Source organism: Cucurbita pepo, chromosome 1 (assembly GCF_057944985.1).
Source record: "Cucurbita pepo subsp. pepo isolate OVF chromosome 1, ASM5794498v1, whole genome shotgun sequence".
Lineage (NCBI taxonomy): Eukaryota > Viridiplantae > Streptophyta > Magnoliopsida > Cucurbitales > Cucurbitaceae > Cucurbita > Cucurbita pepo.
In genome coordinates, this window is record NC_141798.1 from 9,782,709 (window position 1) to 9,925,235 (window position 142,527).

At 36.9% G+C, this 142,527-nt stretch overlaps 9 protein-coding genes, 8 non-coding genes and 2 pseudogenes across 25 annotated transcripts; 13 read left to right on the top strand and 6 right to left on the bottom strand.

Moving 5' to 3' along the window:
* The first annotated feature begins 2,725 nt into the window (after positions 1-2,725).
* On the top strand, positions 2,726-25,159 carry LOC111792735 (alpha/beta-Hydrolases superfamily protein). 3 transcript variants are annotated; one of them, XM_023674306.2, is made up of 11 exons: positions 2,727-3,607; positions 11,954-12,230; positions 12,468-12,653; positions 13,118-13,270; positions 13,963-14,433; positions 15,336-17,561; positions 18,157-18,359; positions 18,441-18,596; positions 20,656-20,890; positions 22,664-22,971; positions 24,456-25,159. In XM_023674306.2, exons 1-11 carry the CDS (start codon positions 2,835-2,837, stop codon positions 24,772-24,774), a joined length of 5,307 nt encoding a protein of 1,768 aa, XP_023530074.2. In that variant the 5' UTR covers positions 2,727-2,834; the 3' UTR covers positions 24,775-25,159. The 3 variants fall into 3 exon arrangements, with proteins under 3 accessions (XP_023530082.2, XP_023530074.2, XP_023530096.2); XM_023674328.2 differs by having other exon boundaries at positions 3,468-3,607; positions 11,992-12,230; XM_023674314.2 differs by lacking the exons at positions 20,656-20,890; positions 22,664-22,971; positions 24,456-25,159 and adding an exon at positions 20,264-20,484 and having other exon boundaries at positions 2,726-3,607.
* Positions 25,160-25,792: 633 nt separating this feature from the next.
* TES (ATP binding microtubule motor family protein) lies at positions 25,793-40,300 on the bottom strand. 3 transcript variants are annotated; one of them, XM_023674425.2, is made up of 15 exons: positions 40,141-40,300; positions 39,585-39,840; positions 39,327-39,416; positions 39,114-39,214; positions 38,899-39,012; positions 38,733-38,814; positions 38,527-38,594; positions 35,705-35,764; positions 35,504-35,628; positions 34,603-34,801; positions 32,961-33,095; positions 32,601-32,669; positions 31,611-32,525; positions 26,567-26,874; positions 25,793-26,474 (listed from the first exon to the last, which is right to left on the bottom strand). In XM_023674425.2, the coding sequence occupies exons 2-15, from the start codon at positions 39,811-39,813 to the stop codon at positions 26,147-26,149; spliced, it is 2,823 nt and encodes a 940-aa protein (XP_023530193.2). In that variant the 5' UTR covers positions 39,814-39,840; positions 40,141-40,300; the 3' UTR covers positions 25,793-26,146. The 3 variants fall into 3 exon arrangements, with proteins under 3 accessions (XP_023530193.2, XP_023530202.2, XP_086982491.1); XM_023674434.2 differs by having other exon boundaries at positions 39,986-40,273; XM_087126365.1 differs by having other exon boundaries at positions 39,917-40,273.
* A 1,309-nt stretch (positions 40,301-41,609) lies between these two features.
* On the bottom strand, positions 41,610-44,559 carry LOC111793019 (putative pectinesterase/pectinesterase inhibitor 45). Its single transcript, XM_023674693.2, has 3 exons — positions 43,346-44,559; positions 42,630-42,790; positions 41,610-42,548 (listed from the first exon to the last, which is right to left on the bottom strand). Exons 1-3 carry the CDS (start codon positions 44,308-44,310, stop codon positions 41,860-41,862), a joined length of 1,815 nt encoding a protein of 604 aa, XP_023530461.2. The 5' UTR covers positions 44,311-44,559; the 3' UTR covers positions 41,610-41,859.
* A 558-nt stretch (positions 44,560-45,117) lies between these two features.
* Positions 45,118-45,688, top strand: LOC147794654 (aspartic proteinase CDR1-like). Its single transcript, XM_087128194.1, has 2 exons — positions 45,118-45,311; positions 45,373-45,688. Exons 1-2 carry the CDS (start codon positions 45,118-45,120, stop codon positions 45,686-45,688), a joined length of 510 nt encoding a protein of 169 aa, XP_086984320.1.
* Positions 45,689-45,943: 255 nt separating this feature from the next.
* Positions 45,944-46,822, top strand: LOC111778386 (aspartic proteinase CDR1 pseudogene; annotated as a pseudogene).
* Positions 46,823-46,830: 8 nt separating this feature from the next.
* Positions 46,831-47,208, top strand: LOC147794655 (aspartic proteinase CDR1 pseudogene; annotated as a pseudogene).
* An 8,730-nt stretch (positions 47,209-55,938) lies between these two features.
* Positions 55,939-68,561, bottom strand: LOC111792895 (threonine--tRNA ligase, mitochondrial 1). Its single transcript, XM_023674518.2, has 20 exons — positions 68,243-68,561; positions 67,890-68,127; positions 67,751-67,810; positions 65,239-65,328; positions 64,674-64,748; positions 64,455-64,583; positions 63,865-63,954; positions 63,617-63,705; positions 63,445-63,541; positions 63,278-63,364; positions 62,086-62,170; positions 61,522-61,616; positions 61,331-61,363; positions 61,149-61,235; positions 58,926-59,018; positions 57,695-57,787; positions 57,353-57,574; positions 56,761-56,832; positions 56,472-56,543; positions 55,939-56,282 (listed from the first exon to the last, which is right to left on the bottom strand). The coding sequence occupies exons 1-20, from the start codon at positions 68,512-68,514 to the stop codon at positions 56,187-56,189; spliced, it is 2,175 nt and encodes a 724-aa protein (XP_023530286.2). The 5' UTR covers positions 68,515-68,561; the 3' UTR covers positions 55,939-56,186.
* A 1,837-nt stretch (positions 68,562-70,398) lies between these two features.
* On the bottom strand, positions 70,399-73,487 carry LOC111778395 (endoglucanase 16-like). Its single transcript, XM_023658190.2, has 8 exons — positions 73,210-73,487; positions 72,893-73,105; positions 72,615-72,815; positions 72,451-72,528; positions 72,043-72,192; positions 71,860-71,968; positions 71,607-71,770; positions 70,399-71,144 (listed from the first exon to the last, which is right to left on the bottom strand). The coding sequence occupies exons 1-8, from the start codon at positions 73,405-73,407 to the stop codon at positions 70,815-70,817; spliced, it is 1,443 nt and encodes a 480-aa protein (XP_023513958.2). The 5' UTR covers positions 73,408-73,487; the 3' UTR covers positions 70,399-70,814.
* A 1,097-nt stretch (positions 73,488-74,584) lies between these two features.
* TRNAA-UGC (transfer RNA alanine (anticodon UGC)) lies at positions 74,585-74,657 on the bottom strand. Its single transcript has one exon. It is a non-coding gene; the product is annotated as a tRNA-Ala (tRNA).
* Positions 74,658-76,336: 1,679 nt separating this feature from the next.
* TRNAA-UGC (transfer RNA alanine (anticodon UGC)) lies at positions 76,337-76,409 on the top strand. Its single transcript has one exon. It is a non-coding gene; the product is annotated as a tRNA-Ala (tRNA).
* A 2,053-nt stretch (positions 76,410-78,462) lies between these two features.
* TRNAA-UGC (transfer RNA alanine (anticodon UGC)) lies at positions 78,463-78,535 on the top strand. The gene has a single exon. It is a non-coding gene; the product is annotated as a tRNA-Ala (tRNA).
* A 1,303-nt stretch (positions 78,536-79,838) lies between these two features.
* TRNAA-UGC (transfer RNA alanine (anticodon UGC)) lies at positions 79,839-79,911 on the top strand. Its single transcript has one exon. It is a non-coding gene; the product is annotated as a tRNA-Ala (tRNA).
* Positions 79,912-83,366: 3,455 nt separating this feature from the next.
* TRNAA-UGC (transfer RNA alanine (anticodon UGC)) lies at positions 83,367-83,439 on the top strand. The gene has a single exon. It is a non-coding gene; the product is annotated as a tRNA-Ala (tRNA).
* An 892-nt stretch (positions 83,440-84,331) lies between these two features.
* On the top strand, positions 84,332-84,404 carry TRNAA-UGC (transfer RNA alanine (anticodon UGC)). Its single transcript has one exon. It is a non-coding gene; the product is annotated as a tRNA-Ala (tRNA).
* A 1,434-nt stretch (positions 84,405-85,838) lies between these two features.
* On the bottom strand, positions 85,839-90,681 carry LOC111793072 (Ribosomal protein L18e/L15 superfamily protein). 4 transcript variants are annotated; one of them, XM_087117687.1, is made up of 7 exons: positions 90,345-90,681; positions 90,173-90,231; positions 90,020-90,077; positions 87,877-88,371; positions 86,971-87,054; positions 86,780-86,869; positions 85,839-86,322 (listed from the first exon to the last, which is right to left on the bottom strand). In XM_087117687.1, exons 4-7 carry the CDS (start codon positions 88,282-88,284, stop codon positions 86,056-86,058), a joined length of 849 nt encoding a protein of 282 aa, XP_086973813.1. In that variant the 5' UTR covers positions 88,285-88,371; positions 90,020-90,077; positions 90,173-90,231; positions 90,345-90,681; the 3' UTR covers positions 85,839-86,055. The 4 variants fall into 4 exon arrangements, with proteins under 4 accessions (XP_086973813.1, XP_086973809.1, XP_086973815.1 ...); XM_087117683.1 differs by adding an exon at positions 89,876-89,924 and having other exon boundaries at positions 90,173-90,681; XM_087117689.1 differs by lacking the exon at positions 90,020-90,077.
* Positions 90,682-95,145: 4,464 nt separating this feature from the next.
* TRNAA-UGC (transfer RNA alanine (anticodon UGC)) lies at positions 95,146-95,218 on the top strand. The gene has a single exon. It is a non-coding gene; the product is annotated as a tRNA-Ala (tRNA).
* A 2,388-nt stretch (positions 95,219-97,606) lies between these two features.
* Positions 97,607-97,679, top strand: TRNAA-UGC (transfer RNA alanine (anticodon UGC)). The gene has a single exon. It is a non-coding gene; the product is annotated as a tRNA-Ala (tRNA).
* A 3,163-nt stretch (positions 97,680-100,842) lies between these two features.
* On the top strand, positions 100,843-105,405 carry LOC111792843 (Riboflavin synthase-like superfamily protein). Of its 2 annotated transcripts, none has more exons than XM_087118419.1 (11): positions 100,843-101,584; positions 101,660-101,819; positions 101,883-102,045; positions 102,133-102,933; positions 103,084-103,179; positions 103,716-103,831; positions 103,939-104,109; positions 104,178-104,343; positions 104,602-104,796; positions 104,871-104,999; positions 105,076-105,405. In XM_087118419.1, the coding sequence occupies exons 1-11, from the start codon at positions 101,080-101,082 to the stop codon at positions 105,262-105,264; spliced, it is 2,691 nt and encodes an 896-aa protein (XP_086974545.1). In that variant the 5' UTR covers positions 100,843-101,079; the 3' UTR covers positions 105,265-105,405. The 2 variants fall into 2 exon arrangements, with proteins under 2 accessions (XP_086974545.1, XP_086974541.1); XM_087118415.1 differs by having other exon boundaries at positions 100,845-101,584; positions 102,124-102,933.
* Positions 105,406-109,030: 3,625 nt separating this feature from the next.
* LOC111778448 (uncharacterized) lies at positions 109,031-110,968 on the top strand. Its single transcript, XM_023658288.2, has 3 exons — positions 109,031-109,700; positions 109,824-109,940; positions 110,658-110,968. The coding sequence occupies exons 1-3, from the start codon at positions 109,031-109,033 to the stop codon at positions 110,966-110,968; spliced, it is 1,098 nt and encodes a 365-aa protein (XP_023514056.1).
* Positions 110,969-142,527: the final 31,559 nt, after the last annotated feature.

Below are 142,527 nucleotides of genomic sequence, written 5' to 3' on the forward strand. Positions count from 1 at the left end.
GTGTATTCACTCGTGTTTAGCACTCAACACTCGAATCAATGTGTCACTCCCTTGCAAACTCACCCTCACAATTGAGCACACACAAATCACACTCCAAAAAAAACAAATTGGAATGTGAGACAAGCTATGTTATAGAGCTAAGTGCAATTCAAAGTGAATAGACAGCACACTCAATACATAAACAAGGGTATTGAAAGAGCAATCCGAATAACGACAAAGAAACGAATTAAAGAAAGAAAATGATTAAGGACTAATTTAGACGTAGTAACATATGAAAGTTACATATAATAATCAAGAGGAAAAAAGAAAGACATTTAACATCAATATGCTTTCTTTCTTTCAATGGTTTTTTTTTTTTTCTTATGGGCAAAATCTAATCAATTTACCAACAAGAAAATTGATTTAGAAGATCTTAAACAAGAATAAAGTGTTGATAAGATCCAGATCTAACACTTTAAAGAACATAAAAAAAATGTTTTTTTTTTTTTTGTTATATATTTTTGTGATAGAATATGAACATTCTACACAAACTGAAAAAAAAAAAAAAATAATAAGAGAATTAAAAGATATAAGCGCAATGAAACATATATCCGATCTTGAGCCTAAAGCTCTGATACCAAATGATATGGAAATCAACCCAAGGGAAAGTATGGAACGGATTACCTTGATGATCAAGATCAAGAGTAAAGAAAACTCGTTTCTAAACTCGTGATTCGAATCACTCCACAAGAGATTTGATCAATACCACTTGAATGACTCTACATGCAAGTTCTAAACACAAGAATTTGCAAAGAAAGTTTAGCTCTCAACAAAGCTAAAATAGAAATTCTATTATTAATTCTGTCTAATCAAAAAAAAGGAAGGCTTTACATAGCCTTTACAAACCTTAACCTGTGATACATAACTCCAAAATTAAATGGGCTGGGAAATACCCATAACCTCCCTATTAAAATGGCTAGTTAATGGTGGAATAGAGTAACCTATCCTTAACTCATATATTTAAAACTAGCTTAAATATGAAAACAAATAGTTAAACTATAATTAAATAATACAAATAATTAAATGTGCTTATTAGTCATCCTTGGACTATTTGATAAATTCAGCGGAGTCATTAAATGCAACTTAAAGTGCATTTAATTCATCTCTGTCTTGAAGCTCAACTTTGCATAACATATAAGGGAGGTCACCAACGTCTTCTAGAATTTTCTTTGATGAGCTCACCATAGCTTGAATATAACTGTATAAGGTTTGTTGTAGCTTCTTGGCTCTCGTCTTTGTAATTGGACCTTGAGGTATGGAAATTCTTTGGTCGTTGTTCATATCAAGTACTAAGTTTTCTTCGTTATTTCAATTTCTCCCAACTCTTTTCTTCCTTTTTTTTTTATAAATGGCAACTGCCCCCGCTCGCTCGCTCACGCGTTTACGAGTTCAAGATAAAACTCAAACGTTTCAACGATTTAGGATTAAACCATTATAAATGTTGGGATTTTGAAGAATACATCTACATTTACTCTCAAAATACATTTGGAGGGAGAGTAATGGAGACTTTAGAGAAAATAGAGAAATAGAGGATTCAAGAGATGTAGAAAATTGTGGGGGTAGACCACGGAGAAGAAGATGAGTTTAAATAGGAAAAGGAGTGGCAAAATAAACCGGGCTCAATTTGAGAAGTTTTTTTTTCCTCTCTTTTTCTTCTTATTTAAAATAATAATAATAATACTATATTGTTTCATTTTTTCTTAATAATAATAATAATATAGTATTTTGAATTTTTTTATTATTATAACAATTATTTTTTAAAAATAATTATCATCATGGGTGTCATATGCACTATTTTTTTTTTTCAATTTTTAAATTCAAATATTCTAATTATAATATATAATATAGTTTTGTTTTTTAAAAACAACCAAAATCTCCCTAGACTATTATTCTTTCAAATGACATTGATTCGATTGGTTTATAATGTCAACTCACCTATTTGTATCCGTCATATTTCTACATCCAATTTTTGAGAGGTTCTATTTCTACTCGATGCACCTGACCAAACTCTTATAAACACATTTTTTACTAGGAATCTTTTTGCCTACGCTTAGAGCACGCACATTCTCGAAAAAGAATCAATATAAAGACAATAATTTTATTCCATTTTCATCATAAATATTATGTCATTTAAGAACAACTTCAAATAAAGGAATAGATATCTTAATTATTAAGCCACATTACTTTATCTTCCTACAATTCGAAGGTTCCACGCCTCACTTTTGATTAAATTAAAAGAAAAGTTAAAATATTAACGGTTAAACTAATCTTTATTGTTGATTTGAATTTAATTTTTATCCAATTTGATAACATAATAATAATATTAATAATAATTTCAATTGAAGAAAAAACATATTTTCATATTTTCAAAATTGTGAAGAGAAGACTAATGGAGGAGATTAACCATAAATTAAACATGGGACCCAAATTTAAAAATGATTAAAAGTACATATAAGAAAAGAAAAATAAAAGAAGATTGAAAGTAGAATATTTTGGATTAAAATGGACTCTTTGTGTTCTCCCAAATATATATATATATTAAAAAAATGATTTTAATGGAAATTGAGATTTATTAAAGGTGACTAATCCAGTTTGGAAAGCAAGTGTACCATGCCAAACACGTGGCAGAAGGAGACGTACAGTTGGGCCTCCGTTTCCAAATCAATAACCAACTTCACTCCTCACATCAATCCCATAAACCTCCAAAAATCGATGCCCACCTCCACCGCCATCTCCCCTCCCCTGCTTCTCTGTTCATCATATTCTCATTCTCGTCCAATTATTCATCATCGATTATGATTTCGACCTTCGATTCCTGCAGCGCCCTCCCCGGGAAGCTCCCCTCCGGACCTTCATCCCTCCTTACCAATCCCTTTCACCTCCGAGAATTTCGTATATTTCGCCGCCGGAGACTCAAGCATTGCCGTCATGCCCACCGTCGCACCGCCTTCACTGTCCGAAGCCAGTCGAACCCCTTCGAGAGCCTTTTCCATAGCTTGGTTTCCCAAGTTACCTCCGTCAATTCCTTGGAGCTAATTGCTCCAGCGCTCGGATTCTCTTCTGGCGTTGCACTTTACTTGTCTAATGTCGTCTCTCCCAAAAATTCCGCAGTGTCGAATATTGGCGAATGGATTTTGTTGTCCAGCCCCACGCCGTTTAATAGATTTGTATTTCTTCGCTGTCCGTCCATTGATTTCTCTGGAAGTGACACAAACCTTGTGGAGGATGTGAGTGATAAACTGATGAAGGAGGATAGGCACTTCGTGAGGCTCCACAGCGGGAGAATTAAGGCCACTACTGGCGATGATGCTTTAGAAGACAAATTGACGTACCAAAGATTGTGTATAAGCACCGAAGATGGTGGGGTAATTTCATTGGATTGGCCGTCTAATTTGAACTTGAGGGAAGAGCACGGTTTGGACACCACCTTATTGTTAGTTCCCGGAACGCCAGAAGGGAGCATGAATAGGAATGTGCGGTTGTGTGTGATTGAGGCTCTTGCGCGAGGGCTCTTTCCAATAGTCATGAATCCTAGGGGCTGTGCTGGTTCACCTCTAACCACTGCACGGTACGGCCACTGCCTTGTAACTTCTTTACTTAACTTTACTTCACTTTACTTCACTTTACTTCACTTCACTTCACTTCACTTCACTTCATAGATATGTCGGCTGCTAGAAGGGTACCCTCTGCTTTGATTGGTGTCGTTATTGCATTAGTGCTTTTATTGATATTTCGGTTGCTGGGTTTTGCCACTTTAAGCCAGTTTATGTGATCATTTCTGTAGCATAGGTGTTTCTGATTTGTGTTATAATTGGTGTCTAGTGGGAAATCATGTAGCCGGTGCTAATGAAGCTTGGGGCTTTTCATGCGGGATTGTTTGATCTTTATTTGATAGTGGTTACTTGTACGGAGGGAATAGAAACTTAACAATATCTGGAAGTTGAGTCAAGGGAGCTAAAGCGAGAAAATAGAAACTTCAACCATCAAATCTAATAGGAAACTACATATGGGGCATCTAGCTTTCTGTTTGAATTTAATGAACCCTAGTTGAATGATTGGGGAGCTACCTCCACTGAAAATGACCCTGAAAAATCTATCTTGGCATATTACAAAAGTCAGGGAAGCAACTTTTGGAATGATAATGACATGTTTTGATTTACAACACTTGGTGTGGTTTCTCTATTTTGGATCAAAGTTGAAACTGTATCTACGTACATAGAGTAACAAAAGATTTTCTAATTACAGCTTGAGGCTGATTGGATATAATAAGTGGGTATGGAAACTTCAACATATTCACGGCATTCTACATGCATTCTATATCTGGCATATCCCTCCTTGTTTATAGTTGAGCCCACCAGCTCCATGGCATTTTTCATTATTTTTCCAGAATTTTTTAATTCTCTGACTTCAGGGAGCGGTTAGGGAATTTGACCAGATTCTCATCCTAATTGGGAGACAGTCATCCTATCCTTCAATGGTACTTTTAAGTGAAGCACGGTAGAGAAATATTTTTCTTATCCATTGAGTGATGAGAAGGACTCAATTAATACAAGAGGATTCTTAATCATATGTGTTGGAATTAGCTATCAATCTTAACCTATGTGGAAAGAAATAATAACACAATATACAAAAAAAGAATCTAAATTAATTCTCAATTTACAGCTGAATGATTTAGCTTGATTTTCTACACTCTCCTCTAGCTGAATGGTATATGCTAGTCATCTCAAGCTTGGAAATTATTCCACCAAGGTTGGTTCGATGCAAATCCTTAGTTAATATGTTAGCAGCTTGATGTCTGGAAAGCACATATCTCAAATTGATTGTATTTGTCGCAATCGTATCATTGATGAAGTGATGATCTATCTCGACATGCTTTATTGGATTATGATGTATTGGATTTCTTGCAATGACTATGGTAGATTGATGTTCACACAGTACTTCTATAGTACCTTGAATCTTAACCTTGAGCTGAGTGAGAAGGTGTTTTAACCAATTTTCTTCACAAATTCCATGGTTCAAAATTTAGATTTAGAATTGCTTTGGGCTACAATTTGTTGCTTCTTCTTGCACCAAGTTACTAAATTTCTTCATACATAAGATCAATATCCAAATGTTGACTTACGATCAACAGGGGATCCAACCCAGTTTGCATTAGTGTAAACTTCCAGAGACCAAGTCATGGTCTTCCTAAACATGATGCCCTTTCCAGGACCATATTTGAGATTTCTCAATAGTGTATACCTAGCTTCTGTAGCTTCCTTAGAAGGCTTGTTAAGAAATTGACTTGCCACACCATCAACAAAGCTAATGTCTGGTTGGATATGAGTCAAATGTATTAGTTTTCAACTAGGCGTTGATTACCTGCCTTGATCAGTTGTTTCATCTTTCCGAAAAAAGTATGAGGTGAAAAATGAGCACCTGTGTGTTTGAAAAGTTGAAAAACTGCACACCTGAGAAGTTGACTTTTTTTTTTTTTTTTTTTTTTAATTGAGAAATAAATTAGAGAATAGACAGTTAAGATAGGCAAAGTTGGATGACCTAGCCGATAGTGCAACAAAAGGACAAGGCTATTTTTATTTAAATGGTTAAAAGACTTAGAAACATGCATAAACTCATGATTAGATTGAACTGCAAGCTTAGTACATTCCTTTATTTGTGGAGGACTCATTGCTTTGAGTAGATACAACCCTGCACATAACTCAACATTGCCTCAACATTGCCAATCATCTTCCCCAATGCCAAGTCCTGAAAAATACAAGAGTTTGCGAGGAATTTAGTCTCACAATTCAAGTCCTTATTCAACTTATTCACAGGCTACTGATTATACTCCAATTTTGGCACAAATAAGACTGATTCAAAAGTTATGAAGCTTGAAATTTGAATACTTCCAATCCGAGTTACTTTAGCAGGTATACCATCAGCAATTTGAATGGAAAGATTACTTGTATAAAGAGAAAAAGGATGAGAATAAGGATCTATCACCCATCATATGATCTAATGCTCTAGAGTCCGCTATCCTTCAGATGGGTGATTTGTTTTATTCAATACTTGCTGAACTACTTTGATGGGTGATTTGTTTTATTCAATAATTGAGTCAAATCATGGTTGTCCTTTGCACTGTCGACTCTCACCAAATGATTGAGAGTTTTTCCAGGCAGCACGAGCAATTGGATCATGGACGATCTAGTTGGGAAATGAGAGCAGATTCATTTTTTAGTAGAAGTGTGTTCGGTTGGTCCCAAGATTACTTGCTTTCTACTTTCTTCCCTACGACTTCAACCAGAACTTTTCAAAGACTAGGTCATGGCTTAGTACCAAGGATTCGACCATGATTGAGATCCATAAGGAACTTGAAAAATCTTTTTGTCTCCACTTTTTCGAAAGAGAGCACCATCACCTGAACGTTTTCATTTATAAGTTTCAAATAAGTCCAACTGTTGCCACTAGCGAGATAAAGTGTAGTAAGTTGTAGCAGATAAGTCACCTTATTTTAGATCTTGAAGAATTAAATGGTGTTTTACTAATTTGAGAAAGTGTTGATAGAAATTCCAAATCTCTTTGTAAGTTGAAAATAGGAGAAATTTCTTCCCGATGTCAGCCGTCTTGGAGTTGATTAACCAACTCAGAACTTGATTGATTTCAGCCCTCCATATGCAAAATATTGGATGTTTAGGTTTGGGTGAAGTTGCTTTACCTGTGAAGATGAGCTTATGCATTATCTTCCTTATTAGGTATTCGTTCATCCTTAAAGATTGGTTCTTCAAATGATAATTGTGTATGGCAGTCTTAACACCTCCTAAGTTTTGCAAAGGAAAATGCTGTTCTTCGTTCTTATGCTTTCAGTTTGTTCTCTTTATGGCAAATATGGGAATTTTCAAAACCATTTTTTTTTACTGTCCATATTTTTTCAATTGCTGGTTCAAGCTTCTTTTCCTCCAAAAGGTTCCATGGGTGTTTTACTCAAATATGAGGGATAATTTGTAGCAGCTTCTTTTGGGGTTTCAATGTCTTCAGAATCTCATATTTTATGGATTAGTGTGAATAAGGCTATTGTTTCAGAATTATGGATGGAGAGGAGATGGAGAATTTTCTAAAACAAGCAACTTCCTTGGTTCGACTGTTTTGAATCAGCTTGGTTGAAATCTTCTTAGTGTGCTCTTTCAAGTTCTTTTGTAGTGTTTGGGCCGAAGATGATAGTTTTTTTTTTTTTTTTTCGTGGAAGACATTTCAAGTAAGGCAGTGATTCCTTTTTCATTATCCGATCTGCAATGGCTTGAAAGCCCCACAGTAGAACTCTTGCATCAACTGCTAATTCAGTTCTTTAACAAGCAATATAGAGACGAATTTGGAGCTACTCTCTTGACAAACATAAGACGTTTCTTTGGTTTGTTTATGCGATAGGTTGTTTGGCCTTATATAGGTGGCAGAAAATTCATCCATTTGCCTTTGGGATTGTCAAAGAAGAAAGGATCGTCTTTTTTTGGGAAATGATAAGCAATTTTCTTAAAAATTTGAAGTCATCAAGACAGAGGAAAAATTTCCTCGTCATCCGAAGTTGTTTAAGCCTCATGCAGGAGGTAAGAGTTATTAAATGGCAGTTGCAGGTCCTTCAGAGGGAGTACAATGATCAAGGAACTATGCAATGGCAGCTAACTGGTTAGATTGATGCCTTTATAGGGTTCTTACTGGCTTTGAAAGATGAAGAAATACTGCAGATAGACTTCTAACGATTTACGGGTAGTATCTTGTTTATTCACACATAATGACTGGAATGAAATTTCTAAGGTTTGGAATATCACTTTAAAACTTAAGTGTTGATTAACCCGCCCTTTGCTGATAAAGCATTGATCAAATGTTCCTTTTGAGAATTTAGAAAACATCATTGACTCACCTGGAAAATGGAAGGTTTTGATGACTCTCATTTACTTTTTGAAAAGTGGAATAGAAAGCTTCACGGGCGCACAAGATTTATGAAGGGATATGGAGGATGGATTACGATAAAAAATTACCTCTTGAATACTGGTGCTGCAAGTCTTGTGAGGCCATTGGGGTGTATTTTGGAGGTCTGGATAGTAACTTTTCATGAAACGATTAATATGATTAATTGTGCTGAGGCTCGTATTCACGTTAAAAGGAACTTATGTGGTTTCATCCCGCGTCAACTGAAATTAAAGATAAATGCAATGGACACATTTTTCTCCATTTTGGTAATATCGTTGCACTGGATCCTCCAAATATCTATCATTCACGAAATTTTATTTGTAAAGGATTTTTCAAATATGGTTAATCCTTCTTGTTTGAAGAAAGTTATGGTAGATGAAAGTATAGACCCTCTTACTCAAAATTCGAAGGTGGAATATTACGAATCAGTTCAAGGTGGTTACATTTCAAGGGCTCTCTCTTCAATCAAGTGTGTGGATAGATTTCCAGAAGATTTAATCATATTGTTCATTCCGATTAAGTTTTAGATCCAAAACAATCAGAAATGACTGATGTGAATGAGAAGTCATATTAAATGGGTTAACGATTATTGAGAAAGAGAATGCAACGTTAAATGCTGCCAGCTTGAATAAAGAGAATGTTGTTATAGAATTGGTTTGCCTTCTCAGAGACCTTTGGCAAGAGAATTCAGAGAACACAATGAATGTTGCACAAGTACTACCTTGTTCCAAGGATGATTTGAATGCATTAGTTGAAGTTACAACTGTTAAGAATGAAATTATTTCAGAGATTTCCAAAGGGCTTTTTGTTCAGGAAGTATCTTTTAATGAAAGGAATAAAAATTTAAGTGAAGCACTTCCTAGTCATTATTCACGGAAAAAAGGGAAGGAAGAGTCAAATTTTCCAAGAGTTGAAAAGTCTTCGTTAAATAAGGATTCAGTTGAAGAATAACGTTCGTGCCTGCTGATTTCCTCTGTTCACAAATAAGAAAAAATCGATTCAATTGGAAGCGGAATCTTTACTTATCAACAATCAGTGTTTCCAGCAAATATGTCTGGTTTCTCTATGATTAAAGGTGGGTCCCTCTCCTTCCTAATAAAAATGCTCCTCATCTAATCTCTTTGTCCCTCGATTCAGATAATGAGTCTGAAGTTGGTGTGTATAGTGTTGGTTCAGTAGTAGAAAATTGGAAGAAGTCAGTAAGAATTGTGTTCAGGCAGATGAATACTCGGTAGAAAATATGGAAGGAGTCAAGAATTGTGTTGAGGTAGATGATTACTCAGGGGCTTTATGCATGATATTTGAGGACAATCAGTACTAGTTACCTGATGATTTTGATAAGTCTACCAAGCAGAATCTTGAACGAAGACATCCCAAAGAAACTCCCCTTTCTCATTGATGTTTGTGGTTTGCAAGTGAAAGAAGTCGTCACCAAAGCAAGTAATTAAGTTCTATACTCTCTCTCTCTCTCTCTCTCTGCGTTGCCCATGAAGATAATTTTATGGAATCCCGAGGTCTTGGGGATTGTTCAAAAAGGGTAGTATTAAAGAAGTTTTTTCAACATCACTGATGAAGGAAGATAATTTCATGGAAGATTCTTTTGGTGAGGATTTAGTATCATTATTTTAAGAAAGTGGTAAAAAAGATCCTGCATTTTCTTCCTTCATCAGTGCCTAGGCAATTTATTTTCTTATTGAAGCCTGTGATCTCGAGACGCGTGAAATTCCCCCCTTTAATTTCCAAAGAATTTGTTGTTGAAGTTTGATTGCTCTTTTGCATTTTTGGCTTGGGTTAAGTCATTCTTGTTTATTTGTTTTTTTGGGCTCAGTTCTACTTTTCTCCAGGGTGGTTGTTCTTTATGGTTGGGATTTGATTGATTTCTAGAGTTTGGTCTTTTATGTTGAGTTTAATCCTTCAGCATCTCTCCTTTACTAGTTCCTTTTTATTCAATTCGCTTGATGTTTCTCGTTGTGAATTTTTTTTCTTTATTTTATTCTCTTTTCAATTATTCAATGAAAAGTTTGATCTCTTACTAGAAAAGAAAGTGCATTCATAGGAGAGGAAAATTTTAGATTCTATTCTCGCTGCCAATGAGATTGGGAAAGTATACCGGGTTAAAAAGAAGAAAGGATGGATTTTGAAATCAGACATTGAGAAAGCCTCGTCTGCGTGGATTTTGAAGCTCTGGGTAGAAAATTAATTGGGCAAAATCTGCCGTGTGTGGAATAAATGTGGATGAATTGAAGCTTAATCAGTTTTCCTCGAGGTTAAATTTCAAGGTTGAACTGCTACGCTTCATTTCTCTTGGCTTTCCGCTTGGTGGATATCTCAAAAGGCTTTCTTTTTGGCAGTTCGTTCTCGACAGAATTCAGAAATCAAAAGAAAATAGATGGATGGAGGAGATTGACACTATCTAGAGGTGGGAAGATGACCTCATGCTTGTTCTTTTTAGTATCCCATTATACTATGTCCATATTTCTCATGCCATCCTCCGTTAGTTTGGAGCTTGAGCGTCTCTTACGAGCTTTTTTCTGGGAAGGAAGAGATGACAGCAGGATTAACCATTTGGTGCGATGGAATTTGGCCTCCAAAGCTCTAGGAAGGAGAAAAAGGACAGCAAGATGAACCATTTGGTGCGATGTAATTCAGCCTCCAAAGCTCAAACTCATGGTGGTCTTGGTATTGGAGCATTGCATCACAGGAACTTGAATTGCCAAGTGGGAATGGAGATTCATTTAAGAACCCAATTCCCTATGAAGGAAAGTAATTGTCAGTATACATCGATCAAATGAATTCAATTGGCACAGGAAAGGAAAAGGAAATTTGAGTCTTAGAAGTCCTTGGGTAAGTATTTCTTAAACTTGAAAGAAGTTGGATTTCTTGGTACTCTTTAATGTTTCCGGCTAGATCCTTGGATTAGTGGGGTTACTTATATGGATTAGTGTGGTAATGGACAAAGTTCTATTTGCAGCTATGTGGAAATAAAAGAATCCTAAGAAAATCAATATTCTTATATGGATTATGATCAATGGCAGCCTCAATTCCTCGAATATTTTGAAGATAAAGCTTTCCAATTAGTTTCTTATGCTTTCGGTTTGTTCTCTCTATCTAGTGGCGGTGGATTCTCTCCACTATACTTTTTTTTTTTTTGAATTCTCCTACTCACAGTAGTTGGTTTAACTCATTTGCTTTGTTCAACCTTTAGTGGGTATTTTCGAACAAAATGAAGGATAATGTCGTTCAACCTCTCTGGGGTCCTTTGTTGAGTTTGAAGGCTTATCTTCTTTGGTTCAATGCAATCAAGCCCTTTTTTCCGAGTTATTCAATGCAATCAATCCCTTCTTTCTGAGTTATGATTTCAAAGAAATCAGCGTTGTTTTCAAAGTTCTTAATCGTTTGAGTTATGAAAGCTTTGAATCCACATTTAAATTCTTCCTCGTGGTGCTCCAAGAAATTTGTAGGGCTTCCTATTCAGGATATTTATCAGAGTTGGGCTGGATTTATTATTCGTTTCTGGATTTAATCTCTTCATTTCTTTAAGTTTACTTTGTTTTGCTGCTTCATTCTGTCTTTTTATTTTTCTGTCTTTTTATTTTCTGTTTTTTTTTTTTTTTTCTCCTTTTGGAGTTTGTTCTTTCAGTGGTAGTCTCCTTTTATTCTCTTATGGAAAAGTGTCATATATTGTTTTAAAAAACAGTTTTCTGTCCCCTTCATACCAAAAAAAAAAAAAAAAAAAAAAAAAACTCTTGGTATTGGTCTTTAGGGGTATGCTGAACGAGAATCATCCTCCACTTCCTAGCGCCCCCTCCTACACAATAGGTGTGAAGAGATATGGAGAAAGTAGAGCGACCTTCAAAATTTGCGTTTGAGTTTCAAAATACAGTGACTGTCTGATTTCATACTTTCACATGCGGGATAGATAGAGAAAAAAAAAAAACTGATAGAATAACTCTTAATTAATCTATTTATGTAGGCTGTTTTCAGCTGCTGACAGCGATGATATCTACACAGCTGTACAGTTCATTAGTAAGGCGAGGCCCTGGACAGCATTGATAGCCATTGGCTGGGGATATGGTGCAAACATGTTGACCAAGTACCTGGCAGAAGTCGGTGAGAGAACACCACTTACTGCTGCAACATGCATTGACAATCCCTTTGACTTGGAGGAGGCCGCCCAGACCCCTCCATATCACATGGCCATTGATCATGATCTCACTGGTGGGCTGATTAATATTCTGAAATCTAATAAGGTTTGTGATTCCTGCTCCTGTTTGTTGCCTCATTAAATATAGCTTAATGTTTATGAAGAAGAGCTGAAACTTCCAATGCCTGATGGCTTAACTTTTTTTTTTTTTTTTTTTTTTTTTAACAAGAAAATGAAATATGCTCTCATAGCGTGGCATGTGTGCCTTTGGCTTTGTGGGTTTAGTTTGTTACTGGATACTGAATTGTAACTGTTGTTGCTATATGACATTTTTAATTTGCAGGAACTTTTTCAAGGGAAAGCTAAAGGCTTTGATGTGGAAAAGGCTCTTGAAGCTAAATCTGTGCGCGAGTTTGAAAAATTAATATCATGTGTTTCTCTTGGTTTTAATTCTATTGAAGATTTCTACTCAAAGTCGAGCACAAGAAGTGTGGTTGGGAATGTGAAAATTCCTGTACTTTATATCCAGGTGCACGTTTTATACATGGTTTTTTCTTTGAGTTATGTTGTTAAGCTTAAAAGATATGGTACTTTATACCCATAGAATTCTAGTTAGATTATGGTGAGTGAAATCATTTTTAAAATGTAGCTCAATTAAAGTTCACTTAATGACTCTGTATGCATGCCAAATTACAATAAGTATGAGATAGCCAGTTTCCTTCTATTTATACAACAAGGTTGATTCTACGGAGTTCAATTATTTAATTTCATTATCAAGGCGTTCTATATAGCTGAGCTACCCAGAAAATTTAATGTTTTAATATTGATTGTAAATGCATAAACTTTGTTTGCCATAAGGCATTTCATCATCTTATGTTTAAAGTAGTTCTGATTTCAATGAGTTATATTTGTTTGATAGTTGACATCTCTTTCTCATACACAAATAAACAAATAAATCAGTTTTCTGACTTGTTGAAGTGTCGAAATTATCAGAATGACAATGGATCAGCTCCAGTATTCTCAATTCCACGCAGTTTGATAGCAGAAAATCCATTTACAAGTCTTCTTTTGTGTTCTTATTCGCCATCTAGTTTTATATCTAGTGTGCAACCTGATCTATCTTGGTGCCAACAGTTATCGATTGAGGTAATGAATTATTTTCTTTCCCTGTGATCTTGTAACAAGATAAGTTATTGCATCATCTGCTAATTTACGGGAATCGGGTCTTCACTCTCATGTTTGTTGAAGTAACTCACTTTATTTCAATCTTGGGGGATTGAAATGTGTATGTTGATGAAACTTTATAATTTCTTACAGAACTTTAGATTCATCCACGGATTTTATTAATTCCTAGCTGAAAATGAAAGCACCTCACTTGAAGCAGGTAGATGGTTATTATATATATGGGTGACATTAATTGATATCTTCCTCTCTGCTCTCAGAGTTTTCCATAATTCACGTCGAAGATTGCTGATAACTAAAATGATCATGGTTTGCGCTTGAACAAGAGTTCAAATTGGAAACTTTCCGTTATTTTTAAATAAAGTAATATACATCGTATCCTCTGACGTATTAAGTGAAACTGTTGTCCTTGTTCTCCTTCCAGTTTTATTCATAAATTTGAAAGTATCTGTCACCGTTCAGCAATTTCTTACTATTCACACAACATTTCATAGTTAGCTCTGTTGGTTCTCTGTTTCTCTTGATTCATAGGGTTTGGATTTTGAAATGTCTTTTCCACAGTTTAATTCTACCAAAACCCTTTTGGTAGGAAAAATGTGGAGTTCGGTGCATCTCTACTAGCCATATTCTAATTAGTATGCGTGTAATACACATAGTGGCTTACAGCAGTAGAGCTTGGGCTCTTGAAAGGTCGTCACCCTCTTCTCAAGGATGTAGACATTACCATCAACTCTTCCAGAGGCTTAGCTCTCGTGGATGGCAGAACAGTGGAAGAAAGAGGAAAAGTCATCAGGCAACTAGATTACAACTGGTCAGATGCTTCGAGTGAATACCAACCAACAAGCTTTATCAAGAAGAAACTTGAAGAGAGTCACAGTAGTAACCGTACTCACCTTAGATCTCAAAATGACTCGCAGAGAAAATCACAACTTGAGAATAAAGGGTCTCTAGAAATTGTAGTTGGGGTTTTGGACCAAACCAGCTCTATTAGTGATGATATGGGGAAAAAGGACGAAGTCAGTTCAGAAGATATTGAAAAAGGTCAAGTGGTACGGACAGCTGAAGTGGCATTGAATATTCTTGATATGACTTACCCTGACACTCTGACTGAGGAAGAAAAGAAAAAGGTAACTAGGCCGTCCTCATCCATTCTTATAAATTGCAGATTTCTTCAATTGTCTGAAGTTGTAAATTATGATAAGCTTTATCCTTTCTTTACCCTTTCTGTGGAGTGTATAATGTCCTTGCGCATTTGTTTTATTTATTTGTTTATCTATTTAATAAATCTCATATTGTACATGAAAACAAGGGGGAAACGAGGAAAATCAGAGACTTCTTTGCTACCGTTTTCTTCATGCACTTTCCCTACCTCCACCCCCCCTTTTCTCTCCCCCTCCTTTTGTCAAGGAAGGAGCTGCTATTTCTCTAGGACTTTTCTGTGATATTTGAAATACAAGAAGAACATGTATATCTAACATGTACTTCTATAAAAAGATCCTATACATCTCCTTTATTCTTCTACTTTTCAAAGCATGGTTAACTTATGAAGAAGAAAGCAGAGAATAGGGACAGGAGGAACGTAGTGAAAATGAAAGGAAAACCGGTAGCTCCTGCTCCCAATATCTTTGTTCTGTAAGGTCTGTTCATCAATTTCTTTATCAAATTAAGACAGATGTGCACCAAAATTTGCTCAGTCACATTGTCACCGTATTATTTCTTCAACGAGGTTTGTACTATCAAAGTGATGGTTTCTGGTTACCTTCACCCAATGGCTTTTTCAACCAAAATTTTCTGGCAAATTAATTCTCTTCACGTAATTTTGGGACTAAAGAATTTGAAGTTTTTCTTCGTTCATATTCTCAATAATCAGTATCTTTTATGCTTTGTCAAGTTTTTCTTCTTTTACGGTCTGTGTCCGTTACTACATGCGCTGTTCCTCAGTAATATGCAATGCATTGGTACGTTTTGCTGGCTCCTTCAAAACTATGTTATCCATCCACTTAAGTTGTTATGCTGCTTCCTGGTTCAGGTCTTGAATGCTGTGGATAAAGGAGAGACACTGATGAAAGCTCTGCAAGATGCTGTACCGGAAGAAGTCCGTGGAAAGCTTACAACTGCTCTATCTGGGATATTGCATGCTCAAGGATCAAACTTAAAGGTTAGGGATTTAACTGGCACTTCTCATAAATCCAATGCCACATTAGAATTGAAGAAAAAGACTGAGGAGAAGGTCAGACATGTGGCAGATGCTGAAGGTTCCTCACAAGTTTCTTCACCTTTGCACGAGATGGGAGTTGTTAAAGATGTTTCAGATGGTTCTGATAGCCATCAACCTACAAAGGACAAGTTTATTGGGGAACTGGAATCTGAGCCTCCTTCCTCGGACCAAAATTCTATTGATCAAAATGGTTCTCAGCCACTTAGCATTCATGGTGATGATACTATCAGTTCTATAAGGAGGGAGACCAGTGGCTCTGGTAGTACTGTTTCAGATGATGAATTTTCTAGGGAAAATGCTTCCCAGTATTTTGATAATGGTGGGAAAGAACTAGACATAAGTGAGAAGCCAGAATTTTCAAGCAAGGTTGAACAGTTAGGTTCACACGAAGTAGCCATTGGTGATAATTACAAAGACCAGGGAGGTGGAATTGCTCAATCAGATGAGGAGGAAGAGAGTAAACGCAAGAAAAATGAAGAGAAAACTATAGATCCTTCAATTGATGATAAGGCGGTGTCATCTCTTACAATAGAGGAAGCACTTTCATCAGCAGGGTCTACTTCAGAGACACATCGAGTAGAACATGAATACAATAATGATCAGATGGATACAAATAGTGTGCAACCTGTTGTAGAACATACCAAGCCTTTCGTTTCTGAATCTAATGTCAACAACTTCAGCGTTTCTCAGGCTTTGGATGCCTTGGCAGGGATTGATGATTCCACCCAGTTAGCAGTCAATAATGTATTTAATGTAATTGAAAATATGATCTCGCAGTTGGAGGGTTCAGAAAATGAAAGTGAGGACAAGAAGACTGATTCCTTAGTTAACAATAATTGCTCAGGTAACGATAATGAAAAGTCATCAGGGAAGAAAGAATGTGGTAACATGGATTCGTCTGTAAAACCTGAAAGGCTAAGTGGTCCTCGTATAATTAATATCCTGGAGAGGAGAGGAGAATCAAAGCATAATGTTTCAAGTGAACGGGAAGAGGAGGAATTCACTTCAGACCTGGTCTCAATTAATAGGAGCTATTTGATTAGACCTCAGTCAGCCCAAGTTGGCCAGGATGAAAATGAAAAGGACGAACTACTTGATTTGGATGGCAATGTGGACATGACTTCAAATGCGTATTTAGATTCTGTTCACAGTAATTTTTTCTTGAAATACATTGCCTCAAATATGCCTACTAAATCACTTGATAAGGATACGACTGCAACATTGTTGCTTGATTATATTCCTGAAAAAGATCAGTGGAAGTTTATTGAACACCCGGGAAATGAAAATGGTGCTATTTCAACATCTGAAGAACTTGAAGGAAAAGTGAATGCCTATGCACATGCAAAAGGGAAGAATACTGATGATGTTATTGAGCCACTTTATATGATCTTGGACAGTGACAATCAGCCAGAGTCAGTTGGGGAATATCAAAACACGGTCAATGGAAACGAAGAAATCAAATGTAGTGATGGACAGAAGGATTTGGAATACTTTGTTAGATCTATTATACAGGACAGTTTGAAGGTTGAAGTTGGTCGTAGGTTGAGTGCAGCTAACAAGGACTTAAAATTGGGCGTTGACAGAGACATTGAACATGTTGCAAATCTGTTGTCAGTGGCTGTTGGATATGGCAGTGGATGCAGACAGTGCTTAGGAAGTAAAAGTGACAGCATTAATTCCATTGCAGATAAAATGGGTACTCTTTGTGGCGAGCAGATTATTAGATCAATTTCATCTTCTGTTCAGGAAACTGTTTATTTGAAAAAAATTCTTCCTTTAGGTGTTATAATTGGCTCTAGCTTGGCAGCTTTAAGAAAATCTTTTCATGTGACTACGCTGCATGATGATAACCAGGGAGAATGCTTGGGCGTTGATCAAGCTAAGAAATCTGGTGACAGAAATCAAAATGTTATACTGACCGATACAGTGGGTGGGGAAGAAGGATGTGCTGAAATGAGAAGTTTAAATAAAGATACTGTTGTGGTTGGAGCTGTCACAGCTGCTCTTGGAGCATCTGCTTTACTGGTACATCAGCAGGTATATGTTGCTTGGAAATTTTTGTTTTTTGCATTGCCTTTTGCACCTTGATGTGATCAGTCCCCGAATCATACATATAATATATATATACATATATAGACACACATATAACATATGTAGCAAAAGGAAACAAGACTTTTCATTAATGCTGGAAAAGATTCAAAAGTGAACAACAAATCCAAGTCTACAAAGTGTGGACTAAGGGAAGATTTGCAAAACAAAGAAACAGCAAATACAATGTAAAGATCAAGAAACCAAAGCAAACAAAGGCGAGAAGTATCTTGAAACTTGGAAGAAAGCCCCCAATTATTACAAATATCTTCGATTGAATAAAAAAAGAGAAGAAAAGAATGCAAGTATTCATTCTTGCTTTTAATTCTTCGCTTCTTGTTGTTCCATGGGGACTTTTTAAATCTCTTCCTTTGTTCTGTCATTTTAAAGTTGACATTAATTTGGAGTTCAAAATATTTTCCTTCATTCCTAGGGATTAATTCTTATTTATTACTTCCTCACCATGCATGTATATAGAAGTAAATGTGATCATTGTCCTGTTTATATTTGTGCTTTAAATGTGTTTCTGAACTCAAACACGCAGAATTTATGTGGAACTGATGACACTACTGAAAGTTCATTCAAGTCCAAGGAGAAAGCTAGTCTTCAGAAAGAGCCAGAAAGGCATGACGAGCAGATAATACCTGAAAAGAATCATAACATCGTCACTGCTCTTGCTGAGAAGGCAATGTCAGTTGCTAGTCCAGTGGTGCCCAAGAAGGAAGATGGTGAAGTAGATGAAGAAAGGTTTTGGCCGCAAATGCATGTCTTACACAATTTTTTATGTCCTTTTCTCTTTTTCTAAGTATTTCTTCCCTTTTCAAACAGGCTAGTCAATATGCTAGCTGAATTAGGAGAGAAGGGCGGCATATTGAAGCTAGTAGGAAGAATAGCTTTACTCTGGGGTGGTATACGTACTGCAATGAGTGTGACTGAAAAACTTATCTCGATTCTTCGAATAGCTGAACGCCCTTTGTTTCAGAGGTAATTTTAATTGCAAAACTCTACTGCATTTCTCCAAAGTATTGAATACTGTTGTCGTAGCTAGCTATTGACTACCTTGATGTTCTTTCGTTTTTGTCAAGGATAGATGTTGCCATTTTCTTAGAGACTAGGTTAACAGCTTTTCTTTAGCTTGATGATAAAACTGGCTATGGGCTTTAGATGGAACCCTCTCTTCGAAAGGGACTTGAGCACCAGATACCAAGTAGAACGGTTATCATTAAACAGATTTTGGAATGACTAGTGGTAACATCCATTGCTTGCAATGCCCCTAGTTTCTTGGATTGCAAAGAAAATGAAAAATGAATGAAGGAGAAGAAACGAAATGCAGGAGAAAACCCTATATATTTATGTAGAGAGAATACCAGCCATATACGGAGACTTGGGCAGGAATACTCCTAAAATAACTCATACATGCTGGAATTATTCTTCTAACAGAATGGACAATCCATAATACACGCGGGCCACAGAAAAGCAATATAAGACCCATAATACAAAAAGACCAATAAAAGGAAAAAAAAAAAAAACAACGTAATGGGCTTTGGCCTTCAATATCAATGGGCTATCTTAACACCTAGTTATTGTTAAACAACTAATGGAAAAAACTGAATTTACCCAAATCTCTATAAGATCATAACAGGCGGTTGGCATGTATATTGACTCTTCTAATTTGCTTGACATGTTAGATTATGATTTAGGAAATGAGTTGTACCTCCCCTTTCTCCTCCCCGTGCTCCCCTTTTTCCCAATTCTTTTCTTCTTATTAGTTGAAAGAGAGGAAACCTAGGCATCTGACAGCAAAAAAAAAAATCCCAATACACGGCTAGGTAAGTGGAATGGGTTCTTTTGCAAACTCAATTGATCTATAATTTCTTTCTTCCCAATCCTCTTTCTTCCTTTCCAAAATTTATTTAATGAAAATTATCATAAATTAGAAACATGAGAAAAAAACAGGTATAGATTTGAAAGAGTTGAAAGCACAATCACAAGCCGAAGATTCTCCTTAATAGATAATTCTAGCAGCTGTTTTTCGTAAATCGTCAATTCGGTTCTTTACTTTACTCTTTCCTGTTAGGTGCAAATAAAGTCAAATATTGGCTAGGGAAAGGAGAAATCAATAGTAGTGAGGACAATTATCTTTGGGTAGAAAAAAATACCATGAGGGCTTATGCTCATAGTAGACAATACCATATCAATTGAAGATATGTGGAGTGGGGTACGTTGTCCTCATCAATTGGTATTAGTCATAGCCTAAACCTAGTTATGTGTTGGAGAAATCCTTAGATCCCGAGCAAAGAGAGTTAATGAGCCTCATTTGTGCTCTATTTTGCCTTAATAAGAGCAAAATAAACATTCTTTGTCAATTGTTGTTATGTGCTCGTGCTCTATCAGATGTTGTGTCAGGGAGAAAAACAAGTTCTCGCTATTGGGAGGGGATAATTTCATAATAGACAATATGGAGATATGTGGAGGGCCCATTGCTCGTGCTCTACAGATATTTTCATAATAGACAATATGGAGATATGTGGAGGGCCCATTATTCTTTTTATCTCCTTTCACCATATTTCCATCATAAATTATATGAATTTGTTACCCTTTTTCTTCATTGTAATTTCACAATTAAATTATGGGTTTATCTTCTACACCAGATCAATGCTTGTTGGGTAATTCTAAGGGATTCACAGCAGATAGTCGGTGACCTGTCAAGTAAAAGATGGATAACCTTTTAAAAATGCTGCATGGTTGTGCTGTTATGTTGGAGGGTATGGTTGGAAAGAAACTAATATAATTTGCAGGATAATCATGTAATGGAGGCGTTGTTTGTTATAGTATCATTTTTTACTTGGATTTTATTATTACTTTCGCTTTTCAACACTCTAGATGGGCAAGTTTCTTATAATTATGGGCAAGTTTCTTATAATTTATAGTCTTATAGATTGAGGGTTCCTCATCTTCATTATACTTGTTTATTCGGTGAATAAGTATTCATATCTTTGATCTAATGTTTATTGATTTACTCTTTATCTCAACTGTTTTGTAGGATTCTTGGGTCTGTGGGTTTGGTGCTTATTTTATGGTCACCAATTACTCTTCCACTGCTTCCCAAACTTGTTGATAGCTGGACTTCTCATACTCCCTCAAAAATTGCTAATCTTGCTTGTGGTTTTGGTCTTTATATCGCTCTCACGATTCTTGTTATGATGTGGGGCAAAAGAATACGTGGGTATGAAGATCCAGCAAAAGAATATGGGCTGGATTTGGCATCTTGGTTTAAGGTACCATTTTCAACTTGGCACTTGATAAAAATCTTGTTAAGAACTGACTTTGCTTGCGTCTCTGCCTTGTTGGAGGGGAGATATCAGCTGATGTTGCTTGCATAATTTAAATAGTTTTTATCTTTTTTTTATCTTTATTTAGATTAGATACTATTCTCAAGAAAATGAAATTTTCAATACTGGGGAAGATGATTCTTTCCTACTGAAGAAGAATGGGGTACAAGACTCGTCTAAATGGTTACATGGAAAACAAACTTGGAAGGAGAATATAAGGAAACAATTACCAATTAAGGGCTAATTACAAATGAGGAAATAAAAATATTAAAAAAAAAGATGTAAATTATAATGACATTCCCTTCAAGCTGGTGAGTGAATATTTTCCGTTCCCAGTTTGCTAACCAAATTCTAGAAGTTGTCTATTATGAAAATATCTGCTATCTGATTATTGGTTGACATAAATGAAGAGCAAAGTAGACCACGATCCAACCTCTCTTTTATAAGGTGCAATCAACTTCTACTTGCTTGGTTCAATCATATTGATTTGGATAATAGGTGATACGTATAACAGACTTATTATCGCATTACGGCTTCATAGTCCTTCCTCATGAAATCTTCAAGACTTCACAGATAATTTTATCTGGAGTAATTTACAAATGCCTAAGGCCATCGCTCATTCTGATCTCGATCTTGTGCAGCCACATTTTGCTTTTTACTTCTCCATGTTACCAAATTTTCACCCAGAATTAGAAGGTGATTTTTACCAACTACTGAACACGCATAAATATGCATCCTAAATTGAGTTGCTCGCCATTCATAAACAACAATCCCCTCCCAGTGGAATTCTTCAAATAATGAAATATCATATGCATTTCTTTATAGTGAACTGTTCATGGGATATGCATAAATGGACTTACCACTCCCACAACCTAAGTAATATCTGGTCTAGATATATCAATTTGCTAAACCTTTTATAAGTTTCCTTATTTACTTGATGTCTTCTATTTCACATAATGTGTTCCCACTAGTTTGCTACCAAGGTTCCCTAAGTCAGTCACGTATTTCTATTGTGAAAAGAGTGCATTGCTTAGAATTGTTTACTTTGATTCAATGGAAATATTTCATCTTTCCAAATTTTTTCACTTCAAATTCATTAAACCATTTTCTTAGTTGATCTTGTTCATTACTATTGTTCCTGTGACAATATATTATCAACATTAACAATTAGTGTTATAACAACCCATGCAGTCAAATGTTTTATGAACAACTTAGGATCTCCTTGACTTTGTTTGTAGCCCATCTTCCTCATAACTTGAGAGAATCTACCAAATCACGCTCTAGGAATTTTTTTTTAATCCGTACATGTTCTTTCATTTACAAACCTTATTTCTTGTTTGCTCATATTCAAGTGAAATCTCGATCTAAATTTCTTCTTCCAAGTCATCATAAGAAAACCATTCCATCTTTATTTAGATTGGATAGTACCTTTCCTTTTTTTTTTTTTTTTTTTTTGTCCAACATGTTGGGAGTTGGATTCGAGCCAAAAGCCCTTTTATTGAAGATATAGTACCTTATCCAGCTGGGCTATGTGTGGGTTGGTTGATATTATCTTTCCATTATTTGTCAATATATTTTCTTAATTACTGTGAATTTTTGTTAGATTCCATGTTTGTTAATTCCGCTGTACTATCTATTTGTGAGATAATAAACATTATTCTCTCTAAACAAAGTTCAGTTTTACTTCACCACTAATAATATTTAGCTCCTTGCATGCAGAGTTATGATTTTCTTATGGCCTTCTTTGGAGGAGTTGCGGGTCTCTTGGGAATTCAATGTGTAAATGGATTTCTTGGTTACACAACTCTTTCATTGCCAGCTATTCCAACTTTGGTGAACTGGGTTTCATGGTTAAAGGTGCTAGGGGGAAGTCTGTTGCTGGTTAGTGTTGGAGTTATATCATCAATATTTGTTACAGCAGTGGAAGAATTTCTCTTTAGGTCATGGTTAACTGAAGAAATTGCTTTGGATCTCGGATACTACCCAGGGATTATCATTTCAGGACTAGCTTTCGCAATATTACAGAGGTAAATTTTTCATTGTTTGATTATATCTCCCTTCCGCCCTACATCTTGGTTGGTTGGTTGTCTGTTTTTTATTTTGGTTTTCTTTGGAAATTATTTTCGTGGTCTTTTTTATTTTTAAAACTGCTAACATTTTCTTTTTTTTTGTCCTCCATGTTACCAATGGGGAAATTTTCTTGCTTCAAGATATATGTTTGGAGTATTAAAAAAAGGGGTAAAATACGTTTTTGGTTAGTTTTGAGTATAATTTTCATTTGATTCATAGGTTTCAAAATGTTCCATTTTTATCCCTGAATTTTGAGTTTAGCTTCTAATTGATCTCTAAGTTTTAAAATGTTACATTTTTACCTTAGAGGATTGAAGTTGGTTTTTATTTGGTCCATAAGCTCTAGGATTTTACACATTTACCCTTAAACTTTTACTCGAGCTCACTTTTAGTTATTTGTGTTAATTTTCTATTTATGAACTTAAATAAATAAATTGATTATAATTAAATTAGTTTTCATTAACTTCTGGTCATCATTAAAATTAATTGATAAATTCACACGATATTATTTTAAATTAATTATTTGGAAGTTAATACCATAGACCTAAAGCGAGCATTAGTTACTCAGTGAGCATTACTTACTCAACAAAAGACCTAAAGCGAGCCTTAGTTATTCAGGGTAAAAATGTAAAATCTAGAAATTTTGGGACCAAATGTAACTAAACTCAAAACGGGAGGAAAAATGTAACATTGGGACTTAAAATTTAGGGACCAAAAAAACATCTTTTCCAAAAAAGAAAAATAAATAGATAAAAAGATATATGTTTGGACACAATTAAATGAGCTAGGTAATAGATTAAACAATTTGATTTTCGTCATTTACTGTTCAAAGGGAGGAAATTTTCTTTAATATTCCATGCAAGAGACATGACAAGTGTGTTCCTAATAACTGTTGTTGCTCAATCCAAAGTAGTATGTTTTTGCTTCTCCTCCTTAGTCGATTAACAAAAATATTATATTTTTCATTAAATGCGTTGGTTAATTAGTTCAATGATCTCACTATTTGACTAATGCATCAAATTATTTGTTTATATTTTTTCCCTACGAGTTCAGTTTTTTTCTTTTCCATTCCTATTCATAATGCAAAGTCGAGAACAATATGTGGAACCATTTTATTCTCTTTCAATTGAATTTCAAGACAAGAGCGCCTTTCTTTCAAAGTATCTCGAAAAGAGCTCCCATGATTTTAGGAGACAAGTTGTGTGTTTAGGAGTTTTATATGCTCTAATTCAGAGTTCTATTACTGGACTTTTTTCTAATGTAGTTAGCAACATTTGATATGCATATTCCTATCTTAATCCCATGTGTTACAGTTAAGTTAGACGGTTCTACTTTTTGCGAACTGCTGTCTATAGTTTACTATGGAAGAGCCTCTGCTTATCAATGCAGCCTCATGTCGTCTTGTGGGATTGAAATAACTGATATAAATGTCGGGTTTTAGGTCCCTGCAAGCGATACCGGTTTTATGGGTGTTATCTTTGGGTTTGGCGGGAGCCCGCCAAAGGAGGGACGGCTGCCTGTCAATTCCTATTGGCTTACGTGCTGGTATTACAGCATCTAGTTTTATTTTTCTGAAGGGAGGATTCATAAGCTATAAGCCCTCCATCCCCATGCATCATTCTCTTTGGATTATGGGCATCGACACACATCAACCATTGAGTGGGGTGGCTGGTTTTGCATTTGCTTTGCTGGTGGCTTGCATTTTCTTCCCCAGAAATCCCATGAAGAAGAAGAATTTGAGAAGGACGATTCGAGAATAGAAGATTGATTGTATCTTAACTATTTTGTAACATGAAAGCATCGTTTGATTAAGCGCCTGATCATTCTTTGCGAAGTTGCATGGGGGAGCTAAATGGCTGGGAGGTTTCAGAGGGTACTAAGGAAGAAACATCCCTATGAACCCTGCAAAAGTGTTGTCCAAAATGAGGAATGCCTTTACGTAGGTATTGCTGCTCACAGTGGCTCAATTCATTTCTCGTCTGTATATCAAATGCTGCAGTTTATATTGTTTTGTAAAGTATTAGCTGTATTTATTATTAGAGGCAGATGTATATAATCAACGAAGAAGAAAGAACATTGTATCAGGACATCTGCACCATTTAAGTGAATAAAAAGGAAAAAGAAAAGCCTACACAGTATTTGATACTTGTAAGAGCAGATACTAACATCCATTAATTAAGGTATCCTTATTCTAAGAGGTCTGCTTGAATTCAACCCAACATAAGTAAATGTTTTTAATAGTGTTAATTTCACATTTGTTTATGACAATAGAATCGATTTATGTCCTTGTCTCAATATCAATAATGGATATGTAATAGGATTTTCATTTTCTTTTCCCTATTCCTTCTTATTTACTTACCCCTACAGATAAGCCTTGACTTGCTACAATCATCTCCAAGTTTTTTGGATTTACAGAGGTATCTGTGGCAACTGAATTTATTGGCCTCCCTTCGGTCTTCCAGTTAGTTTTGAATGATCACATTTTTCAAATCTCTTAGCGCTCTTACAAGCCTTGTTGAAACCCAGCTCTCTCTTATTATTTATACCCTCTTTTGGTTTAATGTATTGATTAGAGGATGCAAATGGAGAGAACCCTCGACAACAGTAATACGATAATATGTTGGAAATAATTGTAATAATCTATACCTGCTGAGATTAAAGCACTTGAGAAAATTAGCATGTGAACAATAGCTGATCGTTCTAGTAAAAAATGAACGGTGTGTAAATGAAACTTGGAGATTCTAACATATTTCTCGAAGTAGAGAGGTTATTCAAGAAAATAATGGGACAAATTTTCATACGGAAACTAGCATCGAGTGTAATTTTTACATAATTCAAGAAAATTTGATGCAAGGTTTACATGAATTAGTTGAAGAATATTAGAGTTCTTTAATTATTCAGACTCTTACCTTGCATTAACTGATTACATCAGCAACAGCGAAAAAAGCTCATCAACAGCAAAAAAAGCTTATCAACAGCAAAAATGGCCATTTGCACAACTTGGGAGAAAATTTATACATAATCTAGGTTAGTTCATTTCTTACCACAGCTCCCACTAGAAGTTTCAGAGGGTTGAACATTTCATAGCAAAGAGCTCATCAAGGCAGTATCTTAGCATATACAAAGATCATATTATAGATTTAACAGATTTGAGATTAGATTCCAGCCCATCCAAGTCTTCCTATCGGAAGGACAAACAAAGTTAAGTTGAAACATCTCCTTGCTAACATGTTCCCCTGATTCACAGAACCCAACTAGCTTTGCAACAATTTTTGCACTGTCCTGTATGTGTTTCATGTTAAGGGGATCTGTCCATAACTTGTTGACTAGCTGCAGCCTTCTCTGTTTTCCAACTTGTGGAACTTCCCATTTCACATACAACATTTCTCTTTCCTCTGCTGTTAGCTTAGAGCTCACCCTCTTCGCAAGATACTCCCTTTCTTGCTTCAGAGCCTTGACACTGCGCAGCATTGCAACCGTCATTATTGTTGTTTGTATTCAAATGAAAGCTTAAGAAACATCTCATCTCATCTCAAGTTACAGAGCTTATACCTTGCATAAACAGAGCTTGCAGGTTCATCGCCTAAAAGTGCTGGACTCGCATTTCCAAGCTCCGCTAAGTGTTGCTCCAACCATGTTAATCTTCTCCATTCAACTTCCATATAAATTTGATCAGATGGGTCTCCTTTAAACAGCAAGTAAAACTGTGTCCGATGTACAAGGGAAACATGGCAAAGATGCCATAACATGATGATTTGCTTTCTCTGATCTTCAAATATAGTATGCCAAGAAACTGGAGTATGTTCAATTGTGTCCATTGCCGCTTCAGTTCCATTCTCATTTTTCTCCAGATCCAATACCTATACATATGTTCAATAAGCATGTAAATAAAATATATGTAAGAAGAAAATTGTCTCATTTCTGGTTCGTAATAAATAAATGATAAATACATATACACGTACATATAGGGAAGAAAGAATAAAATATCAGCTGGCCTATGTAAGGTTAAATTCAAATTGTCAACGCCATTCTGTAGACATTTGTAAACTGCCATTCTAACTCATTTTTGGGACACGATATATCTTTGGATGAAAAATTACCATGAATGGGGTTGTCAGAACAAACTTTACTACTTTGGGGATGAGGACCTTCTATTCAACCTTTATTATAACATACTTCAATTTGTTAAGTTGCTGTCAGAGGCTCATGGGACAGGAAAGAAGTGCTCTTTGCACATTCTAATAGTAACAAGGTTAAGCTTAGAAATTGGGGAAGTCAGTTTGGGGTTTTGTCTTTATCATTATTGGCGTATTCTCTCTACGATGTATGTTATAATAAAGGTATTCTGATCTGCAAGGTATTCTGATCTACAAGGTATTCTCTCTGCAAGCTGGTAAACTCTCTCCCCTCTTATTTTGCAAAAGAAAACACACAAAAACCATGAACCTATCTTTCCTAATATCCGTATATATATACTATCCATATTCCACTAATGGTTCCCTCCTTACACAGCTTTCCCCTAGGTAACTAACTTGCAGAGGAGGAATTCCCCTTCTTGACCCTTCTGGAATATTGGATGGTAATTGGGGGTCTAATCTAACATCACCCCGGGGTCAAAGTAACTTTGTCACCCCAAGGAGATACACCTCAAGAACTGGCTGCACCCAAGTAGTTTCATGAGCACATAAGTCTTCTAAGCTCGCAAGTAATTCAGTCGTTCCAATGTGCGCATTCTTTCGATGATCCGAAATATCATCTGGTTACAGTAGCCATTCATAGTCATCATTAAGTACGAGAGGTCCTTACTGCATGGATTGAGCATCACCCAAAGCTTTTTTAAGCTGAGATATATAGAAATGGATTAATGGAGGATGTACCTGGTAGTTGGAGCCAATAGGCAACAACTGGCGTCAGAAGTCATGTAGCCGCTCCCAAGTAGCTTCATGGGCATGCAAGTCTTTCCAGCTCACAAGTAATTGAGTCGTTCTAGTGTGCATGCAAGTCTTTCGATAGCCAAAAATATCATTTGGATCCATTAGCCTTCATAGTCATCATTAAGTATGGAAGGACCCTACTGCACAAATTGTGAATCGCCCAAAGCTTTTTTAAGCTAAGATACACAGAAAACTGGAATGGAGGTTGTACCTAGTAGTTGGAGATTCTGGTTTTGTGATAAATACTGCTCCCAAACCAACTCCCAAGGCGTCCGTCTCCACTATGAATGGCTGATCAAAATTTGGAATCTAATAATGGAATTCTTTAGTCTCTCGAAGGCCTCTGTTGCTTCTTCAGTCCACACAATTGGTTTGCTTTCAACAATTAGGATAGGGGAGCTAATGTGCATTCTAAATTTTCCACAAACCACCTATAGTACCCTATGAATCCCAGAAAGCCTCTCAACTCACGTCTGTTCTGTGGTATCGGCCATTTGATTAAGGCACAAATCCTTTTTGGGTCTGCTTGAACTCCCTCAGCTGAAACCCAATGGCCCAAGTATTCAATATTCTCGTTGGCAAACTGATACTTGGTCCCATTGGAATACAACTCAACAAGGATGATGTCATGGACAAAAGGGCAGAATATGCAATTGCTAAGAGATTGAAATGTGAATGGGCCAGTGTGGGATCGAAGGTCATAGCCAAAAATTCATAAGGGCCTTCTTCATGGGTTCTGAATGCAATTTTGGTTATGTCGTTCTCATGTATTCGAATTTGATGGTAGCCTGATTTCAGATCTGATGTTGGAGTAGATTGGAGATCCTTGCAACTCATCAATAACCAGAATTGAGAACTTATCTGGTACTATAACCATCCACCAACCTTCTTTTTGACAAGCAACACAGGGCTAGAATGTAGGATTATACTCGACCAAATAATTCTCACTATCAACATTTTATTCATTAAGTGTTCAAATTTATCCTTCTGTAATGAGGATGACGGTAAGGATGTATTCATAAGAGCAGTTCCTTCCAATAACTGGAGATCGTGTTGTGTGGTGAATCACTAGGCAATTGAAAAACATCAGTAAAGTCCCTGATCACTTAATTGTTAGTAAAAATTTTCATAGGCTACCATTATCTACAACTCATGGGATTAGGAAGTGATGATATTGGGGAGCGATGACAAGTGCCCTGAATTCCACTAAGAATCTATGGTCATTACGGCCCCGTGTTTTTTAAGGTCACGTAGGCCTTGGTCAATCTTGGATTACCTTTTAGCATCACTTTACGTGGCCCCCAAATAAATAACCTTCATCGTTAGAGATGACCTCAGTACACCCAATGTGTGAGAAGCCACTACATCCCTAGACTGACATCTACACCCCCTAATTCTAAGGTTAGAAAGTTTTCACAAATTGTGCTACCAACCCATTGCCTTTTACTGCGACACCAGTTCCTATCATCACTTCGTAGTTGGTTATTTGTTAAGGAATGTTTGTGGTGGGTTATTTGTTAAGGAATGTTTGTGGTGGGCTAATTCTAAGGTCATAGGAGGCCTAACTACTCTCTTTAATGGATGTGTGGTGGGCTTAGGGTTGGCCAATTGAGCCCTGGTATTAGGGAGTGCGATATGTTTTCCGGCCTCCAATCTGTTCATGATTTCCACAAGTTGTCTCAATCATATGAATCCCAAGGGGTTGCCAACACATAACCTCATCCCTAACTACCGGATCCAATCCATTCAAAAAAGCATTTTCCAATGATTTGTCTATCAAGTGAAAACGTGGTGCCTTCAAATGTGTTTCAGTACTCCAATATTATTTCCTATTTTATGGTTAGGAACCTTCCTCGCACACTTCCTTTCTTTGATGTGTCAACAAACATATTTCCAAATCATTCTAGTTCTACAAGGGTTCTCATCCCTCCAATTCTCAATACTAGTATAATGTGACACCTCCAAAAATCACAACTGTATCTGGTAATTTCTCAGAATAAGTGAGCTTATGCATTTGGAAATATCTGTCATCCTTGAAAAGCTACGAACCTTAGTCATCTCCTCCAAACCTATGCATTTCGACTCTCTTAAGTGTACTATGATCCTCTGTTCCTTCTTATGTTTTCTGCATTTCATCAGGAGTTTGTCCCAATGTCTCACACTAGAGTTTTTCCATTCCTTTTCTCCCCAATGTCTCAGTAGAGTTTTTCCTTTCATTTTGCTTATGACCAGAGCCTTCAATAATAGTTGAAAATGAAGTTCTTATCCTCGTTGTACTCAACAATGATATCTCAATGACCACATTCGCGAACATCTTTTTTGGTTTCATCCACATTTTGCTTGGCTTCATCTGCTTGAACATTGAGGCATTCCACCATTTTTTTTTTCAACGATGAAAAATTGTTTTCCATCACTGGAAATTTCTCAACATTCTTCTCGATACTTTTAATTTCTTGATTGGTCATATCCAAACATTCTTTGCGTCTCTTCTAAGTCATTTTTACAAATTTACTAGGACGAACTTATCCAATACCAATATGCAAGTTATCTCCGGATGATGTTGATATTAAGAAGAAAGAAATGCCTAAGGCTTTACAAAACTCCCAACCAATTGGAGCCCGAGAGGGCTGGTAAACTCTCTCTCTCTCCCCTCCGATTTTGCTGAAGCAAACAGACAACTCGAAACATATCTACTTTCCTCTTAATATCAGCATCTCCGGATGATGTTGACATTAAGAGGAAAGAAATGCCTAAGGCAATACAAAACCCCCGACCAATTGGAGGGGAGAGAGGGCTGCTAAACTCTTTCTCTCTCTCCCCTCCTATTTTGCTAAAGCAAACACACAAAACGCATAAACATATCTACTTGCCTAGCCACCTTATATATATACTACCCACATTCCAATAGTGTTCCCCTCCTTACACAGCCCTCCCTTGCGTAACTAACTTGCAGAGGATGAATTCCCTTTCTTGTCCCTTCTAGAATATTGGCTTATAATTGGGTTCCTATAATCCTAAGATTCCCTACTTTTGGAGCCTGGTGAGTGTAGCTGGTTAAATTTTACATGTTCACTAAAGACTGTTTTACAAAGCCCACTAAACTTCTAGAGGAGCCATTTGAGGAAAGCCTACTTCTCTATGGGAAGCAAACGCATCCCAATTTAGTATGCTTTGTGCAGTTATTCTACTTCACTTCTGTATCTCTTTCAAAAAAATCCTAGGATCCGTAAAGAGAGAGGATTGTTTTGGTGAGAAAGGGAGGTCACAAAAGGAGGGTTGATGGCTACATTTGGTTAGTCAAAATTCTATGTCAAAGTTGTGTTGGAAGTGTAGCCTATATTTTCCTATTTATCACACTATCTTTTTCCTCGTGTTTGAATTATCCCTGCTATAATTTATATTAGCTGTATAGCATAGACTTATGTCTATCCCCTTGATTACTGATTGCTTATATTTTCCTATATTTTTCACTGTGCCTTTTCGGGGTGTGCTTAACACCCTGCTGCAATTTATACTAGCTATAACATGGACTTAGCTGTAGCTGCCTATAACTGGCAACTGGCTGATTTCTTTACACGCTTAACTGATACTGTATTCTCAAGTTATCGCGATGTACATGACTAATATAATGAGACAAAAAAGAATCTGAGCAATTTATATACCTGGCAAACCAGCAGTTGCTTCTGATACTGTAGTTTTGCCACCCGTTCTTTTAACTCAGTAACATAAGCTCTTATACTCCGTATATTCTCCTCAGCAGCAGTCTTGAACATTCTCTGCATTTTTTTCACATTAACTGAGTTAGATTGCTGTGATAGGGGAGTACTATCCCTTGATACATTTCTGCAGTTTTCATCACAGTTTGGTGTAATTTTGCGCGTCCTTGAACGTTCATCAAGAGCCGAAGTCACTTTACAAGGAACCCTGTTCTCTGTTTCATACTTCGTTACACTACGGGAAGAAGACATAGGAGAGCATGGGGATCGAATAATTTGATGCATGTTTGTACCGTTATTCAATGCAAAAGGAAGTACTTTTTTCCTTTTATGCTGGTTCTTCAACTCCGGTGTATCCTCGTCGTTTGGACTTGGATAAGACGAGACCAAATTGTCAATAGATTTCTGAACATTCTCAAGCTTCTTTTCAAGAGATTCAATTGCAGTTCCTTCAGATTTAAAACGAAGTATCTCTTCCATCAGGTTTGTCTTATCTCCAGCAATGGTTTCTTGAGGAATGGAGATTAAAACATGCATGTCCTTGATTTCGGATAGCATCTTAGCAATAGTTTCAGAGGCTTCTTGACTTCCCAGTTTATGGGAAGCAACCTCCCTATGCAACACGTCAAGGGCTCGATTTGCTTCCTCACCAAGCTGCCTCTGACAGTGTTCTAGCTTTCTGATTTCATGCACAATAATGCATGGATCTATTGACGGTATTGATCGCCTCAAAGCTCCTTTCCTTCCTACTACTACACTTCTTAGCTTGGATCCTGGAGGAATTTTAGTGGGAGTTCGATCATCATCTCCTCGAAACGATAGGCACCTAACTACATGAGAAGGCCTACATTCATCTATTCCCTGCAAAAGTCAACAAGTCAATGATTAAAAATATCAATAATAACGGTGAATATTATAAACCTCAAAATAATGTACCTTCGGTTCCCCATATACTTTTTTTTCTTGTTCAAGTTGACACCTTAGCTCCTTTATTTCTTTCTCCATCTACGAAAGAGATTTTCTTATTACAATAATTATACAGAGACACGAAAAATTCAGGTCTTTAGACCCAACGAAAGAACAGACAAGTTTAGGATTATTTTACTAGAATGGAAACGCTCAAAAGCTGGGCTCTCAATGAGCAAGAAATAAAAACTCAATCTAATAATAGTTCTGCGGCTGTATAATTACAGCTATCCAATCACAATGGCAGTCTGTCAGGGAACGGCCATTGGACACGCATGGAAACTAAAACATTTAATAAGTTGTATGTGAAAAGTTTTTTCAATGTGATACCTGCTGAATCTTTTTATCCTTTTCCAGTAGTAAAGACTGTAAACACGTAGAAGACACCTCTGGACTTTTGAGTTCAGCCTCAAGTCTGGCGACTTCACTTTGCAAATGTTTCAATAATCTGTTGTCTGAGACAACCTAGAAAGAGGATGATTGAAACAAGTAGTAAATCGATCAAGCCAAATTCATCTTTAAATTCTTTATTGCATGAATGCCTTTGACAACCTAACCATTCCGGGGTTTTTTCAAGTTCCAATATCAATACAATATCTTTTATGCAAAGAAACCAAAGATCTAATATCAGAGAGAGATAGTTATATTCCGTGCAAAGAAGGATATGCAGGGGTTGAAAATGTTGGTAGTGACAACATTATTAGACTCCAAGTTACCGACATTTTATAAATATTTCAGAAGAGATTGAGAAAATGGTTGAAATAGCAATGATATTTGAAACCTGAACTATGTTTTATCCACTGATACTAAGATAATGGATACCTTCAACAACACTGTTTAAAATTAGGAGGACAAGGAAGCGTGAACAAACACAATTGGGAACAGAGTTTTTATTTTATATAAAAATAGGTTGAATTAGACAGTGTCTGTCTTACACTAGTGTTTGTACATCCGAGGTTTCTAGAGATCTTGTAGCATGTACTCTTAATTCTGCACACTCGAAGTTTCCATATTCAAGACTAACACATACTTCCAAAGACGGTTCAAATTTCACTTCATCAACTGTAGACAAAAGTTTGTGACCCTGCTTTTGTTCTCTTATTCTTTTAATGGGTGGCTTCATTGACTGGGAGTTCTTTTTGTTTATATATTTGGTTGTTCAGGTGGAAATATGGTTTCTTGGTGCTGCTGTCTCTGGATTCTATAGGCCTGGTTTGCTAACAATTTTGATTTTTAGTGTTCTATGTTTAAAATTTACGCTTACTTTCCACCAATTTCTCAATTATGATTTTTACTTTTCTTAAAAAAATACGTGAATTCCTAGTCAAATTCTAAAATTAAGAACTACTTTTTGTTTAATTTTTAAACTTGACTTAGTTTTTGCAAACATTAGTAGAACTAGATAACCACATATATAAACTTATGGGTAGAAGTAGTGTTTATAAACTTAATTGTCAGAAACTAGAAACTAAAAACCAAATCGTTATTCAAGCCTAAGCTTTCTGGCTTTTTGTTTTTTGGTTTTTTTTTAATGGTTGTAGTAATGCTCCATGTTGAGTTTCTTCTTCTTTTCTTTTTCCCTTCCCCTTTTTATCTCACTCTCCAGAGAGTTTTCTTTTTCTTTTTTTTTTTCCTTCCAGAACATTTCCGTCTCATATTATCAATGAAAAGTTGAAAAGCTATCTTTTATTTAAGGGGGAAAAGGTAATTTCAATACAGTAACTACAATAATCAAAGGTAGCTCTTGATTCTTCACAAAAACTCATTGATTGCGGGGACATGGGATCCTATATGCAAGGGCATTCGTCTTAACTTGAGTCTAAATATTGCTACGAGACTTTTAGAGAGACCTCAAAATTTTCCAAATAAGCTACTAATGAGACTAACAAAATAAAACTAACAATAACATTGTAATAAAAAATTACGACAAAATCTTACGGTATTTGAAGTACAATTTAATATTTTTACATACCATGTTTACTTGGGCATTATTGGTAACTTCCTTTGCACTAGTTGCAAACGAAAGTGTATTCCTTGTTTGCTCCACATGACTTAAAGCTGGGCTCATGGTACAAATAATTGCTGTACGAGCATTTCCCCCAAGTGAGGACTGCAATATTCGTGTAAGTTTTGAATCCCTATATGGTATGTGGCCACCTCTTCTCCCACCACTGCAAAAAGAGAAGAGAAGATTGAACTACATAATTACTTTTCCTAACAACAAAAGAAGTAAAGGAATACACTGTCTTTTACTGCAATATACTTTCCTGTCGTCCACTCCCTCCCCAAAGTGAACAATATTCATGCACCTTCTTTAATCCCCATATGGTATTGTAGCCATCTTTTGCCCAGCATTACAAAGAGAGAAGAAAAAACCATATAATTTCCTTACCCTATAATTAAAAGGAGGCTTTCCAACTTTTTGAAGATAGAAATCTGAGAAAACTGTTTGATTTTTTTTTTTTTTTTTTTTTTTTTTTTTTTACTGCAGTATACTTTCTTATTTTCCACCCTCCATAAAAGAACCCATATTCTCAGAGGGGGAAAAAGAAAAGTAAATTAAAACATCTTGTACTACTGTATGCAACTGAGACAACCTTATCGATGCCAACCTTATCGACAACCGGTCTTCTTTTTCAAGGAAACAAAATTAATCAATATTATGAAGAAGTAAAAGCAATGTTACAAACAACTCCTAGGAGAAAATCAGAGCAACCCTAAAATTCCAGTTGAACAAGTTAACCCTATAACTAGCAAGAGCAAATACTTCAAGTTGGATGTGGAATCACGATGTAATAAATTGTCAAAACTTTACCTTTAACTCTTCAGTTTATTAAAGGAATGAAATTAAATTAGATTGAATTGGCTTTTACCTTAGCTTTCTAATGACAGTTGTAAGTGTCAATAAACTACGGTTGATGTGGCTACCTTCCTTCAATCTTGTACCATCTGCACTAGTTTGAGAAACACGTTCACTTCCAGCAAGGTCCACAAGGTTCTGAAAATTATAGTTCCAGCTACCATAAATAGTCTTCTATGTGATAAGAAAGAGAGGAAAGTAATGGCCAACATACCAAACTTGCTATGAAAGATTTCACACAATTTGTAGCTTCCCGGAGGCTACTTTCAATGGTCTGAAAAGAGAGGAAAAGAAAGTGGGGGTTATTACCAAGAGAAGAGACCATATGAATCTAAACAAAATATATAAGATATTCTATATAAGAATCTATATAGTGTGTGTATATATATAGTACGATACAAGACAATAATGAGTGAATAAATCTAGAAAGTCCATGTTCAACAAATGTTTAATACCTCAAAACTTACGTACTTGTCAAATCTTTTATATACATATGGTATGATATACGACCAATCATGAGTGAAGAAATCTAGAAAGACACACTATAGTTTGAGAAATATGTCCATAGACAACAAATGTTTAATATCTCAAAACTCACATTAGTCAAATGGAGAGATAAGGTGTAACAGCTCAAGCCCACCACTAGCAGATAAAAATTAAACAATCAATCAATCTCACTTACTCCCCTCCAATCTCAGAGAGAATGAGTTTAGGACTTGTAAGAACAAGGAGGCATGTACTCCCACCATATCAATAAATTTCTTATATTGAGATGTAGAGCAGGAAACTTAAAGTTTTTACAGGTAATAACGCCTCATCGGAAAAGATCAAGAACAAGATTTCTTAAGTGGTCAAAGGGCAGAACTTGAGCAGGAAAAGGAGAGAATTCTTGCAACTTAATCAATCTCTTTGAGAAGCCTGAGTATTATCGAAATTCAGACTTGTGGGACTGGGGCACAAAACAATCACTTAAAACTGCTGGTAATAACATGAGCAATACGTAATGTGGGAAGAATAATAATGAGAGAGATCAAATATGGTGTGAGCATTTTTGGGATTTTAAAGGAGGGAATTCTCCAAGAATCAAGTCTTTATTAGAAACAAACTAGGGTAAAGAACTAGGAATTAAAATAGAAAATTAAAAGAAAAAAGAAAACTAAAATCCAAATTGGAAACTAAAAGGAATTATTCAAGGATTTAACCAAGATTAATATAAATTTATGCCAAAAAAAGGAAAACTAAAATCTTACCACATCATCAAGTTTTTCTAGGAGAAACAAAAAAGAAAAAGTCATTTCTTTCGATGGTTGGAAAATTTTCCCACTAAAAATGTTAGCTTCTTAGCCATGTCTGGAGCATCAAAACAATCCTCAAAGTCAAACCAATGAAAATTTTCTGTTCTTTTACGGACCCATTAGAAAATTTGTTACATGCAAAATAATTTAGGAAGAAATTTGTAGAAGAATATCATGATAATAACGCTTCATCTTAGATATCCCCCTTCCAAAAAAAAAATCTCACGTTAATTCCAATCTTGAAGATGTTTAAATTGAAAAGAATGGAGGGTAGGTTAATTCCTTTAGATATGGGCCAGCTCAAGTTTTGCAACAAAAAAGATAGGCTTGCAATTGAACTGGGCCTCGCAATTTCTAGAGCTCCCATGCAATTACTAATTCCCATGAGGATATCCAACACTATACTGACTTGACCTGATCGTTGATCCTAGCTCATAGTGTTACCTAACCTACCTTACTATCAAACAAATCCAAAAGAATACAAAATCCTAACTAACAAGTATATGAATTGCTTGATGGAGAACATATACGATCAACATGAACCCATGTTTCGTAGCCACTTTACTAACTGCAAACAGAGTGGAACTTGGGGAATATGTAACAATAGTAAGGCAAACAATGAATAAGATCGCTACAAAATACAGATTCAATTCCAAGGTTCTCTTGTTAGAGATCTTTTGAGTTAGGCTTCTAATTTACCAAGCTGAACTTAAGGAATGGGTATCGCCAAGGATAAAGTTAGGTGACAAATGCATGATTAAACACGTAACTCAAGTTGACTCTACTTTTCTATTCTTTTCCTCTCTCTCTCTCTCTCTCTCTCTCTCTCGTTTGGGGAAAGTAATGCACTTTCATTCTGTTTGGAACACTGATCGACTCTATGAATAGATAAGTCCAGCCTCTTAGGAACTTTTTATTAGTGGAAACCAGCGTTAATTAATACAAATAAAAGAACAGAGCTTAAAGAACAGAGGCCCATATAAAAAGAAAGGCTCAAATTAACAGGGGAGAACAAAAAACTTTAAGAAACGGGTATAAGAAAAGATAGTAGTACAAAATAAATTTGAACCAAGAGCTAAGAGAAGAAATAAAATGTGTCAAAATCTAAAAATCTTCTCACCAATACTGAACCATCTATCCTTGTTCCTATTTCTTTCCAACCATGTAAACTATGTTATGGGAAAGAAATTGACCTACTAGAGAACACAATCTCTTGAAAAGAAGGTCCTCATAACTTCTCCCCTCATCTCGTGAACTCACTCCCCTTCCATACTATGAGAGTGAAAGGGCACAACCACAAACAAAACCTTCGACTATCTATTGTGTCTTTTAAAATAGATAGTGATCACATCTCTCCTTTACAGCTTACTGTTACGGGAGGGAAGAGTATTCCAAATTGTAAGCCACCAATACTACTACATGCTTCTAGTTAACTTTGGGCCTTAAAATTAACAAGAACTGCTTATTAGCAGGGACCGATTGGGATGAAGTTAAACTCAAAAGATGAGCTTGTTTAGTAGGTATCCCTTCCTTTGTCATATCTAAGCTTACCCTAAAGGTCAAAATCCTAGTGCCTTTCCTTTTGGATAAGGTGGGCTAATTATATGGGGGTGAGGTTGTTTCACCACCGTCGCTTTTTTTGTGGTTAAAAACCCCTATTAAGGAGAAATACGATTCCACATTCAATAGGTAAATCACATTATTTATTTTATTCGCATCATTAACATATTTTGGAGCTTACCAGCCTGATAATCTGATGTGATCGTGAGCTTTTATCATTGAGAGCAGTTTCGCCAACTTGCCTTTGGGCTGTAGAGACAACATTGTTAAAACAAAATCATTAAAAGTATTTTAACTGAATACAAAACCATGAAATCGCTATCAAAAGTGATCAAAATGAAGATAACATACAACATGAAGAAAAATAATAATAACAAAGATGATTACCTTCACATATTCCAATTAATTGCCTAAGGTGTTCGTTGTCCTTGACAATTTCTTCTACCAATTTTTCCACAGTGGTTCCTTTCTGTATTTAAAAAAGGAAATGTTTTATCTGTACTAAATATGGCTGGGTAAAGGTCAACTCATAAGGAGGACTCGTTAACAATACCTCAGGGTCATCCAAGAGACGAAGAGATCCAGTTTTGCTATTCAAAAGGTCAACAACAGTCTCGTTATATATTTCCAGAGCTGAAAATTTTAGAAGAAAATTTCTCTCTGGTGTCTACAATATGAAATAGAAAAGATTAAATGAAATATAACATGATCCAGTGAACAATACGGGATAAAGTAGAAAAAACATATATAAAGCTTTAGATAGCTCACATTCTTGATGTGTACAAATATGTCATTGACAGCGTTCTCAGTAATGCCTCTCATGGTAAATGTCTTACCACTGCTGGTCTGTCCATATGCAAAAATTGTGGCTGCAGGAAAATAAGAATTTAGTAACAGTGGGTAACATTCAGAACAAAAGCTCATTCACAAAAAGGTTGTATATTGCAAATGAGCCGCAGCATGGTGCAAATTCGTTGTTACCATTCATTCCTGTAAGAGCAGATAAAGCAACATCTCTCGCACCCTCTTCATACACCCGTTGAGTAGAGCATGTAGGATCAAAAACTTTATCTGTCGCGTATAAGAAGGGAAAAAAAGCTATCAAAATCTCCAGAAAATATTTTGCATACAAGGAAATTGAGCTTTCAAATCTCCTTTGATTTCATTACTTTATCAAATATAACAAAGGAAGAACATGAACAGCAGAAAAAAGTTCAACAGTTAATCTCACGAACATACCAAAGCAGTATGGATTTACAGGCCTCTCATGATTGGGATTCTTGAACACAATGGTATGTTCATCCAAGCAATCCCATGCAATGAGATCGTACATGGCTTGCTCTCTCCGGTTGAGAGGCCTTACACGTACAGTGACTAGTATCTTCTCCTCACGAGTTCTCGGACCCCCTGGAGTCGTAGAAGGGGTCCTCTGAATTTTGGACAACGGCGTGGCTGGCGTTCTAACCATCTCCTTCGTTGCTCGTGAGCCCTATGGCTAACAACACAACAATTAAGCAATAATTACTCAAGTTTTTCAATTAGCAGACAAATTATCCCCCAAGAATACCAACATTTAACACTCAGTACACGGAATTGATTAAAATCGAGTGAAGTTAGGCATCAAAAGTAAAATTACGAACGCGGAATCTTGAAAATTCTTGAAGTCTCATCAAAATTGGCGAGAAAAAGCAAGAATCAAAGAGGGAAAAATGAACATAAGTCGCGAATCATATAGTAAGCTCATGAATCATTCTGGTTATAGAAAAAGAAGCAAAGTAAGAGAAGGAGCGGTTACAGAGGAGATAATGGGAGAAGAAAGAACTGAAACGAAGGAGAAGGCGAGGCGGAAGATGGAGTGAGAGCATTTAGTGCAAAACGGGAGAGGAGAGAATCTGTGAGTGGGCGCTTCGAGATGAATATAGAGAGAGAGAAAAAAGAGTAACGGCTACTTTAAATTTGATATTTGAGGTGAGAGAAAGGTTTTAAAATAGGAATGTGAGTGGCATTGCCATTCGTCCACTCACTCACACACTCACCGATGGAGCGGGCACGCTTCATTATACGCATAATGCTATTAAATCTTATTTTATTTTCTGTTAATTCTTTCTTTTTTTTTTTATTATTATTATTAACTTACTTTTCATTCTTTCTAAATATTTTGTTTTGTTTGGTGAAATTTTTATCTTAAACTCGTGTCCAATTTTTAATAATAATTTTGATCAAATCATTTGTAATAATTACAAAGATGGTTGTATCAATAGTGTTATCAAAATAAAACATCTAACAATATTCGTATACTATAACCCCTTCAGATCATTACTTGAACATCATTTTCTAATGTCATGCGTATATGGTTCAAGATTACACTGACAATCTAATATTTTTCATAAATAATAGTTCATATAAGACATGTGAGTGGGGTATCTAATACAATAGGTTTGTGTAAGACTGGACCACAAAATATTTAATTTCTTTCTATAAATTTGTTAAGGGAGAAAATTAATATTTCATAAAATTATCACATATGACTCAATCTTAATTATAGGCGAGTTATGAACTCCTGTCAATAGAGTTTGTTCTTTTATTTGCAATAGATAATAATGACTTTTAAGATCGAAATATGTTTGTTATTTATAATGACTATCTCAATGAGCACGATCTTTCTTACCAGCATAAGAGTGCAACTTGAAGTATATGGTAAAGACTTATAGTTAATGAATTAAATTGATTAATTAAATATTTTAATTAATTAATTAATTTTACTAATAGAAGATTGTAGATATAGATTCTTAAGATCCCATAGCTATCTCTGAGTAATACTAAAAAAATCAATTTAATTGAAAGAAAAAAAAAAAAAAGTTGGTGGGTTCAAATTAATACCTGATATATAATAAATATAAAGTAGAATATATTCAAATTAAAGAATTTTAATTAATATTTAATATAAATTAATATTTAATATTACAACTTTGTTTGACACTTCAAGATTCTATCGGATATGACCTTGATTTAAGTACAAAATGTTTGAATAAAATAATTTAAGCATTATGCTTTTCCATTCTTTTTGTTGTTGTGAGTGGAGTACATCTGAAAATTATTTATAATAAAAAAATCACGGAAGATAATAGCTACTAACAATTATAATAAAATTGGAGGAGATATAAGGGTTGATAATAAGAGATACAGTCTTATTAAAAAAAAAAATTGTAACAACCTGTCGACATGCATATTATTCCTAATCAAAAACAATTACAAAAGAAAATATACAAGAAAAAACTTAGTTTTCAAATTACCAAGAAATCTCTAGTTTTGTTTGAGTATATGGGTGTGGTATAGGTATTATGAGTACACAAGTAAATGTATAAATAGAAATAAATAGAAAAAAGAATTTAAAAAAAAAAAAAATTAAGAGGAATGCATGCAATATGACAGGTAGAAAAAATTTTGAAGTTCAAAAAAAAAAAAAAAAAAAAAAAAAAAAAAAAAAAAAAAGGATTTTGTTTGTGTGTTCATATCAAAATAGGCCGACATGAACTGGAGCCGACGTGCTCTGGATCCAATCCACCTCTAGAAAACTTCCTATCGTAAACTTCGCAGCCTCCTCCTTATCAATCACCTTATGCCCAGGCCACTTCACCCTGCCCTCGGTCTTAGCCCCAGGCCCATCGTTGTTAAACTCCGCATAGTACAACGTCTTCAGCGCAAAATCCCCTTCCCAAGCCAACCACCCATCCGGGTGAATTATGTCCTCAATTGTGGACTCCATTACAATCGTTCTTGAGTACTCCTTCCACGGCCTCCCCAAGTAGCTTTTGAACTGCGACTTCACTGCCTCCAGTGTCTTGTCCGGTAAAATCTTGCACCTTTGCAGCACTATGGCTGTGGTTTCGTGCCTGTCGCTTCTGCCCTGTGCTGTCACTATGTTCTGTTGCTTGTCTAACGGCTTTTTCACCATCATGTTGCAGTTTTGGAAAATGGCGGCTGCGTCTCCGAAGATGAAGTCGATGGTGCCTGTTATTAGACAGCTTCTGTAGAATTGGCGGTGGGCTTGTGCGTAGAGCGTGTCTTGGTACCCGTCGAAGCGGCAGTTTAGGAATATGGCTCGGTCTGCTTGGACTCTTGCTGCTACGGCTTGGTGCTTCTCTGGACCTGCTGTGTTTCTGAACCCTATGGCTTGTGCGAAGAAGCCGTCTCCAAGTGCCACTGCATGGAGATGGATTACAATAGTAAAGGAGGGCAGAGAAGGATTTGTTTAGCGTTTTGAGTATTGGATTTGTAGCTTACCGAAAGATGCGGTTTGGAAAGTTCTAACTCCATCTGCGAAGTTCTTGTTTCCACTTATCATGCTCTTTTGTGACCCATCTCCGTACATTGTCACATTTACCATCTTTTTGGTGATCACCACTGCCTCCTCGTAGATTCCTTCCTTTAGATAGATTACGTACCTGAAAAAGATTTGCTTTTTGTTATGCATTATGTGCTAATAAATGGCTAATGGTATCATCTTGTGATTCATAATATAGTATTAGAGCCATGCCCTTAACTGAAGTATAAAGGGCAAACAAAGGGGTAGGCTGTTCGAGGGCTCCTTAGGTTATTCAAGGACTCCAAAGACAAATGGTGTACTTTGGTAGAGGACTTTAGCAAAAGAGTTGAGGCTCGATTAAAGGGGTTGTTCGAGGGATCCATAGGGCTCGATTAAAGGGGTTGTTCGAGGGATCCATAGGGCTCGATTAAAGGGGTTGTTCGAGGGATCCATAGGGCTCGATTAAAGGGGTTGTTCGAGGGATCCATAGGTCTCAAGGGCTGTTCAAACTTGGTGGTCATACAGGGATGGTTGTTCGAGGGCTTCATAGGCCTAAGGGAGGCTCTATAATTAAAGGATTGTCGAGGATTTAGCTGGTTTAGAAAATGATCATCGGTTTTTATTATCATATCATACCATTGCGTAGTGTTAACCCGATAAGAGATTTGGATTTAGTAATTGATGGATGACATACCGTCCATCATACTTGGCAGGCATGGCAGCCAAGGCTTCATTAATAGTTTTAAAATTGCCAGACCCATCTTGGGCAACCACAACGTTAGGCGTAGGCTTATCCCCAGCCGTAGCGCTCTTCAACATCCTCCGCTCATTGCTATCCATCCAGCTTGGAAGTTCATCCTGGTCCATTAAACGACGTCGCGTTGCAGCACCCTCCCCAGGCCCCTCAGACTCAAACTTAGAGAAGAACGTAGCCACCTGCGATATCATGGCCAAGGAATTACTCGTCAATTCCTTCCCACTCTTCCCAATCTTCTCCATTTCGTGCTTCATCTTAGACCCATCAGGGAACCCATCAACACAAGTCTCATGATACGACATAACCGCACTCAGCCAGTTATTCAAATCCGGCGTCGCTTTCTCCGTCAGCTTCCCCTGATTCTTCTTACTCACCGCCGTCATAGACATCTCTAATTCCTCCACCGCGTCTTCCATCAAAACCTTACAGTCCTCGAACGCACCCTTCTCCTCCGGCGTCGCGAATTTCAAGTTAGTGGCCTTTTTCAAAGCGGATTTGACCTCAGCCGCCGCGGCGGTGATAGCCAGCTTAATCAGCTCTTTGGGGTCAGAGGATTTGGAGTTCGCCTTCAACCCGTCCTTCAAAATGCTCTCGCATTTCTCTTTATAGTCTGTGGAATTGCATATCATCACAATCATTTTCTCAGCACTGGACGCATCCTTGGAGTCGGTGTCGGCGTTGGTGTCGGCGTTGGACTTGGGATGTTTCTTGGATTTTGCATCTTTGTTGGAGGTTTTGGAGGAGGAGGAGGGAGCAGGGGAGACCTGGATGAAGACGGCGGCGCCTATGAGGAGGATGATCACGGTGGCTAACACCACGGTTATAATGACTCTCTGTCGGAATTTACGTGCCCTCTCAAGTCGTCGGCGTTCAGAGATTTGGTCGAAATCTTGGAACACCATGGTGGTGGTGGATGAATTTGGTTAATGGCTAATGGCTAAGGCAGAGACAACTCTGCCTTAGGAGAATCCAAGCCAGAGGCCACAACACAAAATTAGTGAGAAATAATGGGAAATATGTGTGAACTTATTTACTCTTCTTTGATCTCTCCTTTGATTTTTCCCTTTGATTTTGGGTTGGTTTAATTGCTTTCTTCCCTATCGAACTTGGGTTAATCTGTGTGCCCTCTGGGAGGTGTGGGGTTTGGGAGTCTTATTATCATGGTAGCAATGGGGGAGTTTTGAGGTGTGTGGTACGCTATGCATTTCTTTTAAAAAAGGAAAAAGTTAGTTAAAAAAAATGTGGTACTGTTGTGAGGACACAGTTCCAACCGCAATACTCGCGCCGATATCACCTCCTCATCTTTCCTCTTCTTTCTCTCTCTCTTCATTTATACAATGTTTTTCTCTATTTCCTATGTTTATGGAACCATCCACTTGTCCCTTAATCCAATCCCTATCCCTATCATTTGGGTTGGACCCGGAAGAAGGACGTGTCAAAAACACCCTCAAACTGTACATACACGTCATATGTACCTTTACGTATGCATTTTGGTGGGTATTTAAAAATATTTGACAACTGTATACTCGTCATCCTTTACTTATGGTGACCTGGCAACTGAGAAAATTACTATTACTATTCGATCCTTCAAACTCAACAAGATAGTTATTGGATGTGGCTATGTGAACGGCCGCAATTTCAACCGAGATACCTCAGGAATTATCGAACTCTGCGGCGGTGCTCTCACTTTGATCTCTCAAATGAGCAAAATGGCCGCCGTCAAACGACGGTTCTCGTATTGCTTGCCGACCTTCTTCAATGACAAAAATGTAATAGGCAAAATAAGCTTCGGCAAAAAGGCCATTGTTTCAGGGCGAAAAGTCGTTTCTACCCCTCTCGTGTTAAAAGAACCCGATACCTTCTATTACCTAACTCTCGAAGCAATGTCCGTTGCAAACAAGTGGTTAGAGGCCGCGAACGACATGTCAAATATTGACGATTCTGCCCCGGAATTTGTACAAAAGTGTCGCTACGACGTTGGCGCGTGTTGTTAAAGCGAAGCGAGTAGATGATTCGATTGGGGTTTTGGATCTCTGCTTCGCCCCGCGTAGTGTTGATGATTTGAATATTCCGGTCATTACGACGCGTTTTGCTGGCGGCACCGACGTGAAATTGTTACCGTTGAATACATTTGCAATGGTGGCAGATAATGTGGCTTGTTTGGCTTTAGCACCGTCGGCGAATTTTGCCATTTTTGGAAACTTGGCGCATGTGAACTTCTTGGTCGAATACAATCTCGAGCGCAAAAGATTGTCATTCAAATATAACGTTTGTGTTTAAAGACGACAAGTCGTTTCTCCATTGTTTGTTTTTTTATTACAGTTATTTCTCTTCCAAAACCACATGGTTAGGCAGAACATCCTAACCAAATTTGAAGAAGAGGATTATTTATGAAGCGCACATAAACAGTATCTAAAATTAAATTATTTTAATTTGTTATTTTATAACCGTTTTCTTTCATGCATATGAAATTCCCATGCAAACTCTCTCTCTCTCTCTCTCTCTAAATCCCATTACGTATAAATATCGGAGGCCATGGTTACTCAAATCCTCATCTCTATATCAATGCCTGCCATTTCAATCTTCTTCTCTCTCCTCCTCATCTCCTTTCGCTTCACCGCCGTCTATGGCGGCGGCATTGGCTTCACCACCACTCTCTTCCACCGCGATTCTCCACAATCACCTATCCGCAACCAATCTCTCTCTCACTACGACCGCCTAAATAACGCCATCCGCCGTTCTATCTCCCGTGCCGACGCTCTCTTCCAACGCGCCGCCGCTCTCACCGACAACACCATCGAATCTCCAATCTCCCCTGGCGGCGGCGAGTATGTAATGTCTGTGTCAATTGGAACCCCGCCGGTGGCTTACGTGGCCATAGCTGATACGGGCAGCGATCCAGCGTGGACTCAATGCATGCCATGTAAGAAATGTTACCCCCAATCAAAACCCATTTTTGACCCCAAAAAATCCTCCTCTTTCCGTCACGTGCCTTGCACGTCCAATACCTGTCAGTCAGTGGGCGGCGCCACATGTGGGGACCAGGGGTCTTGCAATTACAGTATTGTGTACGGAGATCAAACCTACTCTAAGGGAGAGTTGGGAACTGATACGATCACCATCGGGTCAACGTCTGTGAACATGGTGATTGGATGTGGCCACGAGAGCGGCGGCGGGTTCGGCACTACCTCCGGTGTCATCGGACTCGCCGGCGGCGAACTCTCTATAGTCACTCAAATGAGCAAAAAAAGCGCCGTGAGCCGGAAATTCTCCTATTGCTTACCGTCGGTATCGAGTCAAGGAAGTGGCAAAATCAACTTTGGCAAAAACGCCGTCGTTTCGGGTCCTGGTGTCGTTTCGACCCCACTGGGCCCCAGCACGATGTATGTCACGCGGTCGGAAACGCTGTCGTAAAGGACAACATGATCATTGACTCCGGGACCACATTGAGTTACATTCCGAAGGAGATGCACGACGGCGTCGTTTCGTCGATGGCGAAGATCATCGGATCGAAGCGGGTGAAGGATCCCGGTAACTTTTTTGGTCTGTGCTATTCTTCAGATGGCCACGACGTGAATATTCCGGCCATCACCGCTCATTTCGCCGGCGGCGCTGACGTGAGGTTGGGGAAGGAGAATATGTTTATGAGGGTGGCGGGTGGTGTGAGTTGCTTGATGTTGACGCCGATGACGGCGAGCGACCCGTTTGGGATTTGGAGGAATATAGCGCAGGCCAATTTCTTGATCGGATATGATTTGGAGAGGAACACCTTGTCCTTCAAACCAACCGTCTGTGCTTAGAACTTCAAACTCTCCGACTAGGTTGTTTTTTTTTTTTTTTTTTTTTTTTTTTTTTGTATTTATTAAATTACATATTTTGATAAATATACCAAAATAATGGTTTGGCTTCATTGATAAATATACCATAATACATATTTATATTCTCTCTCTAAATTACCATATAATCCACGTCGATCCTCTTCCTACCGCCACGTGTCTTGCATTTAATCTCTAAATTACCATATAATCTCATGACATGTCACAGATGCTTCAACCAATCACTTCCCGCTTTTAATCCACGTCGATCCTCTTCCTACTGCCACGTGTCTTGCACTTCCAATGCTTGCCGCGACACTTTCGCTGTGGGCTCCACAACCGAACCTGCTATGGTTATAGCTTAGGATAGGAATATACATGGTCCGAGTTAGGTTTAAGATTTTTTTTTTCACCAAACCCTGAAGTTTGGGTTGGTTAGATTCGTAACTCAATCTAACCCGAAAATTTTCACCACCCAATCCAACCCTCGGTCTTGTTAAAAAAATTATTATTTAATTTTTTTTTATTTATCCACACTTTATAATTATTCAGATAAAATATTAGATAAAAGATAATTAAAAATTTACAAATAAACACAAGTCAATTTATAATTATTTAAAAAAATTGAATCAAACAACCTGCCAAACCAAATATTAAAAGTATCTTTAAAAATATTTATATAAGAAACTAAAAAATAATAAAATAAAATATTAAGGTATTTTTAAAACTATATATATATATAATTAAAATATATATATATAATTAAAACAAAACAAAATTAATGTTTTTGATTGGTGTCAAATTTGAGTGGGATTGTTCTAAATTATGACAAAGTATCATTCTGTGTAAACTTCTTAGTATATTTTATATATTTTTATTTGGTTCGGGTCAACTTGAGAGTTTTGTCTCATGAACTCAAAACCGAACCGAATCAGTTTAGGTTTAGAAAAATGAACCCAAACCAACTCGAAAATCTAATCCAACCCAACCTGAACTATAAGGATTGGGTTGGTCCGGATTGTTGGGTTGTCGGGTTGAATGTACACCCCTAATTTCAACATGGAGAAGTATTTTGAGATATGAGTTGAATCGATCAAACTTTGGTTAATTATATTAAACAGGATCATTTGTGATTAATTTTTATTTGACGTTAAAATTGGGTGATTCACGTTAAATCAATCTAATCAACTGTAGATTAAAGAACTTATATAAACGAGATGTGTCCAATTTATTTAAGTAATAGAAACCCTGTTTCAAATTACTTCACGGGAGAAAGACATGTATCAAGATATCTTACCTTCTCTATTGCTAATTCACACCATGAGATTCTTGCGAGTCTCATGACGGCTTTTGGACCATCCACTATAGGATATGTTTGCATGGGTCAATATCAAGATAATCTCTTTGAGAAACTATTATCATTTAAAAAAATAATGTTAACGTTACCATGACAATAAAGATTTTATTTTGAATATTTCTTTATTGAAAAATATTCTTTTCATGACTTGATTTCATTACGAACTTGTAAAAGCACAAAGTAAAACACGCATTTAAAACAAAACATAAATATATATTTTTTTAACTTTGAATACATTTTGGCCCAATAAAACAAAACTTAAAACGTTAAATAGTTGAAATATGGTGTGGTTCTATATGATACATACTCTAGATCTGCTATACTTTCGATCAGCTTCTTGTACTTGAAATTATGGAAAACACGAAGTGAGTACAAAGACTCAGTAAATAGCCTACTTATTTGCTCTTAATCATGTCCTTTGTGTGCAAGGGCACCATACTCTTCCTTGACTTGTTCTTGTCCTGAAGGACCGACTTGTTCTTGTCCTGAAGCTTAGGTCCTTCAGTTATTTTCTTGAATTTTGAGTTTTGTCATGGTCTAGTCCAAGGACCTTGATCCTAGGTTCTAAGGTCTTAACCTTGAATCTAATCTAAAAACCTTAATTATAAGGTTATGGGTTTTTATTCTCACATCCATATTATAGTTCTTATTCTTAATCTTATTCTTGGTTCTTTCCTTATTTCTTGTTTTGTTCCCTAAGACATTTCTCCTAAGATTTATGGTACGAGTTATGAACCTGACAACTCGTGTCCAAAACTTCATACATTCTAGGGTGACACAGTCTGTACCTACACTTAAGCATTCTTATATTTCAAGCAGTGTAGTCTGAAACCTGCGTTCCAGGCTTCTCATATTTCAAGCGATGCAACTTGAAAACCTATGTCTGAGGCTTCTTACATTTCAAACGACATAGTTTGAATACGTACGCCCAAGGCTTCATATGTTTCAAATGACATAGTCTAAAACTTACATCTAAGGTTTCTTATGTTCCAAGCGATATATGGTCTGAGTCATGAAGATGCTATATTATGGGAGGTCTAAGAGTTTCTTGAGTTTCTAAGTCTAAATACCTTATCCTTTATTGTTTTTTGTTTTAATGGATATATTGTTGGTCTTTTCCTTGATTTTTGTCCTTATAACCGTTCTTTTAGTTTCTTAGGTTCTTAATTCTTGAGACATAAGTCATAACATACTTTCTTAAGCCATATTTAAATCTTATGAACGTATGAGTTATTCAAAATATATAAAGTCATAATATGTTTCTTAAAAGTACTAAAAAGTCCTCGATCTTGGTTAGGACGCAGGGGTAAGTTTTGGTTTAAGTTCATAATATGCTTTTACTTATGCCCCTAGCTTGGTTTAAGTTCTAAACTTCATCCAAATAATTTGATACCTTGAACATATTCTTATGTCCTTATAAATAGACTTTTATTAAAGTCTTAAGTCATTTGGAGGTATTTTGGTCATTTTACATATAATTCTTGGTTTTCTCTTTTAAGTGTTCCAATCACTTTTAAACTTTTGAACACTTTTAAACTTTTATGTAATTCTTATCATCATAACACCAGGCTTATTATAAAAGTTCATGACATTTGGATCCATTTGGTTCTTGAACAATAGGTAAACAATAGGTAAACATTCCTTGATCATGAGCAAAATGCTCGGTGTTTAGGTACTTAACACACCGTTCTTGACTAACTTCTATGATATTCCTCTAAAAATTACTTAACTTAAGGCTCATATTTAAATCCAAGTTATTCCTGCCATTATTGCTTAAGAAAAATTCAAGATGGCTACTTACCTCATTGTTGACACTTGGGTCTTTGGTTCTCGAGCTTCCGATATCCAAATCACTTCGAATTTTCATTGAACTAGAAGTTTGTTTGAACCGGAAGTTTCTTTGATAGATACCTCTTTTGAGTCTAGTTTCTTTGAACCATAAGTTTTTATGACCTCAACTTGATCATAACTCTCTTTTTCTTTAAACTTTTGTGGTCGATGCTTCCAACCAGTCCTTCTCTTCATTCGCTAAATGATATTTATGTGTGAACATGTGTTGCTTTAGAGATTTGTTTCTGTCTTCCTCCTTCAACATAGGTATTGGCTTGGTGTTTCTCTCCACCATTTGGGTGACCACTGACAAGGATTTTTACTGGTCTAATGAACTCGACTGTCAACAATTCATTCAGTTGTTTGTAGAATTCAGTTAGCTCAGGTTTAGCCGTATGACACACATTTGTGGCAGGCGATCTCGCCCCCAATATAGTATCAAATCTCATGATTTATCTGCCCATGTGGAGATAAATACTTTATCTCAATTTCTGATCTTACATCGCACTGTTTCTGTAGTGATCGTGAGGCTTGTGTTGGGGTTGACTAACTTGAGCTTCCCTCTTCAACTATGGCAATGGCAACGAGCGTGGGTTCCTCATTGGTAAGATTCATTCTCAACTGTAGCGCTGGCATCATCTTTCACCCCTTTTGGTCGACGGGCGATTGTTTAAATGATTTTCGGGTTGGACTCCATTACAACTAAATATTTTGCTAGGGGCATGAGAATGATTTTGTGTTTAAGCAAAAAAATCATCCCTAACACGATGTCGAAGTCGTCCATCTTGACAATCACGAAATCAGTTTGTCTCATCCAAGTATCTATCTTGATCGGAGTTCTCTTTGTAACCCTCTAGACAGGTAGGACGTTGAATTGACAACTTTCATCTGTCTTGTATTTCAATACCATAGGATGTTTGATTGTTTCGCTTCGGTCTTGTCATGAAGTTGTGGGTGGCTCCAGAGTCGACAGTAGTGTTATTGGACGCTCTGTGGTTGACCAAGGCCTCAACATACATAAGACCGCGTTCCACTGGCTGTTCGATCTCATCCACACTCTTCTAAAGAGCAAATAAATACTCTAGGGCCCTCATGCAGGGGCTTTCCACATCTTCGACTAACGGTATGTCTACTTCAATTGTCTTGTACTCAACTTCTGAGTTCATTCTGAATTTTTCTTGGAAAGCATAGAGTGCTGCCTTTTCTGGGCACTCGATTTCTTGGTTGGCTCCCTTTCATATGAAGCAAGACAAGGGGCCTTAGTTTTGCTTATGATCGTTTTGACTGTGATGTCTCTGCCATAGAGTTCTACCTCTCAGTTGGGAGGACTAGCATTCTCTTCCTCCACCTTTGAGTTCGTTACTTCCCCCACATTTGGGGGAGTTGGGTCGATAATTTTTATTTTCACCACTCACGAATACCTGGTTTTGTCTTATCTCTTGGAGTTGATTGAAACTAAGATCAAACATTCGTTCGACTATAGCATAGGTCATGGAAAGGTCTTAAACTCTTTGTTTGTAGAGTTTTGTCTTCACCCACGACTTCAACTCCTTAACAAAACTGAAGACCTTATCTTTCTTTGACATATCACGAATATCTAACGTAAGCCTAAAAAACTGCTTAATGGCAATTATCTCAATATTTTCTAGGAATAATTAAGAGTGGAGTTCTTGTTTTAAACACCCCCAAGTGTCCATAGTACATCGACCATCTTGAATGTCCATGTACTTGGATCTCCACCACAACTTTATATCGTCAACTAGATGCATTGTTGCCAACATGACCTTCACTTTTTCTGCCACGGTATTTGCTCTCCCAAGTGTCCATAGAACGATTGCTTGATGCGCATTGTTTAAGCTCTCGATGCGTTCTTCCATTCGAACAAAGAGCTCGTCGAGCTATCCCTACGCTCGAAGCCACTAGCCGTTGTGGCCTTATCTTCTAGGGCTTCGACCCTATCATTAATTCATGGAATTTCACTCATGTAGAGTAACTGCTCTTCGATTTCTACTAGTCGGCCTGGGACTTGTCTAGTTGTTTTGCAATGAACATCTTTGTGTATTACGATCTAAGGAGCTGACTTGGCTCTGATACCACTTATTACAATTGCACTCCTGCGGCAGAAGAATAGTGATTATGTTGCACTTGTTCTAACCAATGAACAAGTTAATTGTGTGAAATTTGAACTTCGCGGACAATATCAATACGTTCTAAACAATTTTAAAGAAAGCAATGTTACAAGCTAAAAACGAGTACGTAACAACGACTTTGATAGATATAACCTAGATAGGAAGAATTGACGACTTTGAGCACGGGTGTAGACAAGATTTCGGTGACTAGGTCATACACCCCCGTATTGGCACAACAATAATAGTAAAGGCCTATCTAACATGAAAGTAAGTAAAAGGAGTTTGGAACGAGCATGCGGTCATAAACAACACGTCCTGGACAAGCATGACCAGAACATCTAACATGCGGCCATAGACAACACGCTTTGGACAACTATGATCGTGACGCAGAGCTCCCGAGTAGCCCCTCGCCTCAACCAGCAGCATTAATTATTTGAAAAAAAAATATAGAAGAGGTGTGTATAAAATTATGCCCAGTAAGCAATCTACTTGTAAGCTCTCATCGTATCCTAGACTTATCAGAAGACCACATACTTTACTCTTGGCTCCAGGGGAACAACATCACTCATAGACTTAGGTAGTGAACTTAGTACGCGGTCGATTGATGTCCTGACTTGAGGTGCTACCACATAAAACTCACTCTTTGGTGGGGACAATAGGGTGGTGGTGCTACATGCTCGTCACCCATAGGAGCTTAGCTAGCAAACTTGTCCTATAGGACCATATAGTCACCCAAAGTCGAGGTGTGACCCTCTATTCGTGTCAGCTCCAATGATTATCTGTGTGATCTAGGCCCTTCTACATGATAGATATGCCATGCAGGATAATGAATAGAACTATTAGGGCACACGACCCTAACCGGCCCCATGCCTAACTCGATGATACTCATATCGAAATAGAAAGGGAAGTGGATGCTCCATAGATAATGTATAGGCTACTATCAGCCTATGAGGCTATCTTTGTTTTCTTGGGTTACCGTGGTGATCTAAGTCTCTAGGGCGGCTTGGTGACTCTAACATGAAATCATGTCTCTAGGTTTCCTTGTTCGGACTTCTCGAGTCTAGTTCAGTCGGGAGCACAAGGGACTGGACTCGCTAGTCGTCGCTCACATTTCTAAGATGCTCAGACAATTGTAGGCGTCGTTCCATCCTAGATCACAGTCTAGCCTAATTGACTCTAACGCCCAAGTCTTAACCCGTTTCTAGAACTTACACTCTAAAAGGAGATCATACATTCAATCACCTATGGTTAATGTACGTTAAATTATACATATAGTCACACATGTTCAACAGGGCGATAACATCCATCAAGCATCCAGATTACAGATCACAAATTTCTCATCCTCTTTTCCAGCATAATTATGTACAAAGCAGTAGTAAAGAGTTCATACATCATTTAAGGTATAGTTTTCATACATCTACAGCAAGTGTGACTAAACAAACGCTTAACTAGTCATAAAAAAAACTTTAAAACATGTTGAAAACTGTCCTTAAATATACTAGCATGCATGCAATTCTAAGTCATCCCTACAAGTATTACTTACCTGAAATTCGTGTGGCTACTTAAATGATTGTTGTGTATGTTCCTGAGTTGAATCAACTCTCCAGAAGAGTCATACAAAAAATTATGGAAATTCTTTGAGTATCCTATACAGACAAAAATAGGATTATCATTAAAATCGGGATAAAAAACTAACAAAAGAAGGTCGAATGGATCGAAAAAAGCGTGGCTCACACTCTCACAAGTGTTGCAATCCCTATGCACGCTTACCATGCACATGTATCACGCACCGAAGAAAGAACAGTTGCAGGTCACACAAAATCAAGTCAGGTCGATCAGTGGATGTAGGTCCGGTCTTGTGTCGGCTGCACGGATACAACCGCGGTTCGATTTGCATGCGAGTCTCGGGGGTGAGAATCCACGCCACATGTCACTGTACGAGACTATGTGCATCTCTCCACTACTCGTGTGACACGTATCCATTGTCGGGTGAGACTCGCCTTTGCTGTAGCTGGCTTACTTCCTCCCTGAATAGATTTCCAGAAATCGATCACAAATTCATTCTAAACTAATTTCTTTACAATTTCATAACTCTAGCACACATCTCGGATCAAGTCAATACTTTCATGAAAACAGTAGAGTTTTCATCCATCTATCTACGTTAAGGTACTTTTCTTCTTTTGTTTTTTTTTTTTTGGACAATCGGAGACTATAATAAATACCTTCAAATTTTGAAGTTTATACGTTCTTACAAAAACTTGACACTTCCCGAAATGCTAAATTCTGTGCCAAATTTTAACATAGAATCTTTAAAGAGTTCATCATTCATTACGATGTTGATTTTATTACTTCAACTATCATTTCTTTACTCAACTCACTTTTTTTTCATAGCATCCAAATGCTTCTCCTTGAATCTCAATGCTACAATGAAGATCACTTGTAGAAATTGAAATAAATGGAAGAGGTGTCCACGCGTTAGAGAAATTTAAGGCTTCTTTTTTAGTACCTAACATCATTCTTAGGATTTTATGTAATATTATTTGATGTTTATGTTTGATTAATTGGAAGACTATTTTTAAATTGTAATATTTTATATGTGAGTGAACGGATCTCACTTTTTATTTTTATTTTTAGGTTCTTTAGATAAAATTATGATTAGGGTACTCGATCAAACCAGACAACCAACCTTGAAGATTGACATTCTATACTCACTTCACTATATTAAAACATGACGTTGCACACTTATAATATTGCATTATACAAAACTGATAAAGGCCAATTTAAAATAAACATGTCATATATTAGTTTGACAAACAGCTTGTGCGCAAAAAATAGCTAAAATCTGTCTAACTACTCTTTTCTACATGTATAAGAGCCCAAAATGTTATCAAACAAGGTCGAGACCAATGAGAGGTCTGAGTGCACAACCAATAAATGTTATCAAAACAAGGTTGAGACCAATGAGAGGTCTATGAGTGCACAACCAATAACACAACCAATCCTCCATTTTACATGTACCATTCCATGATCAGGAGGAACAACGTGTGAGGAAGGCATTTGAATGTCGTAGCCATTTTTTATCTGAAAAGAAAATTGGTCTGATAGCTGTATTTGTAATCATTCCGAAAACTCGCAGATATAAGGCCTCCAAACAGCATCTAAAAAATCTCCAGATATAATACAAGGCCCCCAAATCAAATGTTGAAGTAGAAGAAAACATTCACTCAGTACAAAAATTGGATCATTACAAACTGATCAAACTTACGAGAATCGCACCATCTAAAGCTAAGTTCAAATGATATTGGCAAGTTTCGTAGTATTTTTTTAATGCTATACTGAATTCGAGTAATTACATGTTTATTAAGACCCTAAACTTTAGTTGAAATTAATTGGACGAGATTTGAAGTTAAAAAAGGATATAAACTTACTCATCTTGCCAAGTTCCAGACAAGAAACATATGTTGAGCGTAGGCAAAACTGTTACATACCAGAAAATTGAGACTGGAAAGAACAAATAGGAAACAAACCAATGAATGTTTACTACGACGGAGTTCTAAAGGATTGTGAAACGGCTTTCTGACCTTCCTTGTTATGATTAACGATAAATTAAAATCTGAAGAAGTTACCCCTCTCTCAATAAAGTAGCGTTAATGAAAAGCTGCAACTTCTTCCTTGAAGTGGTTGAGCAAGCTCTCAATAGTCATCACTGAATGATCACCCTTATCTCTCACCCGTACACTCACCTGCCACCAACTCAAAACGTTTAATAAGATAATAAATAACTAAATCCAGCTGATTTAAGATCATTTTTGAAATCTTAAGAAAAGAAAAAGGCGATGAGGATGGAGTTTATATAGGAGAAATATGTAGGATCAATAAATTTGCTGTATTTTGTTTTCCACAAAGACGAAATTTAAAGTTCATAGCAAAACCTGTCCAGTGTTGGCCTCCTCTTCACCAACGACCAGTATGTAGTTATATTGTGCCAATTGTGCTTCTCGTACCTGGCAAAGAAACCAAGATAATGAATCATGTAGAGTTCATGAAAATCAACCTGTTTTAATCCACTGTTTGAGTAAACGCATAATCCATTACATACAGCGACTACAATTATTGGATGAATTAATGGGCAAATCGTTTGTATATGGACACTAAGAAATATTCATTTCAACAAGACACGAATTTGAACACAAGTATTGAACGATAATGATATGGACTCACCTTCTTCTGAATCTTTCTGTCTGTTACATCCACATCAACAAAATAACCAGCATGATGAATAAGATCACGCACCTACAAAATACAATACCATGATAGACCAATTGTCTGTCAACGTCTTGTACTATAACATAATAGAAGACAACACATGTCGCTTACTCAATTCCTGTGTATTGTATTACAAAATGCATGCAATACTACGGATTTTTTGAAAATATAACGATATCAATGGATATTTCTATAAATCAACAAATTATAAAAATTATTTAAATTCATAATTAAGTTTTTTTTTCCTCCCAAACTAAGTTATATATCTTGTTACTAGTGTATACCTTCAAGTTGGGATTAATATATGATTTTTTATGTATTATGGGTATTTATGAAAGATATAGGAGATCTCTGACTAATCCATAATATCGATGTCAAATTATGAATATCTCGATGTATCAACAGATGTTTTAATTATTTCTAATAAGTAGTCCAATTACATATTAGGACCGAAATTTTGAATACTATTATTAACTTTGAAGGTGAAATGGGGAAAAGAAAATTGTGTAGTGAAAAGAAATCAATTCAATAATACTTTATGCGCTACCTTCAGTGCATAGGACTGGGATTTCTCAGATACAGGGCAAACAATTGCTTGACGTGGACTGAGCCAAAAAGGCCACTTCCCTTTGTAGTGCTCCAACAAGATAGCAAACATCCGCTCAACAGAACCTAAGATAGCTCTGTGAATCATAACTGGACGTTCCCTCTTGGCCTCGTCCTCTGCTGAGTAATACAATTCAAAACGTGCAGGAAGTTGGAAGTCCAGCTGCAAATTCATATTCCCCAAGTGCAAATTAATATTCCCCAAGTGTATTCTATTTATACTGTAATAAAGCTCGAGTAACAAATAGGGGAAGAAATTAGGAGTATAAGCACACATTACTACCTGGAGGGTTGCACACTGGAATTTCCTTTTCAATGCATCAGATACACTAATATCTATCTTTGGTCCATAAAATGCACCATCTCCTTCATCAATCTGTTTCAGATAAGTCATTCTAAGTAGACTGAAACCTCAATAGTTAAGCTATAAACATGGAAGACTAAAATAGAGTGCATATAAGCAAGTGTAAGATTAAAAAAAACAAAAAAAAAGTCATATAACATGTAAAAAATTCATGAAGGTAGAAAGAATATATCAAAAATATAAATTAGAAATACTCGAACCTATTTTTCTCGTTTTTTTTTTTTTTTTTTTGTTATTTCATGAAACAGATTTGATATACAAAAGAAAGACTTGAAATATGAAATAATCACGACTTGTTTAATCTAGAGCATCATAGTAATTACTGGCCATCCAAGCTCCTGGGACCCTTCTCCTCCCTCTCTTCTCCCTTACCCAAATTATTATAATTCTAAATTTTCAGGTTTGTGTTTATCTGTCTCCATACTTAAAAAAAACTTCTAATAAGCTCTGTACAATATTCCCAACCACTAACTCCAACTTAGTGAGCCGTCAAATGCCAAAATCTACCATACACTAGCCGACCACATAATCATTACATAATACAATTAGGATGCCACGTCTGCATTAAAACTGAATAAGTGACTTGTTAGACGATTGAAAGTTTAGACAACCTTGAATGTTTAATGAGCTATTAGAAACTTAGTCAGACCAAATAGCACAATCATCAAAGTTCAAAAACCATTCTATTTAAAAAAAAAAATTAAACAATCTCATAATCAGTGAAGGTTTTAAATTTGTTGATTGCTTAATTTTAGTTAGTTGTTATTCACTACTATTAATTATATCATTTAAATAAAATTGACAACTTCTATCTGAATTCACATTTATTTAATTTCATTAGTATTCTTCATGAATCTCCATTGTAAAAAATAGAATTGATTAAGTTTAAATAGCATGAAAAGAAAATTCAATAGATGTTCCAACAGAAACTGTATTAATCCTTCTTGTTTTAATTAATTTTTTTTTGTTTTTATGAGAATAAATTTTTATTTGTTAATATCAAATAAATTGTTGGGATAAAAATCATTGCTCTCGACTAAAATGGAAATAGGATAAGTTTTTTTTACCAATTATTGTTATTTTAATTCAAACTGTCTAGTTCTTTTGATCAAGGATGATCTTAATGCAGGTTCAATCATATTACAGGTACCTGCCAAGGTTTCCCAAATTCATTCAGTGCTTCTGTAAGTGCAGCTTCAGCTTTCTCCCATGTTTCCAAATCCCCAAGGAACTTTTCTGGCCTCTGCAGCATAATAATGAATACTAATAAGACAAAATGGACAGATGATATACAAAGCAAACACTTCTACAAGTAAAGAATAAAGCCGCATTTAGAATGAGTGTTGAGCAGAAAAGAGTAAGAAAAATTGATATCATAAGAATTAATGAGCTGCCATAAGATAGAACGAAACAGAGCTATCAATATAATTAAATAACATGCAAATACTAGGAGAGTGATAGACCCAAGGTTATACGGGACTATCACATGCAGAACAACAAATGAAGCAATTGGTTGATGCTTGGCAAATGGGATATTGAATAGCTTGATGATTGCTTGAATCTTAAGCTCAATCTTTATCAATAGACCTCTTTGACAAAATGTGTCAACTAGAAATTGGCTTATAAGTTTTTTGGGCAAGGATGGACCAAATCTGATGGATACGAAGAGTGGGCCAGATGGGGTTAACAATGCTGGCTTGTTGTAAAAAAGGGTCGTGATGGATCCGTTATCCAGTGGATGCCCTCTTTCATGATGTTGGGACTTGGGGGAGTTGGACAATAGTAATTTTGATGGGGTAAACACTTCATTTAAACTTAAGCCCATTCGAGAATGTTCGGTCCATGTGATAAGTGTTGACTTCTTTTTCCCATGATCTATCTTCCCTTCATGGTTGCTTCCCTCCACTGCCACCCATTCTCCATCCCTCGGCCAGCACTTCCGCCAAGTCCTCATCTCCGACCATATCAGCTTTCCTCACACCATGGCTTCCAACGATCATTTGTCTCTACTTTTCTCCAACTTCTTCATGACCATCAACCTCCAATTCCTACATCTATGTGGTGTTATGAAACTTTTTCATCCTTTCACTTCCTCTGTCGTTTCCTTGTTCGTTCGCCACCTTGCCCTCTCACCGCTATTATTCTTCTTCTTTCCTCCAATGCTTCTTCATTCCCTTGCTTCTTGCTTCTTCAGCCATGTACTCGCTAGACTCGTCATTCTATCTTTGCCACTCCTTTTATTCACATTTCCTATTGGATTTCCTTCATGGGTGTCATCCACGTCAACCTTCCAACCAGGAGACTGTTGACATGCTCTCTTTCCTCCCTTCCTCCTGGGCTTCTTCCATGAATATTCCATCATCTTCATTCCACCAGTTTTCTTTTTTTTTTCTTTTTTTTTTTTTTTTTTTTTTTGTCAGAATAGAATTCCTTCCCTCCTGTATAGTTGAGATTTTAGATTTATATTTCTCCTCTACCATCTTCTACTTTTATGGATCGCTTCCATCTATCATGGATGAGATTTGGAGTTTTCAATTCAAATCTTCCGACATAATTGTCACCAACACTCATGCTGAACTCAAACTCGAACTCTCACGCATTTCCCCTTCAATAGCTTCCACCCTCTTCTAATCCTTTTTTAGTCTAATTATATCACAATATCAATGAAGAAATTACTACATCAATAGCCTTTGAAGAGGGATATCTTTCTCAAGTCCCACAATGGACACTCTTCAAAATGATCCACGTCCAAAAACTCTCTCCCCTTTATTTATAACTCAGATCCCTAACTACTAATTACCAGTAGACCCCTAATTAGTATCCTACTAATACTCTCAATGTATCCCTTTCTAGTGCTCTTACATTGGTTGGGTACAAATTTGTAAACTAGAGCCCTATTCTCTACAAAGGTGCAAGAAGCTAGTGTAGAAAAGAGGGCAAAGAAACGGCACTTTAAAATTTGTACAGAAAACCAACAACTGGGATTTGGTGTGTTAAAGCAAAAGCTTTCATGTTTTCAATAACCAAAAAGTTAACATGGGTATTAAAAACAGTATTATTTCAAATAAGAAACAAAAGAAGTCAACATTTCTAAGATAATTTAATTCTGGGTTACAAAAGAAACTACAATAACTTATTAGGACACAAATTTAATCAAAAGAGGAATGATTGAGAATGAATATAAAGCGTCCTAACTAACAAAAAAAAAATGCAACAATGCTGCTGGAATTCAAATCAAGTGACAGTAATAATAAATAAATGTTATTTAAATTCTTAATTATTAAAAATAATGCATTATGGCCAGTTGCACACGGAAATAGAAAAATAAATCCATCAATGCTCTTCAAACAAATAATCATGAAAAATAACATACCGTTGATAGCTTCAACTCAAATGTGAACCCAAAAATGTTATAAGCATATTTGATGAACTCTAGGACACCCCTTACTTCATCTTTTATCTATAAAATGAACACAAAGCAACAACGTAAAAGAGAAGTGAATCTTAGTAGTCCAGAAGCAACACTTGTAAGCATATCAATTAAGTTATGCAAACCTGGGACTCCCTGCAAAAGATGTGAGCATCATCCTGCAAAATATTTGGAGTGAACTTAAGAAGTAGACGATGTACGCATACAAAATACTGACAAAATTAACGGACCAAGGTAGAGAATGGTACAAATACAATATCACAAAATATAGATGATACTACATGAGTTTAATATAAAAACCAAGATCTAAAAATACCTGTTGAAATCTTCTCACACGAGTCAATCCAGTCAATGCCCCACTGGCCTCATTACGATGTAAAACCCCAAAATCTGCCAATCGAAGAGGAAGTTCTGCAGAGTAACAAAAAACCATGAAAAAGATGAAGCAACTGATAGAAAGTATCCAAGAATAAATAAAGAAGGTAAAGGATTTAATTCACAGTAACATAACAAGAATGCAAAGATTTGAAGTATGCTTTTTTATATAAGAAATCAAGCATTCACTGATTGAGAAGGATGCAATGATATAAAAAGGTACCAAACAATGAGCCCAAAAAAAAGCAACTCCCACGCCCAATTACAAAAAAGGATCCTAATCCAAAAGGGTAAGGCTAAGCTAATAGCTCCATAAACCCTATTAATAGACTGGCTATTTGAAGTGTGTTATAATTCAACTGTCCCTATTTGAAGTGTGGGCTAATTCAACTGTCGCTATTTGAAGGGGGTGCTCATTCAACTGTCCATTACGCACTGGCTAGGAGAGTTTTAAAATAATACTAATAACAGCCTTACACATTTGCAAGAATATACATGAACTTACCCCTATATGAACGTACTCTATGCTGGAACATCAAACAGTGACCGGGACAATTCATTGGTTTCAATCCGAATTCCTGCTTTTCAACCTGTCCAATAATTTAAAAATGAGCTCAAACAAAGCAATACATGGCCATAAATGGGACAATAAATTCCCCTCACAAAAATAGGTGATAAAATTAAAGCAAAAGATTATCACACGTGCTCTACACAACTAGCAGAGGCCCTTGAATTGCATTTTAAAAATGCACAAGCGACCATGTAACCAATAGTTCTAATATCAGAAAGATAAATAACATTTGAGATAAAAGCAATATAGTACAATAAATGGATGAGATAAACATCCCCAAAGTTCCCAAATGATGCAGCATACCATCTCGATAGTTTCCTAAATGATGCAACATACCATCTAGATCTAAAAACTAACTATATAATTTATTTTTTTCGATATCAAAGTCCTGTTTAAAAATGCCTGAGACCCATATATGAGAGTTACAAATCCACCCTCTCTATCTATTCTTAGCTTCCTAAAGCAATATAGTCCAGTCCAACAGATGCTCCTCACAAGAAAATTTTATCTGCCCATTACGTAGGAGTGGCTCCAAAGTCTATTAATCCCCCCCACACCCCATAATAATTAAGCAAGTTGGTGAGCACAGACTGTGCCAAAGTCATCCTACCCCAGCTCAAGTGTTTACAAATACCAACGACCGACTATATGGGAGTTACCAATCCATCCTCTCTATCTATTCTTCGCGTCATAAAGTAATCCTACCCCCCCCCCCCCCCCCCCCCACACACACAAAAAAAAAGAGTAATAAATAGGCAAGTTGGTGATAACATACTGAGTCAAAGAAATCCTCTACCCCATATCGAGAGAAGAAGGCTTCTCCATTATCCAATTTTACTCTTAACTTATTCATCATCGGGTCTTCCTATCCCCATCTTGAGAGAAGAAAGCTTCTCCATTACCCAATTTTACTCTTAACTTATTCATCACTAGGACCCAAAAGTAAGGAGAACAAGTGTCATTTTTGTCTTTTCCAGAGGGTATACACTCTCGACGTACTTAGTAATTTTTTTTCTTTTAATATTCAAGTCAATGAAGGGTCTTATATGGAACCCTCAGGCTAGATGTTCTCTTTTCAAAATAAATATGCAAACTCCAATGACTATATACTATTCCAAGGCCAAACCTCAAATACAAACATGTTCTCCTTGTAATTTGCAGCATGACCAGAAGTTTCCCATAATTGCATATTGTACATATTTGGTGACAAAACCTGCAGAAAAAATTAAAAATGTTAAATACCATACTAAGATATATTGCAATTTCAGAAGGACCGAGACATTGAGAATGGACCTCTTCGTAACCGCGATCCTTATATTGACCTCGCATGAAGTCCATCAGTTTATTGTAGATCCGAGCCCCATGAGGGAGGAAGAACCAGCTTCCTGGGCTAAAATTGATATTGAAAATGAATTTCAATAACAGTTATACGACATGGGGCTGAACTTCGTCTTTAAATACTTACCTGAGTGGATGACAAAAGAAAAGCTCCTGTTTCGTGCCCAATAATCTGTGATCGTACTTCTTTGCTTCTTCAAGCAAATGAATATATTCCTACACAAACAGATAGACTTCAAAAGAAGATCACATCACTTGTAATCAAATTGTCCTTCTAATTTCCGTTCACAACCCAATTGCTCAACACATCCTCATTGAATCAGGCAACATGTGGTTTATAATAGCTAATGACATGAAAAAAATTACAAAGCTTACCTTTAAGCGCTTTTGATCAGGATAAGATATCCCATAAACTCTTTGTAAGCTTTCACGATCTTTACTTCCCCTCCAGTAGGCAGATGATGCCTACAATTTCGAAGTGTTAAGTTTGATTGCATCATAATATATGTACATATATAAGAGACTCAACATTTCATTATCAAAAACAGGAAATATAAAAATGGAAAATTAAAATTTAAAATTAAAAAAAAAAAAAAGAAGATCTTATGTACTTTTGCACAAGAGGGGGCAGTGTGTTGTAGAAACTTCCAAAAGCTACAAAAATATGTATTTATCTCTTTAAAAGTTAGATTGTTTCTTTCTATCCAAATCAATCAAAAATAACTCTAGTAGAGCCCTTCAAAACAGTAATTAGAGGATCAATAGGTCAAAAATGAGTTTGTGCCGGATGGTCTTAGCATTTCCCATAAAACACCGAGGAAAATCTCCAAAAATGTCCTGTTTAAAACTTCATGTATAATGATGAACACTATAAATCATGCATGCACTATATCTGTTTTTAAGAGCAAAGGTAAATTTTCTTCTTTTTCTTCGAAGTGAAATCTCAAATGATGTTTAAACACTACCTTAAGACATGCAAATGCTTTCACAAAAGATGTATTTGGTATGTGAGGACCACGACATAAGTCAACTAATGGGCCACATCTGTAAACAGTGATAGTCTTGTCTGCTGGCAAGTCATTGATGATTTCAACCTGATAAACATCGTTCAAAAATAGGAACATAAGAACTCCAGTCCTCGTTTATCACAAGAAATGGAAATTATTACAGCGATATTCAATTGCCTTGAATTTGTTGTCAGAAAACATTTCAAGAGCTTGCTGCCTTGTAACTTCAATGCGCTCAAAAGGTTGTTTCTCCTGAAAATTTATAAGAATAGATTAAATTATTCCACCAATATTAAGTATAATCTGAAATGATGACATTTCATGCAAAAAAACTATATTAATGAATACTTTGTCGGGGAAAACATTTCAGCACCTTATTTCCAAGTCAAATAGGCCCCTCATACAGTAAGAAAATAGATGAAAAAAGAAGTGTGGCCAAATAAGAGAAAGAAATAAATATGCTCTATGAGTTCGAATTAATCAAATATTTCACGTCAAATTATTAATTCACTTCTAGTTTCACAGGATTAAAAAATTGGTCCCAAAACGTTAACTGTTAGGCCATTCACAAACCAGAAAGACCAAGGTTATAAGCAACATCATTCTACTTTCAACCATGTTACTGTTAACATCCTTTGTCTACGTGTAGATACACAAGAAAAACATATACAAGAACCAGATTTTAATTATATAAAACAAATGGTGCAAATTCCTTGAAAAGAGAATAGAGAAAGAACAATACCGATACAGCTTTCAGGGCACCAGACTCAATTTGCTTGAAGTGATCATCATTCAAGCCTAAATCATCATAAAACCCATCATAATAGAATCCCTGTCATCAAAATCCAATTAATATATAAGGAAACTTTACTACAAGCATAAAAGCCAAGGAGTTAAATACAACGTTAACACTTTGTCCCCCCCTACAAAAGTCAACATAGACAGTGCAAAAGAACGTTTATGCTAACTACCATAATTATCCCATCAAATTACAGCAATGTAACTTAATTCTCGAGAACAGATAATGCACAATACAGTACAAATTTCCTACAATTCTAAAGCTCTTGGGCCTCCGAGATACTTGAATCTTGCCTTGGGAAAACCTAAAGAAAGGTGATTCCTCAAAACTAGTAGTAGAAAAGATTCATGGAAAACTTCAAAAATATACGAGAACCAACTCATCCAATGGAGGGGACTTGCCCCTTCAGAATCTGCTCTTAAACATCTACCTCCATTTCTCATCTCTCTATGGAATTCCTAGAATGCTAGCTGGTTCCATTGATAAAAATTGTAGACAACTTTTATGAAAGAGGGTAGATTACAAGGGTTGCAAACCATATAGAAGTAGAAGACAGTACTCTTCCAAAAGAAAATGGCAACCTTAGTATTGGCAATAATTGATTCAGTAATTTGGTCTTAATTTCCAACTCATTGTTACCCTTAGAAACTAAAAACTTGTGCTAAAGAGTTACTTCAAGTAAATATGGGGTGCCATATTTTGGTTGGTTCTGGATGGTTAATCCTTAAAGTGGAGATGGTACAAGATATGATTCTGGTAAGATAACCGGCTCTCAAGTGAGGTACTTGGCTAAAATTTCAAAGATTATACTTCATCATACTAGACAGAAACACTGCAGAGGGTTTATCTAAATCAATGAGAAGAAGACTGAATGTAAGGTTGCTCAAGAGTTCCGCAACTTTTTCTTCCAAAGATGTGTATCTTTCGTCCAAGAAGGTCAAAGTCCTTTACCCTTGTCTTGGCCCTTGATATTCAAATTTTTTTAAATTCCCAAAGAGCAAGATTCTTCTCATGACCCATCTGTCAATGAGAGAACATTCTGCCCTCCACTTTTTTTCTTTCATTGCCTACCATCAATATAAACCGACTGATATTTAATGATCGTGGATGGAAGGATCTTTTTTATCTTTATGATAAAACCATTGAAATGGTATTGTCTATAGTCACTAACAGCACGAGAATCGGATTTCTTGGTAATAAGGCAGATATAGGTGTCTCTTAGTGAGGTATTGACAATCTCATTCTGAAAAGAAAAAAAAAAAAAAAAAAAATCTTGGAACACCCTCATGATGCAACCTTTGAGGATGTTCCAAAGATTCTGAAGGAATTCAATTGTCTAACCATTGAGGCCCGGGGATATTTTGGTGCCTAATTCTGAAACAGCATGCTTGACCTCTTCTTTAGTAAATACAGTTCCCAAAGATGAAGCTTGGTGTGGAGTAAGCGGATCCCGTTGAGAAATATGTGGGAGGGATCGGTGACCAGGATCTTTGGTGTATAGTTGGTGAAAAAAAATTCATAAACTCATTTTCAATTTCGGCATCAGTAAGACAGCTTTTACCATCAGATTACAACACCTCGATGATGGCATTTTTCTTCATTTTCGTGGCATGATCCGGTGAAAAAAAGAGGTATTAATATCACCTTCTTTCAGACATTTAGTCTTGCATTTTTTTTGCCTCCGAAGGGTCTCTTCCTTGGTAACACAAGAAATAAGTTGTTCCTTCAAAGAATTGCATTGAATTTTGTGAATTGGAAGGAGGTCGCCGGCTTCCTCTAAGCTGTCAATAAGAGAAATTTCTGTTATGAGCTGGTTCTTTTGTGTGGTAAGGCAACCAAAGGTGGCCCTGTTCTATTCCTTGATAACTAGTTTAAGGCCCATGAGATTTTGGATAAATCCATGCCCAGAGGGCATGGAAGGAGAGTTTCATGCACCTAGCCTCAACTCACAATTATGTTTTGACAAAAGTTGGCAACGGTCTTCTACTAACTTTTGGCATGATAGATGGGTGGGAGACCTTCCTTTATTGGAACAACTAAAGAAAAACTTTCAATTGGTCAATGGTCCTTCCAAAGGATCCTTACATTCCCCTCAGTGTTCTCTTATTGGGTCATCCATTCAGATTGAAGAAGGATCTATAGTAGAAGAATCTTCTTCGAGCTTTTTTGTGGTCAATATGGACAGAAAGAAACCATAAGGTATTTTATTCAAAGGACACTACTTATAGGATTTTTATTTTGTATAATGTCCTTTATCTTTCCATTTCTTGGTGTAAATTGAATTCTTTCTTATCGCCTCTCTCTTGTCCAATTGGAGATGTTTATTGTAACTCCTTTGAATTGGAATCTTTCTTTTCCATTCTTTTGTAATTTCATACAACAACAAAATTGTTTCTTATAAAAGAAGTAAAAAATAAATATATATATGTGTGTGTGTGTGTGTGTGTGTGTTTACCTCTCCTCTAGTGGTACAGGGTCCAATGCACAGCTTGCAACCATACTCCATCTCAAGCGACTAAACCCAGAAAAAAGAAAACAATTAAAACAGTGTTACGGTCGTTGTTAAATGCACGAGAATAGATTGGACTATCAACCTGTCCAAGTATATGAGCGCTTGAATGCCAAAAAGTATCGCGCCCTTCGTCGCTGTCGAAGGTGAACAGCTTAAGCTCACAATCGTTCTCTAGCGGCCTGCTCATGTCCCATAGAACTCCATCAACTTGAGCAATCAAAGCGTTTGCAGCTAAACTTTTGGAGATTTCTCTTGCTACGTCTACCGGTGCCGTTTGCCATTTCTGACCCTCCTTCACCGTCCCATCCGGTAAGGTAATCCTAAAAAATAAAAATAAAAATAAAAAAAAAAATAAAAAAAATCATACATAAGATTCGGATTTGATAAATCCAAGCATAGCCAAGCCATTTCCACATTTTGCAATGCTACACTAACTTGATTGGATGAGAAGGAAGAGAACGACGGTCGGCAAGCAGCTGTGATTGAATTGACTGAAAAAGTTGAATGCGCTTGGGAATGGTGGTACTGAGGTAGGCCTCGTCTTTGGGGTGTTTCGCCGCCATTGAAGCAGCTTGAGTGCTCTGGAGTTTGTTGTGCAGGAGGCGAAGGGAAGGTGAAGAAAGGAAGCGATTGGAGGATGAAACAGTTTCACGGCGGCTATGAAAAGAAAGGAGGAGCTTCGCCTTCCTGATTTGAGAACACAGCATATGCAGCGCTTGCTTACGGCGGGCGGCTATGGTATTTTCCCACACTACATTGTCAGGTTAAAGCTTAATATTTTATTGGACGAAAATACCCTCGCTATTTTAATGCCCTGCCTCCCTTGCCCCTCTGCTGCTTTGTCTCTCTATTTTGCCTTTTTCTAAAATAATAATTGATTCTCCGCTTATAATATTTTAATCATAAAATATAAATATAATTTATAGTATTTACAAGAATATTAAATGTATACACTGATATCTACCGATTAATATATTTGTAATACCCCTTTAATTTTATAATAAAAAATAGAAAAAGGAAAAAGCCCTAAACAATAGAAAATGAGTGCGGTATATTTATTCCTCGGTGGCACCATTACTTTATGTCATTTTCTTCCAAATCGGAGGTGTTGAAGAGCTACAGTTAATCTTAGTCAAACACATTTCGACTCGTCTAATGAATTGTACTAATTCTAGTATGATTTGAAGTGGCTATGGTCTACTTTATTGTAACATCCGAAGGTTATTAGGTGACCGAAATGATATGTGACATTTTATTAAAGTTGTGTAAGGCCCTATGGAAGTTTGGAAAGAAAGTTTAAATTAAAAGGTATAATAAAGGAAAAGGGGCTAAAATAAGAAGAAAAATTTTAGATTTTTTTTAATAAAATATTCAAAAATGGAAAATTGCCAAGTGTCTTCAAATTTCGAGAAATTACAAAGGTTTTCTCCTACATAAATCTGAATTATCTATTAAGAAAAAATTATGGTTATTAATATAATCTTGAACGGTATGTGGTGGCCATGCATGAGAATTATGTTCAAGTAATAATAATTTCACAATATCAAATTCGCTCATTCCTGTATACCGTAAGTAGATGAGTAGTTCCTTAAGTGTTGATTTCGTGACTTGAACAATGAGGTCCACCTTCTCACTAACTCGAGAAAGACTTAACTTATGATTGAATCATAAATAAATAGTTCATAAGAGAATCATAAACTCCTGTCTGTTAGGATATGATTCGTCCTTTGATTTGCATGGGTAAGAATAACTCTTGTAGTCGATTTAATATGTCTACCATTTTGAGGACTTAACAAAATATAGATAATATCATGAGATGAAGTTCACTTATTTACTTATATAAGAAAAATATATGAATTGTTCTGGTATTGATTTCAGGACTTGAACAATGGAGTCTCACCCTCTAAACAATTGTCTCCAAAATCAAATTTGAAGGTTGACACGGCCTAAGAAGATGCCCTTTCAAGAAAAATTGTCTCCCAAACAATGGGGTGTAGTTTTCCTTCTCCTTTTCGACGAACACTGACATGCCCTCCATTCACTACTTCTTCGGTGGGACCATTTTCATGACCGAGACGACACCAAATCCTACACACGATGATATATATGAGGAAGAAACTCACAATTTCCTTATAGACCTACTAACATACAAGGAACGAACAAGTCTTTACGAGTCTGTGTGATTTGTTTCCTATGAAGCTTTATACCAAATTTAAGATCTCTCCAATGAAGGAACCCGAGAAGATCGATCTCCACTCGAATTCACTATGCTTCTTCTCTCTCTCGATACTCAAAATGAACTCAAATAAAGATACTTGGTGGTTTGAGAGAGTGGGTAGTAAGAGTATTTAAAGAGATCGAGGTTGTTCCACAACAAGTTTCCCAACACCTCACCAAAAATCTTACAATTTTCAGCCAAATTTGAAACTTGTAATTTTTGAAACTTGTAATTTTTATTATACCTAACTAAAAATAGTGGTAAAAAAGGATAAGACTCATCAGACACATTTTAGTCTTAGAATAAATTCATAATAAACATTATTACAATTGAATCTAGAATTTCTTTCGAAAATTTGATTCAACTACAGACATAGCGGTGAGTTCAAAGACAACATAATAACACATAATTACATAAAGTTCTTTACGCTCATTCTACTGACCTGTCCCATGAAAAACAAGCAAAGGGGGAGTAATTAATGATAAATAAACGCAAGGGGCAATCCAAGAACATTGGAGAAGACATCTAGTTTGTGTTTGAGTCATATTTGTTGAATTGGAAAATATTATAAATAAATAATAACAAAATTTAAAAAGAAATTAAATAAAAAGAAGGAAGTCTTGAAATCCCCAAATCCCCAAATCTCATAAGCTCTACTTTCTAGAAAGACCAATCACATCGTCCCCTCCCCGTAAGGGAAAATCTACCCAGCTTAGCTTAGCCTGTACTGTCCTAAGAAGAAGCGACTAAAAAACGCCTAAATAAGGTATGTTCTCGGGAATTCATTTTTCAGGTGAACCTGTTGGCGGCCAGCTTTGCGAGGACTCCAACGGCGAGGGAGTTTGTGTAAGTCACGGGCTCGGTCATGGGTGACACCACACGCTTGTCCAGGAAGTTGTCACTGCGGTCGGGGCCGCCCAGAATTGCGCCGGTTAGCTCGTTGGGGTTCGGCGTGTCTTTGTTCAGCCAGTACACGAAACTCATCGCGCAGTTCACTTCTGCGTTGTCTGGCATCACCGGCACCGACGCGCCGCGATGGTGCGCCTGCGTCGGTGGGTTGTTCCCAAACCCCACCATGTACGATCTCCCCTGTGGGTTGTTCCCCAACAGGTAATCCATCTAAAAAAAAACATTAAATCTTTACTCTTCAATCATGAGAGAGCTAATTAAAGGGTTAGATTACGAGTTTACGTACGATGTCTATTTGATTAAATCACGAGAATTTATACTCAAAGTGAACAACATCATACAATTGTGGAGGTCTGTGATTCCTAACATGGTACATGAATCATCAAATGTTAACACAAAGAAGTTGTGAGCTTCAATGACACAGTCAAAAGTGATTCAACTGTCGAATAAAGGGTATACTGTGTTGAAATGCTCTAGAGAAGGAATCAAGCCTCGATTAAGAGGAGGCTGTTCGAAGGCTCCATAGGCTTCCGGAGAGGCTCTATGGAGTACTTTGTCTGATGGAAAGATTGTTAGGAGAAGAATCTCACATTTGCTACTTAAGGGTTTGAATACATAAGAGAGTTTATACTCAAAGTGGACAATATGCGTACCATTCTAACAGGGGAGTACCTGTTTCTTGGCAAAGGTCATGAGTTGAGCTGAGCCGAACTGCTGACCGCCGCATTGAACCGTTTGTTGATGGGTGGCAAGGATATCGCTATAAGCACTAAACAAGAACGCGGTTCCCGTAACGTATTGCGTGTTGGCTCCATCTCTCATGTGAACCATTCCACCTAAGAATTTCAAGTAGTAACTGAGCTCCATACTTGAATTCATTGATAAACATAGAAGGACAAGAGAGAGAGAGAGAGAGATAAAAGACCTGGAGATAGATAAATTTGGTGGTAAGGGCTGTTTGGAAGATTGGAACAAATATAGCTGTCGGCCTGATTTTTGTACATCTGTAAACCCTTCTCTCCTTGAAAATAGATCTGTGGTTGTTTTGAAGGATGAGAAATACGCTATGTAAATTGATGAAATGGGTATTAAAAACATTATAAAGAACCTCGGAAAGAAGAATTTGAGCGCCAGCATATTTGAGATCCCAGCTGAATTCAGCTACACTGCCACTAACAGACTCTTCTGTAATGTACTTAAAATAAGCTGGCCTCCTCGTTGCAATGTATAGCCATGTAGCAGCCCACAACAACTCATCCTACACCCGTAACTCGTAAATTATTCAAACAGCCCGACACAACAAGATTAATCATATATCTTTTCTAGTCATTTCAATGGTCACGATACAGATATTTGACTGTAATAAAAGATTAAATATCATACAAAACATTTGATAATAAAGGATCAAATATGATATATCCATCAAACCATAATTCAAAGCTCTTAAGAGGTGACTAGTAAATTATTCGAAGAGGCGGACACAATACGACTAAGAAAAAGAAAGAAGGAAAATTACATTGTAGCCGGAGTAAGAGCAATAGAAAGGGCACTCTCCATCATAAGTTCCCTGGTTCATTTTAGCAAACTGAAAAAGCTGCAAAGAAAAACAAAACCAGCTATGTCAATGAACGAAGGAATGAACAAACGAATCGACACAGAATGAGGTTAAAGAGTTTATACCGTTTTAGCTTTGTTGAGAAGACGACGAGAATAGGTTCGATTAGAGTTTCTAAAGACGATGGAAGAAGAAGCCATAGCTGCAGAGGTTTCAGCAGCAATTTCTGTACCCGGAGTGGTACGATCAATTTGCAGCACAGTCCTGGGAGTCTTCATATTTTCAGGCCTAACCCAACACTCATGATCCTTAACTGGGTCCCCCACCTTGAATAAAAAAATAATTTATTTTTCATTCATAACATTAACATGGTATCAGAGAATCATTCAAAATTCATGCATACCTCGACATAGAAACGATTGCGACGGGAAGAAGCCTTGAGAAGATAATCGGTACCCCATTGGATGGCAGCTTTAAGATTTTCCATTTCACCGGCGGCTTGGGTCTCGGCGGGGTAAGCCAAAGCAGCCCATGCAAGAGTAGTGACGGTGAAAGCCATGGGAAGGCCGTACTTGACGTTGTCTCCAGCATCATAATACCCTCCCTCGAGGTCAACCTGGAAGCACCAACAATAGGGGGGAGGGGGCGTAAATGAGAGAGAAGGGTTAATTATGGAAAGAAAAAAGAAGAAGAAGAAGAAGAAGGGGAAGGAGTGGGAACATTGGCAAGCTTGCCGTCGTCGAGGGCGGAGTCGCCGCGCCAAGGGGGGCGGTGGTTGGGAGGGAGCTTGCCGGACCTCTGAGCCTCGAGGAAAATAAGGCATTTGGTGAGAGCGTCCTTGTAGTTGAATTGGGCGGCATGAAGAGGCGCAAGAAACAAGGCATGGAAGAGAAGTAGGGAAGGCAGGAGAATGGGCATGGTGGAGGGGTTGTTGTTGTTGTTGATGTTGTTGTTGTTGTTGAAGAAGGAATGGGCGCAGGTGGAAGAGATAATGGAGATTATGGGGTTTGGGTGTGAGTTTGTGTGAATGGCAGGGAAGTGTCGAGTAGTTTAGTTGGTTGGGAAAGGGACAACATGGGACGTTCGCGAAGTTTGTAGGTTATTTTCGGAGAAAACGATGTGGGGATTGGAGAAATCTTTGGGCGCCCAACTGTTTTCTTACACTTCAAATTTCCTCCTTTTCCATAAATTTCTTTTTTATTTCTTTTTTTTTTTAATATAAGAGTATTAACCAAAATTTTGAGTATTTTTATTAATCTGACCATTTTTAGGAAAATTAAAAAAAAAAAAAAAAAAACATTTTGTCCACTAGTATATTATTAGTATGTGTGATTATAGTTAATGTAACGCTCTATTTTTACTACTGAAATAAACCCGCTACTACATGCATATCATGATTTTGATGCACTAGTAAATGATGTCATAGACTTAAACGTTCGTAATAAAAAAATGTCATGAACTAATTTAAAAGCCTACCAAACATACCTAAATCTAACTACCTTGACACAGGTTTCATGGCTTTTAAAAAGGGATTGGACTATCCCTTTTGGGTTGTGAGTGTTTAGACCTTGGACAACGATAGAAAAGGGATTGGGCTAACCGATTTATATTACTGGGAACTTCTTGGGCACCACAAACAAGATTGATCAAACCAAATTTAAATAATTCTAAGCATGCAATGTAAGTATATAGAATTGCAAAGAAACTTAGCTTTAGGTTAAAAGAAAACATTGATACTCTTTTTACTACGTTTTTCAAATATATTTCACAAGAACAACAAACGTGCATTTATATAGTCTCAAAAGGAAACTCTTGATATTTCATGAGACATTTCGAGAGTTGTAACTATCATACCTTATGACCATAATTAGTTATTGGGTAAATGTAACCTAAAAAGTAAATACAAAATTTTAAGGTTGAAAATACATTATAAATTTAGATTTCAATCATTCATACAAATATATTTGTAGCGAGTGAGAATAATTATTTAAATTAAAATTAAAATTCTAAATTGGAGAAATAAAAAGTATTTATTTTATTCCAGTTCCAAATAGATAGAGCCTATTCCGAAAAGAACAAAAAAAGAAGATAAAAATGGAGATGCGAGGTATCGAACCCCGTACCTCTCGCATGCAAAGCGAGCGCTCTACCATGTGAGCTACATCCCCTTTTGTTCGATTTTATTAATAATAAAATTGTTGATTGTTACTATTTTTGACCCAAAGAAATGTGACATGAAAATTCATCTCATGGATGATCTAAAGTCTGCCTATGATGTTTTTTTTTTCGGATGTTTCTTTTAATTTTCACATAATTTTAATTTCTATTTCATTATTGCAAAAGTTTATTTAATGTATATGAAAACGATAAACTTTGTTTATCGATATTCTCATTTATGATAAGCAAATTTTTATGACTAGTTACCCACAGTTTTATGTAAAAAAATTGAAAAAAATGTTTTAAAAAACTTTGAAGAGGTAAGTATAAAAAATGTGAAGCGTATATTTGACCCTCAAATGTTTATAGGCTAACAAAGATAGTAATGTAGCGACCGTTATTTTCTCTCCACTACATGTAAATATTGAGTGTATATTGAACCCAACAACTCAAACTGATCAAACTGAATGATAAATATTGGATTGGGTTAGGGTTAGATTGGGTTAAACTTATTCAAATTGGTTTATCTTTTTTTTCTTCTATTATTTTGTTTACACTTTTTTTCATTATTTTGTGACGGAGAGTAAATATCATTTTTTATTTTATTAAAAAAAAATAAGTTAATATTTTATAGTATTTTTAAACCTATTATTTTATTATTTTCTTTACAATTTTATTATTATTTTATTATTATTTTGTTTATTGTTATTTTATTATTTTATTTAGTTTGTGTTTAAGAAAGCAAGCATCATTTCTAACTTACACTTTTAATTATTATTTTATTTAGTTTTTGTGTCATTTCTGTTTCATAAATGATTAAAAAAACTTGTTTCATAAATGATTAAAAAAACTTGTCAATATTTTATACTATTTTCAAATACATTATCTATAATATGAATAAACTAATAAACCATCATCTTAAGTTATTATGGGGAACGACATTGTTGTAGAGGTGGTCAAGTTTGAGTGAGTGAAGGCCCGAGTGAATGAGTTGTTCACTCCGTGAATGTACTTCAAAGTGTGAAAACACGTGTATTTCTTGAGTCACTGCTTAGTGCCTAAGGTAAGTGACTTTATAAGATGGCCAAACCCAACATCGATTTACATCGAACTGAAAATGGGTGAAGAGAGAACTGAAGCTGCAGGAAGACCAAAGAAGCATCAAGGCAGTGCTTGCCACAATGAAAGTGACCAATTGAGAAGTTAGTTGAAATATGCCAACATGCGCTTTGTTACAAACTTTCAAACATCGCTATGGGTTGGTGCCACGATGAGTAATGTCGTGGGTTGCTTGCGAGCCTCACTCCTTGGGGTGCATCATTGTGTGCAATTCAAAGAATACGACGAGTAAAGTCAAAACTTTGAAAGTTTAGGATATAAGTATAAATTGTTGAGAATTTAGTTTGACGGTACGTTCGATACGACTAGGTAAGTAAGTCTGAACATGAATTGTGGTTGAGTCTCAGGAGATGGTACCTCTAAACACCTTAAATTTATGTTCAACTTGTCAGTTCTAACCGGTTCTTCCAGCTTGGATTTTATTCCCGATTTTTGGAATAATCTATTATAGTTTAGTTGAATTGCCAAGGAGACCAAACATAAACCAAAGCTAGAGGGAGAGAGGCCAAGGAGAACTAATACTGTTTTCACTGTCAAAGAAGTATTTTAAAAGTGACTTTAGTAAACAGTAGGGGATGTAGCTCACATGGTAGAGTGCTCGCTTTGCATGCGAGAGGTACGGGGTTCGATACCCCGCATCTCCAGTTTTTTTTGTTATTTTCGTAGAAGGCCTCTATATATTTGGAACTTGGGCCAGCCCAACCATTTTTTGGATTTAAATAAAAACAAAAAGCTTTACTTTAGGTTAAATGCATAATACTTCTCTACATATGATCCATACACATGTACATAGGTCCACTAGCTAGACTCATTAACGAATCTCTTAGTCCAATAGAGGCAAGTCCAATAATTGGATGAATTCATTGTCTATGTATTTTAGAAAAAATGATTTAGGTATTTTAGGAATAAAGATTCCGAAGTATTTTAAGAAAATATTTAAGGTATTTTAGGAATAAATTGTCTAACATCTACTATAAATACCTCCATCCTACCAAAGTTTTCATTGCAAGAAACTCAAACAATCTCAATTAGAGTAGAGTATAGTAGTATTCTACTGAGTGTCTAGTAATCTCTTCTCAATTGGTGTTAATAAAGAGTGTAAGTCTTTCCCACAAAGAGTTGTGTTCAACAATATGGTATCAAAGTTATGCTAATCGAATCCTCAGGTGTTGAACAGAGAAGTTGCTAGCCTCAAAGGTGTAGTCAAAAGTAACTCAAGTGTCGAACAAAAGGTGTACTTTGCTTTGTTCGAGTGATTCAGAGAAAGGAGTCGAGCCTCGATGAAGGGAAGACTATTCGAGGGCTCCATAGGCCTTAGGAAAAATTGTATGATGTACTTTGTTTGAAGGGAGGATTGTTGAGGATTATCGGGAGAGGCGTCTCAAATCAGCTAATTAAGATGCTGATCATGAGTTTATAAGTAAGGAATACTATCTCCATCAATAAAAGATTTTTTTTAAAAAAAAAAATTGAAAGCAAAGCCACGAGAGCTTATGCTCAAAGTTGACAATACCATACCACTGTGGAGGTCCGTGATTTCTAACATGGGCTAATACACTCTCACACTGTCGAAACCAGTAGAAAAGTAAGCAACATAAGTAATATAGTGAATATGAGTGTCTATACATTACAAACTAAAGAAGTAATCTATGATCATACGAGCATACAACATGTATGAGATCCCACATTTAAAATCATGGTTCTTATTCACACAATACTTTCATAAATAACACGACTTAAATTCCCTATGAGATGAACACACAAATTCATAGTAACTCAATCATGCTTATAGTACATCGTACATCAGGATGTCTCACAAGATATAAATATGGACATAACATCATATTCGTCATATTCAAACATAAATGGAAAGATGTATATCATATAAATCATACAATTATCATAAGAGTTTAATAGAACGTAATAAGGGTCACAAGGTATGGGTTATTCATATAACAAACAATTCGAGTATAGAGAATGCTCTATGATACAAGTGGGAGATAGTCAAGACTATCGAAGAATCAATGAGAGTGAACTGTCAGTCAATCCTCAAGATTCCTTCTTGATCTTGATCTTCCCCTTCACCTATCCTTGAGGGTCTCTCATATGTTCTTGCTTTTCCTATTGATTCTTGAACCGTAACCAAAGCATATGAAATGAATGAGAGTTGACTCTTCTCCCTATTTTGAGGTTCATTTAACTCTTTTATTTAGGAGGGAAATAGGTTCATTTGGTTCCGTAGTTAATGAATGGACTCTCCTGTCTCCTTATTAATGAGAGTTGAGTCAATAACATCTTCACCATCCAAAGTAAGGATGAGTCGAAGAACACCGTGCATTGATGAGTGGTGAGGTCCCATATTAACTATCATGAGGTCTTTTCTCTCGTATGGATTTATAGTATAAAGCCTTGGAGAGGTTTTCATTTTCTTCCCCTTTGTGATTCTCTCTTTTTTTATTATGATCCCAATTTATTTTGGTAAATTCTAATCAATTCATAATTTTTTTTTTTTTTTTTTGGTTTAAATAGCTTTGGACGGTTATGAAATTAATTTCTTGAAATTTAATTTTTAACTCAAAACTAAATAATTACAACAACAAAATTAAATTAATCATAGAAGACAATGATATTAAAACTAAAATTATATTCGTTTAACAAAAGAAATCTTTTAAATAAGAGGCAATGGGAGAACAAACAGGGGATGTAGCTCACATGGTAGAGCGCTCGCTTTGCATGCGAGAGGTACGGGGTTCGATACCCCGCATCTCCATTTTTTATCTTCCTTTTTTGTTCTTTCCGGAAAAGGCTCTATCTATTTGGAACTGGGCCAGCCCAACTACTAAATCCTCGTCTTCCGCCTTTATTTATTTTATTTTCTAGTTATACTTTTAATTCTATTGATTTAATTAATTAAAAAATAATACCTAATTAAAATAACATGACAATCATCTAAAAAAATCTTAATAATAATAATGAAATCTAATTGAATAATTTATATGATAGCAATAAACAACTACTAACTAAACTAAAATTAACATAAATGTGTACACGAAAGTATCTATTGTTTTAACTCTACTTCTTTGTCGAGTATGGTTTGATGTATAGTATTTCTCTACACATAATTCATGCACTTGAGTCCACTAGTATAGTTCATTAATATACTCATGAACTTGAGTACACATAATTCATGAACTTGTCCCACACTTCTTCGATGTTTTTTCATCCCAAATGTGCTCCAACATCTCTTTTTCGATTGTGGTTTTCAGTACAAACATTATCTTGCATGTTTTGATTCTCCATTTGCACAAGATGCCATTAGTATCTTCCTTTGGAGGCGTAAGTTCACTTCTGCCAACAACCTCCCAAAAATTTTGTGCTTGTAAATAGGACATCATGCATATTGCCCACGTGTTATAATCGTTGCTTTTGAGTTTCTTGGTTCATTTGATGACTTGGAGATCACTCATCGTATTGATAGTACCTCATTAATACCAAACAAACTACTTTTTGATACATAACTTATAAAATCACAAACTACTCATTACACAAAGAAACTCACTCCTTAATTCTTTAAATAAATCATTTTTGATGTGGAAGACCCGTTAGAGTTGCAACCACATAGCATACTAAGAGTTTCAAGAGATCAAACAACCTATCACAACCTCGCTGTGACACCAAATTTTTTAACAGAACTCTTTTATAGAAAACGCTCACATTAGTTATTAAGTCAAATAAGAAAGATACTATAAGACACTACGTAAAACTATGTATAAGTATTTATAGTGGAGGCTAGAGAATGTCAACTACACACGTGTGATCTTCTGAATTTTATTTTCTAGATTTATTTCTAAAATATTTAAATTTTTATTCATAAAATATGTGGATATGTTCGTTCCTAAAAAATCTAGATATTTTTATTTTAAAATATGTATATAGAGATTATCTCAACGTAGTAACATTTTCTTGCCATAAATCATAAAATGAACTCTCATTCGCATCATTTAACCATCATCCAATATGTGCAAGAACGAAGAGAAAACTTTTAATATTTAAAAAAAGTAACTCGAAGACAAGGGGATGTAGCTCACATGGTAGAGCGCTCGCTTTGCATGCGAGAGGTACGGGGTTCGATACCCCGCATCTCCACTATTATAATTCTTTTTTGTTCTTTTCTTAAAAGGCCTTATATATTAGGAACTGGGCCAGCCCAAAGCCTACAAATGGCTATATCCACATATTCCGCCCTTTTCTCTTTGGATTTAAATAATAACAAAACAGAATAAAGATATTTTATTTTATTTTATTATACACACTCAATCTATTGGAGTAATTATTAACCAATAATTATTTTATTTTATTGTTTAGCCAGACTTTTAATTCTATTGATTTAGTTAATTGAAATATAATACCTAATTAAAATAACATGACATTATCTAACAATTAATAATAATAAAGAATTTTATTTGATTAATTTATTTGATAGCAATAAACAATAAGTAGCTAAAAATAAATTTACAACATAAAAAGAGTAACATAAAGTTGTGTACTACAAAAATATATGTTGTTTACCATTGTTAGTAGCATCAGACCTCCATTGTTAGTAGCATAAGACCTCCCTTTTAAGTATAGGATCGTTACTATATGCCCGTTTCCCTTTTAAGTATAGGATCGTTACTATATGCCCGTTTCCCTTTTAAGTATAGGATCGTTACTATATGCCCGTTTCAAACTATGTCAAGTAAAAATCCTTTTAAAAATCTTGAAGTCTTCAGTAAATTATTTTGAACATTTGAAATTCAATAAATTTAAATAAGCAAAAAAAAAACATACGTCAGAACAAATGTTACAATGATTCTTTAACGCGAAATTTAACTAAAATTGGAAAACTAATGTACTTTCATGCCAATATACACATTACCGAATGTGAAAACTTCCTAAAGATTCTTGTTCCATGGCTTCGATAGTAGAAGTCATCAACTATACTTCATTCTCTTGCCTTCGCTTGAAAAATGTTAATGAAATATAAATTCATGAATATTGCTTCATTTCTACTTTCTTTGTTGAGATAGAGTTTGATGCATAGTATTTCTCTCCACACGATTTGAGTTCACTATACTACTTTATTACCTATACCCTTAGGTCTCATTATGAACTAGCGCATGTTCATGTTGCTGAGAACCAACAGAAAAGAAAGGAATGTGAATAATATCGTGAGTGTACGTGATATGAATCAAGATATCTCACTCATGCAATATGAACTTTAAAGAAGATGTGAAAATTGTTTTTCAGATGTGAGACTATACAAAACTATATATGTACTCTTTTAAAAATATACTTAAAAAATAAAATAAAATAAAGTATTTGTGTTTTTTCTCAGCCTAGAACTAAGTTTATTTGCAATTCAATCTAAATTCAATTTAGTTTAGGTCACATGTTTAGAATTATTTAAGTCAAACTCTTGTAGAGTGATTTAAATCTTAAAAATGTTTTGTTACTATGATTTATTTGATCAACCAATTAATTCGAATTTTTTTTTTAGTTCTTGGATATTTTAGATCTAAATGTTTTATGGTTCAATAAGGTTGTTACATCAAATTCTTTGGAGATATAGTATGAAATGAAATCATCTTGACTGGATTTTGACTTGAATTATTGTATAAGTATGTGTTCGTACATGGAGAAGTAATTCATAATCATATAAGCATAAGGCATGCAAGAGGTCCCGTATTTAAAATCATGGTTCAATGAGACGAGGTATATAATACTTCTATAAATAACATGACTTAACCCATAACGGTAAGCTTCAGAGACTTGGCAAACATAGATCTGTCTTTATTCATAGGCTCTCATGCCTTTTTATAGGAAATACATAAAACTGCAGAAAAACAGAAATACAGGACACGACCCAACTAGCTCCACTAATAACAAGAAAATAGCTAACAGAAATTGACCTGTTCTAAACCTTATTCACACCACTCATCCCAAATGCTTCTCTGATCCTTTGAAATGATGCCATCTTCAAAGGCTTTGTCATTATGTCGGCCAGCTGCTCCTCAATGCTGCAATAGACTAATTTAACTACAGCTTCCTTTGTCAAATCTCTGAGAAAATGGTATTGAACCCTTATGTGCTTTGACTTTTCGTGCATGACTGCATTTTTTTAACAACTTGATAGTGGAGGTGTTGTCACAAAACAGAACCATTTCTTCATCTTGTTCATGCCCGATTTCTTTCAATATCCTTTTCATCTAAATAGCTTGATAGGCACATGTAGCTGCTGCTACATACTCTGCTTTAGTAGTTGACACGATTGGTTGCTTCCTTGAGAACCATGCCACAAGTCTTCCACTCACTAAGAAAACATAGCCTGAAGTGCTCCTACTGTCATCCACATCTCCCGCATAGTTACTGTCGGTGTAGCCTAAGAGTTCACTCTTCCCTTCACGTTGATACCATATCCCAAATTCTAGGGTTCTCTTCAAGTACCTCATGATTCAAGTACCTCATAATTCTTTGATACCATATCCCAAATCCCTTCACGTTGATACTATATCCCAAATTCCAGGGTTCTCTTCACGTTGATACCATATCCCAAATTCCAGGGTTCTCTTCACGTTGATACCATATAATGAGTTATATAAACTCATTATATAGGATAGCTTCACTCACGTATCTCCACATGAATGATTTAGATTAAATAATTTGTAACAATTATAAAGTGGGTCATATCAATAGTGTTACCAGGTTCAGGATAAGACGCCCAACCTCATCCATATACTATAGACCCTTTAGGTTATTATTTGAACATGATCCTTCCTATAAGGTTACATTGATACCTTCCTGTAAGATTACATTGATAAGTTTGAATTTTTCCTACCATAGATAATATTATATTCAAGGAAAATAATCAAAATTATTATTTAAAATTAAATAATTAATTATAGGGTTTATGGTATAAATTCCAACTATTTGATACTGTTAATTTAAAATATCTTGATGTTTTGGGCCAGTAATGTTGTTCAAACATACTGGGTTAAATTTTTTCTTACCATAAATTATAAAATGAAGGGATATTTGTCTTCTTTACAAGATAGCTAGTCCCATTATTTAACCGTTGTCTAATATATTTAACCATCGTCTAATATGTATAAGAAAAACTATATGTTTCTTTGGAGAATATCGTGTGTTAGTTTGCATGGAACTGTGACCTATATGGGCCACGACCTCATGTATTTATAGATCTATATGTTTCTTTGGAGAATATCGTGTGTTAGTTTGCATGGAACTGTGACCTATATGGGTCACGACCTCATGTATTTATAGATATGTATAATAAGGATTACATGGTAACAAACCATAAAATCATAGATTTGGTAACAAAACAGATAATCATAAATTTGGTAACAAACTAGTAAATCATAGATTCTTCCTAATTCATGGTAACAAACAAGCGAATAAGTAGATTATCTTATGTTTAACATCGTGAACCAGTTTATCGTTTTCATACACATTGAATGATTTCTTAAATAAAGTAAAATTATGTGAATTGTGTGTGGGCTTTAGAACATGGTAATTTTGGTTATTATAAAATGAAACAAACAGGGGATGTAGCTCACATGGTAGAGCGCTCGCTTTGCATGCGAGAGGTACGGGGTTCGATACCCCGCATCTCCAAAGGTTTATTTTATTATTTTGTGCTTTTCGGAAAAGGCCTCTATATATTTGGAACTGGGCCAGCCCAACCCAAGGCCCACAAGTTGCTAAATCCACGTCTTCCGCCTCTCTTTTTGGATTTAAATAAAAACAACCCTTATTTTTTTCGTTCCATTTATTTTATTTTATTTCTATTGATTTCTGTTGATTTAGTTAATTAAAAAAAATTTACCTAAATTTGGTTTTATCAATGTGACTGGTAAAATTATTAGAATTTTAAAAAAAGTTTTCTAAACAAGTTAATTCAAATATTACTTACATATCCATAAAAGTTCTTAGATCCAATTGACTAAGGTTTCCATAACAATATAATACGAGAGAAGTAATTCATGATCCTATGAATATAAGATATGCATGGCGTCCCACATTTAAACTCATGGTTAAAATCGACGGGAGGAAGTGGCTGGACAACGACATCAATCATGTGTGAAATTAAGATCAGTACTTGAGGGAATTACTGATCAACTTACGCTTTACGGGAAGGGGTAAATTTCATTTTGTGAAATTATGTTTCCAACTCCCTATTTGGTCAAGTCACCAAATGGTAGACATATTGAATAGGTTACAAACGTCATTCTCACTCATGCAAATCAAAAGGACAAGTCCTCACATGCGAGAGTTCATAATTTACTTAGAATTAAGATCAAGTCACATGATCGTTTTGTGAAATATTAATATTCTCAATTAACCGAGTTATAAAGAGAGATTAAATATTTTATAGTTCTGTCTTATATTAACTCATTGTATAAGATACCCACACTCACGTCAACGATTTCATTTCACATTTCTTCAGGCCAAAAAATAGCAATAAATAATGTATTATCTATATTAATTTAATAAAATTAAACAAAAAGGGGATGTAGCTCACATGGTAGAGCGCTCGCTTTGCATGCGAGAGGTACGGGGTTCGATACCCCGCATCTCCAAATTTTTGTTCTTTTCTAAAAGGCCTCTATATATTTGGAACTGGGCCAGCCCGAAGCCCACGAACCGCTAAATCCACATCTTCCGCCCTTTTCTTTTTGGATTTAAATAAAAAGAAAACCAAATAAAAATGTTTTAAATTACAACATAAATCTGTGTACTACAAAAATATAAATAAATTTTATTTGTATTATGTTATTTAATAAATATATTTTATTTTCACAAATTCAATAATGAATCATTACTATCTCTACGGCTACATCAGTAATTAGGATTAAAAATCCTATATGATTGCAAGGCGGGTAACGTTACATGCACAATACTACTCTGCACATGACCTATATACATGCACATAGGTCTACTGGCTTTTTTTAAAGAGATCTTTTCCCCCTTATTTTTCTTTTATATATGTTTCTTTCCTTAATTTTCTTTATTTTATATTTCATTTATAAATAAAGTAGTGCATTGATCATATGCAATTGAATTAACTCAATGTAATTTAAATAAATTGAATGATATATCAATTTGTTTTTATTGAAATTTAAGTTGCAATATTCTTTTTCAATAGTACTTAATAAGTTTTCTCTAGCACACAATTATTGAAACAATTTCTTTTAATTATTTTTTCGCAATATTATTTTACAAAAATGGTATGATATTGTAAAGATGATATGATATTGTACACTGAGCATAAGCTCTTAGGATTTTGCTTTCACACATTCACACCAAAGGAGAGATCATGATCATTATGCCTCAAAAAGGATTTTGCTTTCACACATTCACACCAAAGGAGAGATCATGATCATTCTGTCTCAAAAAGAGTTTGAATTGAATCTAAAGAGACTGTCTTGCCTTTGACATTTCATCAACTAGTTGGATTGAAAGAGCGAGTCCTTTATTCAAAGTCTCACTTATTACTTTTGACCGGAGTACTTAATTCAAAGTCTCACTTGTTACCTTTGACCGTTGAATGTGGTCGACTAAAGACTATCTTGCCTTTGACCTTTCATCAACTAGTTGGATTGAAGAGAGTCCTTCATTCAAAACCTCACTTATTACTTTTGACCGGAGTGCTTCATTCAAAGTCTCACTTATTACCTTTGACCGTTGAATGTGGTCGACCATTAGGCTTGGATATGTGGAACTTTCATCATTAAACCGAACAAAGTATGCTTCCCCTTAATCGAAGCTCGACTCCTTTTCCTTTTGGAGTCTTGGTCATTTTTTACTATGCCTTCGAGGAGGCTCAACTCCTTTTCTTTTGGAGTCCTTTGTTCGACATTTGAGGATTTACCAACCTATTGGCACAACTAAGTTTAGGGCATGACTCTGATAACATGTTAGATAAACATGACTCTCCACAACAATATGATATTTTCCACTCGAAGCATAAGCTCTCGAATAGAACATTAAAGGCACAAAATTAAGTATATATCTAATAGTTAAGCACATATTATCTTTATTGAACTTGATAGTTAATAAGATGAGGTGATTTCTATTACCACCCGGAATCCTGAAAACGTCTGTGAAGAGCGGCCGTCCATCATTGAACCTTTAAAAAAAATGTAGAAACAAAATGGTTACCGGCTTACAAAATGCATTTCAAAGGGACAATCGAAAGTTAAAATCCTTCATGGGAATGACCATGATTGCCTAGGCAGGCAAACTGGAAGCTGCCTCTCCTCCATCTTCAACCGAAAAAGGGATGGGTTTAGTGGGCGCAGGCAAGCGCCCAATGCTGTCAACTTTGTCTTGTTGCTTTGGGGGTGGCCTAGCTGCTCGTGGTAACAGTCTACCCTTCTTTTCGAACCACTCCGGTGTGAGCAGCGCCCGAAAGCCTAATTTATTGTAATACACTCTTCTAACAGTCCCTCCGGCAGCTTCCACCGCTGCCTTCGCCCTAACAGTGACCCTTGACACCTGAAAACATCACGTATTTAAGATTAGTTCCGAGCACAGGAGGAAGCTAGATCGGAGGCTATTGAGATCAATCCAAATGGTTAAAGATGAGAGACTTGAAAGCTCTAACTATGACAAAACTTGCCTAAGCACATCAATCACAAGCAAATAACAATGTCTACAAAGCTACACAAACGGAAGAAATATTCCTTTTGTTATAGCAAATACGGGCAATCTGAAAGCAATTGGATCCCAACCTAGACTAGAAAGACAGCTAGATGCAACCCTGGAAGAACATCGACAACACTAGAATCTCTTCGTCGAGAAGAGTGCACTAGCTTCAAATTGGCAGCATGACGATAGCTCAGATTTATAAGTAATTGATACAAAATATGAGCTTAACTAAGGAGCATATAGGTTTAGAAGTCAACGTCAGAACAGAAAGGAAAAAAAGAACATTTTTTTGTTGAAGATTTACCTCTAAGTGAATTGGCCACTTAATCTGTTCAGCACCACGTCCCATCAACCTCACCCCATCCTGTATTTGTTTTCCAATTGCACCAGTATCCTATTCCACAATGGTAAGGATAATAAATCAAATACAATATTAAAAAGAAAACACGTATTTCAGGCTTTTGATAAGACTAGTCAAGATACAAGTCATGATACCTTGAGTGTTTTCATAGTGATTAATTCAGAAGAATCAATTTTCCCAGCATTTATAAGTTTAGCAATCTTTCCCAATCCAACTGGCTGTCATTAAACAAAAGAATCAAGAAATATCATAACACTCTAGGAAAAAATATCATGCCCAAAAAGAATTGTCTTTTGCACTAGACAAAATTATATTGTTAGGGACTTCACATCAGAAGATACCAACTGTGTTATACAGTAAGTAATGCAAAGTGCAGAAGGCAACTCTTTTAGAGATCATGCAACATGAATTTCGTATCACATGCTATTTACTGAAATAAAATTACTAGTAGATATCGATATTAAAGACTTGTTTTCTTCAAGATGAAAATAGAATTCATTACACAATTTGGCATCAAACTATTGCATAAAGTTAAACGAGCATCTTTAAATTAATCTTACTCCTCCAAAAAAAACAAAGTAATTGAGAAGTAAATAATAATCACAAGCAGTGTTTTCTAAAGCTCGAGGTGCACCGGAGCACAATAGTCTTTTGGGACCTTAAGCATGGACTTTCTTTTTTTAATGGCGTACAATAAAAATGTAAATAAAATTTTAAGATAGGAAGAAAAATAGTATGATGAATAATAAGATGATACAAAGTTCAAGAAAATAGAGCTTTTATTCGAGAATGTAAGAATATTAATATATTTCTTCCTTGAAAATTAGAAAAAGAAATCGAGTTTGAGGCGTTAAGGCACACAACACAAGTGCTAAGACGCATGCCTCAAGTGGGCTTCAATGAGGGAGACTCACTTCTTTGAAGCAAGGCACATAGGTCGTGCCTTGGGTTTAAGCACACCAAGGCGCACACCTTAGTGGGCATTTTAAAATACTGATCACAAGCAACAAAACAATAACATGAAAACACAAATCAAATACCTGAAATGTGAGGCTGAAAGGATTCTTAAAGCCTCTTTTAGGAAGCCTACGACGAAGTGGGGTTTGACCCCCTTCAAACCCTAGCTTCCCAGAACCTCTCGCTTTTTGACCCTTGTGACCTCTCCCTGCTGTCTTCCCCTTCCCAGAACCAATACCACGACCCTTTCTCGTCTTCTGTTTCCTTGGAACTTTGTCTCTCAGATCATTTAAGCTCAAGAGGCTGTAAGCTCGAAAACCAAGGACATTCCCAGAAAGAGGGAAACCTACACTCCGATCAAGGCTAGGGTTTCGCTGGAACTCTAGGAATGGACGTGATACTGCTTGGTTTATTGCAAAAGCAGGTGGGGGTTTAGTACGAACTGAAGCAAATGAGCTAGATAGAAAGTAACACAGCCGTCTTCGTAGCATTTCCTTCTCCTTTTTACAGATCGAATAATAAATTTCACTAGTTGTCTCTGTTCCTCAAGCCAATGCAGGATAGAGACTAAATGATTGCTACATTATGAATGGAATAGATTAAGTTTTGTAATATACAGAATATCAAGTGGAAAATATCTAGCTCAACCATGTATATGTATTTTAAAATAGGTTCTTCCTTATATCCTACTGAACAGAATAGCACTTAACAAAATCACCAATATAATTCAAAACATGATGTAACTATTACAGTATAAGACGTGAGGAGTCTATGTAGAAAATTAAAAGTTAAAAAAAGTAAAAAAAAAAGCAGAAATAATGTAGTCAAAGTAGAGGTAATAAGAATAGAGTTCCTACAACCCTCAATCATAGATACAGTATGGTATTTCAGAGCGAAGATAAAGAAAACATCAAACACAATATCAAAACCTTGGGGATGCATCGAAAAAATCTAATAAAGTTAATCTTTGTCTTTTTTTTATTCATTTGTTGGGTTGAATAGAGGTATAAGATAAATAATCAAACACAAACTAATCGTTGGTGGATTAGTACATAACACAATGCTGAGTAAAAATAATCACCACCTACAAAATATGTTGGTGGGTCTGTACATAACACATGCTAAGTAAGCAACTCATGCTTGAGGAGCCACCAAATAATATACAAGGCACACATCATGCTATTCACAAAAATTGCACATGCTCATCATACGTGTAAAATAAATAACAATTACAAAATACTAAATGCATGAATCAGCACATCATGTAATGCACACTCAATGTCTACTCAAGCTCGACAAGCTCACTCAACACTCATATTTAGCCTTCACCAAAATTCTTAGAGACGGATTCCTTCGAGATATGTCGACCCCTTACCTTTTTATCTAGGGCCTCAATGTTTTCTACTGCACACAGTGTTCGACATCGACTTACCCAAGGCCTCAAACTATGCATCGACCCTTGACCTACCTGAGGCCTTGAAGTATGCATTGACCGTCGCCCATTTTTATCCAAGGCCTCAACAACTTGGCAACATATTGTGCCTTCTTCTCATGAGCCCCAATACTTGTCTCTGTAGACTCGCATAGACCCTTGACCATTTTTACCCAAGGTCTCGATGCTCCTCTTAATCCAATGATTAAATATCACCCCTCAACCATTTTCACCCGAGGCACACCGATATGCACCCTACTTTCCTTTATAAATGCACATAGTACTCTAACCTTTTTCTCACATGAACAACAACACGCCCTCAGCTGAAATCATATGCAGAATTAGACATTCTCAACTATAACACATGCATAAACAATGGATCATCAACGGCTTCCCAGCATGTTAGTCATCACAGCATTCGAGCATGATTAACCATCCAAAGCACATAGAGGTTTAAGAGCATCAAATATTTACATCATAAATACTAAATATAGAGAACAACATACTATCAAACAACGTAAAATTATACATGCCTATAGTGCTCCTAGATTAGTTCAAAGGGGCCCTAAACAAAAAGGAATACTTGGACGCTAGCATTAGTTCAAAATCCTTATTCAAACTGAAATTGTATTCTAGAGGGGCGCTCTTACCAAATATGACCTTAAACCTAAGTTCGAACTCTCCTAATGAAGTCTAAATCTACGCCCAAGAGTTCCCAAGGGTTAGAGATTAATCTAAACCATTTTAATCGAGTTTGAAATGGATTAAAAGTACCGTTACCACCCAAATCTTACCAAAAGAGCTTGGGTCTTTGCTGAAATGTGTTCGAAGGAGTCCGAAACTAGTAAGAACCTAAAACAGAAGAGCATCAAGCAATAGAATCCAATTCAAACACTTAAAATTCAATCTGTAAGAAAGAAAAAGCAAATGTACCCATGAAACGTTACCAATAAGGACTGAAATCTTTGCTGGAACGTGATCAAGTTCAAAATCGCAAATCTGATTTCTACGGGATACGAGAAAACTGAATCAAAATCAATTGAGGAGTAGGTTGCTGCTGAAATTAGCTCGCTAATAAATACGTCGAACCCGCGAGTTTAGAGGCGTTTCTATTCGTGCCTGGAATCTGCTCGCACCGTAGAGCAAATGGAACTCTACGAATCGTCGGCAAGATGCGTCGCTGCAGAGCAATAGGAGTCTGGACGTTTAGGTTGCTGCCGCTGCGTGGGTGTCGTCGCGCACAACAAGACGCCGTCGAGGTTGTGAGGATCTGCTTGTCGGAGTGTAGGTGCTGTCGCCGCAGGTTACCTCCGTCGCGTAGAACTAGAGCTCGTGGGTTGTGCTGCTCGACAAACGCCGCCGGTGGAAGGCTCACCAAAGAAGAAGAAAGCGACTGAGTAGGGAGGGGGACTGAAATTGGGGAATCAGGTTTCCTTACTTTTCCTTTGAACGACAAACTCGAAGAAAAAATATATATATATATTTCATTTTTTAATTTTCATTTTTTTTTATTTTTATTTTTTACATATTTTGTCCTCCTCCTCGGACAGAAACATAAAATTGTTCTAAGTAAAACACGTTTAATCTTAAAATTATCTTACCTCCTTTGCACCTCTCCAACTCGTTCTCACTGCTTGCTTCGTTCCTCTCCCTCTCGGTCGAGTGTCAGGTTAATGAATAAGGGAAATAGGTTCAGGCAAGAGGATAGGGGTGAGGGAGAGAAGTTCAAACAGTCAAAGGGTGTCGGGTTTCGATTTCTTGGCTTTCGTCTCCCTTCTTTCACTGTAAACTCGTGGAATCCTTCACTCTTTCACTCGGCAGCTGAAGATTGAATTGACTCTCTCTCCCTGATTGAACTAACTGTAATTGGTAAGGTTCTTTGCTTTGCATCGAATTAAACCGCATGCTCCACCACTTGTGCGGGCCCCGTACTATGATTGAGCCATCGAAAAATAGGTGCATGTTGTTGATATAATTAGTAATTTTCAATTCTTTTAAACTTTTTTCAGTAATCCTATCCTCATAATCATTCTATCCAAACGTGATAAACTTATTGAATATGTGTGACACTCGAGTAAAGGAAAAAAAAGAGAAACCAACCTAAACCAAATTTTAGAGTATCGTACCACTTTTGATCCGCTCAAAAAATTTTAAAGGTCCAACAAAAAAGTAAATTTAGTCTTTGTAATCTTCATGTGGTTGTTTGACTTGGGAATGTACGGATTGAATAAACGCAACAAACCCGTGTGAGATTAGAGCTAAAATGAGATGATGTCTAAGAAAATTATTTTTAGTTGGCAATCAACCACCAATGAAGCAAAGGTATTATCGGATAATAAGAAACTCAAGGTTAGTTGACCGGAAAAGAAACCATAGATCTCTGTTATTTCAGTTTTATGATGTTGTTATGTTTTATTTTATTTAGAACTGTATTTAACACTCCAGGACTCATATTTGTAATTAAATGTTTACAAGTTTCGTACATTTGAAATTTGATAGGTTCAAAATTCCTCTCCCGTGGTTTCTTTTTAAAAATGAGATAAATTATAGCACTTTTAACTGTGTGTGTCAACGTGGTGATGATTTGAAGCTTCAAAAAATGGATTATTACAGGTACAAATACATACAATAAACATCATATCAAATCTACTAGCGGTTAATTAAAGGAGAGATCCAATCATATCTCTTTTATGTTCACACATTTATCTTTTTCATTATTGTCGACCTAATGGATGTGCCCACGAAGTTTTTTTTTTTTTACAATTTTGCCTTCATTGAAATTGAATATTTTGATCAAATCCTTAATGCATCTTTTTGGTCTTTGAAGATATATATTTGAGCTGTTTGATTTAAATTAAGTTCTCACTGTCGTACTAATCTCAGTTTTCCTAATGTTTTTCTTAGTTTTAATACAGTGAATATTATCAATTTTTCCTATTCTAAGGTCATTCCCAAACAAAAAATACTAAGTCTATCATGTACCGAGCTCTCGGAGCTTGTTTTAAGTCATAAATAGTCTTTTTCAACATATAAATATGATTTGGTAAATCAAAACTTTCAACGTGAGAGGTTATTCCACATAAACTTTCTATATAATATAACCATTTTAGAAATGCACCTTTTTACGTCCATTTGATATAAGAAAGATTTCTTATAAGAAACAAAACCAAGAAATATTTTAGTAGTTCTGAATCAAACAATAGATGCAAAAGTTTCTTCATAATTTATACCTTCTTCTTGACACTAATGATATGAACAACGACCAAGGAATTTCCATACCTCAAGGTCCAATTACAAGGACGAGAGCCAAGAAGCTACAACAAACCTTATACAGTTATATTCAAGCTATGGTGAGCTCATCAAAGGAAATTCTAGAAGACGTTGGTGACCTCCCTTATATGTTATGCAAAGTTGAGCTTCAAGACAGAGATGAATTAAATGCACTTTAAGTTGCATTTAATGAACTTCGCTGAATTTATCAATAGTCCAAGGATGACTAATAAGCCCATTTTATTATTTGCATTATTTAATTATAGTTTAACTATTTGTTTTCATATTTAAGCTAGTTTTAAATATAGGAGTTAAGGTTATATTGTAACCCACATAGGTTACTATATTCCACCATTAACCAGCCATTTTAATATGGAGGTTATAGGTATTTCTCATTTACTAGCCCATTTAATTTTGGAGTTATGTATCACATAGGTTACGGTTTGTAAAGGCTATATAAAGCCTTCTTTTCTTTGATTAGACATCAGATTTTGGAATTGAGAATAGAATTTCTATTTTAGCTTTGTTGAGAGCTAAACTTTCTTTGCAAATTCTTGTGTTTAGAACTTGCATGTAGAGTCATTCAAGTGGTATTGATCAAACCTCTTGTGGAGTGATTCGAATCACGAGTTTAGAAACGAGTTTTCTTTACTCTTGATCTTGATCATCAAGGTAATCCGTTCCATACTTTCCCTTGGGTTGATTTCCATATCATTTTGGTATCAGAGCTTCAGGCTCAAGATCGGATATATGTTTCCTTTGCATTTTTTTTTTCAATTTGATTTTTATTTACTTTCATGTTTTTAGATTTTAGTCGACCCAAAGTTCAAAATTCAATCTTTGCTCTATTCAAAATTTTGGGAGGTGAGATTGAGAGCTTCATTTGTGTAAATGAGTGCAAACAGAGTGGCCTAAAAAAAATCCTTGAGTGTATACACATGAGAGATTGTTGTGAGGGCCTTTGTATTTTCATATCTTATGTTTTGCAGCAAAGTTTCACAAATAGATTCGAGGACGAATCCTCTTGAAGAAGTGGAGAATGATATGAACCAAGAGACATCATTCATATAATATACTTCAATGAAGATGTGAAGAAAATGTTGTCAAAATTATCAAAAGAGGTTGCAATTCATGTCACATTGAAGAGGAATGAAGTTTGATGGTTATAAATTTTGGGTAGGTTGCAATATAGAGTAATTTAGAGTTATTGTATTTTAAGACTTGTTATTTAATTTCGGTTACATTTACATAATGGCTAATTATGGCCATAAAGTAGAATGTTACAACTCTTGGAATACCTTGAGTAGTTTCATTTTTTAGGCTATATAAAGCCATGTATGTTGTATTTGTAAGGTAGACTTGGAAAATATAGAAAGAAGCATTTGTGCTTTTCTTTAGCCAATGGCTAAGTTTATTTGCAATTCTATGTAGTTTAGATTGCATGTAGAATCATTCAAGCTCGACATGATCAATCTTGCTTGTGGAGTGATTCGAATCTCAAACAAGTGTTTGAGATATTTGATCAACAAGAATCATTGAAGCTAGACATGATCGATTTTGCTTCTGGAGTGATTCGAATCTCAAACAAAGTGTTCTTGGCTTGAGATATTCGATCAACAAGGTAATCCGAATCTTACTCCCCTTGTAGTGATTCCTTATCTTATCAACTAATCTTGAGCGATAAGTCAAGTATTAATTCTAATGATATTTTCATTTTCATCAAATTCCTGCCTTCTAGAATCATTTTATGCTACACTAGATAACAAGTTATAGTTCCAGCGGTGAAGGAATTCTATGCACATGCTAACCAAGATAAAGACTACAACTTAATAGTCAAAACACAGGTGGTTGATTGGAGCCCTCGGGTCATTAACTGACTACAAACCTTCAATCATGTCACCTTTAATGAAATGGTTCATTAAAGTACCCCTCAAATGTGCAACTCAAAACAACATTAGAGATAGTTAGAACACAGTGACAAATTTCAAAATGTGTTGTAAGGACAATGGTAGAAGCATACCTCAACCCTCAAGTTAAAGTGTGAGTTGCATTTGTGAAGACCAACATGCTACCTACCACACCTGACACAATATTTTTTGCTGAACAAATCTTAAGTATTAATGTAGGGAATATTATGAAGAGGAAGAAAAATTGGATGCAAATAGTTTGATGGAATTCATAGGAGGCTGTTAGAAAAGCTCAAGCAGCTGTGCAAGGAAAGAGTAGTAGTTTAGTCGTAGGTATGGATCAAATATTGGAGCAACAAGAGAACCTACTCAATTGGTGCGAAAACAATGAAATAAGTTGCGAGGCATATTGGTCCTCGATAGAAAGTGCCTAAAAATTGGTGTGAAAAACAATTTTTCCAATTCTCATTGTCAAACAAGGCCTACAAATTGCTAAATTGCTACATATTTGAACTAGGCCAGCTCAACCTATAGAAGATTTAGAACTGCATGACATCATCTATCAAATAATTCTTATTCAATAATTGTTAGCAATAAATAATTACTAACTAAAATTTAGAAATACTTTTTATATCTCCATTTTAGAAATTTAATTTTAATTTAAATAATTATTATATTTCCATTTAGAATTCTAAATTTTATATTCCTATATTAAAATAAAAATTTAGTTTGTCTGACAGTTGGGGGATGTAGCTCACATGGTAGAGCGCTCGCTTTGCATGCGAGAGGTACGGGGTTCGATACCCCGCATCTCCACTTTCCAGTTCCTTTTGGTTCTTTTCGGAAAAGGCTAAACTGAATGTTTTCCACATTTTTCTTTGCATGCGAGAGGTACGGGGTTCGATACCCCGCATCTCCAAATTTTGTTTTCTTTTTTATCCTTTTCAGAAAACGTTAAATGGTCTGTAGGTATTTCCAGAACTGGGCCGGCCCAAAACCAACTAAATCCCAAGTCGTGATCAAATGTATTTATAAATAAAAAAAATAAAAAATAAATTATTTTATATTAAAAATTAATACTTAATTTTATAGAATACTTGACTGCGTATGATTAAGCTATTATAAATTTTTAAATACAACACTAAATTGACATATACTAAATTTAAAGGATAAAACTATTACAAATTTAAAAGCTCTAAACACCAAAAATATTTTATAACCCCTAAAAAAATTATGTTTTCATCCAACAAACTAGTTTTTTAATTGGCATGAATATTGCTCAGAGTATACATGTGAGTGGCTCAGTATCATATGTCAAGTTAAAGTTTAGGTGCTCGGCGTCACCATTATGTCTGTCTAAGGTGTGTTGTCTGCGACCGCGTGTTTGAAGTCCCAATCATATGTGTATAGGGCATGCTACAGGACATGTTGCCTATGGTTGCATGCTAATTTCAAACCCTCTTTTACTTGCTTTCATATTAGCTAGGTTTTAACTGTTCTTATTATGTAAGTTCGGGGTGCATGATTAGTCGTAAATTATTCTTACTCAAAATCGATTTCCAAACATTTTCTAAAACTGTTATAATCTCGTTTTCTAAAATATTTTCTCAAAAATTGGGTTGGAGGTTTGAGTATACGTTGGTCGTGTTAACGATGACCCAATTTCTAATTATTTGACTAACTCGAGAGTGAGAATACACAATTGCATCTCATTAAGAGCTTTGAAGACCAAGTCAACAAGCCTACCATCTCATTCGATATAAGAGGAAGAGAACAGTTCCTCGGAAGATGTCTAAAGACAAAGGGAACTCTTTGTCCACACCTTTTGCAACCTTATTATATTACTAAGAAGCATGCATCCATATTTTGCTTAGTTATTTATAGTTATATCCATACGAGTCTCCATAATGTTCATGCATGCACACTAGAAGCATGGTCTATATTATGTAGGGCCATACATCATGCATTTTATGATTCATATGCAGTAGTGCTACTTTGTGCAGGAATTAGAAATCATGGACGTAATATTCTTCATCATCATAAATAAAATAGTGAGGTGAGAGGTCTGTTTCTTTAATGACTAGTTTAAGTTTGAGAATATTAAATAATTCTACCACCCCACACATACAAAAAAAAAAAAAAAAAACGAAAGGGGAGCGATCCTATTAGTGATGATATTATGTAGTTTAATTATATATATAATTGAGTTATTTTATAGAGAGTTAGAAGCTTTATATTGAACCATAATGCTATAGCAAATCTGGGAGCGATCCTATTAGTGATGATATTTGTTGTAGCAACTCTGGCAGCAAATTTGTCGAGGATGACACGCAAAAAATTTTAATCCAAATCCGCAAGAGAGAAAGAAACCATATAAAAGGTAAAGACAGAAACAAAGAGGGGCACGAAACCAATGAGGCTAAAGAAGAAAACGAAAGGGGAAGATAAAAGAGGCACTTTAATTCCGCAACTAATGAAAGGTAAAGAAAAAATGGCCTAAAAAGAATAACTTAAGACAAAGAGGTAGACATGTATGAATGTATGGTTTATGTTTATGTTTTATGATTTCCGTGCATTAGGTGATTGATGGGAATATATATCTCCCTAATATACATGTATGAATGAATAGAGTATGTTTTCGAGCTTTAGATAGTCGATAGGAACATCTCCCTAGTAAATCATGCATGAGCGAACAAAACTAAGATTAGGGTGCCGGAGCTAGAGAGGTCTACAAGTTGACCCAAGTCAAAACGTTTCCAGTAGACCAAGCATCCTAAATATGTGAGTAAAAATTAGAGCTCTAGACATGAGTGCATATGGGGACGAAATAACCTAAGGGGCTAACCCTAAGTGTCTTGGAAACATGAGATATAGACTAAACTGCTTAGACGTCCTTTAAGATCTAGTAAACCACCATGATATCTAAGAAAGATTAAGTAAGCTTAACAGAATCCTTAAGACCACTTGAGTTTATTGAGTTAGATTCGAGACAAGGTTGACATTGTGATTTCGTTAAACTGGTTTTGAGGAAGGACTTGGGACTACACGGGTGGTTAGCTCAAGACAAGAACCCTTATTAAGGGTAGAAACGGGTCAAGGTTGACAATGCGACTCCGTAAACGGGTCTTAACAAATAGTTGGTTTTTTGTCTAGACATTTTTTCATATATTTCATATTTTCTTTTGTATTTAAAAGAAATAAGTAGGGGATGTAGCTCACATGGTAGAGCGCTCGCTTTGCATGCGAGAGGTACGGGGTTCGATACCCCGCATCTCCAATTTCTTTTTGATTTTTTTGTCCATTTCAGAAAACGTTAAAAAAGGCTTCTAGTATTTGCAGAACTGGGCCGGCCCAAAGGCCTAAACTAACTAAATCCAAATCTGTCCGCGATTGGGTTTTTTTTACACGATGTTTGTTAACAACCAAATGGGGGATGTAGCTCACATGGTAGAGTGTTTGTTTTGCATGCGAGAGGTACGGGGTTCGATACCCCGCATCTCCAACATTTGATGCTTTTTTTGTCCAAAAAAAGTTCCATAATATATATGTAAAAGGGTAAAAAAAATATTTTTTTTATTCAACAAAACTTGTAACAAATATATCAAATCATGATTTCTTGTACTAAATTTATTGAACGAGCTAGGCTCAGTCATGCATCGAGTTGTGTGTCAAATTGACGCTTAGGTACTCAATATCAAATCATGTTTTATCTTAGTTGTGTCGTTTATGTTCGCACGTTCATTCCAAATCTCTTTTACTAGCTTTCATGTCAGCTAGGTCTTTGACACAAAATGTACTAATAACATTATTTTCTAAAATCGATTTCCAAACATTTTCTAAAACATTTTCCTAAAAATAGGGTTGGAGACATAAGTATACATTGTTCGTGCAAACGATGATCCAAATTCTAATTATTTGACTAACTCAAAAGTAAGAATACACCGTCACACGATCATCAACTCTACTTGTGACCTATCTTCTTTTTAATTTTGATATTTATTTATTTATTTAGATGGAAGAACAGAGGATGCTTGAAAAAGAGTTAATGTATAAAGAAAAGAGTGATAGTGAAGCAAAAAGAAAAGGGACTATTTTCAAACACAATAATGTGATAATGCCAAAATAAATAAATAAATAAATAAATAAATAAATAAATAAATAAATAAATAAATAAATAAAATGTCGAGGTTGGGGGATGCGGGTGGGTGTGGTTTTTTGGTAATTTACTTATCATAATCAAAGTATCAAATTAAGCTACGTGCTTCCAAATATTCTGTTTTATTATTTTATTATTATTATTATTATTATTATTTTCTTCTTTTTATGGGTGTGGTTTGGCTTCATGTCAATTGAATCCGACATTTGAATTAAATAATAATAAAATTTATTTCTCTTCTCATTCTATTTTTCTTACCTCAGATAATTACCTTTTACCTTTCTATTTCCAATTTCTGCATCTACCCTTTTCTACTTATTTATTTATAATATAAATTATAAATAATAAATCTGAAAATATAATAATAATTATCATTATCGTGTTTAGTCTACGAGACAAATCTTCTCCTTGCTCTATCCCTCGTCTTTCCAACCGGGATCTTCATCACTTTAGATATGGGTCCCTACAGAAATATATGTAATAATATAAAATTAGTCGTGATATGATTTAATTAATTAAAATTAAAAATTATAATACTTTAATTCAATTTTATTAAGTAGTTTTATGTGAATAATATTAATTATTCATATTATTTTATTATTTTTGAAGAAAATTCATATTATGATATTGTGTAGAGAGAGAGAGAGAGAGTATTGTTGGGACAAAATCAAGGGATGATTGCACATCATGCCATTGTGCACCACATTTCTATAATATATAGTTGACTCTGCCACATCCAGGCACAAAATTATTGTTTTTAAAATAAATATTTTTTTTTTTCATTTAAACTTATTAAAAAATTAGAAAAATATTTTTTAATCCAAAAATAGATGTCACGTAGGCTTCCGACAAAAAGAAGCATTTTAATAATAATTTTTTTTGGGTAATATTATTCTGGAAAAGAAACTAATTGGATAACTTTTCACGTTTATTTTAATTTGACCTAAATAATTTTGAATTTAACTTTTAATTTGGGGTTGGGTTGTCGAGTTGTTTAATTTAAAAATAAAAATTTTAATTGTGAATTAATTGCATGAATAATATAAAACATGAAACAAAAGATATTAAAGAACATGTATTAATTGAGTTACGGTAGATGAAGAGTGCGATTGTGTGATGGGTGTGTTTGCAAACCTATGAGGAGTGCGAGTCTATGACTATGTGTCTAGCGTAAGTGAGCTTGCGAGGAGGAGCACTATGGAAGGAAGGAAGAACGAAGAAGATGAAGAATCCAGTGAAACTTATTAGGCGAGTGTACTCGAGTAGGAATTGTGGGAAGAACGAAAAAGTATTGATGTGTATTGCGAGTGGCAAAGAAGTACTAAGTTGGTGAGTTATCCGTGTCATGTCAAAGGAGGAGGAAGAGACTGGAGTCATCAGGTGAGGCTCATAGGCATAAAGATTAGACTAGAAAATCTTTTTTTTTTTTTTTTTTTCTTCTTCGGTTTGTTAATGCAATCGGGTTGACTTGGATCTTTGTATACTAAATCCATACTCAACTCAAACAGGACTGGGTCCTAAAAACCAACCCAACCCGACCCAAATCATATTTAACCCAATCTAACCCAACTCTTATTATTCAAGTTGGGTCAATTCAAATTCTCAGATTCAACCGACACTTTTACCAAAATTCATTCCCTTCTAGATATCCTACGTTTTTATTTGAACAATAAATTGAAAATGGAAAGAATTTAAGAATGAAATCAGAAATTAAGAAGGTTTTTGAGGTAAGGGAGAAAAAGTAAAGATTTAAATGAAAAGGGCATGCACGCAAATCCATGTACATTCCCTTAACGAATGGTGTGTACTTTGATTTCATTTATAAAAGCCTACAACTTTCGACATGTCGTACTGCATTCAAATTCAGCTGCACCATCAATCATTATGTCGTACTCTATTTATTATTATTATTTTTTTATTGCGTAAGATGTAATTTAATTGGAAATTACGTGTTGTTCTAGAATAATTAGATTAATAACAATGATTACGTGGATAATCCTTTTTACTAATTTGAATAGATATTAAAAAAAAAAAAAAAAAAGGATGGAGTAATATTATGGTATGGAATGAATATTTCTTATAATGAAAGAATAAAAAAGCTTAAAATTCAAACAAACACCAACATCATCATCATCATCCATCCATCACTTATGCATCATTATTATTCATACTTATTAATACTCTCATTTCTTTTTTTATTTTTAGTATTTATGAAAAAGAATTAAAATAATTTTTTTAATGCATGAGATGGATGGGACAACACAACCACATTTGCATTCACCACCCCAAATCTGAACCCCTTCTCTCCTTATATTGTATTGCATTGTATTGTGTTGTATGTTGGTGGCACTCTGATTATTTGTTCGCACACAATTATATATTATGAGACGAAGAAAGCGTTGAAATGGTGTGCGTTGGAATTGGTTGAGAGGTGTGTTTCTTTTTCCCTTCTCCCCTTTTCTCTTCTTCATCGCCACCAACTTCAATCAAACCCCCCCTTCTCCCATCTCCTCTCTCTTCAATGCCAAGGTCCTCCTCCTACTCCCCGCCTCCCCCACCTCCCCAAGGGATGCTACCCCTCTTCCTAAACGACCTCGTTAACCACCAGGACTTCCTCGAGCTCACATTGGAACTCGACAACGACTCCCTCATGCTCCGCAGCATTGCTCCTGCTCCTCCTCCTCCTCCCGACCCCCTCCCGGATGACTCTCTCCTCTCCATCACCGCTAGAATCCGCAACAAATTCCCCTGGCTCCGCTCTGCCTCCTCCCGCGCTTCTACCGCCTCGTCTCTCGACAGGGACGACACGGCGGCGGTACCCATGTCTGCCCGTGACGCCCGCCGTCTCAATGCCCAGCTGCAGCGCACTCGATCTAGCGCCCAGGCTGCCCTTCGTGGCCTTAGGTTCATCAGCAATACCACTGGTGCCTCTGACGCCAACGAGCTCTGGCGCAGAGTCCACTCCAGATTTCATTCTCTGGCTCAAGCTGGACTCCTCGCCAGAGATGATTTTGCAGAATGTATCGGTGGGAGCTCAACCCATTTTGGATTACAGTTTCTACTCCAAAATTTTACATTCACAGTAATTGAATTTCTGACAGGAATGATGGATTCTAAGGAGTTTGCGGTTAGAATCTTCGACGCATTAGCGAGAAGAAAAGGATTGAGGATTTCCAAAATCAACGTCGAGGAATTACATGAATTTTGGTTGAAGATTTCTGATCAAAGCTTTGACGCTCGTCTTCAAATCTTCTTCGACATGTAAGAATGATTCAAATTCATTCATTTGTAAATCGAGTGAGTAATTCCGACCAACATGAACAGGGCCGACAGCAATGAAGATGGTAGAATCACAAGACATGAAGTGCAGGAGCTGATTATGCTAAGCGCTTCTGCTAACAATCTTGCAAGGCTCAAAGAACGAGCTGAGGAATATGCTTCGTTGATCATGGAAGAACTCGACCCAGAAAACCTCGGATACATCGAGGTATGGTTTTAATTAATAATTTAACATGTGGGTTTCTTCTGAATTCTTACACGTTGTGAAATTTCTTGATTGATTCAGCTATGGCAGCTGGAGACTCTGCTTTTACAAAGAGACACATATATGAATTACAGCAGACCTTTAAGCATAGCAACAAGTGTCGGATGGAGCCAAAATCTAAGCTCATTTAACCCCAAAACCATTATTAAATCAGCCACCACAACGCTCCATTCTGTAGTCCTTCAAAATTGGCAAAGAATTTGGATTCTGTTCCTCTGGGGTTCAACAATGGCAGCTCTGTTCATATGGAAATTCCTTCAATACAAAAACAGAGCAGCTTTTAACATAATGGGGTATTGTCTTCCAACAGCCAAAGGCGCTGCCGAGACACTGAAGTTCAATATGGCCTTAATACTCCTCCCTGTCTGCCGTAACACTCTCACTTGGCTCCGATCGACAGCAGCGAGATCAGTCGTTCCGTTCGACGACAACATCAATTTTCATAAGCTGATTGCATGTTTCATAGCAGTCGGGATCGTCGTCCACGGTGGGGTTCATCTGGCGTGTGACTTTCCGAGATTGGCGAGGTCGTCGCGGGAGGAATTCGAAGTGATATCGAGTGATTTTCATAACAAGAAGCCGAGTTATAAGGAGCTTTTGATGAGTGTTGAAGGGGTAACAGGGATTGTGATGGTGGTTTTGATGGGGATTTCTTTTACACTTGCTACTCATCGGTTCAGGAGGAATGTTGTGAAATTGCCTTGGTTGTTGAACAGATTGGCTGGGTTTAATGCGTTTTGGTACTCTCATCATCTTATGGGAATTGTATACCTTTTGCTTCTTGTTCATGGGACTTTCTTGTTTCTTGCTCATAGCTGGACTCAAAAAACGGTAACCCGACACCCCGTTTGATAGCTATTTGGTTTTTTATTGCATATTAAGCTTATACATATCACGAGTTTCTTCGAACTTGATTTAGAATTTAGCTAAGAATTCATATGTTTATGTTCGAGTTGTTTGTGGTTTTTTTTTTGGTGGTAGACTTGGGTGTATATCGTTTTTCCTTTGCTGTTGTATCTTGGGGAGAGGAGCCTCCGAGCCTGCAGATCAGAGTACTACTCTGTTGAGATATTGAAGGTAATGTACCATCTTCCATTTCATTTGATTGTTCGATCTAACAAGAAGTATCCGTTAAATGTCGTCAAATTTGAGTTTGAACTCGACAAACAAAGCATCTACTCCTTCCTTTGAGGTCGTATATATAAATTCTCGAAATGGTAACTGTGAGATCCCACGTTGGTTGGAGAGGGGGGCAGTATGCGAGCGAGGACACTATACCCCCAAAGGGGTAGGTTGTGAGATTCCACATCGGTTGGAGAGAGAGAGAGGAACAAAACATTCTTTAGAAGGGTGTGAAAACCTCTCACTAACAGATGCGTTTCAAAACCTCGTCGTGAGCTTGAGGTGTTTCAAATGGTATCAGAGCCAGACATTGGGTGGTGTCTCAGCGAGTGAGATTACATACTTCTCCCTAACAGACCCGTTTTAAAATCGTGAGGGAAAAGCCTCTAAGAGTGGGTGTGAGCTTGAGCTTGAACTGTTACAGTAACCGTAGGAAAGTAGCATAAATTTTTTTTTTAGGACTAAAAGGTTCGAGTGATTGAAATGAACAGGTATCAGTACTACCGGGGAATGTGTTCAGCTTAGTGATGTTGAAGCCTAGAGGGTTCAAATACAGAAGTGGGCAATACATATTCCTTCAATGTCCTTCAATTTCCCAGTTTGAATGGTACGTTTACAACTCCAAATCTACTTGCTTCTTCAACACAAAGGGGAAAAAAAAAGAGAAAAAAAAAAAAAAAAAAGAAGCATAACACTGAAAACAAACCTGCTCAGGCACCCATTTTCTATCACTTCAGCGCCAGGAGATGAGTACCTGAGTGTGCATATCAGGACAGTGGGCGACTGGACCAGAGAACTCAAGCGTGTCTTCACTGACCATGTTAACTCCAAACCTGTCCTTGCCAGAGCCAAATTGGGCCACTTGGTCAACATGGAAAGAAAAAGGTAATGGGTCTTTCTCTCGTTTCTACTCGTATCTATCTAGTTTCTAAACTTTGTGATGATTCGTTCAGCCAGCCGAGGTTGCTGTTAGATGGGCCGTATGGAGCACCCGCGCAAGATTACCAAAACTACGACGTGCTTCTCCTCGTTGGACTTGGAATTGGAGCCACCCCTTTTGTTAGTATCCTTAAGGATCTTCTCAACAACTCGAGAACCATTGAAGAACAGACGCCAACGGTACATTAAAAACTTATTTACATAGAAATTTGAACCTCTCTCTCTCTCGATATAAAAATGCAACTTTCGACCTCTTTGGCTTGTCTTATATTAAGAAAATAAAATAAAATAGTTTAAAGGTTCCGTTTAATAACCCGTGAGTAGTTAGTTTCTAGTATTTTAAAATTAAGCTTATACACATTACTTCCACGTATAATTTTTTTTTGTTTCGTTACGAAACTGAGTCTAAGATTCTCATGTTTTCTATTAATGACATAGGAATCGACAACAGAAACAAGCAGATCAGAAGACAGCTTCGGATCGTTAAACACAACGCCAAGCGGAAAGAGGAAGTTACAGAGTAGGACGGGGACGGGGCAGGCGCAAGCTTACTTCTATTGGGTGACAAGGGAGGCTGGCTCTTTGGAGTGGTTCAAAGGGGTGATGGATGAAGTAGCGGAGATGGATAGGAAGGTACGTAAAACTAAAACAAAGACATTAAATCAAGTAGTGAAACGAACGAACTAACGAACAAACGAACGAATCAGGGTCAAATTGAACTCCACAACTACTTAACGAGTGTATACGAAGAAAGCGATGCAAGGAGCACATTGATCACAATGGTTCAAGCATTGAACCATGCCAAACATGGTGTCGACATCCTCTCCGGCACTCGAGTAAGTAACTAACAACGCTATCTTCGACCCATTTTTCAATTCCATTCTTATTCTCTAAAAGATTTATCATTGGCAGGCGAGGACTCACTTCGCGAGGCCAGACTGGAAGGAGGTGTTCGGGCGAATAGCGTCGAAGCACGCTTACAAGACGGTGGGAGTGTTCTATTGCGGAATGCCAATGCTAGCCAAAGAGCTGAAGAGGCTATCACTAGAATTCACTCGCAAGACTGCAACAAGATTCGAGTTTCATAAGGAATACTTCTAAAACTTAACTAAACCAAATAAACATATAGTTAGATGTAGATTCAATTACCATATATTATACGTCATTTATGTGCATTTTTTTTTTTTAACAATATAACGATATCAAATAAGTGAATGAAAATAATATGCAATTTTTATGAGATCCCATACGTAATATCTGTTAGTGGTGGGCTTGGATCATTACACAAATTGAACCGAGACTAATCAATGATATGACTATAACATGTCAAGATGTTCAAAGTATGATTGTTTATTAACGAAGTTCATAACAAATACAGCTACGAAAAGATTAGACATCAAATCTTGGAATTTGAGATTTGATTTGGGTTTGTGAATGTGTTGATCGTGAAAAGAACAGCTATTGGAAATGTCTTTTCAGCTATTGGAAATGGATGGATATATAAATTTGGGAAAGGGCAACCTAAATGGTATCGGAAGAACATGTTAACAAATAATACAGAATAATAGCATCATAGAAATCAAGATTAAGACTGATTATATAAAGGGATGCGACACAGCTATGAAACAATTTTAAATTTCAAAGTCCAATGATTGAATAGTAATTTGATGATATAATTGAGGAAACAAATGTTTTTATAAACCAACTATCTTGGGACCCATACGTTTTGGAAAGACCAACCATTTCATGTTCTATGGATAAGATGAGCACAAATGGAGATGATATTAATGGTCCTAATGACTTGATACTAAACATATATCGATTAGAATAAGTTGATATACATTTTTCAAGTTTCTACAAATTCCTTTACTTAATGACTTGTGCTAATGGCTTTATTATTTATTTCCCAAAAGAAGAACTTCACCTCTTTAGGCTAATGTCCTTTCCATAGTGTTTTTGCTAGCGTGAGATTTATTGCTTCTATTTTTTTTCCCATATCCATCATCAAGGATTTTGTAGAAAAGCCACGTCAGAGCTGGGAAGCCAAGTTAGTGAGTCTACTTTGTTTGACGATACTATGGGACTAGGTCAATGTTTAATTCAACCCATTGCTTCATTATCCTTTAAATTCCTACCATTTAGGTCCTGAAATTGGTTGACAACCTTGGATATCCTGATGACTATTTACAACAAAAGTTGCAGCAGCATCGCCATGTTCGAAGCCAAGCAACAGCAGCAATGCCATTGCAACAGCCACCGTGCTCATCGAAACCGCTCCGCTGCTCCCCTCATGTCGAGACATTCGTGAAGTGAAGTAGCTCTCAAAAAAGATTTGTAAAACAATTGTGTTCCTTTTAAGCTTGGAAAATGATGGTTATAAAGATACTTAAAATATACAAAACATGCCTTTTTCTTTTCCTTTGTTTATTGCTGAGAAGTAGTTGGCCTGTTTTGCCATTGATTATGTCTCCTTGTTTTGCGATTAAAAGAAAGAGAAACAATGTTCCTCGTTTCTCTCCACTAACTTCTCATTTCTTCCCAAATTATCTCTCTCCTCAACCCTGCAAAAAAAAATCACAGTTTGCAAAAAGAAACAAAAAAACAATAATTAACCGATTTAATTTAAGGAAAAAATAAGAATGACTTTACCCAATTCACCGGATTAATTTTTCAATTTTAAAAATTGTATTAATTTTCTTTTATCATCCCTTTACCATAAAATCCATTTTTCTTAAGAAACTATTTAAATTCTAAATAAGATTAAAAAAACATAACATTTTTTTAATGATTTTTCGACAATAATTTTCATTTTCTTAAATAAACATTTAAAATTTTGGTCATATTCCAAAAATAAAATAAATTAAGGTAACTGAAGTCGTTATAATGCTCTATTTCCCAAATTCAAGTTAAATATATTAGAATTGCTAAATACTAACGAAAGGAGATGGACTTCCTAATAGAAAACGACTCCCAGCGATACTTGGAGCAACTTTGAGGGACGGAAGACAGGTATACTCGAATTTAGCGAAACGCCGGCTAAGGCCAACCAAGTAAGTGGTCTTACTATCGGATATGTTGGACGACTTGTTTGATGCGTGACGACACGTGCCTCGTGGCCCTTGTATGTGTCATTTATGCTTTGTATTTATGACGTTGTAACTATATTATAGGATGATGATGCATAATATATGACGTATGATGGCATGATTGAGTTATATGATAATGCCATATGATATTATATGATGTTCTATGATGATATTATATGATGACAACGATGCATGACAACATAACGATGTAAGATGTAAGATTATGAAATTTCTTAATATGACGTTATTCCATATTAAGATGAAATGCATGCTTTAAATATCATGATGCATTGTGACGATGATTTTCTTAAGTCACAACCCTAGTTAATGTATAGAAGATATATTTAAATAATTATAAAAAATTTCAAATGCGATTTCTCTCTAACTTTAGTTTTAAGAAGTTCTAGTAACAAGTACCAAATGACTCACATCTTCCGGTTCCTCCTCATTCTCCTGGATTTCTTCTTCAACTAGCTCATCCTGGTCACTTTCCTCACTATCTGTGACAACTTGTGCATTCTTGATGATCATGACTCTCTTGTTAGGGCAATCACGACTGATGACCAATTCCTTGACATTTCCAACATTTGATGTCTCTATTTCTTTCTCGAATCTCTTTATATTGCTCCGCTTTCTCTTTACCCTTGGAGATCTCATCTTTGTTCTTTTTGTCAAGATCATACTTGCCTCCAACTTTGAAATTTATCTTTTCAATATTTGCCTTCTTTATCCAAGTGTTGAAAGTAGTAGACTTTGAAATACCATACCTCTTGGAGTTCTCCTTCTCCCAAGCTAGTTGCCCTTCGATTTTGACAGCAAGGTGTAACAATTCTTGCATATCAAAGTATGCTTACTTATCCACTTGATGAGCAAGTTGTCGGTTTAACCCACCAAGGAATCTAGCCATTGTATCTTCCTCATCTTCATCATACATGCTCTATTCATAAGGGCCTCCATTTCTTTGTAATATTCTTCAACACTTTTGGATCCCTGTTGCAAAGTATAGAGTTTTTGCTTGAGTAATCGAGAATAATGCTTAGGAATGTACTTTTTTCTCATTAATGTCTTCAATTCCTCCCACGTTTCAATTGGCTCTTCATAATTTCTCCTCCACTCTGATTTCAAAGATGTCCACCATATAATGGCGTAATCACAAAATTCAGCCATAGCAAGCTTCAACTTTCTTTCTTCACTGAAATTGTTGCAATCGAAAACATGCTCAATTTTGCTCTCATATTGCAAATACTCCTCTGGATCAGATCTCCCATAGAAAATTGGAATTTTTAGCTTTACTCCCCAACTTCTCTTTCTTCTTCTCTCTCATACTGGTACTCGCTCTCAATTCTTTTTGGTGCTAAAATTTATCTATTCTTTTTCTAACTCTTCCTCTCCCTTGACCGACATCTCTCCCTCTCCTAGGACTATGCCCCGCTAAAAGGGTGACATTGTCATCTTCTTCATTTTCAACTCCTTCATTCAAGAGTACTTCCCTCCCTTGAAGATTACCTAAGGCTATTTCAATTCGCTCCATCCGGTCTGTTAATGTACTAATAACTGTTGAGGCATCAAATTTTTGTTAGCTATTTTTTCTTGTTATTAGTGGAGTCAGTTGAGTCATGTCCTTTTTCGTCTTTTCTGCGTTTCATGTATTTTTTTCTATAAAAGACATTGGACCCTGTGAATAAAGAATGATCATTTTTGGTACATTTGCAAGTCTCTGAAATTTACAGCTTTCATTTGGTATCAGAGCCAAAGCAAAACAAAGTGATCCAAGAGAGAAAATGAGCAACGACAAAACACTCACCAAGATTCCACAGTTTGATGGTCACTATGACCATTGGAGTGAACTGATGGAAAACCTCTTGTGTGCCAAGGGTTTGTGGAGTCTAGTGGAAGAGGGTAACACCGAATTAGCAGAGGGAATCGAAGTGACTGCAGCGCTAAAAAGGAATCTTGAGGAGTTCAAGATGAAGGACCATCAAGTGAAGCACTATCTGTTCCAAGCAATTGATCGGGTTGTGTTTGAACAGATCTTGAACCGCAAAACATCCAAGAACATTTGGGATTCGATGAAGAAAAAGTTTGGAGGCAACGAAAGGGTGAAACGGTCTCTTCTCCAAACTTTAAGAAGAGATTTTGAGGTTCTTGAAATGAAGAACGAAGAAAACATCGATGATTATTTTGGAAGAGTAATGGTTGTCTCCAACAAGATGAGAAGCAACGGAGAAGACATGTCAGAATCAAAGATTGTTGAGAAAGTACTTCGAACTCTGACTAACAAATTCACATATGTGGTGGTGGCCATCGAGGAGTCAAAAGACACAGGAAAGATGACGATTGATGAACTGCAAAGCTCTCTGTCTGTACATGAAAAGAAATTCAAGAAGATTAGTCATGAAGAAGGTGATCAAGCTCTCAATGTCAGAGGAAGAGGCATAGGATCATACAGAGGTTGAAGTAGGGGCAGAAGACGCTTATTCAACAAAGAAACAATCGAGTGTTACAACTACCTCCACCAACTTGGAAATTTCCAATATGAATGTCCAATTGAGTACAATGGAGCATATTTTGCAGAGATCGAAGAAAAGGATGAAGTTATTCTCATGACATATGTGGAGCTTCAAGGCACTAAAAGAGGAGATGTGTGGTTCGTGGATTCTGGGTGTTCAAACCATATGTATGGAGAAAAAGGTATGTTCTCAAGCTTGGACACTAGCTTCACACATAATATCAAGCTTGGGAACAATCACAAACTGATGGTTGGTGGGAAAGGAGTAGTGAAAATAATAGTTAAGGGAATAAGTTATGTGATCAACGATGTGTATTATATTCTGGAATTGAAGAACAACGTGCTTAGTGTTGGACAACTTCAAGAAAGGGGTTTAGACGTGCTATTCAAAGGAGGAGATCGAAGCACATGCAGCATTTTTCATCTCAAAAGAGGAAAAATAGCAGAATCTGTTATGAGTACTAATAGGATGTTTATCCTGCTGGGTGAATCAAATAACAAAACAAAGGAGGAGAGATGTCTGTAGGTTGATATCTCAGACAAGGCAGAGCTGTGGCACCATCGATATGGGCATCTCAGCTACAAGGGACTTTACACATTATGCAGTAAAGAGATGGTTGTGGGTTTACCTGAAATTGAAGATGTAAAAACTATCTGTGAGGCGTGTGTCAAAGGGAAACACCACCGTGTTCCATTTCCGAAGTAGAGCAAGTGGAGAGCCCTGAAAGATTGCAGCTTATCTACTATAATCTCTGTGGTCCAATCAATTCACCATTAAACAGTCAAATAAGGTATTTTATAAGCTTTATTGATGATTTCTCGAGAAAAAACATGGATATATTTTGTGCTAGAAAAATCAGAAGCATTTCATTAGTTCAAGGCATTTAAAGCGTTTGTAGAGAAGCAAACTGGATTGTTCATCAAATGTCTAAGAATAGATAGAGGAGGAGAATACAACTCAATTGAGTTCAAAGAATTCTGTAAAGCACATGGAATCAAAAGACAGCTGACCACTGCCTTCACACCTCAGCAAAATGGTGTTGTTGAATGCAAAAACCGTACAATCATGAATATGGTGAGAGCAACGTTATTAGAGAAGGAGGTACCAAAAGTTTTCTGGCCAGATGCTGTGCAATGGGTGAATCACATTCTTAACAGATCTCCTACACTCATTGTAAAAGATATGACTCCGGAGGAGGCATGGAGTTAAAGAAAGCCATCAATTGAACACTTTAGGTTTTTTGGATGTATTGGATATGTTCATATCCCTGATGTTAAAAGAAGCAAGCTCGATGACAAAAGCGTGAAGTGTGTTCTGTTAGGTTTCAGCAGTGAATCCAAGGCCTTTAAGATATTCGAAACAATGGAGAAAAAAGTTCACATCAACCGAGATGTGATATTTGAGGAAGATAAGAAGTGGAATTAGGAACATGTTGGTTATTCTGGTGAAGAAAACATTGAACTTGAGTGGGAAAATAATAATGAAAATGTTGAGAATGCAGAGGAAGCGGAAGAAGCAGAAGAATACACTGATGACGTTCCTTCACCAAACGATCCACCAACTGGAGAAACAATAGCAATAATGGGTAGGGTGAGAAAACCACCAATCTGGTCTGCAGATTATATTACAGGAGAAGGGCTATCAGATACAGAGTGTACGGACCGGGCTGACTCGATGACTCAAAAAGGCAGGTAAATTTTTCCTTCTTGATAAAACCATTAAAATTTAAAACATAATTTACATTATACCAAAATAGTGTGCGCACATTAGTAATTTAAAATACAACATAATAGTTAAAAGGACAAAATAAGGAATAGACGCAAAACATTTTAAAACAAAAGGGTTGAGGACGATGGGTGAGGTTAGTCTATGGCACCTGCTCCATAGTCCGCTCCCGACCTCGACCAGTTCCTTATCACCTAGAAAAAAAAATGGAAAATAAGGAATGAGTACAAGATTCAGTAAGTAGCCTACTTGTAGGTTCTTAATCGTGTCCTTGATATGCTAGGGTACCACATTCTTTGTTCTTGCTTGTTCTTGATCTTGTTTTTGTTGTAAGTGCTTAGGCCCCTCTAATTCTTGTTCTTGACTTGGGGTTCTTATCTTCTTTCTTAAAGACCTTGGTTCTTGAATCCTAAAACCTTGGTTTTCCTTCAAGGGCCTTAGTACTATTTTTTTTTTCTTGGTTCTTTGTTCTTTGTTCCTGGATCTTGTCCTTAGAACTCTTACTACTATTGTTTTTTTTTTTTTGGTTCTTGGTTCTTGGTTCTTTGTCCTTTGTTCTAATGGTTCTTGGTTCTTTGTCCTTTGTTCTAATGGTTCTTGGTTCTTTGTCTTTTGTTCCTGGTTCTTGATCTTTCTCTTGTTCTTGGTTCTTGTTTTTTTCTTGATTCGTTCTCCAAGACACTCCCCCTAGGATTTATGGCACTAGACATGCATTTGACAATCCTGTGTCAAAGGCTTCATGCGTTCCAAGTGACACAGCCTTAACCTACATCCAAGTCTTCATGCGTTCCAAGCGCGTAGTCTTACCGCATCTTAGGGCTTGCTCTTCGATACAGTTTGCTTAATCCTATGCCCAAGGCTTCATGCGTTCCAAGCGACATATTTTGAAAACCTACATCCAAGGCTTCTTACGTTCCAAGCGATGTAGTCTTAATGCTGCATCAAGGGCTTGCCCTATAATACAGTCTACTTAACCTATGCCCAAGGCTTCATGCGTTCCAAGCAGCATAGTTTGAAAACCTACATCCACGGCTTCTTACGTTCCAAGCGATGTAGTCTTAATACTGCATCGAGGGCTTGCCTTATAATACAGTTTGCTTAACCTACGCTCAAGGCTTCATGCGTTCCAAGCAGCGTAGTCTAAGTCATGAGCATGCTGTATCGTGGGAGGTCTTAGGAGGTTCTTGATTCATGACTAAGGCAACTTACTCTCTTCTTGTTCCTCCGTGACCTTAGACTACTCCCCTTATTAGACCATAAAGGTCACTTGCTTGGTGCATACTTGAACATGGCATCCTGCAAGTCTACAGGACATCTCTTCTAGATGAGAGAAACTTGGGGCATGACATCCTACAAAGGAAACATGGTGCAGGGCATCCCACCTAGAAGAGGAATTCTTGGGCACCGCTTGGTGGGAGGTCATGGATCACTTTGGACATGACTAGAGTATTACCTAGCATTCTTGAGTTTCTGAGTTTGGAAACCTTGGTCTTTCGTCCTTGAGTGGTACCTAGCATTCTTCTACTTGGGTAGTTGTAAAGCTTTTGTGTTGTTGTTCTTGGTTCTTAATCTTGTAACTTTTTAAGGTTCTTAATTTCTCGAGGCATAAGTTGTAACTTGTATTTGTAACCATATGGACCCATCTTAGTGTAAATTTTTCTAGAAGGTCATAGATTCTTAGGGAATTCTTTAGAGGGTTCTAGAAGAGTCTAAAGTCTTGTGGTGTTTCCTTTAGGTGCTTCTTGGATCCTAACTTGGTTTAGGTTCCAAACTTACTCCAATCAACTTGAAACCTCAAACTTATCTTCATGTCCTTCATAATCGACCTTATTAGAAGTAGCAAATCATTTGGAGCACATATAAACCTTGAAATCTCTTAAATAGTCCTAGGGGCATTTTGGTCATTTTACACCTAATTCTTGGTTTTGCTACTTAACATATTCCAATGACTTTCAAACTTCATCAAATCATCAAACATCATAAAATAAGATCTACTTCAGGGTTTTGTAGCATTTGGAGGTCATCTAGATCATGAACCGTAGGTAGAAATCCTTAGGGGCATTATGGTCATTTTGCACCATTTCTTGGTTTACCTACTTATCCTTATCCAATAACCACCAAACTTCTTATATAACCTCAACATACTATAATATGTTCAGTATTAAAATTTCATAGGCAGCGAAGTTCATCTAATTGGTTATTCTAACATTACCTAATTATCGAGCAATTTGATTGGTTCAGGGTTTTAACCAGCGGTTCTTTGAGTTTTTCTTTCATCTAACCCTAGTTCATACTTGGTTTAGGATTCATATGGAAGTCCAAGCGATTTCTACAAGCATTTCGTAACAAAAAGTCTAAGGTGGCTACTTACCTCGTTGTCGACGTTTGAGACCTCTTTTCTTGAGCTTCCGGTACCCGAATGACTTCAACTTTCCTTTCACAGACTCCTTATTGTGTCTACTTTCTTGAACCATAAAGTTTTTCATGAGAACCACGTCATCGTCTTCTTCCTCCAGACGGAAGAAGACGCGCGCGACCGTTCGCGTTGCCATCTGTAACTCGCCCTCCCCAGCTCCTATCACGCCGTTTCTCCCCTTGATTCCTTCATGAAACTTAAAGAGGGTGTTACAAGGAAGAGCTAGGGATAGATTTCATACCTTTTCTTGGATCGTAGACTAAGATATTTTCTTCCAAAGTTCGTCCAAAATATGATTTCTCACCGGAGTAAAACAAAAGATTTCTTATTGGGTAGCTGATTCTAGGGGTTTTCGAAGCTCGATTTCTTCACGAAATCTCTTCCTTATTCTTCCTTCAAGATAAAGGAATTGGTTTGGAGGAACGAATTTTAGTGTGGGATCTTAATTTTGAGAAACCACTCTCGGTCTGCAAGTTACCCGACACCTCTAATTTTCGATCTCTTGGGTATCCTGTTCTACGACATTTCAGCTCTCCATTCCTTCAGCAAAGTTACTCGAATTCTTCCTATGAAGTTAGAGGAATCCTTAATTTGAAGGAAAAGAGGTTGTAGATAGGAAATTCGACACTTACCTCCGATTTGAGCCCGAAATGGATTTTCTTCAATTGGGAACGTTCCTGAGGTTATTTCTCTTCGTGGTCTTCTATGGAAACATTCCTTGGAGGTGCAGAAACCTATTGGGGTCGTCCTTTCTCGAAGAATACTTGTACATCCTCAGATTGGAATTTTGAGTTTTCCTTGAAGCTCTTTAATGGCGGATTGGATTGGGGAAATGGTTTCTAGGCACTTTTAGGAATCTATTCCTTCATAGAACTTGTGGGTAATCTTGTTTAGAAGCTATAGGAACAAGTTTGAAAGGAAATGGTGGAGAATTGCTCTCGAATTTAGAATAAACCCGAGAGTAGGGGACCCAAAATCTAAACACTTATTGCCAACGACTGGGAGCTCGACCTTGCTCGATTCTTGTTCCAAACGATTGCCCCAACTTCAGAATTTATAGGGGAAACTTAAACCGCCATTGGGAGCTCCAAAATCGTCGTGAATTTTCGGTTGGATTTTCTAGAAAATTCGTCAAAAATATCTACTTCGATCAGAGACTCACCGACTTTGGTTTTGAATCCTAGCCGTTGGATGTGATGATCCGTGAGTGTTGTAGAATATATACAAGTTTGGAGGAGATCCAACGGTCGAGAGTCGAAATTTGAAGGATTTTGTGCAGAAGGTACTATGAAGGTTATGATTTTTTATCAGAATGGCAAACCCGTAATTATCCTTAACTTCAAGGATATTTTGGTAATTTGCCACTTTTTGAATATTTTATTATTATTTTCATGAGAAATCTATAATTTTCCTAAAAAATTTTCATTCCTTGTTGGTCATTTTTTTCCTTCTTGAGCATCTTGAAATTCCTTGTAGATAAGGAATTAAAAATCTAGAAAGATCCTTAATAATTGGAAAAATGACCTTTTCGTTCTTTTCGCTTATGCTTTCACTCCCAATCCTTCTCGAAAGGTCTCAAGTCCTTAAGATTACTTCTTAGGGTTTAGAAATGACTTACTAAGCCCCTTTCCTTGCTTAATCCTCATAATTTCCTTCCTTGAATTCTTTGGGTCTTGCATAGGTGGATTTCTTTCATTTTTGGGGTGTTACACAGAGGAATAAGCAAACATGGCTAGAGTCGAGTAGCTTTCATGGCCATATCAGATCTGACCAGTTTTTAGGAAGCCGCAAGACATCAGAAATAGAAACAAGCGATGGATGCTGAGATACAGTCCATCGAACGGAACCACACGTGGTCGCTGACTGCACTTCCCGTTGGAGCCAAGGCTATTGGGGTTAAGTGGATTTACAAGACCAAATTAAATGAACTTAGAGAGGTGGACAAGTTCAAAGCTTGACTGGTTGTAAAAGGGTTTGCTCAAGAGTACGGAGTAGATTACACAGAGGTATTTGCACCAGTGGCTCGAATATATATAGTGAGAATGATCATTGCTGTAGCTGCACAAAAAGGACGGGGAATCTATCAGCTCGATGTCAAATCTGCTTTTCTACATTGTGAGCTGAAGGAAGATGTATTTGTTGAACAACCACAAGGTTATGAAGTAGCAGGGAAGAAGGACATGGTTTATAAGCTGAAAAAGGCTCTTTATGGACTAAAACAAGCGCCTAGAGCTTGGTTCAATCGCATGGAGGCTTATATCGTCAAGGAAGGTTTTGTAAGCAGCTCTAGTGAACAAACATTATTCATCAAACAAAAGGTTGGTAAAATTCTAATTGTGAGCATTTGTGTTGATGATCTATTGTTCACTAGTAATGATGAGGAGTTGTTGAATGAGTTTAAGTGCTCCATGATGGATGAATTCGACATGACTGATTTGGGGAAGATGAGATATTTTCTTGGCATTGAAGTGATGCAGAAGGCTAATAGCATCTTTATATGTCAAAGAAAATATGCTGCTGAGTTGATCGAGAGGTTTGGGATGCAAGATTACAACTTCGTTTGCAATCTGATAGTCCCTGGACAGCAGATTGGCCGAGATGAAGCTGGTGTGAAGGTCAATTCAACACTATATAAGCAAATGGTGGGCAACTTAATGTATCTCACAGCCACATGACCTGACTTGATGTTTGTGGTAAGTCTTATTAGTCGTTTTATGGCAAATCCTACTGAGTTGCACTTTGCTACTGCAAAAAGAATCATGAGGTACTTGAAGAGAACCCTGGAATTTTGGATATGGTATCAATGTGAAGGGAAGAATGAACTCTTAGGCTATAGTGACAGTAACTATGCGGGAGATGTGGATGACAGTAGGAGCACTTCAGGCTATGTTTTCTTAATGAGTGGAGTTGTGGCATGGTCCTCAAGGAAGCGACCAATCGTCACGTTGTCAACTACTGAAGCAGAGTACGTAGCAGCAGCTACATGTGCCTATCAAGCTATTTGGATGAAAAGGATATTGAAAGAAATCGGGCATGAACAAGATGAAGAGATGATTCTGTTTTGTGACAAGATGTCCACTATCAAGTTATCAAAAAATGCAGTCATGCACGGAAAGTCAAAGCACATAAGGGTGCGATACCATTTTCTCAGAGAATTGACAAAGGAAGGTTTAATTAAATTGGTCTATTGCAGCACTGAGGAGCAGCTGGCCGACATAATGACAAAGCCTTTGAAGATGGCATAATTTCAATGGATTAGAGAAGGGTTTGGGATGAGTGCTATGAATTAAACTCTTGATCGAGTTCAGTTCAAGGGAGGAAGTGTTGAGGTAGCAAATTTCTACTATTTTTTCTTGTTATTAGTGGAGTTAGTTGAGTCATGTACTTTTTCGTCTTTTATGCGTTTCATGTATTTTTTCTATAAAAGCATTGGACCCTATGAATAAAGAATGATAATTTTTGGTACATTTGCCAAGTCTCTGAAATTTACAGCTTTCAATAACTTGATTCAAACGAGTAATTGTTCCGACCTGTGCTTCTCTCCACCTAGCTTCATTGATCTCCCCTCCATTTCCTCCGTCTTGGTTCATGATTGTACAAATAGTAGTGAAATATGTTTAGGACCTCACACACTCAACTCACTTATTTTACACTCAGGGACACTCGTGTTTATACACACAAAGGTAGGCTGTTTGGGAAAGTGACTAAATTTTGATCAAGGTTGGCTAATATATGGGTAAAGCAATTATGATAGTAGAAGCTATTCAAGGCAATGAAGATAAGTTAATTATGAAATAACAACAAAATAAAACAAGGAGTGAACAAACAAATAAGAGACACAAATATATTTTTGGATTGAATTGAGAGACTGAAAAATTAAAAAAAAAATTCCAAAAAGAAAGGACGTGAAGATTGTAAGAACGATCTCACTCTCCTTTTTACAGAATTACATAAATTTAGATTATCTTCAAGCATAGATTATGAGAAAGAAAAAAAAAAATATCAAACACAACGGTTCTAGATTTAGATGGCTTAAGAAAGAAAAAAGGTGAATCGAAGTTTATTTAATCTTCAAATAAGCATGCATATGATCTAAAAAAAATGATAAAGATCGTTTATAATCACAATCGTAAGAACAAATATGATAAGATTTTTTTTTTCAAGACCTAAACGTGATTTTTAGGAAGAAAATGAGAACAAAGTGAAAAGTGGATGAATAATGGTGGAAATGACACCAAGAAAATAAATGGACAGATTTAGAGAAAAATAAACAAGAGCAGAACTGAAAGATAAAATCAATTCTAGAATCGGCCACAAAGATGTAAATCTACACTCTGATACCAAATTGATAAGGCAACCCTAATACTCAGCCCAACGATCCAAGCTTTTGTTAAAGCAAGAACCCTTGAATCAAAGTAATTAACATCTCCGTGTACGAAATTTGGATCAACCAAGAGATAAGACTAGAATTAGATTACCTCTTACGATCGAAGGTCTAGAAGCAAGATTTGGAATCTTGTTCTATTATGATATGCGATGTTTATGTTATACTATGGGAATTGTAGGATAATAATTACAGTACGATGTGTTCAAAGATATGTTTGAGATAGGATACGATAAGGATGCAAAAAATGAAATGTAACGATAAGAGTAAGATACATTCATGAAACGTTAATGTTAGGTTACATACCGAAGTGCTATGGATATGGGAGATTGATAAAAGAATACGGTTAGGTAATGTGTAGTAAGGGATATGGGTAGAAAGGGATAGATGTGTGATGGATTGATAGAACGATAGCGTTAAGATACATTCATGTGATGCAATATGTTCTGGTATGATTTGTATATGATGAAATGTTATGTTAAAATCATGGGACGATATGAATGATATGAATGACATGAAATCATGATAAATGACATGAAATATAACCTCGTTAGCATTATGTATGATATGAGAAGTGAAAAATGAAAAACGATATGAGATGAATGATGAACGATATTTGAAACAATATGATATGTACAAAATGCTAAGACGGTTGTATTAAATGATAATGAAAACGGAAAAATACTGGGACCTCATGCATTATGTGTGCTCATGCATTAGGGGATGCCCCTATTCCATCCTGAGGGTACGAATTCATACATCCATTAGGCAGGCGAAGTATCGTTATGTTTTACAGAATGTTGCCGTGACGGTTACTAATTCTAATGGGTGTCCGGCAAAAGTTGAGCTACCAGAGAAGGTCTACTTGACAAGAAAAGGGGCCCAACGATGTGCAAACTGACTAGTGAGCCCATACTCGCATGTATGCGCTGTGTGTAGAGTATATGGTACACATCCAAGTTGCCCAATTAGAAGAGTACCTTAGGAAAAATAGACTGATATGATAGGTCCCGTCGTTGCATTCGCATGTTCTTGGATTTAACCCCCAATAGTGGGGTCACTTACTGAGTTTTTCTTAAAATACTCCAGTCACGTGCTACCTCTATTTCAGGTTAAGGCAAGACATTCCTGTACGGCTGACGACGACATCGCAACTCGAGACCATGGTACATGCATAGGGTAGTCGCATTTATTTTCTTAATCTTAGGCTAGAATAGGATGGTTTTAATTTAACCGTTTACTTATTTTATTTAGTCTTTTGTTGTGTCGTTTTAAAGCTGTCTTCAAAACACGTAAGTCGGCTGTGTTTTGAACTGAAGGTTATGTTTTATGAAAGTTTAAATGAAGTATTTTCGCATTCATGTTTATGATATGTATACAGTAGCGACCTTAAATTAAGTAGAAAATTTTGGGTCGCTACAAAGCATGACGCAAATCTCCGTCTGCATATCAACTAGCGGCCTATAACACCTTCTCGAAATAAAAAAGAGTTTGTGCCACTCAGTGCAATTTTTTTGATCAATTAGCTGTATGAAGGTGTATCATTAAGTTGAACCAGTGACGTACATCTTGAATTAGGTCCAATATATAAAATTAATGCAATATAATATTTTATTCCAAAATTGAGCGGACTATATTTTCAACGTTAAATTTGAATAACTATAATAGTATTATTTTTAAATAAGCGAATATATGTACATACTAAAATATTGATTTAGGTTTAAATTAGGTTCTTTGTATTAATTCACACCATATTCATTTCGATAAAAAATAATGATTCTCTTGGATGTATGATTTAAAAATCCAAGAGGAGTGATTATAAAATTAAGGCGTGGTTTTGTGAATTGAAATGCAATGATGGATGAAAAAAATTATTGGAAGAATTTATATATAATATTGAAGAGTGAAGCCAAATATATGACATAATTATTTGGTGCTAAAAATTTATTTAAAGTAATGCCATCACTTACACATTCATAATATGTTATTAAAATAATATGGGGAAAAGAAAATAACGTGAATTTTAAATAAAACTAGAAAATAAAGCATTGGCCCTATTTAACCTAAGGGCTATGGAAGAAAAACAATATGAATGCATCTACCCTAACTTTAGTCTCATGGTTGTCACCGTGATATCGTTTGATTTAGTCTCAGGTAAAAGTAAGACACCCCTGTACGGATGCACAGAGGTGTCTTACCTTTACCTGAAAAATAAGAGTTGCACGTGACTTGAGTATTTTAACAAATGCTTAGTACGTAACCCTATTATTGGGGTCAGGAAATGCAATCATATACAATCATGTTTAGGACATATCATTTCATAAAACACTATTTCATGGCCTTAATCTCTTCTTTTCCGTTTGAGCTAAAATTTGGAGTATAGTATTTCTCTACACACGACCCACATATGCAGACATGGACTCACTAGGCTGGCGTATACGTACCCCTGGGCCAGCCTTTTAGCTAGCTCACACTCGTACTACCAGAGCCATAGAGGGAAAGGAGTCCACATAGTAATATGGTGTACAGAATATCGTATTATGCCTAAATTCCATTTTCGAGGTTACTTGGGGCCCTACCCAGCCCTTCAACAAGTCTATCAATGACACTCATGTCGACATTGTTGCCTCTGTCTTTCCTATGCACATTTCTATGGTGGGTTAGATGATGCACCATCCTCCTCGGTCGCATCATGACATTCGTCTTCTTTCAGCTTTTACGTGGCTGGTTGGGCATCACTATTATGGTGTCACCTTGTCTTGTCTACACGTGAGGGTCACAACCTACTCTGTTCATAGTATGATTCAATTCATCCAACCATGCTAATAGTAGAACCACTTATATAGTTGGTCGAAGTTACTAGATAATCCTAAAGCTGGTTGGAAACTGCTCCTTAAATTTCAATTTCACCTTTGTAAACCCACGTCATCAAGTTATGGCATGATATACAATTTAATTCATCCAACGGTGTCAACTAATTCAACTTTTAGCCAAAAAGTAATTTAGATCGACCAAAATGAGGTCATACTCACTCAATTGCTCTCGAAAATATAAAAAACTACTTTGAAATGGTAAAAAACAATAAGAACAAGTCCTAGAAGTTCGAATAACTCAAATACGAGTCAAATATGTTGCCTACGCCGAAATAGAGTCACCGAAGCCAAGCTCAGCCAACGTTAGCAGGCACGTGAGTCAGAATATTGATTTGGTTTGGTTTATGAGGCGACTATGGAGCAGGATGTCGGAAGGGTTGCCGAACCAGATTCGGTTGCAGGTAAATTTGGGTGTGCGGGTCACTAAATGCCTATGGGCTGATGGCGCGTGTGTATGGGCTTCGGTCGTACGCGCGGATTGAAGCGGAATGGAATGGGTTGACAAGGTTCCATGTATGGGGAGTTCTCGACGTCATTGTCTATGGGATTCCATAGTGATCTCCTCATTTTCTTTCTCCTCTTCTCTGTCTTTACAAGCTTGAGTGTAATCTCCTCATAGATTTTTTATTTATTTTCTATGATCACTACATCATATACCTCGAAAAGAACTTTCGTTCTTGTCAGTGTCGAAATTCTATAACAACTCGAGTTATTTTCTCCCTCGTCTCTTCCTCTCGTTTTCACGTGGTATCTCAGGGTACTTCTCTCTTATCTCTTCCTTTCGTTCCCATGTGACATTTTCTATTTTGTGGTTTTGCCACGTTACTTTAACAAAGATGATGTCTCTGGTGCGTATAGCTTTCACCTCATGGGCCAAGATTTTTTCTGGCTTTTAGTCATAACTCAATTCCTCATCTACCTGTAGCGGTTCATAATCTGTCACGTTGCTTAGATCAGTTATATACTCGCGGCGTATCGACATATTAAATACGTTGTGCACTGCTGAGATGAATGGTAATAGGGATAGTATGTACGTCATTGTTTCAATGAAGCATGGGCTCTACATGCCTTTACATCTGAACCTTAAGATGCCTTTCATCAGGACCACCTTCAAGAATACTATGTTGTCCACTTCAAACTCTAAGCTCCTACGCCTTTCATCATAATAACTTTTCTGTCTACCCTGATTCGTGCGCATTCTCGCCCTGATCTGTTGTACAGCCTATTGGTAGTCTGGACTAACTCGAATCCCAACAACTCTCATTCACCTACCTTCGTCGTAATCCATCAAGCATTACCCCTTGAGTTCCATATAAAGTTTCATATCATTTAGAGTTCTGTAGGGTCTTGAAAATATCATAGAATTCTGATAGGGGTACTTTTGGTCATTTACCAACCCAAATCTTGGTTTAAATCCTCAACATATTCAAATGACCTTGAATATTTTCATAATCCATTTAAATCATCACATAAGGAAAAATTCATGCTATGCAAAGGTCACTAGGGTCACAAGCCAGTGGGCTAGGGGCATTTTGGTCATTTTTTCAGCTACCGTTGGCTTTGCCCCCTAACCTAATCCAATGACCACAAAATTTCATACATAACTTTATCATGTCATTTTAAGCTTTCCATTACAATTTCATGAGCAACAGAATCCATTTAGTAGGTTTATGGCTCGGGCGCATCCTTGAAATCAACATTCATGTGGATACTAATGCTAAAAAAATATCAAATATTTAACCCAACCTTAATTCCAACCCTTTTTTTACGTCCTTCAAGATAACTTGATTTCTTCTTTTAACTAGATTAATGGTTTAATGAGTTTCATGTATTACTTGGACTTTGAAGTCACATCCTCTAAACCTTGCTAAATATCCTAACACCAGACCCCTTTACCTATATATCCTCACAATCTCATTTTAAGAGATTCCGGTGGTAGAAAGAGGGTACAGATAATTGGTATTGCAGAGGCATGATCGATATCATTACATGTAATAGAACTTGGGATAATAAATCCAACTTCAAATAAAGGGTCTTGGAGCCATAACTACGACAATACCTTTTCAAACATCTCGAAATGGGCTATTTTTCTATAAAAAAAAAAAAAAAAAAAAAAAATATATATATATATATATATATATATATATATATATATTGAGCTATGAAATATATTTGTGTAAGGGTACAAGGAAGATTACCATGGAACTTTTAGTTGATTTAGAGACAAATTCTACATAATCATGATGATCCTAGCCCAAATCATTCTTAAATTTAAGACATCTTGAATGTCTCATACTACAGTCTATCTCCATAAAAATTTTATGAGTTAGCTGTCTATCGCGGTAAGAAGATGTTATTCCGCTTCAGAGACTCCTTGAATCTACTCCCTGGCAAACTAAGCTCCCTTGGGAACAATCTTTGCCCAGATCTTGGACCAAAAGGCTCAATCTCAATCCCATATGACAAACTGAAAGTAGAGGATCTGGTTAATAATAAGAGGGAATTGTTGGATTATATGAAACAGGATATTCGTCTATTGGGTGGAGTAATGCAAAAAGCCCAAAAGATATATTGGGAGGTGTACAAGGTGGACATTGAAAAGAGGATAACCCTTTCCTCACTTGCTCTTAGCATCTTTCGTTTAAAATACTACGATGTATCTAATTTTCCAATACAGACATCTTGAATGTCTCATACTACAGTCTATCTCCATAAAAATTTTATAACACTTTGACCATGATCGTAACTCCTCATTGATACTTTTAAATCACCTTAGTGGCCTCAAAATGCAATCTTGACGTCTTTTCAACCCATAATTGTCATCATACTATTATATAGCCTCTGCGTACACCACATGACCCAAAAGCGCTACCTCAGATAGCCAAAACTCGCACTTGGAAAACTTGGTGTACAGTCGCTGGGTTCTCGATACGGTCAGAAGTTTCCTCAAATGCTTTTCGTGCTCTACCTCTGACTTAGAGTACACCAGAATGTCGTCAATAAACACTATAACAAAAGTGTCTAAGAATTCCTTAAACACCTTGTTAATTAGTTCCATGAAGATGACGGGTGCATTGGTAAGGCCAAAGGACATGAACAGAAACTCGTAATGTCCATAGCGACTTCTGAAGGCCATTTCAGGTATATCTTCTTCTCTTATTCTCAATTGATGGTACCCTGATCTCAAACCAATTTTGGAGAAAATCGTTGTTCCCTGTAGTTGATCAAACAAGTCGTCGATTCTCGTGAGAGTGTACTTATTCTTTATAGTGACCTTGTTCAGCTCTATATATTCTATACACAGACGCAGGGATCCATCCTTCTTCTTGAAAAACAGAATAGGGGCTTCCCAGGGCGATACACTGGGTCATATGACACCCTTATCCAATAGCTCCTATAATTGTTCCTCAAATTCCCTGAGTTATGTATGTGTCATTCTGTAGGGTGCCTTGGAGATTAGCGCAGTTCTTGGTTCTAGGTCGATCCCGAAGTCAACTTCCCTAATTGGGGGCAAACTTGGCAAATCCTCTAGAAAAACATCAATGAATTCCCTAACGATGTGTACTGATGAGACTGTCTGTTCATTACTACTGTCAAGGGTTACACTAGCTAAAATTACGCTTGCACCACTATAAATCATCTTTCTAGCCTTTAGTGCTGTTATGATGCTTGGGGTTCTTTTGGGACTGCCTTCCTTATATGTAAAATTATCCCCTAACGGGAGTCTGAGAGTAACTTTTCGAGTTTCATAATTTATTAGAGCTCGATTCTCGCCTAGCCAATCTATACCATAATGACATCAAAGTCTTGCATACTTAACACTATTAACCACTTCTATGACACGTCCCGACACTGTCACACTACCTCCCTTCACTCTATGAGTAGCCATCAATAGCTCATGAGCAGGGGTAGACACTTATAGGATGGTCTATAAGAGTTCTTTTTCTAAGTTCGCTAACTCAACGAATTCCTCAGATACAAACGAGTGTGTAGAACCTTAATCAAATAATACAAAAGCTAAATGACCAAAGACGGGTAGTGTACTTGTCTGTGGTTGCATGGGCTACAGCTCGCCTCTACTGCTGTTGGGCACCTCGACCCCTTTGATTTTGTGTTGCAGATCGGTTAGTGTTCTGGTCTCTCATCTAAGGACAGTTTGTTGTAAAGTGCCCTGTTTGGCCACAACTGTAACATGCATTAGTTCCAACATGACACTCCCCTTTGTGAGGGTGTTGACATTGAGGGCAATTAGTCCTGTTCTGTGCTGGGGCTCTTCCGTGATTGACAGTGCCACCATGGGGTGGCATGTCAGTCTTGGGATGGTTCCGGTCTTTCTTTTTCCCCTAAACTGCGATGTGAGATTTTTTAGTTGACCCTAACTGTAATTTGTCAATACGAGGCATATCAATGAGGGTAGCCATTTTGAGGGCTTCTGTATAATCTATGGATGCCTAAGATGCCACATAACATTTAATATCCTCCCTTAGACCATCGATAAAACATTAAGCCTTCTGCTCTTCAGTGCTGACAAGTACTGGAGAGAATCTTGCCAATCTATTGATTTCCAAATCATAATCCTCCATGGATTTGTCTCCCTGCTTGAGTTTAAGGAACGTTACCTGCAATTTCATTATGGCAGTTACTGGATAGTATTTGCGGAGGTAGTCTTCTTTGAACTTACTCCAGGTGATAGACTCTCTATCCGGTGCAATAATTCTTTGAGCACCCTTCCACCAGAAATGAGCCTCTCCCTTTAACATATAAGTTTCGTAATGGACCTGATATTCCAGCGGACAGTTCATGAAAAAGAAGACTGTTTCCATAGGCTCGAGCTAGGTTTCCACTGCGACGGGATCTATTTTACCATTGTTAAAGGAAGGCGGGTTATGCCTCTGGAAGTTTTTCAGATAACAAGACTCCACAATTATGGTCCTTGAGTCTCTGATCCCTTGCAATGTTGTCTGTTGTGTTGTTGTCTGTTGTATTGCTTGTTGCATTGTCGTCTGGTTAGCCACTAGTGTCTGCATCATCTGAGTCTGATTATGTCTGTAGTACATCCGTAGTGAGATTAGTTGTTGGCTGGCTAGCTGGAACCTCTATATTATTGGTGGGCACCGATGGGATCGCTTAAGGAAAAGGAGCAGTAGAGTCTGCATTAGGCAAGTCTTGAGTCATCGCTCTCCTTCGACTAATTCCTGATCTTGGTGCCCATGGTATAGGACTCTCGTACCATTAGGGCATTTCACCAACCTCCTCTTGAGGTTCAGGTTCAGGTTGTTCCACCTCAGGTGATGGAACATCAGTGTCCTGAGCGACTCTTCTTCTTCCCCTTCTTGGTCCAGGCCCGAGATAGGGTCCACGTCACCTTAGTGCCATTAGGTACCATAATAGAAAATTTGCGGTTACAATTCATTCAAAGCACATCCTCTAGTAAATGTGCAATTATAACACAACAAGCAGTCATGATAAATTTTCAACACCACAACAACTTAGCTCTTGACTTCGTAATTCAAATCCGTGAGGTTGTCTGGTCGTGAGTGACACGTGATTGATCGGCGTGTCACAGAGGATATGACTCTCTAACTTAAGTGTCTACAGGACCAATGTCATTGGTTCTCTGATACCAAATTTATCACGACCCAAAATTTAACCTCAAGTCGTAACTTACAACGACTATGACGTGTAGTGTGTATGCAAGAAATTCAAGGAAAACATCATTTCAAAAATCAATCATTTATTTTAGAAGAAAAGCGTTACAATACAAAGAGATCATAGGTGACTAGTTTAGACAATGAAAGAAAACATGAAGGACAAAATGTACTAATAGGTAAGACCGGACGGACGCCCCGAAACATGCTTTCCTTTGTGACAATCCACATCCCTCGACGCGCCCTCACTTGACCCTACGTCTCACGTACCTAAAAAAGGAAGATATAACAAGGATGAGTATAAATATTAGACTTAGTAAGCCACCTACTTGTAGGTTCTTATCGCACCTTAATCTTAACAAATTCCCACAGGCTTTACTTTGGCTCTAGCACGTCTAGTTTTGGTCTTAGCTCCTTGGGGCTTCTTTGGTTCTTTGTCCTTTCATTCAAACCCAAAAAGTTCCCTTATCCAACCTATGTATGATTGGTGCCCTACGAGTAGCTACCTCGGTATGGCTCTGAGACTATCCGGTGTCTTACCTAGGAAGTGAGCTGCAACCCCCTAGGCCCATGACAGTCCTCGTGGTCGGGGAGAGCTACTCCCCTTAACCCATGCAGCTAAATGGTCTATACGACGTGGGCACACGTTTAACCCATCCAGCTAAATGGGATTCTGATCAGGAACCCCCTGGTCCCCCACGAAGCTGACACCAATCCCATATAAGCAGCCTAAGAGTACTCTAAAGGTGGTTCGTATGCCGTGGTGGTTTAAACATATACATAAATATAGCGGAAGCTTAAAACAGAATTGCAATGCTCAGATAACTCTCATAATACTTGACATAATACATCCATACTCTTAACAATCAAATTATTTACAATCAATTGTGGAAAGCTACCACCTAAGGTAAATAAACTCGCATGTATGCATAACCAAGCGACTCCTACAAGTATTTCTAGCTAAAGTACCGTATGACGACTTACTTGGATGACGCGTGCCCTTACGTTAGCGTTTCAACACAAATAACGTGTTCAAAAAACACTGATTTTCCCCAATTAGATCATATTTCATATTAAAGTAGGGTTAGAATTGGAATCAGAAGTAAAATAGGGAAAACAAGAGTCGAACGGGACAAAAATGAGCTTACAGGCGCTAGCCACGCACCGGGACAAGCTCACTCGTAGGTTCCACAGCGAGTGTCACGTGCGCACGTTTTTCTACAGGCGTGGATTGTCTGTTCGTTTTGTCGCGTGGGTATCGGGTTGGCTGAGGACGCAGGTCAAGTTGACACTGTCGTGGATGCGTGTTGCTGGAAGGCTGGAACTGCATCGCTCCGAGCAGCGTACGACGCATGTTCAGTGGTTATCAGCGCACAGGAGACCTCTCGTCGGTTGACACGTGGCACGTCGTCGCCTTCTCTCTCCTCCTAACAGAAAAGTGGGTTTTCGATTACTTTTCAGGCGTTCTCATCATTTTTTATCTCCCGATTTCTAGTCCAAACTGAAATGATTTCTTCATCAAAGTTTTAGATCGTACTATAAACTATGTGCGAGTATTTTTTTTTAATTTTTTTTTTTTTTTTAATTTTTTTTTTTTTTTTTTTTTTGCTTAACCATACAACATGTTATGAGCATCAGAAGGAAGTCCGTTAGCATCTTTACCGTTCTTGGAAAGATTCTCAGATCTCAATGTTCCGTCTGATTTTCTTCACAAAATCAACCGCGGATCTTCCCTAGATGAAGATAGAAAACTTTAGCACTCTATTCTCAAACGAAGATCTCATATGTGAAGAGGAATGTTCAAGATCTTACCTTGCGGATTTCTCTAAGAACTTGACGGGAGATGGAACCTCAACAACACGAGTTCTCCTTCTCTTCAAGAAGAAGCTCCAGCGTGTAAGTCTTGGTTGAGAATGAACTTCGATGATGGTTCTCCGACGAGAAGTCTGGCGGTTTACTTTTTCCTCCCAACTTTCTTTCTTCTCACACTTTTTTCTATTGCAGGTGCTCCCAGGAAAATCCACAAGACCCCTATAATGGGCTGAGGGGAAAAATGCCCCTTTTCCCCTCTAAATTTGACGGACTTTTTTTTTTTTTTTTTTTTGTTAGCGTTACATTATTACAGATATTTCTTGCGGCATTCTTGGACCATACCGTTGATCAAACCACCAAGAAACAACACCTAAAAGGGCCTTTCAAGTACAACAAAACTCAACACCAAATTTACACATAACAAAGTCTATGGTCATACCACAAAGCCCCAAAAAGGTAATGATCATATCCATCCGCCATGGACAGCCCCCTACCCTCCAAGCCAACTCGTATAAAAAAAAGGCCAATCCCCCAACTAAACCATATTCCTCCACCCTCCCCATCTGTCATGCCCCCATAAACCCATAGTCTCCCCCACATAAACCAAAGACTACCAACCCCTCACCTTACTTTCCACCAATCTCCAAAACCCCATCTACTATACCACTTCTTATCCCCAACCCGAAAGTTGTGACAATATCACTACAAAAGCATCTCATCATCATAAATAACCAAAAAGCCTTTCACGTCTTAGGAACAAAATTGTCCATTGTTGGCATTGACTAAGAATCAGACGATGAATATGCATCCAGCCCCTTACCCCTCTCTACAAAATTGTCCATTGTTGGCATTGACTAAGAATCAGACGATGAATATGCATCCAGCCCCTTACCCCTCTCTACTGCCCATCATCCTCCACCGCGGATAAGGGCAACATCTCGAGATCACACTTGCGGATATAGAGCTTGGCACTCTTTTTCAGGAAAAGCAGGATGAAACAGAGGTAGAAGAGGCCATCCCGATATCAGCAGCACTCACACCAACAAGAGCCATCCAAATCTTGGCACCCTAGCTAAAAGAACACCACATGTGCATCATGGCTATTCCATCTGGGAAAAAGAAGTCCACTACGGCCAAGAAATCGAGTAAATTGACTAGAGAGATTGTTGGCCTGCTTTCAAATATCAATTATGAGAAATTGAGCAAGTCACAATTGGAAGGTCAATACCTCTTATGAATATTATCTCTTGGAATGTTAAGGGCATGGGAGGCGGCATAAGAGAGCCCTAATCAAGTCCTTCCTCCTCAAATACAATCCCACTATGGTTATTCTTCCACAAACAAAATTGAATTGTATTGGTCGCTGGGCAGTTAAATCCTTTTAGAGTGCCAGACATCTTGGTATCTGCCTTAGGTACACCAGGGGGGATCTTAATCAGGCGGAATGACCCACCTTTGACCATTTAGAAGTCACCAAAGCCTTATGCACCTTAACCACACATATCACAATGATTGATAATTACAAATTTTGGATTACAAGAATCTAAGACCCCTGTAGATATCAAGAAAGACATTTATTATGAAAGGAATTACAGAACCTATCATGCTTATGTATAGAGAATTGACTTTTGTCGGGCGATTTCAATACGTCTCGATGGGCACATGAAAAATCTACTCGAAAAGCCACCAAAAGCATGAGACACTTCAACAATTTCATAATAGAAGCCGAACTCATTGACCTTCCCCTCAGCAATGGACTCTATACATGGTCCAACAGATCTGCACCTAGCTTAACACTCATTATCCCATTCTACTTTCGATGGTTGTTGTAAATGAGGCCCAACACCTTTTCGATCTCAAAATAAGTGGTTGAACCATTCTGAATTTTTGCCAATGGTAGAATGCTGGTGGAAGAATACGCCCCTCTGTGGATGGTCGGGACACGGTTTATGTTAGGATCGCTCAACAACGCACACACTCAATCAAGATGAATACAAAGAATAGGAGGGAAAATTCGAGGAATATTGGCTAAATGTTTTATTGATGACTTCATGTATGTACGACAAGAGATAATACATAGAATGAAGAAAGTACATTTTGAGAGCACGGTATATATAGTTTCAATTTACTAAATATAGCTTTCACAGATTTAAACTTACCAAATATATCTCTATCAAATCTGTACCAAATATCTATCATATATTTCTATCAAATCTTTACCAAATATCTTTTAAATATATATCTACCAGATCTAGGCACCAAGCTTCATATCCTAACAATCTCCCACTTGGATACTGATCCAGTCAACCCCAACAATCTACTAATTGGAGACTGATCTAGTCAACCCCAACAATCTACTAATTGGAGACTGATCCAATCAACCCCACCAATCTCCCACTTGGAGACTGGTCTAGTAAACCAAAAATTTCATTCTCAATTTGTACCATACCACTTGAGGCTTTGCACAACCTCAATGTTCCAACATCAACACAAAATGTTTGCTGGATTCCTTGCACCCTCCATCTTTCACTAACCTCAAAGTGAAACGGTATCGCCTTCTGTGTTTTGTCTTTGAATGGTAGATTCGGTTCCTCACTAACTACATGACACTTTAACTATCTACTTGAAGAATCTTCTCGCGCTGCTTCTTGCCTAATTCTTCTAGTTAGTCCGTCATCCATATCATTTTCTTTCCAGCTTCAGCTATTGCCACATACTCAGTCTCAACAAATAAAAGAGCAACGTATTTCTGAAGCCTAGACATCCCATCATCCATGGTTTGCTCCCACTTAGTTATATCCTCCAACTGTAGGGCCTTATCAAGAGGCTTTCGTTCCCCTTCATCAGTCACCAACTGATAGTGTAAAGAAGTTACATACCTATCTGGTGCTTTGATGGCTCTAGATTATCTTTTCAACACCTGCATAGGTGTCACTTGCTCCGCTTCTAGTTCTTCAACAACAGTCTTAGGAGTTTCTTGAGTATCAGCTACAACATCACTAGGTGAATCTTTCAGCAACTCAACCTCAACTCCCACTTGATTCGTTGTCCCGGAACCTTTCTTCAATTCTCTGGCAGCCTTTGTGAAGCTAACTCGTTTCTATTTATTCATAACGCATTTCTCACAAAGACTCATATCAACAAATTTCAGACCTTCCAAAGCTACTTCTGCAGCCAACATCTTCATTTTTTTAACACTCATATATCCAAGTCTATTGTGCCATAGACTTGAACGAGAAGTACTATCAACAACAGCAGCTATGTTCATACACCCTGCAGTGGTGTATAAGATTCCAGATTTTGTGCCACGTGCTACCACCATAGCACCCTTCACAATCTTCCACGAACTCTTCCCAAACTTTGTTACATAACCTGTGCTACCAAACTGTCCAAAAGAGATTAGGTTCTTCTTGAGACTAGAAATATTTCTATCAAATCTTTACCAAATATCTTTTAAATATATCTCTACCAGATCTAGGCATCAGACTCCATATCCTAACAATCTCCCACTTGGAGACTGATCCAGTCAACCCCAACAATCTACCAATTGGAGACTGATCCAATCAACCCCACCAATCTCCCACTTGGAGACTGGTCTAGTCAACCAAGAATTTCATTCTCAATTTGTACCATACCACTTGAGGCTTTGCACAACCTCAATGTTCAACATCAACACAAAATGTTTGCTGGATTCCTTGCACCCTCCATCTTCCACTAACCTCCAAGTGAAACGGTATCACCTTCTGTGTTTTGTCTTTGAATGGTAGACTGGGTTCCTCACTAACTACATGACACTTTAACTATCTACCTGAAGAATCTTCTTGCGCTGCTTCTTGCCTAATTCTTCTAGTTAGTCTGTCATCCATATCATCTTCTTTCCAGCTTCAGCTATTTCCACGTACTCAGCCTCAACAAATAAAAGAGCAACGCATTTCTAAAGCCTAGACATCCCATCATCCATGGTTTGCTCACACTAGGTTGTATTCTCCAACTATAGGGCCTTATCAAGAGGCTTTCGTTCCCCTTCATCAGTCACCAACCGATAGTGTAAAGAAGTTACATACCTATCTGGTGCTTTGATGGCTCTAGATTATCTTTTCAACACCTGCATAGGTGTCACTTGCTTCGCTTTTGGTTCTTCAACAACAGTCTTAGGAGTTTCTTGAGTATCAGCTACAACATTACTAGGTGAATCTTTCAGCAACTCAACCTCAACTCCCACTTGCTTCGTTGTCCCGGAACCTTTCTTCAATTCTCTGGTAGCCTTTGTGAAGCTAACTCATTTCTATTTACTCATAACGCATTTCTCACAAGGACTCATATCAACAGATTTCAGACCTTCCAAAACTACTTCTGCAGCCAACATCTTCATTTTTTTAACACTCATATGTCCAAGTCTATTGTGCCACAGACTTGAACGGGAAGTACTCTCAACAACAGCAGCTATGTTCATACACCCTAAAGTGGTGTATAAGGTTCCAGATTTTGTGCCATGTGTTACCACCATAGCACCCTTCACAATCTTCCACGAACTCTTCCCAAACTTTGTTACAACCTGTGCTACCCAACTATCCAAAAGAGATTAGGTTCTTCTTGAGACTAGAAATATATCTCACATCCTTTAATGTTCACTGATTTCCTTCCAGAGTTTTATGCACACGCCCCTTTTTCTTCAATATCCAAATCTTTGTTGTCGGCAAGATACATCTTCTCGAAACTTCCAGACTTGAAAGTTTGAAACAACTCTTTGTTTGGAGATGAAGGAAAATGTAGGGCTTTTCTCGGTTTCTTGATTTTGATCGCCCATCGTTTGGGCCCTTTGATTTACTTCTTCTCATTCGATCAACACTGAGAGCATTGCCTGATGAATCTCCGATTTTCCATTTGCGAATGCTTTTGCTGAAAACTACATCTCGAATTTTATCAAATTTCAGTTTATCAGATCCTCGTGAACTTCTTATTGCAGCAACAATAGTATCCCACTACTAGAGTAAAGATGACATCAAAATCAATGCTTCAATTTCATCCTCAAAATTAATTTCCACCGAACTCAGTTGACTTACAATCATATTGAATTCATTTATATGACCAGCAATAGATCCACCTTCAGATATTTGTAGATTAAACAGCCTCCATCAAATACACCTTGTTCATAGTCGATGGTTTCTCGTACATATTCGACAACACCTTCAACAGATTTAACGTTGCCTTCTCCTTGATGATATTAAACACCACGTTTCTAGACAGCGTCAATTGCATCAACCCTAAGGTCTGACGATGCTTGAGCTTATGCTACTCCATTGTCATAGTATCCGGCTTCACCCCCAACAAGAGTTCGTGAAGGTCTTTTTGGTATAGAGAATCTTCAATCTACATCTTCCAAAAACTAAAATCGGAACCATCAAACTTTTCAATTATCATCTTTGAAATTTCCATCTTCACAAATCGTGGTGAATTTCGCATCGCTCTGATACTAGTTGTTAGGATCGCTCAACAACGCACACACTTGATCAAGATGAATACAAAGAATAGGAGAGAGAAAATTCAATGAGGAATATTGGCTAAAGGTTTTATTGATGACTTCAGGTATGTACAACAAGAGAGAATATAGAAAATGAAGAAAGTACATCTTTAGAGCACTGTCAATTTTATATATGGTTTCAATTTACTAAATATAGCTTTCAAAGATTTACCAAATATCTATCATATATATATATATATCTATCAAAATCTTTACCAAATATCTATCATATATATATATATATCTATCAAATCTTTACCAAATATCTTCCAAATATATCTCTACGAGATCTAGGCATCAAACTCTATATCCCAACATTTTCATCAACTTAAAAGACTAAAAGAAGTTCTAAAGATGGAGAAAATTGCCTCCATCACACTAGTTCGACACACACAAAAAAACTCATTAAAGCAGAACTTATTTCGTTGCTAGTAAACGACGAGCAATCTTGGAGACAAAAATGTAAAAAAAACGATGATTAGAGGAAGGTGACATAAACTACAAAATTTTCCATCATATCATGGCTAAAAAGAAACGAAAGAGTACCATCATGGAAATTCTATCCACATAAGGCAGAAGTTTAGTAAACGAAGAAGAAATTGTATCAGAATTTGTGTCTTTTTACACGTCCTTATAGACAAAGGACAGTGCCCTCTGCGAATTTCCCCACGATCTTAATTGGAGTCCTATTGATTAACAGCAAGCTGCCTCCCTCGATGTCATTTTCACTAAAGAAGAAGTGGAGAAGGCGATTCAACACCTCGGCTCTGAAAAAAATCCAACTAAGATAGAGGTAGTGATGAAGTGGCCAAGGCTGATCACAGTCACTAAAGTACGGAGTTTTCTGGGACTAGCTGGATATTACAGAAGGTTTGTCCATGACTTCTCCAAAATATCTTCGGCGCTAACTTAGTTAACCAAGAAGGACAAGCCCTTTGTGTGGACATCAACTTGTGAAAAGAGTTTTTCAGAAACTTAAGGAGAGGTTGGTGATAGCACCAGTCCTCACGGTTCAGATGGATCAAGGAATCTAGTGGTGTACAACGACGCATCAGGAAAAGGTCTAGGGTGTGTTCTCATGCAGAAGGGTAAGGTGATAGCTTACGCTTCTAAAGGAATATGAATGAAACTATCCCATTCATGGCCTCGAGTTAGCAACAGTGGTGTTTGCACTAAAAACATGGTGTCATTATCTGTATGGAGAGAAAATCCAAGTATTCACCGATCACAAGAGCCTCAAGTACCTATTTATGCAGAAAGAGCTTAATATGGGACAAAGGAGATGGCTGGAACTAGTAAAAGATTATGACATCGAGATCCTGTACCATCTAGGTAAAACCAATATTGTAGCGGACGCATTGAGCAAAAAGGTTGCTCATACTTCCGCGATGATCACCAAGTAGGAAATAATACAAGATGAGATGAAGAGGGTTGGAATCGATGTTGTAATTAGAGGTGGTACTACCTAGATATTACAAAGACAAAAAGACTAGTAGGGTACTCTATCTCCTCAAAAGGAGGCTTGTTGTGGAAAAACCGCCTATGTGTTCCCCGTAACGAGAAAATCCTAAAGGATATTATGACGGAAGCCCATGATACTTCTTACACGTTCCACCCTAGAAGTACAAAGATGTATCAGGATCTTACAGAATGCTATTGGTGGACAGGGATGAAGAAGAACATAGCAGATTTTGTAAGCTAATGCTTGACCTGTCAGCAGGTGAAGGCCCCGAGACAGCGCCTAGTAGGATTGCTATAGCCCTTGAAGGTCTCTCAGTGGAAATGGGAAGCAGTTTGTATGGATTTTATCTTGGGTTTGCCTAAGACCAAGCAGAGTTTCAATGTAATTTGGGTAGTTGTAGACGAACTTACCAAGACGACTCACTTCATCCCAGACACATCTACATATCGTGTGGATTGGTGGGCTTAGCTGTATATCAGAGAGATAGTATGCCTGCATGGTGTACGAGTGTCCATAGTATCAGATCGGGACACCAGGTTCACCTCTCAATTTTGGAAAAGCCTAAGAAAAGCATTGAGAACTCAACTAAGGTTTAGTACAACATTTCATCCTCAGACGGAGGGACAGACTGAAAGAACTGAACAAAATCTTAGAAGATTATGTTGCGAGCCTGTTATGGATCTCGCTGGGTGCTGGGACGAACATCTACCTCTGATAAAATTTAATTCCAATAACAGTTATCAAGCGACCATCCAGATGGCTCCTTTTGAGGCACTGTATGGATGTAGGTGTCGAACACCAGTGTTTTGGGAAGAAGTAGGCACGCAGCAACTATTAGGACCAGAGTTAGTTCAGGTCACCAATGCAGTGGTGTAGAAAATTAAGTAAAGAATTCTCACCGCATAGAGTCGACAAAAGAGCTATGCAAATTTGCGTAGAAGAGACCTCGAGTTCGAGGTGCGTACCATGATCCTAAAGGTAACCCCTATGAGGGGGGGTGATGAGGTTTAGAAAGAAGGAAAAGTTAAGCCCAAGGTTTATAAGCCCTTTCGAGATTTTAGAGAGAGTTGAGGTCGTGGCTTATAGGATTGCTCTACCACCAAACCTCGCCGCCGTTTACAATGTGTTTCACGTGTCTATGCTGCAAAAATACACCCCAGACCCTACTCATGTGATTAAACATGAAGTGCTTCCCCTTCAGGAAGATCTATCCTACGAGAAAAGACCTATTAGAATTTTGGCTCGAGACACTAGGCGATTGCACAACAAAGTTATTCCCTTGGTGAAGGTCGCTTGGGGTAACCATCGAGACGAGGAGGCAACGGGGGAACAAGAAGATGATGTAAGGAGAGCCTATCTTGAACTCTTCCAAGAGATACCAACTTTTGGGGACGAAAGTTTCTGAGGGGAAAGGGGCAAAAGGGGCATTTTGCCCCTCAGCCCATTATATAGGGGTCTTGGGGATTTTCCACATAGCACCTGCAAAAGAGAAAAGTGTGAGAAAAAAAGTTGAGAGAAAAACTTGATAGGAAAAAGTAAACCATCGGACTTCTTGTCAGAGGACCATCATCGAAATTCAGTCTCGACCAAGACTTACATGCTGGAGCTTCTTCTTGAAGAGAAGGAGGACTCGTGTTGTTGAGGTTCCATCTTCCATCAAGATGCGAGAGAAATCCACAAGGTAAGATCTCAAACATTCCTCTTCAGATCTAAGATCTTTGTTTGGGAATAGAGTGCTAAATGTTGACTCTTGGCAAAACGTCGACGAAAAACAAACGGCCGAAGAAAGTTTCTTCGAAGAAATAATAGCGGAAAGTAAAAAGAGAGGGAAAGAATTTGCTGAAGACCCGATGTTTATTTCTCATTCAGTTGAATTCTTTAAATAACAAACCTAATTACAAAAATAGAAAGACTGGGCGAAAACTTCGCCCAAAGTTAGCCAAAAATGGCCGGCCAAATTTACGCTCTTCCATTAGCGTGAATTAAAAAATTTAGAAGGTCAAAACAACTTAACTAAATTTAAGGACCATAGCTTTTATTTAATAATCTCCTCCTAAAAGCTGTGCTATATCTACCTTATTATTTGAACTCCGATCTTTGAGCGTAGTTCTTCAAATTTTACCTGCGCCAGGGACTTGGTGAAAATGTGTAACGACCCGAAGAAAAAAAAAAAGATAATAATAATAAGTAAATAATAATTATAAAAAAATAAAATAAAATAAAAAGTAAATTATCGACTCTCTCCCTCCACCTTCCCCAAATATCTCCCCAACCCCTCCAACTGTAAAATGATCTGCACAAAAAAAACAAGAAAGAAAACAGAAACAAAAATGGCAGATTTTGGGAAGGGAAAAATGGGAGAAAGAAACATAGGAAAGATAACAGATTTTGGGAGAGAAGAATTGGAGATGACCTTCACTTCAGGCAGATCTAATAGGAATGGAAAGAGATAGAAAAGTCATCGATAAGTTACATCTCATTTTCTTTTATTTTTGCACGAGATAGAAAAGTTATCTTAGATCTCTCTTTCAATTATTTAGATTTTTGGATATGAGATCGAAAATAAAAATTGGGTGTGTCAATTGCATCTAAATTGAATCATCATTTTGAGGAAAGAGAAGAAAATCATAATGGATGGATGCATAGCCATTTTTTACTCAAGGAAAAATTAAAATAGATTGGAAATTGTTAATGACAGTAGTTTTAGGAAAGAAAAGAAAAATTCAAAATCATTTATGGAATTAATTAGAATCAGATTTCCACCTACATTACCTAGTTATTTAGATGTTAATTAGCAGTTAGAAATCATGTCAATCTTTGAATGAGATCATAGATCTTCTTCTTTGTACCATTATTTAGAATTAGATCAACCTTTCATTTACTAAACTGTTAGAATTAAATAGGGAAGAAAAGAATTGAACCAGAATTAAACAAGAGATTTGAAAAAGAATTAAACCTAGAGAGGTTTGAAATGAATTAAAGAGAGGGAGAGGTAAAGAAAAATATATATACATATATTTAATTAAGTACAGAAAAGAAGAAAAGAAAGAGGTAAAGGAAAGGAAATTATATATATTTAACTAATTAAATATAGGAAAGAAAAGAGAGAGACAGTGGGGAGGAAAATGGAAGATTTGGTAAACAGAAACAATTTTATAGAGTAAATACATAGAGTAAAAAAAAAGGATACCAAGATATATATATATTCAATACTCATAAAGTCTTTAATGCTCGCATGAAGTTTAGCACATGAACCCTTGTAGGAGTTAGAGAATTAAACATGAAATTGATGTTATGGATTCTTATAGGTTGGCTTGGATACAAACGGAAAAATCGAACTTTCATTAAGGATAAATTGGTCACACCCGTAGCTAACCAGGTAAGTGGCCTTACTATAGGATAAGCTAAATAATTGTATGAGTTATGATAATGTGTGGATTATGATGCTTGATGATATGTGCGGTATATACATATTTTGTTGAGTGACGCTTGATATGTTTGACGCACGTTGTGGCATTATGATGAGCATGATGATTGCATGATTTTTACCTTAATATGATGTTGTTTTCCATATTGAGCATGCCAAATGATGATGAGTGTCATATTGCATCATGTCGTTAGATCGACGTAGGACACAACCCTAAGAGCATGAAAATGATATTAATATAAATATCCACGAGTATGCGTTACCTAGAGTAACAAAGAGATGGGACTAGAGGGTTGTGTCAGAAGAGACATTACGATGGATTTAGAGGGACCTCATGCATTTTGTATGTTCATAAGCATAGGGCTACTTCCCCTAGAGATGATGAGTGCGGACGCGCACCTTATGATGAGCGCGAATGCGCACAGGTGCGAAAGCACACAGATGAGGGTGTTCATGAGGCGCATGACACTATGGGGTTCCGCTGACCTCCGGATGTCGCTACAGATTAGCTTGACCAGAGGGTCCAGGGGGTGTGCGAGCGCCCTGGGGACTCACACTCGCACGTGTGAGTCGTGTGTAGGGAAGTACTACATATCCAATTTGTCCGAGACTGGAGGCCACCCCTAAGATGATTAGAGATAGGTCCCTATTCATGATTGCATGTGTTTGCATTAGCATGGCCCCTATAGTGGGGTCACTTACTGAGTATTCTTTGAAATACTCAGGCCGTGTGCCACATCATTTTTCAGGTAAAGGCAAGGCGCACTTGTACGGAGGACGGCGGCATCGCGAGCAGAGACTGTGGCACGTGCATAGGGTAGATTCATATTTAAATTTCTAGTCTTAAGTTAGAATAGGTTGTTTTGCATTTCATTGTTTTAAATTATTTTGTATTTGTTTTTGTTTTCTCTAAATTTCAGTATTTCATATTTAAACACGTAAGACCATGGCTATGTTTTCCAGAGAAGAAGTTGTTTTAAACGTTTTTTTGAAGTTTACGTTATCAATTATGTTCATGTAAGAGTTATATTTCCGCATTATAGATGAGCATGAGACGTTAGTAGCGACTCTGAGTATGTGGAAATTTAGGGTCGTTACAAAATGTCTCCAAGTTGTTCCTTTGTTCGGATGAAATCAATCTTGATGAGCCCTCGATCTGCACATTCTCGAATGTAGTGGAATCTAATTTCTATGTGCTTGCTCTGGTCGTGCAAAACTAGATATTTTATCAGGGAGATCATAGCTTTGTTGTCCACGTATAGCATTAAAGCTGCGATGTATTTTGCTTCGCAAGAAGACAAAGCAACTACTTTCTATTTTGTTGATTGCCAGCAAACCGCGCCGCCTGAGAGGAAGTAGATCATTCCGCTGGTGCTCTTACGATCATCAACGTCACCGGCCGTGTCACTATCACTGTAGCCGACCAGCTTGAGTTTCTCCTTTCCTCTCCCTATGCAGTATCTTACACCCCAGCCTCTGGTCCGGGCTACATAGCGCAGGATGCGCTTGACAGCCACTAAATGCTCCTCCCTAGGTGCTTCCATAAACCTACTCACATATCCAACAGAATAAGCAAGATCAGGACGAGTGTTTACCAGATAGCGCAGACTCTCGACAATGCTGCGGTAATTGGTAGAGTCGACTGTCGACGTAGTGCCGTCCTTCTTAGTTGGAGCTGAGCCTCCATTGGCGTCCTTGTAGGATTACTGTCCGCAAGCCCAAATGTGTTTAGCAGCTTCATCGCGTACGCACTTTGGCAAATGAAGATGTCCGTAGAATTCTGTTGCACTTCGATGCCGAGGTAGTAGCTGAGCATGCCGAGATCGCTCATCTTGAAGTTCTTTGACATCTCCTTCTTGAACCTTCCGAGGACTTCCATGTCGCCTCTAGTGATTATGAGGTCGTCGACGTACACTCCCACGATCAGTGTACATGCCATGCTCAGAGGTACAGCCCTTGAACTTCAGTGACAGTAGGGTACTGTCGAGCTTCGCGTTCCAGGCTCGTGGGGCTTGTCGAAGCCCGTAGAATGCCTTGTGCAGGCGTAGTACCTTACCGGGGTTGTCGTTGTCCAGGAAGCCAGATGGTTGTCGGACGTAGACGGTCTCCTTCAGCTCTCCATTAAGGAAAGCAGACTTCACGTCCATATGGTGAACCTCCCAAGGGCAATGTGCCGAAATTGCCAACAAAAGACGGACGGATTCTAACCTTGCCACCGGCGCAAATACCTCTTCGAAGTCCACTTCTTGCTTATGGACATAGCCCTTCGCCACCATACGGGCCTTATGCTTCACAACTTCTCCTCTTTCGTTGCGCTTCAGTTTGAAGACCCATTTGAGCCCTATTGCTCGGTGTCCCGGAGGCATATCCTCCAGACTCCATGTCTGGTTCTCGGTGATGGATATCATCTCTCTCCTGCATTGCCTTCATCCAGCACGGGTTTCTTCCTGCTTCGGCCAAGGTGTTCGGTTCATCTGCACTTATGGCATGCAGTTTGGCCACTTCTTCGAGCTCGCGCGTTGCCAGTCTAGGTGGTTCACCTCCTCCCACTAGGTCGTCCATCCTCCAGTACCTGGCCACCAGATCATCATTGTGATCGGCATCTAGCGTCGAATCTACAATCCGTGGTGTTGCGAACTCCACTAGTTCAAGGGGTATACCTGCTAGCAGCGGTGACGGTTCCTGATGCTGGGCTTCTCCTTCTTCTGGCTCAGTGATGAGGTACTCCACCGTGAATTGATTTGGGTAGTGGTCTGCCTCGATCACGTCGTTCCATTGCCAGAAGGTGCTTTCGTCGAAGATGACGCCGCGAGATACGTGAGCTCGCCCCCCTATAGGATCATAGAGACTGTACGCCTTGCTCCCGGGTTCATAGCCGATGAAGACGACCTTTAGCCCCGTGGGATCAAGCTTGGTGAGGTGGGGACTGTTAGGTTATGGAGCCTATTGCTTATTTATAACTTGGTCAACGGTTATATCCGGTAAAACTATATTTGGTAAAGCTATATATGGTAAATAGCTATATATAGTAGATGGTTAAATCGAGTAAAGATATATATAGTAAATAGCTATATATAGTAGATGGTTAAATCTGGTAAAGTTATATATAGTAAACTGAACTATATATATATCCCGTCCGGTAGAGCTTTGAAAATGTACTTTCTATTCTCTGTAATTCTCTCTTACTGTACATACGTGAAGTCATCAATAAAGAAAAATTCTTTTAGCCAGAGTTCTCCTTGCACTTTTCTCTATCCTGTTCTTTGTGTTCATCTAGATTGAGCGTGTGCGTTGTTGTGCGATCCTGCCAGGGACGCGTTACTTTCATGTATGCGACGCAGCCGAACACGCGAAGATGATGTACAACTAGCTTTTTTATTGTACCAGGCCTCATATGGCGTCTTCCCATCGAGGCTTCGGGTTGGTGACTGATTGAGGAGATAGACGGCCGTCATTATCGCCTCTCCCCAGAATCTCCTAGGCATCCCGGCCATCACCAG

Bases quoted from the DNA above. Each gene is read 5' to 3' on its own strand.
- LOC147794654 (XM_087128194.1), top strand. From the start codon at position 45,118: ATGGCCGCCGTCAAACGACGGTTCTCGTATTGCTTGCCGACCTTCTTC. The intron at 45,312-45,372 runs GTTAGAGGCCGC...TTTGTACAAAAG, and splicing joins ATGTCCGTTGCAAACAAGTG to TGTCGCTACGACGTTGGCGC.
- LOC111792843 (XM_087118415.1), top strand. From the start codon at position 101,080: ATGCCAAGGTCCTCCTCCTACTCCCCGCCTCCCCCACCTCCCCAAGGG. The intron at 101,585-101,659 runs GTGGGAGCTCAA...AATTTCTGACAG, and splicing joins TGATTTTGCAGAATGTATCG to GAATGATGGATTCTAAGGAG. The intron at 103,180-103,715 runs GTAATGTACCAT...TGAAATGAACAG, and splicing joins ACTCTGTTGAGATATTGAAG to GTATCAGTACTACCGGGGAA.
- TES (XM_023674425.2), bottom strand. From the start codon at position 39,813: ATGGTTAGAACGCCAGCCACGCCGTTGTCCAAAATTCAGAGGACCCCT. The intron at 38,815-38,898 runs GTATTGTTAACG...TTTTAAATACAG, and splicing joins GTCTCTTGGATGACCCTGAG to AAAGGAACCACTGTGGAAAA. The intron at 32,670-32,960 runs GTATCACATTGA...TCTCTTTCGTAG, and splicing joins AGGATAAAAAGATTCAGCAG to ATGGAGAAAGAAATAAAGGA.
- LOC111793019 (XM_023674693.2), bottom strand. From the start codon at position 44,310: ATGGTGTTCCAAGATTTCGACCAAATCTCTGAACGCCGACGACTTGAG. The intron at 42,791-43,345 runs GTATGTCATCCA...AATCTTTTTCAG, and splicing joins CCTGCCAAGTATGATGGACG to GTACGTAATCTATCTAAAGG. The intron at 42,549-42,629 runs GTAAGCTACAAA...ATCTCCATGCAG, and splicing joins TTTCCAAACCGCATCTTTCG to TGGCACTTGGAGACGGCTTC.
- LOC111778395 (XM_023658190.2), bottom strand. From the start codon at position 73,407: ATGCCCATTCTCCTGCCTTCCCTACTTCTCTTCCATGCCTTGTTTCTT. The intron at 73,106-73,209 runs GTTCCCACTCCT...TGGTGCTTCCAG, and splicing joins ACGACGGCAAGCTTGCCAAT to GTTGACCTCGAGGGAGGGTA. The intron at 71,969-72,042 runs GTTCTTTATAAT...AAACAACCACAG, and splicing joins CTCAAATTCTTCTTTCCGAG to ATCTATTTTCAAGGAGAGAA.
- LOC111792735 (XM_023674306.2), top strand. From the start codon at position 2,835: ATGATTTCGACCTTCGATTCCTGCAGCGCCCTCCCCGGGAAGCTCCCC. The intron at 12,654-13,117 runs GTGCACGTTTTA...CGAAATTATCAG, and splicing joins TTCCTGTACTTTATATCCAG to AATGACAATGGATCAGCTCC. The intron at 13,271-13,962 runs GTAATGAATTAT...TAATACACATAG, and splicing joins GCCAACAGTTATCGATTGAG to TGGCTTACAGCAGTAGAGCT.
- LOC111778448 (XM_023658288.2), top strand. From the start codon at position 109,031: ATGAGCAACGACAAAACACTCACCAAGATTCCACAGTTTGATGGTCAC. The intron at 109,701-109,823 runs GTTGAAGTAGGG...CATATTTTGCAG, and splicing joins AGGCATAGGATCATACAGAG to AGATCGAAGAAAAGGATGAA. The intron at 109,941-110,657 runs GTATGTTCTCAA...AAGCGTTTGTAG, and splicing joins CCATATGTATGGAGAAAAAG to AGAAGCAAACTGGATTGTTC.
- LOC111792895 (XM_023674518.2), bottom strand. From the start codon at position 68,514: ATGCTGTGTTCTCAAATCAGGAAGGCGAAGCTCCTCCTTTCTTTTCAT. The intron at 65,329-67,750 runs GTAAACACACAC...TTTTGATGACAG, and splicing joins CCTGTACCACTAGAGGAGAG to GGATTCTATTATGATGGGTT. The intron at 64,584-64,673 runs GCAATTGAATAT...GATGTTTATCAG, and splicing joins TTTCTGACAACAAATTCAAG to GTTGAAATCATCAATGACTT.
- LOC111793072 (XM_087117689.1), bottom strand. From the start codon at position 88,284: ATGCTACGAAGACGGCTGTGTTACTTTCTATCTAGCTCATTTGCTTCA. The intron at 86,870-86,970 runs GTATCATGACTT...ATTGTGGAATAG, and splicing joins TCACTATGAAAACACTCAAG to GATACTGGTGCAATTGGAAA. The intron at 86,323-86,779 runs GTAAATCTTCAA...TGATGTTTTCAG, and splicing joins AGTGGCCAATTCACTTAGAG to GTGTCAAGGGTCACTGTTAG.